Source organism: Engraulis encrasicolus, chromosome 1, assembly GCF_034702125.1.
Source record: "Engraulis encrasicolus isolate BLACKSEA-1 chromosome 1, IST_EnEncr_1.0, whole genome shotgun sequence".
Lineage (NCBI taxonomy): Eukaryota > Metazoa > Chordata > Actinopteri > Clupeiformes > Engraulidae > Engraulis > Engraulis encrasicolus.
In genome coordinates this window covers 43809407-43931906 of record NC_085857.1, presented here as the reverse complement: position 1 = coordinate 43931906, position 122500 = coordinate 43809407, and the positions used below count along the sequence as shown (strand labels likewise).

The 122500-nt window shown below is 41.8% G+C and overlaps 6 protein-coding genes across 7 annotated transcripts in view; 4 read left to right on the top strand and 2 right to left on the bottom strand.

Annotated features, from left to right (window-relative positions):
- The window catches only part of LOC134452704 (CCN family member 1-like), a 30712-nt gene extending 22848 nt beyond the window's left edge, over positions 1–7864 (top strand). The window contains exon 6 of the mRNA XM_063203228.1: positions 2482–7864. Coding sequence (XP_063059298.1) covers positions 2482–2826 — 345 coding nt within the window. The 3' untranslated portion in view covers positions 2827–7864. The remainder of the gene's footprint in view (positions 1–2481) is intronic.
- Positions 7865–19541: 11677 nt separating this feature from the next.
- Positions 19542–68047, top strand: LOC134452699 (integrin alpha-L-like). The gene is made up of 32 exons (XM_063203214.1): positions 19542–19749; positions 21662–21782; positions 30402–30517; positions 32932–32999; positions 33237–33348; positions 34765–34895; positions 39414–39556; positions 39749–39896; positions 40773–40905; positions 41210–41289; positions 45717–45840; positions 46613–46755; positions 47011–47151; positions 48261–48458; positions 48948–49072; positions 49434–49588; positions 50693–50859; positions 50975–51091; positions 51441–51511; positions 51650–51791; positions 54416–54514; positions 55919–55998; positions 56499–56603; positions 56862–56946; positions 58343–58453; positions 58544–58591; positions 59074–59190; positions 59323–59451; positions 59907–60017; positions 60474–60546; positions 60947–61065; positions 67201–68047. The coding sequence occupies exons 1-32, from the start codon at positions 19698–19700 to the stop codon at positions 67333–67335; spliced, it is 3699 nt and encodes a 1232-aa protein (XP_063059284.1). The 5' UTR covers positions 19542–19697; the 3' UTR covers positions 67336–68047.
- A 3694-nt stretch (positions 68048–71741) lies between these two features.
- LOC134457403 (leukotriene B4 receptor 1-like) lies at positions 71742–72944 on the bottom strand. Its single transcript, XM_063209424.1, has one exon. It carries the CDS (start codon positions 72657–72659, stop codon positions 71742–71744), a length of 918 nt encoding a protein of 305 aa, XP_063065494.1. The 5' UTR covers positions 72660–72944.
- A 2995-nt stretch (positions 72945–75939) lies between these two features.
- Positions 75940–101299, bottom strand: LOC134457397 (sialoadhesin-like; the record flags this gene model as incomplete). Its single annotated transcript, XM_063209412.1, has 33 exons — positions 101242–101299; positions 98129–98189; positions 97084–97410; positions 96750–96992; positions 94465–94791; positions 94107–94349; positions 93468–93794; positions 93079–93312; positions 92591–92920; positions 92238–92480; positions 91596–91922; positions 91190–91423; positions 90716–91045; positions 90318–90560; positions 89684–90010; positions 89308–89541; positions 88111–88440; positions 87752–87994; positions 87109–87435; positions 86739–86969; positions 86187–86516; positions 85550–85795; positions 85128–85439; positions 84768–85034; positions 84374–84637; positions 83049–83312; positions 82314–82586; positions 81633–81899; positions 81253–81519; positions 79167–79427; positions 76356–76437; positions 76168–76222; positions 75940–75987 (listed from the first exon to the last, which is right to left on the bottom strand). Coding segments are annotated over exons 1-33 (8115 nt in total), but the record flags the coding sequence as incomplete, so codon positions are not given.
- Positions 101300–105331: 4032 nt separating this feature from the next.
- Positions 105332–111313, top strand: LOC134436017 (uncharacterized). 2 transcript variants are annotated; one of them, XM_063185079.1, is made up of 8 exons: positions 105332–105479; positions 106579–106674; positions 106915–107007; positions 107400–107495; positions 107791–107931; positions 108577–108672; positions 109854–109922; positions 110169–111313. In XM_063185079.1, the coding sequence occupies exons 2-8, from the start codon at positions 106585–106587 to the stop codon at positions 110775–110777; spliced, it is 1194 nt and encodes a 397-aa protein (XP_063041149.1). In that variant the 5' UTR covers positions 105332–105479; positions 106579–106584; the 3' UTR covers positions 110778–111313. The 2 variants fall into 2 exon arrangements, with proteins under 2 accessions (XP_063041149.1, XP_063041217.1); XM_063185147.1 differs by lacking the exon at positions 105332–105479 and having other exon boundaries at positions 106406–106674.
- Positions 111314–115999: 4686 nt separating this feature from the next.
- On the top strand, positions 116000–117972 carry LOC134457384 (uncharacterized). The gene is made up of 3 exons (XM_063209387.1): positions 116000–116134; positions 117119–117184; positions 117544–117972. Exons 1-3 carry the CDS (start codon positions 116000–116002, stop codon positions 117970–117972), a joined length of 630 nt encoding a protein of 209 aa, XP_063065457.1.
- Positions 117973–122500: the final 4528 nt, after the last annotated feature.

Sequence of the window (122500 nt, the reverse complement as noted above, 5' to 3'; positions counted from 1 at the left end):
CACTGGGAACTAGTCTCAGCCGTCATGGAAACGACCTTGGCGAGCCCCCTGTAAGTCAAAACATCCCCATGGATTGGGTGTGGGAGGCTACATTACATTGCTCTTCCAGGAAATTTGTTCCTGCGTTGGCCTTGGCCAGGCGTTCAAAATGCTCCATCTTTTAACTCTTCTCCACGCATCTCATTTCATCTCTGTCCTCCTCTCTCTTTATCTACCTCTCTAACTACATCCATGTGTGTCTGTCCCTTTGAATTTTTACCTATACATATCATATCCTCATCTCACATCTTTCTTCACATCACCCATTTATGTATCTCCATCACACGCACCTTTACCTTTCTACACATTTGGACACAGTAGGGTTCATCTGCACACATTTCAATGGTCCCAGACTGCCCAAGGAGGTGTGGAACAATAATATTTTGACATATTATTAGGTGACTGAAGGGAGTGTAGTGTCTGGATCCCAAATTGTATTGCGTAGTGAGAAATGTTTCAGCCCTGCTGGATCTTGAGGCAAATGGTTAATTCACCAGGTCACAACAATAGCCGAAGTCTTTTTTTATAAAAATAAATGGTAACACTTCCAAATAAGGGGCCATAATTAACAGCAAAGTAGCTATAACCTAATACTTTAGTAAGGGTTAATAATCATTACTTAACGGCACATTAGACACATATTAATTGTTATTAATGCACATGTCAAACATTAGCAAGCAGTTACTTAACTATTAGATAACTATTACCTTGTGTTACAAGTTCATAGCATACAAAATATTTAACTAATAGATAAGTAAGGGTACAGTAATAGTTAAGTAGCTATTAGGTCATACTTAACTAAGGACCAAAATTAACACTTACTTAATACAAAAGTAAGGCATAACTAATGAATAAATAATACCGAAATATTGTCTGTAGATTGAGTACCCATCATGCACTGCACTTCTTGGAGCTAATATTCTCAGACATTAACTCCATTATCACAAAGGAATGGTTTAGTTTCGCTTCAAAACTATTACTCTTCATAATGTTCTGCATTTATTGTAGGGTTTTTACCATTAAAACTAATAAGTGGTATATGAACAAATTACATCTCATCACCCCACCATCAATGAGAAGTGTACGTCCAATCCTTGCTATATAATGGCTCCTGTTGCCATTACTACAGTGATTTGAACAAGTGAAAGCTAGATGTCACAGTAAATGAATTACTTAACTATTAGGTATGCACAGCCAACTCTATTATAGGCCTAAGGGTCCCAAACACCAATATCTATCCATTAATTAACTAATTATCCGCAGCCAACTCTAATATAAGGGTCCCAAACACCAATATCTATCCATTAATTAACCATTAGTTATCCTCAGCCAACTCTGTTATAAGGGCCCCAAACCCCAATATTTATGTATTATTTATCCATTAGTTATGCCATACTTTTGTATTAAGTAAGAGTTAATTTTGGTCCTTAGTTAAGTATGGCCTGATAGCTACTTAACTATTAACTGTGCCCTTACTTATCTATTAGTTAAATAATAATATGCTATTGTTATCTAATAGTTAAGTAACTGCTTACTAATGCTCAACATATGCATTAATAACAATTAATATGTGTCTAATATGGCGTTAAGTAATGATTATTAACCCTTACTAAAGTATTACGTTATAGCTACTTTGCTTTTAATTCTGCCCCCTTATTTGGAAGTGTTACCAAATAAATATCAATACAAAAAAAATAAAAGAACTCGCAGAGCGCATTTCATTTTTTTTTCAGGTAGTTTGTTAGTTCTTACATTATTTTATCTTTTTCCCTTATCTTGTTCCCCACCAACCGAAGTGTAACAACAAGCGCACCGCCCTGTACCCGTCTATACATTTTTTACTGTCCAGCCAGAGAAGGGGAAGACGTGCACCACAGCCTCACCGACAAGATTCAAGCCACAGAGAATCGCGTCTGTGCAGCAAGAGCGATACGAGCGATTGAAGCGACTAGAATATGTCCGTCAAAATTAGAACGCAAGCATCCCAACATTCCCATTGGCTGTGGTTACTGACCTCATTGGCTGTGACGGTTTGTCGCCGAACCGAGTCATAGCTCATTTGCATAACCAGGAGTTCAACTACAAACTGTCGATCTCGTCAAAGTCAATTACTTCCGTCGCTCGCCTCGCTCATGCCGCGGCCGGTTTATTTGTGCGGTTACACTATATACTATATATCGCTCTCTAATGTATAATTGGTTGATAGTGCTTAGTTAATAGAGTTCTAAATCTCTCTCTCCCTCTCCCCCTCTCTCGTCACCAACAGAAGGGCAAGAAGTGCACCCGTACCCGCCGTGTATGATTGGTAGATGGTGCTTAGTTAGAGGAGTTCTAAATCTCTCTCTCTCTCTCTCTCTCCCTCTCTCTCTCTCTTCCTCCCTCTCTCTCCCTCTCTCTCTCTCTTCCTCCCTCTCTCTTCCCCCTTCCTCTCCTCACCAACAGAAGGGCAAGAAGTGCACCCGTACCCGCCGCTCACCGGAGCCCGTGCGCCTCACCTACACCGGCTGCCGGAGCCTGCGCCTGTACCGGCCCACTTACTGCGGCTCCTGCGTGGATGGCCGATGCTGCCAGCCCAGCAGCTCCCGCACCCTCCTGGTCCCCTTCCGCTGCAGCGACGGCGACCTCGGCTACGGTGGTGGCGGTGATGAGGTCCGTATCGTGCAGCGCGCCGTCATGTTCGTGCAGTCGTGCCGATGCAGCGAGAAGGACTGCGGGTTCCTGAACGAAGCGGCGCTGCAGCCGCCCAAGAGGTGGATGTACGGAGACACGCACAAGTACATCGACTAAGAGACGGACGGAGGGTGGATGTCTGGAGCGAGACGCACAGTAGTACAATTGAATAGAGACGGAGGAGGATGAGAGACACTGAGAGACTGACGACAACTGATTAACAGAGAGAACGAGAGAGTAAAACGAATGGCTGGTACATTGGTACATTAACGGTATAAGCAGAGGCGGATAAAGGCGGAGAAGAAGTACCGTTACGAATGTAATTACGACACTATTAGCATGACACTACATGGTTGCAACTATGTATAATATCATGCTAATAGTGTTGTAATCACATCCATAACTGGTCTACTTCTACTTTATGCACCTCTGGAGGTACATTGACAGCTGTCTCAAGAGACAGAGACACAATTTGGGGGAGATAAATATATGGCTTTACTGTTTTTGCAGGCAAGAGAGAGTACAAGACGACGTGCGGGAGACAAAGACAGTCACCGTGTACCAGAATTTAATGATCACTTTGATCAGGACTGTTAATATTGGGCTCTTCTTTGAACCTGACCGACTTGAGGAGGAAATTTATCTCCTTGTTTGAACTCCTGTGGGTCTCCGGCTGTGTATTGTGTCTATATGTTTCCCAACCTTTTTTGTCATAACACGATTACCCCATCACTCAGTGCCTCCGCTCATCGGCTCCGCCAAAGTTCGGAGCACTGCTCCGCCAAAGTTCGATTCCATTGTCGTCAATACAACCCCGCACACCGGTGCTGATGTCGGCTAGCGATTACGAGACGAGTTCAATTTTGTTGGAGACGGCCATTGACTATCCATGCTCTGCTGCGGTGAAATTGTCTGCAGGGCTCGGAATTGTGTCGGAAGCGAAAGTGCTCCACAGTGCTGTCGGAGCCGATGTGCGGAGGCCCTCATTCATTAATATGTTTTCCTCTATCATACTGTTTCTCATGAGGGGCTCTACAGCGCCCCCCAGGGGGTGTTAGGGAGCTCTGTTGGGAGAGGTGAGGGGTTGAGTTGAGAAAGATACAGCTGAGGGGATGCTCAATTGTAATTGGGGAGCATTACCTGTAGCCTGATATTATTTTTGAGTTTTTGGGCGGGGAAAATCAGAGGTTGGCTGGGTCGGCCTTTTGAGTTTTCTTTTCTGTTTTTTGTGTGTGTGTTTGCTATTTTGAAAAAGAAATATTATAACTAACTTGGCCTGAGCATACCCTATGTATCAAGGGCCGAGACTGCCTTGTTTGACAGGTCCCAATTTGGGGCCACTACTTATTAATGTGGGTTTCTAATTATTGTGTGGTTGCCTGGCTTAAACAGTGTTTGTTAGACCAGACTGTTATAATTGTAGGACTGAGCAGCACCATCTGTTTTCTGCTAAGGACTTCATTGGAAGAGCAACAATTGGTCTTCCATTGCATTTTGACGATTGACCTAAAACGATAGACGATGGAAGAGCACACGCTCTTAACCTGAGCAACGGTTACTGTATTTACATATAGGTACTGGGACTGGACTCCTGAGGCAGGTGGCATTTAGATGCTTCTCCCCTTAGCCTTCCCATTACCCACAGCTGTCCATCATTTCCTGACAGATGTCTACATTTGACTGAGATTTATTTGGTTTATATGTTGTATATGATTCTATTTTTTTTGTAGGCCTATGTCTTCTCTCAATGTCTTGGGGTCTTGACGTCCTTGCTTTCCTTCACTGAACTTATCAGTAGGCCTAGGAAAAGAATGGCTGTTCAGAATTGTTTTTGACTAACTCTATTATCTACTAGTGACATGACGTGTGTCAGCTCAGAGTATGTTTTTTTAATCTGCACCGGCTAATCACAGTGTGTCACTCTGATCAGTACATAGAGCATACTGTACTGTAGAAACGTATGTACTGATATCAGTAATGTATCTCACTATGCACACACACACACTCACACACACACACACACACACACGCACACACACACACACACACACACACACACACACACACACACACACACACACACACACACACACGCACACTGGTAGTGACAGCTTTAAACATTTTGCCTCCGAGGGACTGGAAGTCCCCTGGAAGTCAAAGATGCCTGGTCATCTAAGTGCACACCCTTTCCCCACACCCCCACTGACAATAAGTCATTACATTACATGACTTTACACGTAGCCGAGACTTTTATCCAAAGTGACTTAGAGTTATTTACTGGGTATTGGTTACAGCCCCTGGAGCAATGTGGGGTTATAGGTGCCTTGCTCAAGGGCACTTCAACCATGGATGGAGGCGTAGAGAGAAGTAAGGGTGGGATTCGAACCTGGAACTCTCTGATCTTCAGACGACTTCCCTTACCATTAGTCCACGTCCGCCCCATGCTGCCCTACAATTTCAGAACGCAGTGTCTTGAAAATTGTCGCAATTGAGTTTATACCGGAAAATGACTTTCAAATACCTTCTTTGTCTTGGTCCAAATTTGTCCCGTTTCAGAAAAAAACGATAAAAAACAATTATGCTGCGCTTTTTTGATTTAAGAGGTTACGTCGTACAAGCCAAAAACGCAGTATGTCACGTGAGATACTGCACTCCATTGAAACCGTGGTTTGGGTGTAGACAGGAATACCACAACAGAACGCAGTATCTTGGTTTTTCAGCTAAAAAGTCATGAGAATGTTGTTGTTTTTTTTTTTCTTGTGTGCATACATTTCCACCATAATAAAATATATGGAAGTGTCATCATCACTTAACCTCCATCACAGTTGCGCGGCCAAAAAGGAAACTTTAAAGCCTTTTTTCTCAGTTTACCAGTAAGGAGAGATGCTGCGTTCTGAAATTATAGGGCAGCATGGCTCCGGCTGCCCCATAATAACTCTTACCATTTCACCTTAACAAGGAGAAGATTGGGTGTCATCATTAGCTCGTTGGCTATTGCCAAGATGCTGTGTCTATATCTGTCATTCAGTTCCCAGTGCCGCCAATTAATCCCTTCACCGTAAAGCCTAAAGAGGAAATGAGAGCTCTGCACTGTATACCTCTTGGTCCATTGCTATCACACATAGACGCCGCTTAACCTTGAGTGAATGCTATGTGGTGAGCTGCTGTCTGTAAATAGATTGTAGTCCATGCCATCCCATGCGATGCAACGCAAAGCCAAGCACAGCCAGGGCTGGGAGGGGCCCCTCATAATTAGCGGTGCTGAACTGACTCACCGGTGGGCCCTGCAACTTCGTGGTCCCGTATTTTCAGAAATGTAATGATAAAAATGAAAGACCATAATGTAAACATACTAAACCATAGACAAATGTTGTTCAGGTGTAATACTATATGTTTTGCCTCCCATACTACATTACAATTGTAGTACTAGAGGATTTGTGGGCGATTTGCTTTTCATGGGGATGGATTTATGGAATGGATTGCATTGATTGTCTTAGGACTTGAACAAAATCACCTTCAAGGAGTTGTTTGAGCTGCCCTGGCCCTATGCCCTAATCAGATGATCCACTGGGAAACTCCCACTGTGACACAACACCCCACACAAAGAGAGATTGCATGTACTGTATGTCACACACCCATGCAAGGGGCCTGCCCAACAGCCGCCCCAGAAGAGCAATGTGGTGGGATGGTAGCATGCTCAAGGTTCCTCAATCATGCAGGATGATGGGGGAGGGATTGCATGTACTGTATGTCTCACCCACAGAGGCGACTCTACGTTCAGCTTAGTCCCCAGGCGAAATGTCAAAGGAGTGAACATTTGAAAGAAATTTGCCACTACTGCAGCAAAGTGTGAGCTGTTATTCACCATCCATCCAGGGGCCCCAAGCGGCTGCCTGCCAAGCCTGGTGACAAGACGCGCCTCTGCTCACCCACCCATGCAAGGGGCTTGCCCAACTGTCGCCCCAGATGAGCAATGGGGTGGGATGGTAGCATGCTCAAGGTTCTTCAATCATGCAGGATGATGGGGAAGAGCTCTGGCTATTCACTCCAACTCCACCCAACCACCCACCCACATAGCGGTGTCAGGAACAGGGCCGTATCGAGACATTTTCAAATACTAAGGTCAAATACTGCAAGTTGTACTGCATACTATACATTTAGAATGCTTCAAACTCTTCGGTCAAACTCAAGTTTGTTTCCATTAATCACTGCCTTTGGGATAAATGGGAGTGGCATATCAGACTGAATTTATCATTGTTGATCACAGATCAATTTTCATCATAGATACATTTTACATTTCTATAATAAAAAATACAGTGGACATGACCTCTGTGTCCTCAACGGTAGTTATGGCCATGGTCAGGAATCTGTCAGGCCCTTGGACTACAAGCCTAACCGCTTACCCATGACTGCAGTTCAGGCCCATTTTGACAAAATCTGAGGATTATAGATGATGAGCAATGATTGACAATGTTGGCTGGAGTGGCATTATATACAAACACCTACAGTACATTTCATTCACTTTCGTAGGCTTAGTTGCAACTTGCAACATAATGTCATATTTTGCCTGCCTAGTACCTACCTGCCTTGGCAGAAAGTCTGAATAACTGCGTAATGTTGACATACTAATTAAGATGCCTGTCGACTTGCTCTGGCTGGTCTGTCTGGAAATTTCGTTGGCAGATTGAATGTGTGTGCGACTCGGCAAACCCGGCAGGGCCAATTGGATGGCCTTTGTAATTGTCCAATGTGGCGTACCATGTTTTTGTTTCTAAAATCTTGTGTTCAAGAACAAGCCAAAGACAGGCTCACAAAAGTGAGTGAGTTAATAAATGTGTGTACTATGGTGGGATGTATTTCTTCAGATGCATGTAAGCATTCAGCACTGCATAGAGGTTCCCGGAAGCCTCCAAACAACCAAAAGTACAGTAAGTTTGACTGCCAAATTTAGAATGGTTGAATTTTCAGATTAGAATTTGATCCCATCAAAATCCAGTGTATCTTTTTCAAAATATATTTTGTTATTTATTTTGAGATGTATGTATGTGTGTAATACAGTATGTTTCTTGTTCTCTCTCTGTGTGTGTGCGTGTGCAAATAACATTTCAGTGAAGCAGTTATCCAACCTGCCACCTGTTAGGAAAGCCCCCCCCCTCCCCCCAACACACACACAGTTTAGTACACACACACACACACACACATACACTTTCTCTTCCTCTGTATCACTTTTTTCCTGTCTTTGTCTCCTCCGTTCATGCTTGTGAACGTTCCAGTGAGCGGGAGATTTCTGTGCTGAGTGGTGTGTGTGTGTGTGTGTGTGTGTGTGTGTGTGTGTGTGTGTGTGTAGTGGTGCGACTTGTTATAGCAAGGACTGTTTATAGTGGCCGACAACAGGGTCACTCTGTGAACACGAGCCCGGTGCGGTCACTTGAGAACCACAGGAGCACTGTACTCCTTCCTTGGCCTGCCGACAGGAGGGCCAAACAGGTCTGTCATCCTGGGCCCAGGGGAAGAGGGGGGCCAGAGAATGGGGACTAGATTACATTGTATGTATTGAGGGGGGAGGGGGCTTTGAACTGATTTTGTCACGCGCCCGGCCAAAGCTGTCAGTGGCCCTGTTTCTTCCTACTCCCTCCAAAAACACTCCTTAGAGGACGCTTCACCACCCAACTACTCTTTAGGCCAGGGATGTAAAATAAAGAAGGTGGGAGAATGGAACCTCTAAAGACTGTTTGGAGTTCTTAGAATGTGGAAATGTGGAACTCTAGAACCTTTACTCATTGTTATAGAACAGACAGTGTTTGTTAGAAGGTTCAGAATACTGAACTGAAAGGCACCGGATGCTGCCAAGACTTGGCTTGTTTTTGGTTTGTTTGTATGTATGTTTTTTTTTTTTTTTGCTTTTATTGCTCTCCACCTTCAGGGTGTAATTGTAATTTTGTTGTTGTAATTTCAGAGGCGCATACATTTTTTTGGTACAATAAACACTATATGTACACATAGTGTCAAGAGGTAAATAAATGTGTAAATCTTCATGTCACCTTTGTTTTGTTTGTTTGTTTTTTAATGCCAAATAGTGGGCCGTATGTTCACTGCTAGCCAAGGTCAGGATCTAATTTTGCCTGGAATTAAAAGAAAGTCATGCAGACAGACACCAATGTCTTGTTTTGTCTGGCTGGTTCAGCTGTACTGAGGTCATTCTGGAAGGTACTGTACGTAGGAGGGTGGAGGGGACAGGCTAAAATGAGCCACTGAAACTTCTAGAAATAACTCCCTAAGATCTCATCTGGGACACTGTTGTCAGCTTTCATAACTCTTGCACTGACTTCTTCCCAGGTAATGAGGAAAGTGTAAAACCTTAGAGCTTAAAGGAACAGTCCACCCTTTTTTGATTTTCACATATTTGCAGTATTTCCAAGCATTATTCATGAATGTCCATATCATTTTCTTCTCAGTTTTTTCAGTAGGCTACTTAGATATATTGGAAGAGAATTATTAGCATAGCTTAGCATAATCACTGGAAGTGAATTGAGGCATTAGCATCAAACCACAAGTGATCACAGGACAGGATTAAATAGCTGTTTTGCACTCTGGTGAATTTTAGATTAATTTTAAAGTACTTTATTAGTACATTTTGATGATGTTTTGTTTGCCCCCATAGACTTGCATTGCTACACTTAATTTGGCTATACTGTTAAACTAGGCAATGGAAACACATAGGCCTACACGAAAATTATATGCACATTCATGAATAATGCTGGGAAATACTGCACATATGTGAAAATCAAAAAAGGGTGGACTGTTTCTTTAAAAACATATGGGTATGTGGTATTACACAAAGTGGTACTGTACGTTGGAGTACCTTAACAGTCATCCCTTAAACCAGGCGCGGGGATCCTTTTTCATTACATTACTTAGTGATGCTTTAAAAACCTTTGAATGCTTAACCTTTGCCCTTTGAGGACTCTCTACACCCTAGATTAAAAACATGGGAAAGATGTAACATCAAATTACTGAGAAAATTCAATATAGGCAGAGCCTATCAAATGTTCTATTAAATTATTTTGAATATTCCAAAATTTGCCACACCCTTTGTCAGCAAGGGAGAGGATCCTAATTTGTGTAATTGTATTTTATGTATTAGGAAATGTGCGCTATTATTCCTGCGCTATTATTCTTTGCGCTATTATAGTCATTTCAGAGCATCGTGGCCACAGCAGTATAGCCACATGCAGAGCAAAGCAAGTTGTTCTGGTGGTTGCAGAAAACTGAAAGTTGTTCTGGTTGCAAATGACAGTGTCTGCCCAGAGCAAGACAAGTTGTTCTAGTTACATGAAGCCCAAATTGCAAATCAGTGTCACTCATCGCAGTTAACCACCCCTATAACCCCTATAATAATAAACATGTGTTTGTATTTGCAAACATGTACACAGACAGCCACAAAAAAAAATACTCCTCGTAGAACACGGCTGTGGGAGACACAACACTCCCTCACCAGATCAGATTGCAAATTGGACTGTCAATGTAATTTGATTTCGATGGCAATAAACAACATGTGGTGGTGGTACAGCAGCATGCATCAGAGCTGAAGAGTTAGACGAGCAAAGACGCCCCCTTGTGGTATATGGTGTCTAGTGAGCTATCAGTACATCAACTTTCAGTGGGTCTTTCTCAAAGCCTAGGCCAGTGTCCTTCCAAGTGTATCAGCCCAATTAGTCATGCCCATTGATTGGATACTTTATGGTGAACGCTATAGAATATCCAATCACTGGGTGTGACTAATAAAGGGTATCCAATCACTGGGCGTGACTAATTAGGCTGATACACTTGGAAGGACACTGGCCTAGGCTTTGAGAATGACCAGCGACTCAAGTGAATCAACCGGCCTCTTAAGCTGGCAGCCACACTATAGGCCTATCACCCTTTTAAATGTGTCAACCATTTTTCAATCAACACAGTAACATGTCATGTGCTGGCATGTACATTAACTTCACATACTTCAGAAGTGATGTATACTTTCCAGTAAGACGAGCAGATATGAAAGCATTAATATTATAATGATATCTGGGGAGAAGCAGTGAGAGAGAGAGAGAGAGAGAGAGAGAGAGAGAGAGAGAGAGAGGAGAGGTGGTACACAAAACACAGCAAAGCAGAGAGAGCTGTAGAAAAGTATACAGTAGAATAGAGGGGCAAAAATAAAGATGGCACAAAAAATTGTGGGGCATAAGAAAAAGTGTGTGTGTGTGTGTGTGTGTGTGTGTGTGTGTGTGTGTGTGTGTGTGTGTGTGTGTGTGTGTGTGTGTGTGTGTGTGTGTGTGAGAGAGAGTTATGATCTCAAATTGATTGTGCACAACAACTTTTCTATATGAAACGATTAATGTGATATTAATGATACCAACTTCTTAAACTAAACATATGCAAGTTACACCTTATCAACACTAAAACAGTGGCACTGACTTCACAAAGAAAATCAGTCAAATATCTTTGCGTTACGGTAAAACGACACCCATCCAGTAAGCAACATTCAATTTTTAAATCAACAGCAATATGTGAGGGTACACTTCCTAAAAGTGGAACCCTCAACACTATCCAAGCAACAGTGCTCAAGCACAATATTACAATATTACTGAAGCACAACTAAATATTCTTTTCAAAGGACGAGTGAAAAATCCAACAGATGAAAATCATATACCGTCTAAAGAAAAAAAGATGCAGATATTGCAGTTATAGCAAGGGAAGGGAATGAGCTGAGAAGTGCATGTGTTTACTTGCACAAACACTTTCAGGCATTCAAGGTGAAACTCGATTCAATTTTCTGAATGCCACACTTGTCAGCAACTATACTTTCCCACCCTTCAAAGCTGGGAACAGGTCTCAATGTCAAAAGGGAGAAATGAATAATTTATGTTAAGTGAAATTATGCATAGGCACCAAACCCTACTTCCCAACTGACTGCCATGTGGTCGGCCAGGGCCAGTCTCCTTTTTTCAAAGACAACCAAACACATTGGGTACGTTCCAATATGCGACCTTGCGTCCTCCACTTGGGCTTGTGTCCTCACGTTTTGCTGATGCCCGGCCTCCGTGGAGAAAACAATTCAGTTTTCCCGCTGTCAGCCTAGACAAAACAGTTTTTGGGGGATAATTCATCATTCACCATCCAGTTTGAAAATGAGAAAATGACTTGACACGTGAGCTTTTGTGAGATATTGAAAATGAAATATAATGCTGTTGTTAGTGATGTCCTCACGGCGTATTACTTCCTGGTATGAGGCCACAAGCACAAGTCGCATATTGGAGCGCAACCATCATCTTTGTCAGACTCTTTTATCCAGTGGTTCTCAACCTTCTTTGAACAAACACCCCCTTGACCTCATTATGAGCCTCCCACTGCCCCCCATGCAAAGACCCCCACAGATGGCCCAAAGCCCGTGGCAGAACAACTGCACACGGTGCCCCAAGGCAAAACACTTATCGGGCCCCCTATATGGCTTAACCAGATCACCATTGGGCCACCGCAACCAATTCAAGAGTGCCCTGGGCCCAGGGGCAAATGCCGTGCTCACCCTCCCTATGTAGCTCCGGCACCCCTGCATTGGGCAAGGAAGAGGAATGATAAGAGGGGGGGAGTTGTGATTAGGCCAATGGAACAGGGTGGGGGGCCCTGTGTGGGTGGGTAGTGTTATGATAGATAAGTTGTCATCACAGCAAAGGTGCTTCGAAAGCCACTGATATACCAAGAACCTCTGAGCACAGTCTGGCTATTCAAGGACACAACCCCCCCCCATGAATGAGCCAAAGCCCCAGGCATAGAAGAGGAACATTGACTCCAGTGACATGCGGAGGGTATTCCTCTGTCAAATGGAATATGGGCTGTAATCAGTTTATAGCAAGATTCGGAATATTCAATTAAATGTGTGGAAGAACATTGTGCAACTATAGAATATTCTACACAGTCTCACCCCAAGTAGTCAATATCTGAGTACCTTTGACTAGACTGCAATTTTTGACGTCTTGGGTATTCCTTCCACGTCACATTTTGACTATGTCCTCAAAGGCGCCCCCTTGTGGCAGCATAACGTCATTGAGGTTAGGTTTAGGAATAGGTTTAGGGTTAGGCCACATAGTCAAAATGTGACGTGGAAGGAATACTCAAGACGTCAAAAATTGCAGTCTGGTCCAAGGTAGTCAGAAATTGACTACTTGGGGTGAGACTGCGTTGGAATATTTATCCAAATATGGCGACATTTGGAATGAGAAAAGTGTTTACATGACTCCTGAACAAACTGAATACTGACAACATTCTGTTTAACCCTGTGAAACCTGAACCATGAAAGCAATGAGAGAAAATTCTATTTTTTTGGAATTTGCTTCAATATTGGTCCCTTATAAGAAATGTAAAAATGTTTTTTCAAAATTTTGTTAAGGTCGCTGAGATATTTAATGCATCATATATGATGCATCAGGCTTTTAATGAATGAAAATTCCAATTTCATGACCATTGAAAAATGACTTTTAATGCATTTACAACTTTTTTTTAATTTAAAAAAGTTGTCAGACAATTTAATTTGAGGATTATCTTTAAATATTTAGTGAGATCCTGCCATTTTTTTAAGCCTACCCTTGTTTTAGCAGGACCATATTTTACATTTCCCTAAGCCTGGTTGGGTAATTTTTTAAAATCTATGTAAAAACATAGCTGATCGAATGCTCAACAACCTATTTATGAGTGTAATATAGATCATTATTCATTTTTGATGTGTAATTTGAATATATGGGTCCATTACTACAATTGGACCATTTCTCCATTCACTTCAATGCATTTTTTACGAGATCATAATTTCAACATTTTGCATTACATTTTCAAAATTGCAAGTAAAACCTGTTTCTTAAGGCAATATCTTTGTCTTGAAGTAAAACAACTTGTGTGTTTTGTTAAACGATCGTCGTGGTGTGCTTTGTAAGATTCCCTATGGAGCAAATGCATTGATGGCTGACTTCCTGCCACCGCCGGATGGTGCTTATATGTCTCATCAGTTTTAGCACGATCTCTCTGCAACACGGTGTAAAAATATAAACTCTTCCTTGCTTAATTGCACAAAGCAAGTGTTCAAATTAAAGGATGTAGAGTTATATTTCGAAAATTTGTACACAAACCTTATGCAATTTGACGAAATCTCAGCGTCGGTCAGGGAAACCGCTTCTACCCCATTTTCCTGTTTTTCGCCGAGCTGTGGTCAACTTGTTGTCGACCGCTGCTCTCTTGTGGCGGTTTCCGTGTACTGCAGGACGTTTGGAAATGACACGCAGGATGTTTTTCAGATCGATTTTTTTTGTGTCAGCGTGGAGAGGGCTTTGAATTTGATGAGACATATATGATGCATCCGGCGCGATAGGGTTAAAATCAGAAAATTACGCCCATGTAATGTGATGCTCATTGGGAAACTCCAGCCCCTGTGGAATGGGGTAGGGAACTTGGTAGGGAGCTTAAGACTAGGCCAAAAACCCAGGATGATTTGGGGACGATGGATAACTTGTCAACACCGTAAAGGTGACTGAAGCCGATCATGTAAGGACACACTGCGTAGAACAAGTCGACTAATTTCTGCATAATGTCAAAAAATCCTCGGAAAAGAATATGCAACACAGCTGAGGCGAGTGCTGAACCAACAGTATCCAGTGACGGGGACGAAACAGACGATGAATGGGAGCCTGACAGAGAAAACAGCGACCTAACAGACACAACGCTTTTGAATTAATTCCTGGATGAAGACAAAGACTCTGGGTAAGTCCCATGGACAGCGCTTCGGTGTATTACTGAGTGCTTTTTTTTTCAGTCAGACCGGGCCAAGAGCTGTTCGGTCGGGGTAACATGTTTTGAAAGTCTCTGTGCATTGTTTTCTATTACAGAGATGAATACATACCCCCAGCGAAGAAGATGGGGGGCAGAGGGGTAGGCCGGCCGCGCGGTAGGCCTCCTGGATGTGGCAGAGGTAGAGGAAGAAAGGGTAGAGGCAGAGGTGGAGGCAGAGGCAGAGGACGAGGAGTCGGCCGCCCGCCAGGAGGAAGGGGGAGAGACTTGCCGCAAACTGAAGATGGACGTGGATGGCAGGACACAGAGGTACAAGATATAATTCCACAACAACCAGTGTTTAGACCAACTCGTACTCCTCATCCGCAAGTTATTACTGGGGGAAATTATTCCATATTGGATCTCTTTCGCCTATTCATCTCCGATGCAGTTTTACAAAAGGTCCTCAGTAACACAAGCAAATTTGGGAGACGGAGGCATGCACATCTTTGGGTAGAACTGACCATGGCAGACATGTTCAGCTATCTATCTCTGATCATTTACATGGGTCTTGTTCACGCCCCAGCTCTTACAGACTACTGGCGAAGGGCAGAATTAAATTGTATAGCTTTCCGTGGGCTGGGTCAACCATGTCTGGCCGTAAATTCAGACGAATCTCCACCAATATCCATATGTCTGACCCTGATGATGTCGAGCTGAATGCAGCTCGAAGAGGCACCCCTGAGTTTGACCGCCTTCAGAAGATTAAACACCTGTACACTGATATCCGGCAAAGCTGAATTTCCAACTTCCAGCCAGGCCAGAACATTGCCATTGACGAACGAATGGTCGTCTCCCTTGCCAGGATAGGAATCCGGCAATACTGCAAAGATAGGCCATCGAAATGGGGGTACAAACTGTTTGTGCTAGCAGACTCACAATCTGGGTACACCTGGGACTTCATTATTTATGAGGGGAAAAACAAAGCAGGGTCTGGAAAAGGGCTCAGCTTTGACGAAGAGATGGAGTTAGTGTCCTCCCCAGTTTTGGGGACTGGCTACAAGCTATTTGTGGACAATTTTTATACAAGCCCAATGCTGTTCCAGCAACTGCTGGATGAGAACAAGATATGGGCATGCGGTACCATTCGCAAACACAGGATCGGGTTCCCAAAAGACACATCCTAGGCCATTAACAATCGCCACCCAAGGGGTACGATACGTTGGATATGGGAGGGAAGTCTGCTGTTCGTACAATGGAAAGACATTCGTCTTTCGGATGTGTTCCAGCATTCCTCAAGCCCACAGCGAAGGCAGCACGATACAGCGCAGGGTGAAGACAGATGGCATATGGAATGTGGAACAATTGCCGGTACCTCCTGCAGTACAAGACTACAATAATAACAAAAATGCCGTTGAGTGGTCTGACAGTTTGATCGGTTACTACCAAGTTCTTCACAAGACGAGGAGGTGGTACAGATCTTTCTTTTACCACTTTATTGACATTGCCATAGTGAACACATTCATCCTCCACAAATACATGATGGAAAGCAGGGGTGGAAAGCCCTTATGTCAGAAAGCCTTCTGTGAGAAGCTAATTCTGGAGCTCCGGCGTGCTGGACATGGTGAAATTGTCCCCTCTCCTCTGATCGAAAAAGAAAAGAAAAAAAATCCCACATGTGTCCACAGGGTGCCCCAGCAAAAAACACATTGTCTGGGCTTGAAGAGCCACAACACCTCGCACAATAAGCACAATAGCTCCAGCTCTAATGACCGCCACAGCCAGGACTGGGTATTCGAGGACCGTCAGCCCGAAAATATGTGCTATAGATCGGCCTTGTGATGTGACTGGACTCGGTAGCATGCAAGAGATCCAAATTTTTGCTGTTTTTACGTGTTTTCAGTGGATCTGATCTTGTCCTGGACTTTTAATAAGACTTGAGGCAAGGTCTTTTTCCCTGTTTCATTGGGAGAACTGCTTTCAGAGTGACATTTATTTGGATTAACATTCATTTTCTCCTTTTTTTCAAGAAATGTGTTTTATTCCAAGTAGAGTTGTAACAAAACATAAGAGTGCTCTTTTGACTATATAGTGACCACCTCCAGAATCGTAGCTTTCAAACAAGAGCACGGGTGTTAGTGTAGCACAAACAGGGATATGACTGCAACCCCTGGCGTAAAAGAAGCCAAAAGTCTATAAAATGTGTGTGACGGTGAAGTGGTTAAAGTGTGATTAAAATCATGTATAAAAAAGGGGAGATATAAAAAACAGAAGGGGGGACAATCCCCACTATCACCCCCTACAAATTGCACCCTGCCCCAGCCATGCATAAGCCAAAGCAGGGATGAGGAACAAGAGATGATTTCAAAAGATTCTTCCTAGAGCAGCAATTACCAAGCGGACCGGGGCCCATTGGTGGGCTGCAAAGGTATTGCAAGTTTGCCATGAAATCATTGTCTATATACAGTAGCCTATCTAAATAATATTTTTGTGCGCGAGTGTGTCTGAATAATAATTTTAAAAAAAAACTGAGGGAGAGTCTGAGAGCTGAAACCCTCATTGTCAGTTGACCATTTATTACAGTTTTTCTTTTTTTTATTACATTGTTTATTGGGTCAGAGGGTGGGCTGTAAGCATTTGTGATATATTAAAAGTAGGCGCCAAGTTGGAAAAGGTCGTAAATCCCTACTTATACAGACTATTTGGAGAAATGATGGGAATGACTACACTAGGCCAAAGGCCCCTGGATGGTTAGAGGAGCGATGTATGACTTGTCACCACAGCAAAGGCCAGCCCCCCCACATGACCCCCTAATGTAGAAGAGGAGCGTTGAAGGCCCGTATCACCTTACTGTGTGTGCACCGTAAAATCAGAGCCAAGGAGCTTCAACTGCCCGCTGCCTTCAAAGACAAGCTGGGGGCCACACACTGCGACATTGACAAGTGACAGGGTGCGAGGCGATGAGGAGAGGCTGCACACTACATCAACCGTTTAACTTTAAGTGGTCCCACAGATGTAGATTTCACAGCATGTGTATTCAGACACCCATGTCTTAGGCCGGCTTCACACCAACACGCAGGACGGAAGCGATTTTTACCTGCGGTGGCGAAAATACATGGAAACATATCTGTCCTTCAACACCAACCAGCAATAGTCGGGCGTCAGCGGCGCGGGAGCCGGCTCCGCTCCGCGCTGCATTTGGAAAACAGAGGTCGAGCGGATTTTGGGTGACCGGCGGTGTCCCATTCAAATGAATGGCAAAGTAGCACAATAGCTTTGGCTGTGGGGGGTTGAACAGGACTAGCCGCGCACGCTGGCGCTGTCGGTGTGAAAGGCAGAGTAGAAAACACCAGGACGAAACTAAGCTGAAAGACCTCATTCGTCTCGCTTCCATTCCGCGACGCCTTGGTGTGAATTCGGCCCAAGTGGTCCCACAGATGTAGATTTCACGGCATGTGTATTCAGACACCCATGTCTTAGTAATGTAGGCATGGTCTAGTCTCACTTTGTCACTGTGATAATTTACACATGTAATATACAGTGTCTAGCCATCTTAGAGTTTACTATTTTTCCTACACATGGAATGTAGGTTGCACACTCTCAACGAATGTAGGTCTCAGACACTCTATCCACCCATCAACCCACACCCACACCCACACACACCCACACACACCCACACACACACACACACACACACACACACACATAAATTAATGTGGATATGTAGCCAAATTAACACATTCTAAGGTCAGTCATGGGTAAGCGGCTAGGGCGTCAGGTTGCCGGTTCGACTTCCGACCCGCCAAGTTGGTGGGGGGAGTAATTAACCAGTGCTCTCCCTCATCCCCCATGACTGAGGTACCCTGAGCATAGTACCGTGCCACCGCACTGTTCCCTTTCTGGCACCATTGAGGGCTTCCCCCTTGCACGGGTGAGGCATAAATGCAATTTTTCACATGTGTGCTATGAAGTACTGTGTCACAATGACAATGGGAGTTGGAGTTTCCCAGTTGGGCTTTCTCTTTTCACTTCACTTCACTAATGCAAAATGAGGGTTCTAGCTTTTAAATTGCAACTTATGTGCATCAGAGGCTGAGATATTTAGGCTTTAATCGGCAGAGGACACCTTTTCCCAAAAAGGGCTCAGGCATTCAGCAAGTGTTTTTTGTGCCTTAGGCTAAAATGGGTTAATATGGCCCTGTGCATGTCAGAGAAACACAGATGGAGAGAGAGGCAGATACACACACACACACACACACACACACACACACACACACACACACACACACACACACACACACACACACACACACACACACGCACGCACACGCGCACACACACACACATCTGGTTGAACTCTAATATGTTGAGCAGGTCAAATAGTTACCAGTTCTTCTGTCTTTCAGATTTCAGTAGTACTGTTGCAGCCCGTGGGGTTGGGCTGGAGGGGTGGTGTCACACACACATACACACACACACACACACACACACACACACACACACACACACACACACACACACACACACACACACAGAGAGAGAGAGAGCGGCTTGAGCGTTACTGTAGCTTTAAATCGTTACATAACTTGGAAGTTTGGATGTTGGATTTACAAGCCACAGCCAGAATATTCAGGAACTGTGCTACGCCCTTGTTGCACAATGTATGGACAATACCAGGGAAGCAGACAGGGAAGCTGACGGGGGGTGGGGGGGGGGGGGGGGGGGGGGGGGGGTGGTGAGAGACAAAGGGGTCCATTGTCCTGGGCCCAGGGAGAGATGGGGCCCAAAATTAGGTCTTCATTATATCGAATGTATTGAGTGGGGACCTTTTTTGAGGACTTTGTCCCGGGCCCGGCCAAAGCCGCCAGCAACCTTGGACAATACACTGGAGGGAGCACACGCACATAGGCCTACACATGCAGAGCAGACTGGTGGTAGGCAGCATTGCTCCCTGCTCTCTGGAACGTAAGCAGGTCAGGACTGTGGGAGCACTCAGGGGAACCCCCCCACTTCCCCTTCCTCATCATTTTCATCATCAGCGTTCCGGCAGATCTTATCTTGTGCGCCGCATTTTATAAGTTCAAAACAAGTTTTTCGAAATGCTGTCGGAAAATCAGGGTTCCTGCATTTCTTTTTGGATGGTATTTTCGGACGATTAGGGTTCCTGCACCTTTTTTCCACTTCAAGCACTGTGTGGGATGATGGCTGCCTGGGGATTATATCTTCATCTGGTGGTCTTATGTGCAACAGGTATGTGGAAAAGGGATATCTAACGGTTTTCTTATACTAACTCTCAATGTGGGTATTCATGGGTGGGTAATATTCTCTAGGTCGGCCTCAGACGAGCCTTCCATCGTTGCCTCCAATCATCCCGATTCTCCATACATATTTTCAGTTCGCTGGTTCTCTGGGTTCCTGCGTCCTTCTTAAGTATGTCCACATATGTCAGTGTGGGACGTCCTCTTGACCGACAGACACCCATGCGACGGTTCCCACAGCACCAGTTTGCTGGCTGGCAGTTTTTGGTGCTTTTGGAAGTGTCCTGCAAGTCTCACTCTCCTTACAGCAATTTTCTTGCTCACCCTTGGTATTCCCTCGTACAGGATTTCGTTGGTTACATGTGCACTATCGTTGATGTTAAGCACTGCACGCAGCATCCTGGTGTAGCACCCATCAAGGGATTTATCTAGGGCTGGCTTCAGGATCCAGCTTTTACTGCCATAGAGGAGAACAGACTCTACTGTCACATAGAAGAAGCTAAGTTTGATTTGACGGGGGAGATTGGAGTTCCATACACTGGCCATAACGTTCAGGGCCCTTCATGCAAGTGCCTTTCTCACTTTAAGATCTTGCTCAGTTGAGTTGACCCATGAGCCCAAGTATTTGAAGTCACTGACTTCTTTCAGCTCAGAGGTTGATGTTGATGGCTCTGTATTGTCATGGAGTGCCTTAAGCTGCGTCCCATTACTACCACTTCCACTCGTTTTGACCCCTAACACTCGCTTTTGCGCGTTCCCGTGAAAGGGTGTCCCGTTTCTTAGGGAGGCGAGTGAAAGTGCAAAAAATACACTTAAAATTCCACTTCGACCGAGTGGGGGTAGGACCCACCCTAAAGACCGAGTGAAAGAATGCATTACCCAGAATGCTGTGCGAACCCCACCGGCAAAAGCAAAAACAAAAAACATGGCGTCCTAGCAGAGGAACAGCGAATTCACTACTTGGAAATAGATGGCCACTATTTGAATATTATTCGAAAATAAAACATAGAACATACAAAAATATAATATAAAGACAAAATACAGGAAAAAACATCACTTTTAATTCGCTGGTTGGCCTACATTAGTGTTCGCTAGTTAGCTTAGCACAATTAGCGGTAGCTAACGGTTGCTATGGACAGTTAAGGGTAGCTTACTTTGGAAAAGTTTGCTTCTGCCAAATAATTAGAAGCATTTAACATGAAATGACTCACAAAGTTGCGGATTAAAGTCCACATTGTGAGCAATATCTCCTCACTTCGGAGCAGTATGTACAAAAGAGTTCGCTAATTAGCTGGCTTTAGCTATTGGCACTGATGGCAGTGGTATTGGCTAATAGCTTACCTTGCATTTGAGAAATCAGATGCAGATATGAAATGACTCACAAATAAATGCGGATTATATTCCATGTTTACAAAAACACCAACAAATGCAGATTTACAGTATGCTTGAGAACGATTTATTGATAAATGCAGTGTCTTGTCCCATAGGGGCACAACACGAAACACGAGTGGCTTCTTCCCTGACTGTAAACAGTGGGTGTACTGTGGACTGGATCCGGAACTCCCTGACACTATCCTTTCCTGTTGAAAATTACAAACGGTCCATTCGTATTTGCTGCGTAAATATAATAATTTAATGAAACAGTAGACCTATTGGAGGAAGATATTTTATTAGATTATGTGTACTTGAGTAGCTCTACGTCATCACCTGAAGTCTGTCCCAATCTTTAGGGGAAAATTCGACTTCTCTTTATTCTCGAGGGAATGACTTGCTTTTTAATTTCACTCCAAACGAGGTGAAGTTCAAGTGGAAGTGGAAGTGGTAGTAATGGGACGCAGCCATAGTCCCTCTGTACGCCACAGCAATTTCTAACATCAGCTAAATTCTCCTTTTTTAACCAACAGTGTACCAGTCTGTGGCCAATAGTGTAGACCTGGAGCAAGCAGTTATTTTCAATGGAACTGGACCCCGTGAAGACTTCTTTGGGTACAAAGTGCATCTGTTTCAGTCTGGAACAAAGAAAGGGTGAGTGGTTATTTTTCTAAACTGCAGAAGCCCAAAATAGACAGACTTTCTTCCTGTAGCAGTGCTGGTGAAAGAGAGACGTGTTGTTTGCTTCAATGCATGTTTGTATAAACATCACAGTAGTGTCTTTGGACATGCGGGGCATTTGAAATCTTGAAACAAACTCAAAACCTTTGTGGAAACGTATTCCCGTTAAAGTTTTAGTTTTGTGACCAAATGTTTTAGGTACAGTAAATACTACATACATTCATGCATATGAAGGATACACATTTTTAAGAAGATGATCAAAAACTTTGAAATGACTAAAAAGATTGAAAACATTAATTCCATAGTTAGATTTTTCGTTTTTAGCAGCCCAAGTCAAGTATGTACTCCAAACTCTAAAATGCACAGAAACAATGGTTTACACAAAAGATTTGAGTTGAAAACTAAAACGTTTACGTAAGTCTTACATAAAATCAGACATGTTATGTGAAAACAAATGTTATGAGAAAAATAAAATCTTGAATGTTTTAGTAGGCCTAGCTGCTACTCAAAGATCTAACATGCTCCATTGACATAAATATTTTGAGAATGATGCAAAAATCAAAACAAGCACAGCTTTTTTTTTTTGCTATATTGGCTCTAAGTTGTTGATTTCAAAATCAAAAGTTTTATGTTTTCCCATTTTAGAGCCAAAAAAAAATCTTGGTTGGTTTATTGATTGGTTGGTTTTAATGGAGTAGGCTACCACCCCTCTGTTTAAACAAATAACTTATGACATGAGCTTTCCACAAACGTGAACAATGCTTTATATCAAGTTTTTTTATTTTGTTCCATGTGGTTGACAAACAAAAACAGTAGACAATAACACAACAATCATAAAATACACAGCATTCTGTTCTAAAATGTAGACCCAGTCTACACAGTCAACAGTCAATACATTACAAAGAATCAACTTCAACACATTAGGCAATTTAGTCATTTATTTGTTGTCCATTTCTGAATCTTTTATTAGGAGTTGGTGGCCGAAGGAGATCCATATAGCCTAACTTACAATAACATTTCTCCCAAAATAGTGTCAGACTTCACAACACAGTCAGTTGTTTATCCTTTGGAGTGTTGAGTAGTGGAGCTGATGGATCATAGAGTTCTGGTGGTCCCATATCGGCTGCCTGTGGAGCATAAATAATACGTTTAAGGCTTTCATGAGGACTTGTTGGATTAGGAAATTAAATGTGAAAAATATTGCTAATTAAAGCTGGAGTCATGGGTCTGGTGGCCATCTGAACATTTTCATACCATGTTCCAGGAAGTATGAAAGTAGGTAAGGTTATCTCCATGTTGGGGATTGAACTTGCAACCTTTGAGGTTGAAGACCAGCTGTTTAACCACTACTCCATGGTCGCCTCAGCTGTTGTCATGACATCTAACCACTCATATGCCAATTTACACACTCAAAGACATTGTGTTAGGATGTCAGTTGTACTTAAAAACACAATGCCAACCAGAGTTAATTTATTCGTACCTGAAAACCTGTTGAGAACACCTAAAATGTGTATGTCATCTGGACATTTTTGCAATATTGAGTAGTACAGCGTAAATTTTTCTAGTTCATAGTACTGTTCGGGAATACAGTGTGGCATGTTACTGGTGCACACACACACACACACACACACACACACACACACACACACACACACACACACACACACACACACACACACACACACACACACACAAACACACACACACACACACGTGCTCAAACATCACTGCTCACTTATGTTACTGGCCAAAGACAACAACTGGTTGATTAAGAAGTTGTGGATACTTAGTCTTGTTGCCAAAGCCAGACCAGAACAGTTGCTCCATGCTCTTGCTGAATAGATAAAGAGTCTTATCCACACACTCTGTAACGGTCTTTTGGCCACTCAACAACAACATCACACAGAGGACCAACAGCTGGCAGGAAACGTCTGTCATTTGTATTATCAGTAGGCCTATCTAAACTTGTTTAGGGTAGAGAGTAGAGTAGAGTAGAGTATCATTTACTGGGATCAATAAATTATACTCTACTCTACTCTCTACTCTAAACAAGTCACCAAAGAGGCAGAGATGTGTGTGTGATGTATGTACGCCGTGTCAGTGCTCCGATGCCACTTAACACATGTCACAGCTTATGGAGAGCTGTACAGTAAGCTTGTACATGGGGCTTTGTATTGAACGGTAGGACTAGACAGTTGCTGTGTTAATTGTGATGTGTGTGATGTGATGTGCATAACCCACATGCACGGTGGGTTGTGAGATTAAGTCATAGCCCAAGAACAGCAGAGTACCATATTACGGCAAAAAAGGGGTGAAGTAAGAAATGCACCATTGTCCCAGTTATAAGCCTAGCCACTGTGTGTTCACTAATTTGTGCTCACTAACCCTTTCGGCTCTTTAGTTTTTCCCAAGAAGTCGTTTGAGGTTCTCAACCATGTGCGGCAGGAGATAACACAAAGCGGAAAGTAAAGATGGGCTCTAATCGGTCATTGTCAACAGTGCAAGAGATGTTCCCAGAATGGGGTCTCTTGTATCACGATTCAAAGTAAATCTCCTTTGGGCTGATAAGAGAGCGACAGGACGTGCCAGGGTGCCCCCTAAGGAATTTAGTAGACTCTCAAGCCCAGCCTCCTGACCTGAACTCAGACAGTCGCTACACAGTCAGACACAAAGTGGATCGAGAAAGTGAAAGTCCTGCTGTGGCGTGTGCTGTATTCCTTCTGCCTAATGCTCTCAACACAGGTGATTTCCCTAGCTCATCTGCCTAGGGATTGGGTGGCTCATTGATTTGTTTGGGAAACCATGGCCTAATGGTGAGTCGGCCTTAGGATCTAAAGGCTGCAGGTTCAAATTCCATATATTCATCCACTGCTGAAGTGCCTTGAGGAGGTCACCTAACCCCACATTGCTCTGGGGACTGTCAATACCCTGCATCTAAAAGAACTACATGTCACTATGCATAAAAGTCCCTGGCCTGCCAAATGTAATATAATAAGTGAACTACTACACTGTAAACACCAACATGTTCCACGAACTCAAAACTTTTGTGGAAACTTATTCCCGTTAAAGTTCTAGTTTTGTGACCAAATGTTTTATGTAAATACTACATACATTCATGCATATGATGGACACAAAATCTTTAAGAAAATGATCAAAAACGTTGAAATTATTGAAAAGATTGAAAACATTAATTCCATGATTAGATTTTTAGTTATTATTAGCCCAAGTCAAGTATGTGCTCTAAAATGCACAGAAAAAATGGTTTACACAAAAGATTTGTTTTGAAAACTAAAACGTTTATGTAAGTCTTACATGAAATCAGACATGTTGTTTGAAAACAAATGTTATGAGAAAAAATAAAATCTTGAATGTTTTAGTAGCTGCTACTCAAAGATCTAACACGCTCCATTGACATACATATTTTGAGAATGATGCAAAAATCAATGCAATTAGTACTTAGCAGAGAGTTAAATGTTTAAAGTAAACAAGCACAGCTTGTTTAGCTATATTGGCTCTAAAAGTTTTATGTTTTCCCATTTTAGAGCCAAAAAAAATCTTGGTTTGTTTATTGATTGATTGGTTTATACTAAAGCACTAGGCTACCACCCCTCTGTTTAAACCAAATATAACATGAACTTTAATTCCACAAACGTGAACAATGCTTTATATCAAGTTTTCTTCATTTTGTTCCATGTGATTGACAACTAAAACAGTAGACAATAACACAACAATCATACAATGCAAAACAGTCTGTTCTTAAAATGTAGACCCAGTCGATGCTGTCAACAGTCAATAAATTACAAAGAATCAACCTCAACACATTAGGCATGCCAAGTTGTCAGTTGTGGTTTGATGGTCACATGGTGTTGAGTAAATATATCCCCCATTGACAGATTAACCATTTTTAGAGAAGTTTATATTTTATGTTACATTTTAATAAAATAGGGTTCTATGGTTCTGACATGAATGGGTTCTTCTGTACACAAGGCAGAAGCTGGTAAACAATAAAAAAAATAACTAAAACAACCAAAAAAGTGAGTGCCCCAGCCTTAGGATTTGAACTCTCAACCTGAAGATAAGGACATGTGAGGCTACATGCAGAGAACTATCCCCTACACCACTCCTCAACTGGTAAGGGTTGTGCAGGTTTTGTATTGTTACAAAGTTAGACCTGTTTGTTAGAAAGTATTGGACTTACTCATTGTTAACAGTCGAATGTGTTTCACAAATTTCACTTCAAATCTGGTCAACTGACATCATACCAAAACAATAAAGTTTGAATGTGATTTTTTTTTCAACCTACATTCCATGCTGGGAATTGAACTTGCAACCATCATGTTTCAAGGCCAACTGCTTGACTGTTAGCCTAATACTGCCCAGGCACAACATGCTGACACCCATAATCTCATCATATGGCAGATATAGTTCCAATTGACATGATTTAAAGAATGTGTAACTTTCACAGTTTCCCAAAAAATAAACAATAAATATCAACTTGAGTGTTTTTTTATTGGTAACATAGGATTCAAACCTGCAATCCTCTGATCTTGTGGCTATTCCCCTATCCAGACCACAGCAGCTCAAACATGGTCTTACTTTACGTAAGCATTGTTCTTTTGTAATTTCGCTCGAAATTAAATGTGGAAAAATACTGCTAATTAAAGCTGGAGTCATGGGTCTGGTGACCATCTGTACATTTCCATACCATGTTCTAGGAGGTATGAAAATAGATAAGGTTATCTCCATGTTGGGGAATGAACTTGCAACCTTTGAGGTTGAGGACCAGCTGCTTAACCACTACTCCATGGTCACCTCAGGTGTTGTCATGACATCTAACCACTGATATCCCAGATAGAGTTCCAATTTACAAACTCATAGACATTGTGTTATGATGTCAGTTGTACTTAAAAATACAATGCCGACCTGAATTAATTTATTGGTACCTGAAAACCTGTTGAGAACACCTAAAATGTTAATGCCATCTGGACATTTTTGCAACATTGAGTGGTACAGCGTAAACTTTTCTAGTTCATAGTACTTTTGGGGAATACAGTGTGGCATGTTACTGGTGCACAGTGCGCTTTGTTCATTTCACAGAATTCGGACCAGGTCTGCGTTTCCCAAAAACTCTTAAGTAGGGGTATGCCACTATTTTGGGGCTTAATACAGTTAAAATCATTGGCCAGGGTTTATATAGGTGGTAAAGTGTCTTATTTTTCATGTAAGTCGTTGTCTTGTTTTAAGACAAGTTAAAAGAGGGAGCATGCCGCTAAGCTAGTGAAAGTCAATGGATCCGTGTAGCATGTAGCGATGCTACATGGATGCATTGACTTTCACTAGCTTAGCGACATACTCCCTCTTTTAACGTGTCTTAAAGCAAGACAACGCTTCACATGAAAAATAAGGCACTTTACCACCTTTATAAACCCCAGCCAACGATTTTAACTGTATTAAGCCCCAAAATAGTGGCATACCCCTTTAAGTGTGAGAGGCCGCCTAGGCAATATATCAGAAATAGGTCTCACATCATCACTAAAAGTTTATAGTACATACACTATTTTACCTCACACATGCACTTGGCGCAACCATTTTATTTACATGTGCGAGAAAAAAATATTGTACGCATAAACTTTTAGTAATGTGATATTGCCTCGGCTTAAGTATTACTTAAAGGGACACTGTGTGAGATTTTTAGTTGTTTATTTCCAGAATTCATGCTGCTCATTCACTAATTTTATTTTTTTCATGAATACTTACCACCACCATCAAATTCTAAGTATTCATTATGACTGGAAAAATTGCACTTTTCATACATGAAAAAGGGGATCTTCTCCATGGTCCGCCATTTTGAATTTCCTAAAATTGCCATTTTTAGCTGCAAAAAGGACTGTTATTGGACCATACTAGAAAATATGTGCTTATTACTTAGTAAACTTTCATGTAAAGATCACATTTTGCAATAGGCAGCCCAGTTTCAATGAGCAGCATAGTTGCAGTACCTTTTTTGACCATTTCCTGCACAGTGTCCCTTTAAGGGTTTTTGGGAAACGCAACCCAGGTTAGTGGAGGGGCACTGAAGATGCTAAGGTTGTCACTTACCAGTCACCCCGTACGTACAGAATCGATGGATGGAACATTTTAGACATTCATTTTAGTGTTGGAAGAAAGTACAATATACTGTCAAGTCAAGTAGGTTTTATTGTCAATTTCTTTACATGCACTGGTCATACAAAGAATTTGAAATTACATTTCTTGCTTTCCCATACAGACATAGACTAATTAAGGTAAGGACATAGACAGTATAGACATAGACAGTACTTATACATGGACTTAAGACAGTATGGACATAGACAGTGCTCATACAGACATTTAAAGTGCAAGACTGGACAACAGAAGACTTGTAGAGGACATACATTAAGAGGTATTTGTTGTGTTTTTGTGCTTTTCCTAAAAAAAAGTCCTTTATAGCGTTCTGACATGGTAATAGTAGCATTTTGAAGAAAATAAATATAAAAAGGTCTGTCAAGTACACCAGCAGCAGTGTGTGTGTGTGTGTGTGTGTGTGTGTGTGTGTGTGTGTGTGTGTGTGTGTGTGTGTGTATGTGTTTAGTGCAGGTAGAAGGTGCGGTGTGCGTCTTGTGTGTGTGTGTTCGTGTGTCTGTGTGTGTGTGTGTGTGTGTGTGTGTGTTTGTGTTTGTGTGTGTGTGTGTGTGTGTGTGTGTGTGTGTGTGTCAGTGTGTGTATGTTGGGTTTAGTGCAGAAAGTGCAGTGTGCTTGTGTGTGTGTGTGTGTGTGTGTGTGTGTGTGTGTGTGTGTGTGTGTGTGTGTGTGTGTGTGCATGTTTTGAGTTAGTGCAGGTTGAAAGTTCAGTCACAAGTATAGTAGTGCAGGTGGAATGTTCAGTCGCAGATATGGTGGTGGGGGATGGGGGGGGGGTGTCAGTGGCCTTGCTGGCTAGAGGCTGACAGGGGGGGGGGAGTGGGTTGTCAGTGGCCTTGCTGGCTAGAGGCTGACAGTGGAGGGAGAGTGGGTTGAGTGTTCAGCATCTTGATCGCTTGGTGCATTGTGCTGCTCGCCAGCCGGGTGGTACGGGAACGGAGGCGCCTGTACCTCTTTCCAGAGGGCAGGAGGCTGAACAGTTTGTGTGCAGGGTGGCTTGTGTCTTTGATGATCATCAGTGCTTTCCGGGTGAGGCGTGTGGTGTAAATGTCCTGCAGGGAGGGGAGTGGTACTCCAATGATCTTCTTCGCTGTGTTCACAACACGCTGGAGTGTCTTCCTGTTTTTCTCCGTGCAGCTTCCTCCCCACACTGTGATGCAGTTGGACACGACGCTCTCTATGGTTCCTCTGTAGAATGTTGTCATGATGGAGGGTGTAGCACTTGCCTTCTTTAGTTTGCGCAGGAAGTAGAGACGCTGATGGGCCTTCTTCGCCAGTGATGTAGTGTTGGTGGTCCAAGAGAGGTCGTCGCTGATGTGCACTCCAAGGAACTTGGTGCTGCTCACTCTCTCCACAGCATCGCCGTCGATGGTCAGTGGTGGCAGTTGTTTTTGGACCCTTTGGAAGTTGACAACAATCTCCTTGGTCTTGTTGACATTCAGCAGGAGGTTGTTGTCTTTGCACCATCTGGCCAGCAGGTCTACTTCTTCTCTGTAGTGAGTCTCATCGCCCTTGGTGATGAGGCCCACCAGTGTTGTATCATCCGCAAACTTCACTAGATGGTTAGTGCTGTGGGTCGTTGTGCAGTCGTGTGTCAGCAGCGTGAACAGCAGGGGGCTGAGAACACAGCCTTGCGGAGCCCCCGTGCTCAGGGTCAGGGTGCTCGAGGTGTTGTTCCCTACCCGTACTGCTTGTGGTCTTTGCATCAGGAAGTCCAGCAGCCAGTTGCAGAGGGAGGTGCTGAAACCTAGTTTGTCCAGTTTTCTGATGAGTTGTTGTGGTATTATGGTATTGAATGCTGAACTGAAGTCAATGAACAGCATTCTCACATATGAGTCTTTATTGTCCAAGTGGGTGAGGGCTGGATGGAGGGCAGAGCAAATTGCATCCTCCGTGGATCGCTTGGCTCGGTATGCGAACTGGTAGGGGTCTAGGGTGGGGGGTAGTAATGCAGAGAGTGACAGGACGTAGCTCTGTAAAACATCAAACCTGCTGCCGGACAATTAAAGGAAAGGTGCACTCCTTAAGATTAAATTAGAATGAAATGTAAAAACTAAAACAGGAAACTCCTGGACCTGGGAAACAGGAAACACATGGGAGACTGCTAATCACAGATGGTGAATTCAAAGTTGGAAGAAGGAAATGTGTCTGTACGGCTGTCAGGTCACATATTCTAAAAAAATGTATAATGCTGTGTGTGTGCTGATATTATTGCAGATAAGGGGTACTATGGTACACAGTGATAGTGCCCCCTGCTGTGTCTTGTCCATCGTTAATATTTGTTTAAAAAAAATCTTGTCAACTTTGTTGACATGGCAAATAACTCTTGGACTTGAACTTGAACTTATCTGCAGTTATGTCAGTTCGATATGAAATTGATATAAGTGTTACCGGATTTTGTATTAATCACTGGGCTTTTCTTTTCATGCGCAGGATAGTTGTGAGTGCACCACTCCTAAACAATGGAAGTGGTGGGATCTTCATGTGCAATCACACAAGCTCACACTGTGAGCCTTTTCCCCTGCCGGAAGCCTCCGTAGCGAATGAAGGTTAGTCACAGATTTTCTAAGAAAACCAGATACACCACTGGTTGGTTTCACGGTGCATTTCCAGTTTCCAAATGAGGCAAGTTTAGTTTCAGTTCCACCCTTATCCACATGGGGGCCCGGTGGAGCGCTCAATTTTTAGAGACCAGAATGAATGGAGTCATATATGGAGCAAAACCCCTCATGGTGCCTTTATCTCAATATATGATATTTTCTCTTGTCATTCGAATGTTGTTTCCGAAAGAGTATAGAAAATACCCACGGCTGAGTTTTGGATTTTTTGAGGCACGCATATGCTAAAAAAGTTAGTTTAAGTGTTTAAGTCACACACTTAGCAAAATGCTAGCGCGTGGGCAACAAAACCTCCCCCTGTAAAACATCAACCGGACATACAGTATGTACTTTTAAAAATTAAACTTTTGATGTAAAAAAACTTGTTGAAGTCTCCAGAACGACATTCAAATCTGATCAGTAAGAACTGACAATAAAGTTGCTATTGTATTGTACTGTACATTGCATGGTAAAATGAACCACAACATCAACGACGCGTGCGCCCTTAAGTGATCAGGCATCAATGGTGATTTATTATTCACAACCAAAGTTGCTTTTTAATCTTAAACGTTGAGCATGCGTATCCTCTTATTCAGCATTTATTCAAATATTGAATATGCTCTTGATCTTAAATGATAACTTCAGCCAATTTCAACATGCAGTTGTAATGCTCACACTACCCTGGACTTGTCAGTACATGAGAAGAAAAAAAAATTCTTCAGCCTTTTCCGAGATCCTGGTCATTGTAATGGGGGCAGGTGTTTGTTTACCTTTCAAATAAACATCTTAATTTATTCCCAAAAAACACCCAAAAGGTTATGCAACATCAGCAGACAACTAGCAAACAGCGATAGCTTTTGGGAAAATATTTGGAGTAGGCCTATGTTACATTTTTTTAAAATGTAAACAAAAGCTGCCCCCATAGCTCAGATCTCGGAAAGGTCGAAAAATGTGGCATCACCGGGTACTGACAAGTCAAGGGTAGCGTGAGCAATACAACAGCATATTGAAATTGACTGAAGGGGTCCTTTAAGGTTAAGTTGCTTTGGATGAGAGCAAAAAAACAAAACAAAACAAAACAAAATAAAAAAAGAACAAACTGACCATAAAGCTGCGGGATCATACGCTCCCCTAGTATCAAGTCCTGCATGCTGCACATCACATCATCATTTAATACTCTCACCTCTATCAAATCACAATTTATCTGGACATAGGCCTACTCTGCACTAGGGCTGCACGATATTAGAAAAATATCCGTTACACGATAACATGACTGCGATATCGATATTACTCGCGATATTTAATATACGTATATTTTCCCCTCTCAACTTGACATTCTACACTTCATCATGTAACCTATGAAACAACTGAGAGCAATGTTTTATTTACAACAATATTTTTATTAGGAAAAAACATGGCTAATATACAGCATCAATGTCAGCCTTTTTAATACCTTTTTTTAACCTTTTCATCAAATTTGCTGTTATTAAAATGTAAAAACTAAGTATTTGCGATATGTGTATTGCAATCCGTGATATTGCAATAACGATACATTTTCGATATATTGTGCAGCCCTACTCTGCTATACCCACCTTACTTGTATTAGCTGTAAATAGCTGAAGTTAATCTGCAAATACTGCATTTGAGCTGAACTACATTTAAAGTGTATCATATTCAGTGTTGCCAGATGTACGATAATTATCGTATTTGTACCATAATTTTGTCCATTCTGTCATCTCTACAATAAAAAAAAATATGATGTAAGTTACGATAATTTCAGAGTTGTCATTCAGTTTATTTAGATCCCTTGAAACATCAATTTAGATATTGTACGACAATTTCCTCCCAAAAAGCCCCCCAAAATGACAATTTTTTTAGGTTTTGGTACAATAATTCAGCATTTCCCATCTGGCAACACTGATCAAATTACACTTCTTCTGTTTGCATTCTTCCTACTTGAAAAAGTGAAAGCGAAAGCGGGATTGGGAAACCCCAACTCTCATTGTCATTGTGACACAGCACTCCACAGCCCACAAGTGTTCACTGCACACTGCACACAACAAAATTGCATTTATGCCTCACCGGTGCAAGGGGGCGGCCCCTAATGGTGCCCCAAGGGAGCAGTGCGGCGGGACGGTACCATGCTCAGGGTACCTCAGTCATGGAGGAGGATGGGGGAGAGCATTGGTTAATTACTCCCCCCACCAACCTGGCAGGTCGGGAGTGGAACCGTCAACCTTTGGGCTACAAGTCCAACGCCCTAACCGCTTCCACTGAATTTTGTGACCCTGTATTCATATGACTTTGAAGTTATGCAATCTAATCTAATCTAATCTAATCTAATCATGAATTACATTGTTTTTCAGAAACAGATTTCGTTAAGGCAGTTGGAATGACAGTTGCAGTAAGAACAAAGCCATCTCTCCAGTTCACTGTAAGACCTGTAACTTTCTGTTTTTACGCAATGTTTCACAAGATCGGGACAATGGACACATTTGTCCATCCCTGTCGACTTCTGTGTGGGTTGTGTGTGTGTGTGTGTGTGTGTGTGTGTGTGTGTGTGTGTGTGTGTGTGTGTGTGTGTGCGTGCGTGAGTGTGAGTTGGTGTGTGCGTGCGTGTGTTCGCTCATGAATGTGCCAAAGGTTAAACACTGTCATGCCCCCCCCAAAGGCCTGCAGCCCAGCCTGGGCCCATGAGTGTGATGGGACTCCCTACTACAACAGCATTTGCTATCAGTGGGGCAATGCAGAGCCGGTCTCCAACTTCACCTCCGCTTTTAAAGGTTAGCCTTTCGTTAACTCTTTCATCAGAAATGAGCTGATAGTACACTTTAACTTTGTGACTTGTTAAAGCTGCCGTCAGAAAGTTTTCCTCTTGACACACGTAAAGCCTTGATTCTGGGATTTTGGAGGTTGTATGAAGTGTCAGAATACCCAAAGTGGAATAATGCTAATTTGCTAAATGCACATAATTCCCAATTTTTCCTGAAAAATGAAGAAGTATTTAATTTCCTTTTTCGTCCTACAAAATACCAGCGAAGTCGTTTGATTGGACAGCTCCTCTCAGTCCCCCAGGGGGAGGTTACACTAGCAGGTTACACTTTACTTGGCATGTCGCCGCATTGCACATTTATAGCAGCTGTTACAGTATACACTTTGCATGAAGGATTCATGATGGGTTCATAAGACATTCATAGCAAACCTTTCATAAACATGGAATACAAAAGGACAGCAACTTGTCAAAATAAAAGTTTAACCCCCTCATCTAACCCGCAAAGCGGCTCTTCTTTTAACTTTTATTTTGACAAGTTGCCGCCCTTTCATCTCCCTTGTTCATGAAGGTTTTGGCATTAATGTGTTATGAAACAGTCATGAATGCTCCATGCAATGTGTATAAAAGCCGTTATGAATGTGTTATGCAGAGACATGTCAAGTAAAATGTTACCATACAGGTGCAAAAGCACAATGTGACCAGAATGATGAGGAATTTGGCAGGTGGTGCATGCAGTAATTCAATCATTGCATGTGTGCCCTTACGCTAGGCTCAAACTACACGACTATCGGCCCGATTCTCGGCTAAAAACACCCCTTACAACAATCAGTGGAGCGTTACCCCCCAGGACCATCGCAAGCGATTGTCGGGCAAAATTTCCTCGCCGTGAACGACATTCTAAGATAGAACTTTGGCAGCTCAAAGAGTCACTGTTTGCTACACTGTTTGATATTTGCAATTGGAAATAGAACGTCGGGCATTGTGTTGGTGGTTGCGATCAGGTATGAGATTGACAGTTGCGATTCTCTTCATGTGTGCGGCGCACCTCAACGTCAAATTCGGACATGAAATCGGGAGTCGTGTAGTTTGAGCCCGGCTTTAGTGTGCTTATTGAAAGATTGGTTGGGATGAGGTTGCTTGTTGCAGGTAACACAAGTTCTTAAAATGCTTCAGTCAGTTAGCATTTCATCACTTTCTTCCAAGACAAACTTGGGTAAAAAGTAACCATCTGTCTGTGGCTTTATGGTAGATATTTTTTCAAGGGCACAAGGCCAAAGTGGGAAGGCACGAGGGCCATGGCCCTCATGGCCCTAGCGAAATTCCTACCCTGGTCAAAAGCCATGTGCAATTGTGTCAACATTGTTGAGTTTTGTACCTTTTACCTGATGTGCATTTCCCCCCCTTTTTTGCACAATTGTTTTCTCAGAGTGCACAAAACAGGATGTCGATCTAGTATTCATCTTCGATGGATCTCTGAGTATGAAAGATGAGGAGTTTAACAAAAACAAAGATTTCATCGCAGCTGTAATGAAAAGTATGGAAAACACATCAATACAAGTAAGCTCTCATGTGAAATGCTTTACATTATTTAAATTTCATGTTCGTTTTCTGCTAGCTCCTAGCTATTAGCATTAACATATTGGCAACTGCCATTATGTTGTTTTTTCTGAAATTGTTGCATGATTTTTTTTTCTTTCACCAATGCCAAGACACATTTAAGTTTCTGGTTGTATTTTTGTGGTCAAATATTGTGACAAGTTTGGATCTGTTTCATGCAAATCACATTTCAGTCAAATTTCAAACATCAGTGATATGTTGGTGTGTAGCACCCACCAATGTAATAACTTCCATAATACGTAATACCTTGGCAGGAAATTATTACATTGGTAGGAAGCTTAAAGTGGTAGTTCGCTATTTTAGACATTAAGCCCTGTTTGTGTGACTTCTGGGGTGAAGTAGAGATGTTCTCATCACAATTTTGACATTTGGTGCTGAACCGAGCATTTGGGTATCCAAGACTGCAGCCCCCCCACCTTTACATTGACTCCAATGAAGCACTCAAGCAATCGATCATAAAATGGCATTAAACTTTCGTTTGCAGAGACATGAAACTCACAGAGTGGTCAGAGGTGGGCAGCGATACGTTGGCTCGAAAATCACAGCGAAATACGCTTCCAGAGAAGATATATTCATTATTGTCCGTCTTCATTGATTGTATTGGTTTGACTAGTATTACTCCGCGCGACCGGAAATGGGGGTGCGTTTGTTTACGTTACTATCTATGGTTTGTATGCAAGCTGTAGTTTTTGTAGCCAGTCCCGCTCAAAGATAGCCGTTCTACCTCGTTCCTTGATGTCTACATAAACAACACACTATCGCTACCTACTGGCTGGATGTCTACTGCTATTCAACGGCGTCTGGGGAAAAATAGGTCCGCCAAATGCTAAACAACAGTTAGAAGGTATATTTCGCTGCAATTTTCGGGTCAATTTATTGCTGTCTACCACTGACCACACGGTGAGTTCCATGTCTTCTCAAACAAAAGTTTAATGCCATTTTATAATCGATTGCTTGAGTGCTCTATTGGAGTCAATGTAAAGGTGGGGGGGCTGCAGTCTTGGATACCCAAATGCTCCGTTCAGCACCAAATGTCAAAATTGTGATGAGAACATCTCTACTTCACCCCAGAAGTCACACAAACAGGGCTTAATGTCTAAAATAGCGAACTACCACTTTAAGTAGTCTTATGCCTTGTGTACACCAAATGCTACCTACACGACCCGGGTAGCTGGGGTGGTTAAAGAAGTTTCGCCACGAATTTGCTTTATTCGCTCTGGACGCGGCATTGACATGTTTGATTCAGCTAGTCACATAATGGCTCTGTCTTGACAGTCTGGGACATTCGTCGATATGAACATTCCAATTGGTTTTCGCCGAACCACGTCATAGCTTGTTTCCATAATATTAGCTTGACTTTAATCGTTAAAATTCGCTCTGATCGCTCAGTTGGCTTCGCTCTGGTAGCTTTTTTGCCTTCCTTCCATAGCAAAATAATGACTTCCGTCGCTCAGGTCGCGTAGTTCGCGCTTGGTGTACACGGGGCATAACATTTTGTTACACTTTGTCCCACCAATGTAATACATTTGATTATTTGCTTAGTAATTCCACTGGCCAGTAATTTCAGGAATTGTGTGTTTCTTAATGTCATTCTCATCTCTTGTCTGACACATTCAACGATACACACACTGTAGTTTTGTAGTGTATTTCACTGTAGTAAAATAAATAAAATAAGTAAAATAAATGAATGGGGGGGGGTTATAGGGGACTCATGCCCTACTGCGCACACACATTGGTTGTGGGTGTGCCCAACTCATTTATTTGCTTTACTGCTCAAAACTATGTGTATTGTTAAATGTGTCCTGAGAACCTTCAAGAGACCATATTGAAGATTAAGAACTATTTTGTCACCCATAGATTTGTTAGAGAACTTCCCCCATAGTGGACAGCTGGAATCTACTGAGCAAATTATCAAATGTATTATTTACATTGGTGAAACAAAATGTAACAAAATGTAAGACTTCTAAACGTAATGATTTCCTGCCAATGTAATAATTATTACATTGGCAGGAAGCTGCGCATTACGTTGGCAGGAGGTAACAATTATTGGCAGAAATTATGGTCGGGCTATTACGTCTGAAATGCACACTTTTTAATTACGTTGGCAGGGTTTTTACGTTGGTTGGAAGTTATTACATTAGTAGGTGTTCCATTGGTGTAATGGACATGTCAAATCGATACTTTACAGTCTGTTGTATCACACACTGTACTTAGCAAATTAAGTGAGTAAAGGTCAGCAAAATGTGTTATCTGCTTTGGACCCTCGGCCCATCATCGAAAAAACTTGAAGCTTCACATTGTGCTTCAGCTCTCCTAACCCGTTATACTGTAAAATTTAAATCGAACATAAACCCACAGCCTCTCGTGGCTTATAGAGTTGCATGTTCGATTTCCATCCTTGTCAGCAGGATGATTGTGTGTCCTACGTTAGGTCTGTGGTGTGTCCTATGTCAGGTCTGTGGTGTGTCCCTACACACCTTCACCCGTGGCTGCCTCTCCATGAGCAAGGCGTCTAACCCCATATCGCACTACGGGCTGCAAATTAATACCCTCAGGGTTCGTACGGTCATGAAAAACCTGGAAAAGTTATGGAATTTGAAAATTCAAATTTCCAGGCCTGGAAAAGTTATGGAAAACGTATTTTTGGTGAAAAGTTTTGGAAAAGTCATGGAAATCCATCCAGTGTTCCATCAATTATCTTTATGAAGTTGATGCCACGGCGTAATAAAATCTACATGTCCGAGTTCTCGTGGAAATGTTGTCTAGTGCAGGCTGCGTCTGCCTAACCACGTGTTGCCAAATTGAGTTGGTTTCAAATAACGCATGTTGTAATGGCTCCAGGCGGGTTTCAAGCGTGTTTGGCGCTAAGAATCAGTCACACCTGGCAACCCTCCCTCGTAACGCGCGAGCTAGATGTAGTGTGTGCGTGGTGGTGAGAGAGGTGATCATAGCTCTAATCCTAGAAAAGAAATGTGGTTCTGTACGATATTACAGCATGTCGCAAAAGTGTTACTTCAACAATGCGCGGCTTAACTTTCTGAGAAGATGATCAACAATGGCTGGAGAGGACGAAAGTTGTGATGTGTCCGTCCGATATGGGCGAAGCAGCGGCACTTGTTAGCCACCTGAAGGGCAAGATACAGCAGGCGGTTACCTCCTCAGCTACTAACAGGTTAGCAGTTATACGCGTTTTAAAATATTTAGCGGTTCCACTGAAACGTAGCTAATGCCAACAGGAATACAATCCTAAGACCTATTTGGTCTTGGTTTAATTTTCCAGATAGGGCACCAAGCGAACCTTTATGCTTTCGGTAAGCCCCGAGATTTTGATATTGATAAGCAATGCACCTGCTGCCTGCGAGTGAACTTGTCCAGTGTGCTGAAAGATTACATGAAATCCGTACAGTAGTCTATGTGCAGCTGACCGCGAGCCAAACGATTTTACCAATGTCTGCATGACGCGCCTGTTTTGAAATACGGTATAAACGGCAGCGTGACTAGAGTTTGAAAAAGTCATCTGTGGCTTTGGCTTTGTTTTCAAATCGGTCAGATCGTTGTAACACAAAATGAAACTCACCCTAGCATCTCCTTGAGTGGGCGTCAGACTAGAACTATGCCACGAACAGTGCAGTCTCTCTCTCTTTTTTTCTCCAGCAACGACCACAACAAATGACAACATCATTCTTACAGGAGCTTTGGACTGTTGCGCTTAGGCAGGTGTAGTAGGCAGGCCTATGATTTCTTACTTGGGCAGGATGAGCATTTATCCATCTCCATAGAGAGCATGTTGATACAAATGTGTCTTCATGATGATTTCACGACCTAATTTGCTATAGGCTGGCCTAGGCCTATTCATTTTCATTTCTGACTGTACATTAGACAAGCGAATTATATAACATTGGTGAATAATAGCAGAATTAATGTAATACAACATGAAGTATAATGGTTGCTTATAGCTTGTAGTAAAAGATAACCTATAGTATGAATATGTTTATTGTTTACATATTTGTAATATAGGCTATGTAGGCCTAATATACAATATAATATGCCATAGTCTATAGTATAGGCCTAAATATATACAGTAATTACATATTTATAATATAGGCTACGTAATATAGCCTGTAATATAGCCTAATACGCCCCCACCCCCCGCGCACGATTGGTCATTGGTTTTTTGGTCCTGGAAATTCAGAAAAAGGTTTTGGAAAAGTCATGGAAAAGTCACGGGAAAAAATTGGTGAAAAAGTGTATGACCCCTGTACCCTGTAATAACCAGTGATGCACAAAATGGATTCATTAGTCACAGTCCAGTTCCACATATTCCAAATCACTTGGTTTTGCTTAGTGATCACCTGGTTGAATTGGACAACTCATTTGGAGTATGTGGCCCTAGATTGTGACAAATGAATCTATTTTTCCCATCACTGAATGTGATGTACTTTGTGTTTTGTTTTATAGTTTGCAGCAGCACAGTTCTCATCAAGCGTCCGAACAGTTTTCACCTTCAATGACTTCAGGGAAAAGAGAGCCCTGCAAAAGCTGAAAAATGAATCACATATGAAAAGCCTTACTAACACCCATAAGGCTATGCGATTTGCACTGTGAGTACTTTTCAGGTTCTATAGACATTTATTCTCATCTCATTGACAGCTGAAATATTTTGTTGACATTAATGAATATAATATAATATAATATAATATAATATAATATAATATAATATAATATAATATAATATAATATAATATAATATATCATATAATATTGTTATTTTAATGTTTTCTTGTTGGATACAGAGAGAAGCTTTTTGAAAATCAAACAAGTGGGTGTCAACCAAAAGCAACAAAAGTTTTAGTTATCATTACTGATGGTAACCCTTCGGATAGAGGAGAGGCCATTATAAAAATATATGAAGATAATCATATCATCCGATTTGTTATTGCGGTTTGTATTGTGTTTTTTTATTTTATTTCCTTCATTTACATTATTTAATCTATAGTCCTTTATGTAATATGACTGGGAAGTGAAATCGATAAATGTATAAATTTTCACATTATTATTATTATTAGTAGTAGTAGTTGTTGTACTATTACCAGTAGTACTAGTAATTTTATCAATGAAAAGAATAGAGATAAACATCTGTAAAGGAAGTTGCCAAGCTGTGTTAGGCCCTCGGCATGCTTGCTGTAGGATACGCACGCGAGTTAACTAGCGTAGTTCATGTCAATTTTACGCACGTTAGATACTGCAACCAAACGCGTGTGTTAGGTGCGATATTTTCAAACTCGCTGGGGGTGATCATAAGAAAGACGGCACAGTTCCATGCGAGTGCTTCTGGAGGAAACAACGATGGCAGTAACTTTTCGTCTCGAGCTTGTCCGAAATTATAAACATTTGATTTGCGATACTTCCCCGTTGGACTTTGACAAAGGAGCGTGCAAATGCAGACGTAGTAGCAGTATCGTCTCCTTACCCTGGAGTCCTTTATGTTTTATTTACAGTCTGTGTTCCCAATTCCCGGATCACAATACCGTTCTGTCTGCCCCCTGGACGACACCGCCAGTATTTTGCGTGTTGGTCCACTGCTTTTAAAGCAAGCATATGCAGTCGGTTGCTCGCGGTGATGCGCGTAATTTGCTGCTCGCAGCAAGCGTACCTGCCTTTCAACATAAGATGCAAGTAAGCAGCAGCACAACAATAAAGTGTTACTATTAACTGACTATTAATAAAAAATATATATATTTTTAATCAATAAGTGAACAGGCAATTGTTGTTGACTAGACTATTGGTCAAACTGATTAATGAAGTTTTTTTTTTAAGGTTGGGAATGACATAAATATGGCTGTACTCCGAAAACTTGCCTCAGATAGTTCGATCGTCTTCTTCATTCAAGACTATGCTGGCCTCAGTGGTCTTCTGAAAGACCTAGAGACCAATTTTTTGAACATAGAAGGTAATGTCAGATTGACTGATTGATTGATTGATTGATGCTTTACATTTGTCTGAAAGAGTTGATCACTTATAGCCTACACATCTGTGACAGATAAGTGGAACGAATATCACACTCATCATAATTTTAGTTGCATATTATTTGTTCTCTTATTATTACTGCATTAACGATTAACATTAACTGTCGGTATTTTTGAAAGTTCTTAATAAACTTTATACTAGTTTGCAACATTCACGTCAATGCAGCATAATATTGGAATGAGTTGACGTGTTTTGATTTTCTTATTCTGAGTTCTGCTTTTTTTCAGGTTCTTCAGACCATTTCAGACCGGTCCAGGTCTTTGAAAATGAATGTTCTCAGAGTGGAATGAGTGCTGCTTACGCTGAGGTTCAATTCAATTCTGGAATTGAGACTGATGGGCAACATGGATTCAGAAGCTAACTTCTTTGTTCCAAATGACCTGGGGCCTCATTTATCATCAGTTCGTAGAATGTCTTCTAAATTGTGTCTTAGGAGTGAAATTTAGAATGTTCGCAAGTACAGAAAAATCGGGATTTATCAAACGTGCGTTGGCTGCTCCTATGCACAAGTCTGCATGATAAATCCCACACCTTCCAAATCACTGTGCACGCGCGCATTCGGGGTAATTAGCATCCCGAAACGCCTCCAAGTAACCATATATGGTATTAAAATATATTCAAATGGCAGGTTAATTCGAAGGCGCCACCCTGTTCGGACACACATGAACACACGCGGACACACCCGCCAGTCGAAGCGCTGGCGGGAAGTGCGGAGATAGAACCATTTCTGTGGCAGAAGTGGAGGTGCTCTCGACAGGAGGAGGACCATGTTTCAAAATAAGTAAAAGAAGGAGACACACATGAACGAAAATACTGTAAAATAGAACACTGTCATACTCCATTGTCATTCAAAGCAAACTGTAGCTTGCACGGTCAATATTATTTGCAATTTCGTGTTTCTTCCACTCACACGCATGGTCTGAGGTGTGCGTAGATTTAGGCACATTTCTACGTTCAAGTACATGTTCATAAATCCCACACTTTGCTCAGGAATGATCGCACGCAAGATTTACGCACATATCTGTGCCTAAGAACGCTTGATAAATGAGGCCCCTGGTTTTGCATGTCCAATTAGGAAATCACCTGGGCCTTGTTTCCGAAAGGGCCTTAAGTACTACTTAACGCTACGTGCTACTTAAGTTCACACGTAACACCATCGTAGAGCTCACGGAGCGTTTCCCAAAACCAACTTAGCAAAGAACCATCGCAGGTTGACACGTAACTCTAAGAGAAATCCACGAGTGGTCAGGAGTAGTCTTAACGCGTGAAGAATGATCGTAACGGCATGGCACAATGGAGACACCCACAGGATATGAAGGGAAAAGAAGAAACTTGCGCATAAGATTGCTGTTTTAAGATGCGAGTGGCATGGCATAGTGGAGACACCCACAGGAAAAGAAGAAACTTGCGCTTCAAGTTGAGGTTTTAAGACGGGAGTGTAAATATCATGGCACCACAGTTGACACTGTAACGAAAATAAGAAGGTAACATTAATTGTGTAAGTGTATAAAATAAAAGCAATGTGTTTGGAAAATATTTTATAGGCAGTAAAATAGTTCAGCCGTGTTTGATAAACTGTGATCAATCAAACTGTGATCAATCATTATTTGTGTGGGTGCTTCGTGAACAAGAACAAGGCATCCACACGCAAAATAAATAGGGGGCTTCGGCGACCAGAGACAAGAGTGGTGATGTCGGAAGGCCACTACCGAAACATAAAAAAAAGAAAAACGGTCAGCGAGTCGTTGCGCCCTCTTTCATTTTCAAGTACCCTAAGAAAGGGAATGTGACGCATAAAAGACACGATAGTTGTAGGCTTAGGGTAAACTATGACATAAAAAAGGCAGCGATGGGGATTTTTTGTTTTAATAACAGCAGAGCAGACTGCCGTGCAAAATGTTCCTCACATTTGTTAAAGCCTTGAGTGCGCGGTACTTTGCGCGCCGTTCCCAAAATGCGCATCCCAATTTGGAACTCCTAGGCCTACTTGTCTTCTTAAATATTAAGCACGGTAGCCAACTGCACACGCTTTGTCTGGTTTAACGGCGTAGCTCATGGTTTTGCATGATTTCATTGTGTGTGTGCATTTTATTTAATTTGCCAACAATAACTCTGTCGATAGTTGCAAACTGCTACAAATGTAGTCCCACCCTTATAGAAAACAACTTTTGATACTGACACACGCCTTACATTTTGTAAATGGTTTAGCAGCATGACGGCGCAGTTCACTCCGAGGACACTTCAGCACCACATATGTGGACAGTGATCCTTAAGAGCGACACTACGAATGATCTTAGAGGCTGTGCACGCGCGTTTCGTAGGAAATCTAAGAACATTCGTAGGATCACTGGTTAACGACACACGTAAGGCTAAGAACCATCGTTATCGGGAAACGAGGCCCTGGTTGAATTGGACAGATAAAACAAGGTTGTTTAGAATATGAGGCAGGGGGTTCTGTACTTCTGTATCCTGGTTGCACATCACTGGAATAAACAAACAAAAAACAACATGTACGTTAGGGTGCATCAGTTGCCCCCTATGAAAAGATATCGCCTTGGCCCTATAGTAAAAATGTTCTACACCCAGTAAAAACACACTGTGTAAAATATTTTGAAATTTGGATGAAGTCTACCGGGGCCACCAGCCCCATGAAAATAGAAAATAATGGTGATAGTCAGAATCTTGGAATAGAAATTGACATTTTGCTGCATAAAGCTACCCAATAAAAACATATTGTCTCGGCTGTGTGATAAAAATGTTCTATGCACAGTAAAATCACTCTGTGTAAAATATGTTGAAATTTAGATGAATTCTACCGGGTCCACCAGGCCCATGAAAATACAAAACAATGGTGATGGTGATGGGCAACCTGGATTCCAAAGCTGAAGTCCAGTGCCACATATTCCAAATGACATACCTAGTTTTACCTTTCCAGTTAGGGCAATTGGACAGGTAAAACCAGGTAATTTGAAATCTGTGGCACTGGATTGTAGCTTTTGAATCTAGGTCTGCCATTGTCTTTAAACAGAGGTGGACAAACTGCGTGACACATTTGCCCCAGGCAGCCAATATAATGAACCAGCTGAGCCTAATTACCACTTAAGCCAGGTTGATGAGGTAATTAGTGAAATCACCTGTATTGGGAGCACAAACAGAAGGAATATCTAAGCAGGTTGTGTATTCAGTCGATCCACTTACACAGACTTCAGTCTCAGGACAGACTGATGGTCAAACTGCTATATTTAGGCAAATTTGCTCTTTTGCAACACAATATCAATTCCTTGCTGCCTTGGACCACTGCTAGTATCAAGCAAGAGATGGCAAAGCTGCATGACGTGTTATATTCATGTTATATTTGTGTGTTTCACCTGTGGGCCTACAATTCATGGAGGAACATCTGTACTAAAGCTGAGAATGTGCCTTGGAATGCCTAGGCTACAAGGCAGTCAATACAACTGTATTGAAGAGTGCCATTACTTCTTTATCCCATCGCCTGTGGTAGTATTTCACTTTACTCCATCAGATGAGTACCATAACTTACCTGAGAGGCCCTTGGCAATGGACTCTGGACCTGGTGATACCCATGACATACCTAGAAGCCACTTAAGTAAAGGTTTTGGGAAGCCACTCTTTCCAACATCACATACAGTTGTATTGTATGTACTCTATTGAACTACTGCAGGGATTTCTTGACAAAACAGAAGTCATTCCAAGGAGCATTCACAGCCTTAGTACAGATGTTCCACCAGGTATTAACAGCTACCTGTACAATCCTGTAGGCCCACAGGTGAAGCACACAAAAGTCATACAACTTCGCAATCTCTTGATTGATACTGGCAGTGGGTCAGCTGGTTCATTATATTGGCCAAATTTGGAATATGTGGCACTGGACTTTGGAATCCAGGTTGCCCATCACTATCACCATTGTTTTGTATTTTCATGGGCCTGGTGGACCCAGTAGAATTAATCTAAATTTCAACACATTTTCCACAGAGTGATTTTACTGTGCATAGAACATTTTTCATCACACAGCTGAGGCAATATGTTTTTATTGGGTAGCTTTATGCAGCAAAATGTCCATTTCTATTCAGGGCTGGGCTAGGCGATAAATAGGGCCCGGGCACTTTTGGATTTAAGGGGGGGCCCTCATTATTATTAGTGTCGGAGAACTGACTCACCTGTGGGCCCTGCACCCTCATGGGCCCCTATTTTCAGTAATGTAAAAAAAAAAAAAAATGGGGGCCCACGAGGGTGCGGAGCTCACCGGGAAATGCCCACCATGCCAGATGGCCAGTCCAGCCCTGTTTCTATCCAAGATTTTGACTATCACCATTATTTTCTATTTTCATGGGGCTGGTGGCCCCGGTAGACTTCATCCAAATTTCAAAATATTTTACACAGTGTGTTTTTACTGGGTGTAGAACATTTTTATTACAAAGCCGAGACAATATGTTTTTATTGGGTAGCTTTATGCAGCAAAATGTCCATTTCTATTCCAAGATTCTGACTATCACCCTTATTTTCTATTTTCATGGGGCTGGTGGCCCCGGTAGACTTCATCCAAATTTCAAAATATTTTACACAGTGTGTTTTTACTGGGTGTAGAACATTTTTACTATAGGGCCAAGGCGATATCTTTTCATAGGGGGCAACTGATGCACCCTACTGTACGTACATTGTGTTTAACTACAGTCACCGTAGTAAAAGAAAATATCTTCAACATTTTCATCATAGGATTCCCTGGTTGTTGGATCTGTTGGTTCCCACAACTCGAGAGGGTCTCTTCACGAAATTACGGCCAGCTCCTTACCCGATCTGGAAATCAAAGACCCAGACATGGAGGAATTTGCCTACATGGGTAAGCTCTTATTTTTGATAATGTTTATGTGTGAAGTATGAACATAAACCATTCTTTTATTCATTAATATTAAGTAGTAGCTTGACTCTTTCTTCAAAATATGTTAGTGACACACCAAATTCTACCACTTTTTCTTGAGATCAAATAATACCTTCATGCCATTGTGCTACAATTGACCAACCTTGCACACTTAATTATGATAGTCATTAGGCCAATTTAGTCTGACTCTTGTTAGACCTGTAGTTCCACACAGCTTCCCGAGCTCCACTCTCGAGCTTGTGCTGCATTTGCTTTCAGAAGGCATGACTTTGCATCATTTGTCCGTTCTTGCCACCACCAAATTCCTTCAAAACTGGGGTGAGTTTCTCAAAAGGGAAGTTGTTAGCCTGTTAGCAACTTCGGTAGTTGCCAATGGGAAAATGCATTGAAAGCAACGAAGTAGCTAATGTAGTAAGCAACTTTGCTTTCGAGAAATTCACCCCTGGTCTCTGCCCATCTTAAAAGAATCAATATAGTCCACAATCTTTTTTTAAAACAAAAAATGTTAAGAATCAATATGTGGTAGAGTATAAAACAATACACGTGTCACATGACTGCTCAATGCCATTGTTATTGTTGCAACAGTTACTTCAGTAAGTTCCAGGTTGGAGAGGTCGGAGCTCAAAAGGGGTGTGCTCATTATTGCTGTGCACTGTATACAAATTAGGTTATTATGACATAAACTTTCAGATGGATAAAAGTGACCTGCGATCTGCCTTTTTGTGTTTTCAAGGCTACACCGTTGCCGTTGGGAAAAAGAATGGTATTGCAATGTATTTTGCGGGTGCCCCAAGATACAAGCACAAAGGACAGGTCATTGTTTTTAGTCAAGTTGAAAGCAACTGGAGTGTCATACAAAGACTTGAAAGTGAACAGGTCAGGCAAGATCTATCTATCCAAAATATTTCCTATGTTCTCTAATCTGCGTCTCTAATCAATCAATCTATCTATCTATCTATCTATCTATCTATCTATCTATCTATCTATCTATCTATCTATCTATCTATCTATCTATCTATCTATCTATCTATCTATCTATCTATCGATCTACCTACCTATCGATCTACCTATCGATCTATTAAACGAAAACCAAGGTCACCACCAGTACATGCTGATGGTGCTGTTTTGTAGATTGGTTCATACTTCGGCGGAGAGCTGTGTGCTGTTGACATTGACTCTGATGGAACTACTGACTTCCTGATGGTGGGGGCGCCCCTGTACTATCACCCCCAGATAGAGGGCCTCATGTATGTTTACGCCCTTGCTGAACAGGTAACGAATCTTGCATCGAAACCAGGTGTTTTTTGCTGTTTTCTCAATTGGATTAGCACATTTCTCACATCAGAATCAAAATTCTCAAAAGTTCTTCTTCAGTTCCAGTACATGATTGATATCTGACAGAGCTACATCTGGGGCTTGTGAGAATCTGTATAATACAGTTTTGAGTATCCAGATGACGCATGAACTAGTGCTGGTCAAAAGTCAGTTTCTAATTGATTTAAGAAAATTGCAAATGCTTTTGTCCATTCGTTCATTCCATTGATTGTGTAAAATTCTGTTTTGTTTTGGGTTTTTTTTGCTCATGAATATTTACTAAGTCTGACCAGAGAAGGTTTTGCTGCAGATGCCTATGACAGTTAGCCTAGAAATCTAGACGCTGTAGGGGTTTGGCTCGCCAGGCTATATGACAGTAGTTCAGAATGGCAGATACATCTGGAGAGAATCCACCTATTAGGCCGCTTACACATCAAGGCGGTGAAGCGTCGCGGGACGGAAGCGATTTTTACCGGCAGTGGCGAAAATACATGGAAACATACAGTATCTGTCCTTCCACACCAACCGGCGGTAGTCGGGTGTCAGCGGCGCAGGAGCCAGCTCCGCTCCGCACTGCATTTGGCGAATAGAACTCAAGCTTATTTTTCACACCGGCGACTGGCATTGTCTCATTCAAATGAATGGCAAAGTAACACACTAGCTTTAGCTGTGGGGGGATTTTGAAGTGGACTGGCCGTGCACGCCGACGCTGTCGGTGTGAAAGGCAGAGTAGAACATACCGGCTGAAACTAAGCAGAAATACCTCATTCGTCTCGCTTCTGTTCCACGACGCTGTTCCGCGATGCCTTGGTGTGTCTGACGCCTTATGCCACCTATTCATTTTCCAAGCAGAGGAGGTTGTAAAAAAAGAAAGAATAATGATGACAGTTTTGAATGAGCAGCATACATTCTGTGAATCAAGCTAGCATGAAATTACATATTACAATTACATACAGTATGCACACAGGCACTGTAGATACATTTGACAATCAAACTAAAGCTTACTTTTAAATAACCGTACTTAAACAATAAAGAACATTATTATGGACTGATTTTGTCTCTTACAGAATATGCTGAAGAAAGTGCAGATTCGGTCCGCGTCTCCACAGGGCCGTTTCTCGTCCTCCATTGCCTCCCTGAGAGACCTGAACGGGGATGGACTTCAGGACCTGGCTGTGGGGGCCCCTCTGGAGGACGACCGTAGGGGAGTGGTGTACATATACCTCGGGCATGGAACTAAGGGGATCCGCTCAGATTACTACCAGGTAATTGAAGAGAGAGAGAGAGGGGGGGGTTGGGGGGTTGTGGTAGGATAACCTTTTTCTGTATCATGATTTGCATGGTCAGTCCTGCATTAGCAGAGCCGGGGCCCTAGGCAATTACTGAGGGCCCCACTAAAATCTGGCCTCCATAGGGGCCCCCAACAGTCAGTCCTGCCATGGTCAACACACCAGCAAAAGTAATTCATGTCTATATTTCGCTTAGGTCCCCAAAATGTGTAGAACTGCCTCTGGAACTTAGCAACCACAAATTATATCTTTTACAAGTTTAAAAGTATGATGTTTTGCACAGAGAGAGAGATAGAGAGAGAGATAGAGAGATAGAAATAGAGATAGATAAATAGAGAGAGAGAGAGAGAGAGAGAGAGAGAGAGAGAGAGAGAGAGAGAGAGAGAGAGAGAGAGAGAGAGAGATGTAACTGAACAACCACTTATTTTTCTTGAATAAATACTAATTGTATTGCCAATGTTCTAGCGAATTAGAGCAAGGTCGCTGTCAGAAAGCCTGAGGCAGTTTGGAGTGAGCATCGATGGTACATCTGACACGGACGGACTGACCGATATCGTCGTGGGATCTTATGGACAGGTCGTGCTACTAAAGTAAGGATTCATTCATCTTATCTGAAGTTTCTGAAGAGTTCATTAGTCAACAGCACATGCTGAAGTGTGGATTTAGTTCAATTTCACACTAGGGATGGCAAATAAAATGTATTAAAAAAAAAAATCTTAACCGACTACCGAGCCTCATTAACCGGTGGTTAACCGATGTGTCTCAGTGTAAGACCTTCAAAAAGTAATAACTTTGTCTCTGTGTGCATCTGTGTGCCTGTACAATCTTTTACAGAATTGTAAGAATTTTCCCAACATCTTCTCTCCTATCCTATTCTATCCTATCCTATTCTATTCTATTCTATTCTATTCTATTCTATTCTATTCTATGTGGGCTCATCATCATCCGTAGGTCCAGGCCTGTCTTCAGCGTGTCGGCCCACCTGTCATTCAGCCCCTCGGAGATCAGCATCCTGCAGTTGGACTGCACAGAGGAGGGGGAGACCCTCCCCATGGTCAACTTGACCCTCTGTTTCCGGATGAGCGAACAAACCAATAGCACAACAGGTTCTTGGCCAACCACCTATCAGTGGATTTTAAATAGGCTCTTTGTTTTAAAGTGATACTGTCCCATTTTTGGAAATAAGTTTATTGTACACCTCTCCTTGCGTTAAATGACCGAATATTACCTTTCTCCTGTACTTCAATCGTTCTGCAAGTATGGCAGTGCATATTTTACCTCCATGCTAGCAATTGACATTGAGAATGAGTCCTATGAGACCAGCTGGCGGCTAACTGGTCTCATAGAATAACTTGTCCTCCATTGTGGTTATACTTTAATTCAACCAATTTAATCTGTAATTTAATGTGGCTAATTGCTGCGGTTTGGCTGTGATGCATACTGTTGCTGAGCCACAGACGGATGAACTTGAATAAAGATGTCGTAGTTGCATCACTTCCCTGATTGGTGCTTTGGTTGTCCCTTTACTCCCTAGTACAGGTGGACAGTTGACTACAGTGGCACTACCTGATCTAGTTGCTGGACTGATTTTATTTTATTTTAAATGAAATAAAATAAAATAAAATGAAGGCACCAGCCTGACTAAGACGCTACACAGTTACATAAACAAAATGGAAACCGCACGTCTCACCACCTCGTTGTGGATTTAGGAATATAAGCAGAAAGCGTGTTTTTGACCGATAGGGTTGCCACATAACAGTGGTAAAAAATCTGGACACGTTGATGCGCGAGCACGGATCATTAATCATATGTGTTTATTTCAATGGGGTAATATGAAGCTGTGCATCATAAAAAATCGGGACAGTCCAGGAATTTTCCCAGACAGAGTAGACCATGAAAACCGGGACAATCCAGGAAAAACCTGGACGTGTGGCAACACTATTGACTGACCTTTACCGGAATCTGGGTGAGATGGAAGGGAAAAATCAGAGGGGGTATTACCCAGTCATGGGTAATGATCTGTGAACGTTCAGCACCACCTGTTTTTCATGTTTTCTTTTATAATGTAGCTTGTCTGATTAGCTACATCTCCACCTGCAGCTGAAATTTGAATTGTGAATCGTGACGTTTTGTCCCATTTTGTGATCAAACATATTTTTTTTTTCTCAGTGACAATTTGTTTGAAAATGTTGGTTTATCAATTTCCTCAGATCGAATGGCAACAGGGCTGAAGCTGAAGTATGACCTGGATGTGGATCAGGAGAGACAGCGCAGCCGAGCTTTCTTTGCTGCCAATGACAGCTCCTTGAGATATACCCAGACAATCGTTCATCTCAACAGCCCCAGCACTTGCAGTATTCACGCCATGTTCATGCTAGTAGGTTACATTTTTATCAACAAAAAGCTCATTCATTTTGCTTATTCAATTCAAAGTCATATTTAAATATATGATTGTGTTATATTGTGTCATTGATTTAGTCTATTTCCTGTAGCGCTGTGTGAGGGACACTATTGCTCCTATCATCATCAAAATGAACTTCTCCCAAGCTGACAACCGGCAACCGTACGGAGTGTTAAATGTTGACACTAAGACAGAGGCCATGGTGATGGTATCTTTTTTTAAAACATTATCCATGACTTCTGGCTGCTATGACAACATGCCTTGATATGTTACTCTGTAAACATGTCCTTCTTAACCCCTTAGTGCGGCACCTATGTTATAACCTTACTGTCACCAGATTGTAATGTCTAGTCTTAATCTGTTACTTAAAGCTCTCTGCACTGTCATAGCAATGTTGTTATGATGTAGTTGATTATTTTCGGCAAATAGTGAATAGGCCCGCCGGCAACCCCTGCTGCAGTAAGAGAGGCTACTGCTTCTGAATTTTGTTTTTGTTTTTTTTCCAGCAAAAAATACTTTTGTCATTTGAATTTAGCATTGTTTGTCATTTTTGGCAGGTGCCCTTTCAGACACCATGTGGAGGTAATGATACTTGTGTGGCAGATCTAAAGTTGGATTTCAATTTCACGTGAGTCACTTTTCAAAACTAAAATGACTATTTAAAACATTTGTACTAGCCAGAAAGACAAAGACAAACCTCATCACCTTCACAATCACAGTTGAGTTTGTTTTTGTGTAAACATTTTGAGTCTCTCTGTTTCAAAAGCTCTGCAGCCATGGTGGTGTTTGCTGATCAGTATTTATCTGTGAAATTGGTGCTCTCCAATGAGGGGGACGACTCCTATAATACCAGCCTTCGTTTCCAACACCCAGAAGGCCTGTCCCCCTCAAAGATTGATGTTATTAAGGTAAGAGTCAAGTCAAGTCAAGTCGGTTTTATTGTCAATTTCTTTACATGCACTGGACTGTCATACAAAGAATTGAAATTACATTTCTACCATGAAAGACTCGATAGACCAAAAGAAGTTTAAGATATTTATTGAAACACTTAAGTATGCAGTAGTGATTGTCTTTGGCGTAGGCCCCCACCTGCTTAGAATAATTCAGATGAAGAGGGCGCATATCCTGCCGATGGATAAGGCAGGGGGGCGAGAGCCAATTAGACATAGACAGTACACACACATTACACCTAGAGCACCTATACAATTATAACCTTACAGACATATAAAGTGCAAGACTGGGCAACAGCAGACGTACAACATATAACGTACAAACCCCAACTCCGATGAAGTTGGGAAGTTTGGTAAACAGTGAATAAAATCAAAATGCTATCATTTTCAAAACATTCAATCTATTCATTAGATGGAGAATAGTGAAAAGACAACATATTAAGTGTTAAAACCGAGAAAAAATATTGTTTTGGGGGACATATGTACTCATTTCTAATTTGATAAATCCAACACGTCTCAAAAGAGTTGGGACGGGGATCAGTGAAATTTAGTAAACATCCAAATAAGATAAAACAACAAAGAAGAACATTTCAAAATGAATTGTACTGACGGACAATATAGGTGTCCAGGTATAAGATCATCACAGAGAGGCTGAGTCACTCAGAATTAAAGATTCAAAGGGAATAATTACCATAGTTATTACATACATTTTTTAATTCCCTTTGATTTACCACGATTGAGTGTATATAAGACATATTTTTGTTAATAAAATCATTGTATAGGTTCATGACATCATGAAATATATATTGGCTATAGTCTCACTCTAATTCCTGGAGTGCTAGAGCTATTGAAAATTTACCATATTAAGAATGCTTAATGCATGAAAATGACACAGGGGTTTAACATTCTCCTAAGCACCTGAGCTCACTTGAAATAGACCCAGAAGACATGGGAAACTGTCCTTTGCTTACAGAAGTCAGCAGAAGTTGTAGAAGTCCATTCTTTTTGACAATAATAGAGCATTGCACATCCTGTGCTACAGTGAAAATGGACCATCTAACTTGTGTTAGTGCTAGCTTCAAAAGTCAGCCTCCATGATGGCATGCGGATGCAGTAGTGCATTGGTTAAGATGTTCTCACTCATCTGTAGAGTTAAATACAGTGCTGAATGGTATACATGGGTTTTAAAGAGCATGAAAAGCCACTCATGCATTATATTTTGAAGGGAGATCTTCGATTACTGCCACATAGTAAGGTCAAATTGCATTCTCTACTATGTTTTAACAGTTTGGCTCCATCATAAGGACCAGCAGGTGATAAAATGGTGGGTTTTTGGTCAAGAACCTGTCACACTGTAAGCACTACAGAAAGGAAAACATTGCAAAAAATGACAAGGAATACACCCACCATTTAAGCTGGTGAAATCATGTCCAAGATAGGAATTAACACTGTTTTTTATATAAAATCATCTCATCGGTTAATGTATTTAACTGTTAAGTGTTGTCTTTGTTTCGTTTTTAGTCTTCCTCGACATTTGCTGCCATTTATTGTCCCCGTCCCAACTCTTTTGAGACGTGTTGGATTTCTCAAATTAGAAATGAGTACATATGTCCCCCAAAACAATATTTTTTCTCGGTTTTAACACTTAATATGTTGTCTTTTCACTATTCTCCATCTAATGAATAGATTGAGTGTTTTGAAAATGATAGCATTTTGATTTTATTCACTGTTTATCAAACGTCCCAACTTCATCGGAGTTGGGGTTAGTATATAGAACATATATTAAGAGGAGGTATTGTTGTGCATTTCCAGTTATGTCCTATTGTGACGATTCTGAGATAATGATAGTGGCATTGTGAAATAATAATAAATATAAAGTGAGAAATTGTAATGTGCAATATAAGTAAGAGTAACTGCAAGATACGTATTATGATGAATTATGTCAGTCTAATGTCAAATGACTGTTATTGTTACGGTATATGTATAACGTCCATTATGTCTAACTGTTTCAATCACACTTGAGTTTTTCTTTTACTTCATGTAGAGAAAGTGCGCTCAACTCCGAAAAGTTTCTTACAAGGTCTTTGGGTGCGAGCAAACAGCAAAGTTCATGTATGGTAAAAAAAAGCCGCACTCCCGGATCAATTTCTTGCAGTTTTAATACTGGGTTAGCATGGCAGACAGACAGACGTTTCGGCCTTTGCCATGCTAACCCAGTATTACAACTGCAAGAAATTGATCCGGGACTGCGGCTTTTTTACCATACATTTCTTTTACTTCAGACATGTAAAAGTTGTATCTTTTACCTGACATGTTTCAACGGTATAACTTCCATCTTCATCTGGGATGTTGATGTGTGACGTGCTCTAAAATCAGCTGATGTTGTAAAGGTGTGACCTCCCTGTCAATAATGACAGATCACACATCAACATCCCAGTGAGCCTCTGATGAAGATGGAAGTTATATCGTCGAAACATGTCAGTTCTAAAGATGTCTAAAGTAAAAGAAAAACTCAAGTGTGATTGTTATTCTTGTTTGTCATTTGCCATCTAATTTTAATCATTGGATTTTTTTTCTATAAGCCAAAGAAAAACCCTTTGACCAACTGCACAGAAAGCAAAGATGCACTTGATGTGACCGTATGTGATGTGAGTTCTCCCATCTTCCGCAGAAAGAACTGGGTAAGTGCTATTGTTTTGTGTGATGTATTTGACAACACACACACACACACACACACACACACACACACACACACACACACACACACACACACACACACACACACACACACACACACACACTTCAAGTATATCCTGTTGTGGTATTTTTGTTGTTGTTTACCTTTATAGTGCTGTGGAAAACTATTGCCCCCCTTCCAGATTTTTTTTTGCACCTTTGTCACCCTTAAGTTTTGTCATCCAACAAATGTAAATATTATACAAGGATGATTTTATTTTATTTGAGAAATGCCATTCGAACCTTACCTGACTCTTGCCATCTGGTGAGGCATGGGAACGCACCTGCGTGACGTAGCCGAACGCAGCCCAGATGATGTAAATCAAGTTAATTCGAACCTACATGATCCTGTGTGAAAAAGTACCCCCACCCTGGACAGGCCGTGCCCTCCTAGTGACGCAACAGCTTCAGCGGTGCTACCAGTCAGGTCAAGAGCAATGCAAGTACTTTCTGAGTTCCCACTTTGTTTGGACGCAAATATCATTAGCAAACCAAGGGAGGCCATTTGGGAAATGTTAATTGTTATGTTCTTGGTTAGACCAAGTCTCGAAGAGATTTTAAAGTCGATGACAATCAGGATACCCCCCCCTGTTAAATGATGAGTTAACTGTGATGGGTCATAATATTGTTGAGAACTTGGTTATATGCAGTCTCCTGTGGCTGACTGCTACAGTATCAGACCATTTAAATCAAGAGATTTTGATTTGAAAAGCTATAGTTAGTAGGCCAAAGGTAGCCTGGTCCTGACCATCCCATAATACTACCATTTCATTTTGTCATGGTCTGGGGGTTGTTTGATCTGAAGCGATTGCAAGAAGTGGGAAGTTTGCACTCAGTAATGGTTTGAAATGATTGGACAGCTCTCAACCAATCGCTGACAATTACTCAACAACAACATAGCGTGGGTGTTTAAGTTATCGTCACGAGCGCCCTCCCCATTTCACCCCCACCAACCTGTCTATTCGGTTATTGGCTGTTTTCTGGGGAGGGTTGGCCGGCCAGATCCTACATCGCTCAACATCGCTCCACAGAAAACAGGGGCCAGACTAGTAGTGGAGCCAATCCTTAGGTGGAGGTACGTAGGATGGCGCGCGCGGCTAGGCCAAAGGCACTTGACAAGGTGTAGTAGGAGAAATTGAACACATGCCATCAAGTGAAGTGCAGGAGAGATTTGACTGTTGGTGTGGAGAAGCATGGCCTGTGTGAGTATGTTTGGGGCACATGGACTGAGTGTGTGGGAGATCATGGGCTATGTGTGTTGAAGAATATGGAGTATGTGTGTAGCGACGGGGGAGAGGGCTGTGGCAACATTTTTTTCTTCAACTTCACATACCTTTCCCCCCCCCCAGGTCGTATTAATTGTATCCTTTTATATTGAAGCCAGTCTGAAGTGGAGTGATGTTATTACACTGACTATCACGGCACACAGGTACAGAGTTTCCAATGTCATAAAATAATGTGATTATGAGTAAAAGTAATTGTAATGACTGGCCATCATAAAAATGCATTGCTCTGACACAGCCTATATCATTTTTGGAAAGGAGACTCATAAAGTATTCCTCATAAAGCAAGTATTAAAGCAACATTCCACTGTTTCTGGTAATAAGCTCATGTCCTACCTCCCCTCTTTGTAAATAATTCAGTTTTACCCCTCTCCTGTTGTTCTTCTTGAGTCTGGCGACACAACTTGTACCTCCAGACTATCATGTATCATTGAACAGCATTTTACCAGCTAGTTTCAAAGACAAAAGCTTGATTGGAGCTAGGAGTAATGTCACCAGACTCAGTGAACCGCTGGAAGAAAACAGGGAAAGGTAAAACTTATTTAATTCAAGCGGAGGTGTGAAATTGTATTTTTACAAATGGTAGAATGTCACTTCAACTGTTTTGATAAATCCTGGTGGCTGAAATGCATGGTGCCTTTTTCAGTGACAATGGAGACCGTGGTAATGGGACAATGGGCAGTACCTTCAAGAATTATCCTGTAACAAAGAGCCTTCCCGTTGTCCTTCCTGTCCAACTTGAAGTCACCTTGTAAGGCCACAGTATCTTCTCCTTTATTGATGTCTAAATTAATAGAAATAATACAAACGTTTTAACAATTTACACCCTTAGCAAATTAATCACCTCTAAGAATGTTTTAAAGGGGCACCAGGTAGGATTCTAAAGTTATTATGAAATGGTATTGTATTTTATATTTCACAGACATGAGAGGAATACTGCCCATGATCGTATGTATCATATAATCTTTATATCCTCTTAGCATGCATGCGTTTGTGATTGTTTGGCCAGCTGGGACGCACCTGGAACCTCTACCACATTTGTGCCTTTCTCAATTGAGGACAAAGGACCCAAGACATTGAACCATATGTATTGGGTAATGCGCCTTCCATTAATTGTTATTAACAGAATGCCATCATGCATCAAAGTGCTACTATTTTTCAGAATGATTTCCTAACAGTAGTAGTTGTGTAGTGTAGTGTAGTAGTGAGACACAGTATGACAATTGCCCCAGGCACAAGTTCTCGTCTTTTCACGGCTCTTACTTTGTTTTTGTCAACACCGTTAGAGACAATTAAAAGTAAAAATAAAATGTGTTTTTTTTTATTCAAATGCAGAATTATCTTCATAATTCAACAGCATTGAAGACGATTATAAGCATTTTCATTTAAAACACATCAAACATGTAAAACTCTGTCTGACGGTTGTGGCACAAATCTGACAGTGATGATAGGATAGCTTGTTCCACATGTGACTGAATTGTGCTGGTTAATGAAGCATAATAAGACATATTAGTATTCATTATCTTCCAAAATTATATGTTTGCCTCCACTGAGGAGCGTTTCACAAAACCTGACAGTGGTGACATCTGACAGAGGGTGGCACAAATCTACTCTTTTAAATTATGCATGTTATGTTATGCATATCATGTTTGTTCACATTGGCCCTTCTGTTTCCCCTTTATTTTTAGGTATCATACCTCTTCTTCAAATTATATATAAATGTTGTGATATTATACAACATTTTCTAAATACAAAACAATACAGAAACAGTGTTGACATGTCCACATGGTTGTGACAGTAGCAGTGTCAAAACCAATTAACAAATTGAAGAGAAAATAGTCAACTTATAGGAGCTTCAGTTATGGTACGTAATGTATCCAGTAGATGTAAGGTTTAGACAATATTTATTTTAAAACACTTGATTCATTAATTTAATTAATTAATTAAATTAATTAAAAAACATCTGATAGTGGTGCCAAATATGTGGGACACATTTTGAGCAATAAGAAAATAATAGTAAATATTGTTGTAAACTCACTGCTTGCAATTCTGTAGAACTATTTCAAAGTGTTCTCTCGTGTAATGGCGATATTATTCAATTCCATCGGTGAGTTTTTATTTTGTAGTCAACTGAAGTGATTATGTGTACAGTATGTTCGTGCTTAGGATGGCAGGTTTCATGGGGGGTGGGAAAGAGTAATGAAATGACAAATACAACTTTAAAACAGAAGTACATGTGATGGTAACAAACCCTAGATCATTACCTGCATTTTCTTCATGATGAAAATGTAATTGATTTTCAACAAAATGAGTACTTTCATGAATGTTTTTGAACATTTTCAAGAACCAGTGGCGGTATAAATTAGCCTTCAGCTTGTAATCCAAATGGCAATCATGTAGTATTTGTTATATGATTTAGAGATGTGTGGTTTTGGACAAGTGTCTGGCAAATAAACAGAATAGAGTTGTTGTATTTTTTTAACGTCACAGGTTGCTAACACAGGAAGGGTACCTCTACCTGTTACGGTGAGCTTCATCTTCCCAACGAAACCCGAAGAAGACTTCCGAATCACTCATCCCAGAATTACCAACAACGAAGTGGTAAGAAAGATTTTCTCTCGTTTTTTATTCTATTATGTTCTATTCTGTTTTACTACTGTTTCCCTTGATAATGGGTCTCTATCTTTCAAGGCCAAAGGCAGCATGCACTGCACCGACCCACACAGTATAGTGACCCAGGTAAATCAATTTGCAACAGCACTACATTTCAGTTTAATTTCATTTTCATTACGGTTTACCAGGAGGACAGCTTTGTTGTCACGCAGAGTCAATGGACCCTAAAAACATGTAGCAAATAATGGTCTAATTGAGCATCAATTACTTTTAGCTTCATTGTGTTGGTGCTGTTTGTTGCAGCACAGTCTCACCCCAAGTAGTCAATATCTGACTACCTTTGACCAAACTGATATTTGTGACGTCTGACGTATGCCTTTGGAGTCAAAATGTGACTTTGTCCTCAAAGACGCCCCCCTTGTGGCAGCATAATGTCATTGAGGTTAGGTTTAGGAATAGGTTTTGGTTCAGGACACATAGTCAACATGTGGCGTGGAAGGAATACCCAAGATGTTAAAAATCGCAGTCTGGTCAAAGGTAGTCAGAAATTGACCACTTGGAGTGAGTCTGTAATTTATTAAAGTTAAGTTGCTTTATTTGCTTGACAGAGCTGTTCCAGGAGTCAAGGCTGCCTCAGGATTAGATGTTCCATTCCCACGTTGAACAGCACAGAATCGGTTCTGTTCACTCTGTCTGTGAAAGCATCAATCAGCCTGAGTCTCAATGTCAGTATGTTGTTGTCTTTTTAACGCTTTTCATTGTTTGTGAGATGAAGAGATTAACAAGAACAAGATGAAAGCGCAAACAAACAAGAGCTTTGAACCAGCATCAATGGTCTCTTACTGGCTGATTTTCAGGAGTATACTTTCTCAGAACAAAGATTGCAGAGGACCTTCACAACTTTTGCAGAGATCGGTTACAACACAACACGTTACATACAATTTGGATATGACCAAAAGAAACTTGACAACTTCCCTTGGCAGCAGGTGACTCACCTTTTTATTACTTTTGCTTTATTATTATTATTATTATTATTATTATTATTATTATTATTATCATCGTCATTATCATCTTCATTATCATTTAGCAAAAATATAGGTTACACAATAATATCGGGGCAAGATTGTACTGTTTCCTAAAGTTCAGTTTTTGTTGTTGTTGTTGTTCTTTATCAGTATTCAAGGTCAACATCATCATCAGTAGTCTATTAGTCTATACAATCATTCATTTGAAAATCCCAAATTTGTAGGGACTAGACCTAAAAGTTTGAAATTCTGTTTAACTTTGTTATTCTTTTAAACATTGTTATTTCTATTTTAGCCAAAGCCATTATCGGTAGATGGTCTATAAAAACATCTGTTGGGATATGTAAATGAATTAGTTTTTTGGGTGGATGCATGGCAATTCACATGACCTAACAATTTTGTTTCTTGTTGAACAGGGCAAAACCGCCGCTGAATACATAGTTCCAATCCACCTCCCAATGCCCATAGGTATCGCATGTTTCGGAGGTCTGTTACTGCTGATTGCTATACTTCTTGCGCTATATAAGGTAAAAAAATAGGTTTGAGCGCATACTTTTGTCTGCTATACAGGAAAACTTTGATATGTTACACTGAAGACCTGTTTTCAGATATTTTGTGGTGAAATACATGGTCAAACAGGGAATCTTAAAGGTGCACTGTGTAAGATGGTGGCCAGAGAAGGTGTTGCAATAAACTATCATTTACTAGTATGACCAAAGTACAGTAAATTTTGGAGCTGAAAATGTCTATCTCTGGAAATATAACAGTTGAACAGTTCTGAACAATAAAATAACAGTAACTAATTTACCCAACAGTATTTAACACCCCGCCCCCCAAAAATAAATAAAATGAAATAAAAAAATAAAATGAATTAAAAATAAACCAGTAACCCACCCATCTGAGGGTCTCGAGCCAGTCTTTGGGAACCAGTGTTATACTACTATGGAATATCTGACATTTGACTTTCCCCCTTCCTCTGGCAGGTCAATGACATGCACAAATCGCTCAAACTGCTGCAACAGCTCAACAACACTCCCACCAACAAACATCTAGCGGGTCAGAACACAGTTTTATCTACAACAATACAAACACTACAAAAAGACCACAATTACACTGTACATAGTGTCATATTGGATTTAGACTGGAAATGGATTTTCACAAAAGATTTTTGTCTTCTAACTAAAACCCTTGTCTTTTTTTAGAATGTGCATACTTTAAAAGCATCATACATCATCATACATGTGATATATTTCATTGGGCACAGTGACATTGTATTCCGTACTGCAATTGCAGCATTTTTCCTCTATGGGGCAGTAAAAAACTATAGGTGTCTTCACAACATTGCTGCTACTGTAGGCCCCAATCTGATTGTATCTTCTACTTATACTTGTACTATGTACTTGACTTATACACAAACAGAATACGTATACTATGTACTTGACTTATACGCAAACAGAAGACTGTGTGGATGGTGCGTTGATGAACAAAAACTACCGGGACCTTCTGGAGGAAGACGCACAGCATATGGAGGACGCGCCATTGGGTGCCCCCTCCCCCTTCTTCTCCCCGTCCCAGGTGATGAATGGCACTGTGACGATGGCAACCACGGCCAGTTCCTCTCCACACGACACGCTCTGTGAAAACACACACACACACACACACACACACACACACACACACACACACACACACACACACACACACACACACACACACACACAGAGACACAGAGAGAGAGAGAGAGACACAGAGAGAGAGACACATATACAGAGAGAGACACACATAGAGAGAGAGAGACACACATAGAGAGAGAGAGACACACACACACACACACACACACACACACACACACACACACACACACACACACACAGACACACACACACAGAGACAGACCACAGGCAGACGTAAACACCAACTCATAAAGTATCATACAGCAAGCCAAATGTTCTTGTTTCTGTTGTCCACAGAAGAGCACATGTTCCAGTACTTTTGATCACCTGACAAATGGGTGGGTTCTGAACCCTTCTGGGTTCTGAACCCTTCTCTCATACTCATTCATTCATTCATTCATACTCAGTCATTCATTTCTTCATCTAATTCTATATTAGTAAGTTCAATCCTAGTATAGAACAAATTGGCGACGAGGATGGCGAGTACAGTGCCATTACCTGCGTTATTTTTGCCCTGCGCTGGACAACCTACAATTCCGTTCGAGATGTGGGCGAAAATGTTCCAGAACTACCTGCTAGCTATTCACGCGGAGGGGGACCAGTGGCCAGATACGAGGCTACGAGCACTCCTGCTACATTGCCTGGGGACGGAAGGACAGCGTGTGTTTTACACACTTGCAGATGCCGGTACAACCTACGAATCGGCGATGACAGCGCTGGGTACACACTTCAACCCTGCAACGAACATCGTGGTGGAGCGTCACAAGTTCAGACAGCGAAGCCAGAAGCCACACGAGTCCATGGCGGAATACGTTGCAGCCCTGCGCGAGCTTGCGACTACATGCGGTTTTGGAGGTAACATGGATGAAATGATTCGTGACCAGATCATTGAGCATGCAAGCTGTTCCAAAGTTAGGGAAAGACTTTTAGTGCAAAGCGATGCAACGTTGAATTTGGAGAAAACCCTGAAAATTGCAAATCAAGTGGAATCTGCAATCGGTTATGCACGAACGCTGGGTGCAGAACCTCGTGCACCTGTGCATGCGGTGGCGGCGAAACCCCGCCATTTCAAGAACAAAGGGGGTAACCACGCCAGCGCTGCTAAAGCTACACCGAGCCAGGATCGACGATGCTGTTTCAGATGTGGATCGTCAGCACACATCGCAAATGCTCCGGATTGCCCTGCACTGAAAATCACCTGCCGTAAATGCAACAAAATTGGACATTTCGCGAAAGTGTGTAAGTCCTCTGATAAACCTGCAAAGAAAGTTAGTGTAGTGACTGTACTGGGGATTGATTCACCTCATGCTGCTGAGAAAATTACATGTGCAGTGACTGTAAATGCAAAGTCACACAGCCATCCAGTTGAATTAGTGGTGGATACGGGCGCTGCTGTGTCCATTATTACCGAATCCTTCTACAGGCAGCATTTTAGCGACGTGCCGCTGACTGAGCCTGCCGTTAAATTAGTCTCATACACCAAGTCAGACATCCCAGTGCTAGGCTGCTTATCAGCTACAGTGCAGCATGATTCGACTACAGCGCCAGCTAAGCTATACGTGGCGAAACAGACAGGTACCGCTGTCTTAGGGATGGACTTGTTCAGGGCACTTAAACTGTCAATCGTGGACAATGCCGTGCAATCACCTGCTGCTGCTCCGGTGACTGAGGTCACACAAGGCACGAGCATGACACTGGGCTTAGCCAATAACTTTGTACACCAAGTGAAGGTGAAGGAGGGCAACGAAGCCGTCCGACCAAAGCAGCAAAAGCTGAGGAGACTTCCACTTTCCGTGAGACAGGCGGTCTCCGCGGAACTCGAGCGACTGCTGCAGATGGACGTGATCGAGAGGATCGACGCTTCCCCATGGGTCTCCCCCATCGTAGTCACGCTACGAAAGAACGGTGCGGTGAGACTGTGTGTGGATCTGCGTGAGCCGAACAAGTCAATTGTGATGGACAGTTTCCCTTTGCCTCACATGGACGATATATTCTCAAACATGAGTGGGGCAACAGTGTTTTCCACCATTGATTTGGCAAACGCCTACCATCAAGTCCTCTTGGCTGAGGAGAGCCGAGACCTTACTGCATTCATAACTCACGAGGGACTGTTCAGATTCAAACGAGTGCCTTACGGACTCTGCTCAGCCCCGAGCGCATTCTGCAAAATGATGTCAATACTGCTGAAAGGGCTCGAGGGGGTGCAGTACTTCCTAGACGACGTCATCGTCTACGGCAAAAGCAAGGAGGAACACGACCGTAACCTCCAAAAGGTGCTCGCTGCGATCAGAGAGGCTGGCCTACAGCTCAACGACGAAAAATGCCAATTCAACAAATCCAGCCTGCGGTTCCTTGGGCACACCATCTCCGCCCAGGGCCTGCAGCCACTGTCCGAGCATGTCAGAGCCATCACGGAGGCTCCGGCACCAACGGATGCAACTACACTACGCTCATTCCTGGGGCTCACAGCGTGGTACCAAAAGTTCGTCTACAACTACGCCTCGGTTGTGGAGCCCATGCGCGCTTGCTTGCGCGAGGACACTTTTCGTTGGACTGAGGCAGCACAGGAAAGTTTCCAGGCGGTCAAGGGCCGCATAGTCAACAGTTCAGCACTCGCCGTGTTCGACCCGAGCTTGCCAACGTATGTGTCCCCGGACGCATCGGACTACGGCTTGGGAGCGGTGCTGACCCAACTTCACCCGGACGGGACCGAACGCACCGTGGCATGTGCGTCACGTACCCTTTCCTCTGCTGAGCGCAAGTACTCCATCGTGGAAAAAGAGGCACTGGCCTGCGTGTGGTCAGTGGAAAAGTGGAGATCTTTCCTGTGGGGCACGAGATTCACGCTCCGCACAGACCACCAGGCGCTGACTACCCTGCTTGCAACCAAGGGCCTGGGCCGTGCAGGAATGCGCATTGCCCGTTGGTCTGCGAGACTGCTGTGCTTCACGTACGACATGGAATACCGCCCTGGCTCACAAAATCAGCCGGCAGACTGCTTTTCCCGACTTCCTCTGCCAGCTGAGGAGAACACTGAGTCAGTGACAGAGCCAGAGCTCGTTGCTCTGTTGGACACAGAGCTGAAAGCGCTCTCAATAGACCAGTTCACCGAGGCATGCGAGGCTTGCCCCGAATTGACAGCTCTCCGAGAACAGATACACCGGGGCTGGCCGAAGAACCAAAAATCTCTGCCAAACGAACTGATCCCATACTTCTCAGAGAGAGATGAACTTTCTGTACAGGACATGATCATTTACCGGGGCCCTCACCGCCGCATTGTGCCAGTGGCGTTGAGAGAACAGCTGCTGGGCCTAGCACACGAGACACACCAGGGCATCGTGCGCACAAAGCAGATGTTGCGGGACTTGTACTGGTGGCCCGGGATGGATGCGCGTGTGCAGGACAGCACGCGCAACTGCGAAGCTTGTCGGCTGAATGACAAAAGCGCCAAAACGCATGTTGCTCCTCTTCAGCCGGTGGCGCTGCCTGATGCCCCATGGCAGAAACTGGGCATCGATATCGTTGGGCCGTTCGAGTCTGCGACCTGGGACTGCCGCTACGCAGTCACTCTGGTGGATTACTTCACAAAATGGCCGGAGGTCGCTTTCACCTCTACAATCACCAGTGCGGCAATCACCAACTTTCTATCCGCAGTCTTTGGCCGATTCGGAAACCCTACCGAATTGGTGAGCGATAACGGAACGCAGTTTACATCCAACGAGTTTGCCGAGTACCTTGCCGTGAGGGACATCAAACACCGCAAAGTATCCCTTTACTACCCTCAAGCGAACGGCGCCGTGGAGCGCTGGAACCGCGTTCTGAAAGAAACACTGCTGACTGCCGAACAGCTGAGAAGGCCCTGGAAGCCGTTCATACAAGAATTCCTGCTCGCTTACCGTGCGACTCCTCATGGCACTACAGGCGTGTCACCCTACGAACTCATGTTCAACCGACCGATGCGCACCAAAGTCAACATTGGCCCTGCGCGCAAAAGTCAGACACTGCCGGAGGACCAACTTCGCAGCCGGGTGGCCGCGAAACAAGCCGCATCCAAAGCCTACACAGACAAGAAAAGGGGTGCACGAGTGCCGAGGATCAAGGAGGGGAGTCTAGTGCGGGTGAGGAAACCTTTTCATGTGAAAAAAGGACTGTCAAAGTTTCACACTCCTACACGCGTCATGCGTAAAGCTGGTTCGAGTGCTTTTGTGCTCGAGGACGGGCGCACTTGGAACGCAGCTCACCTTTCCCTGGTTCCGGAGGAGGACTCAGACAGGGAGACTGACACAGAATCAGAGACTTCCCCTGCACCTGTGTCCGAGCCTGCCCCGAAAGCTGAGACACCCCAACAACCGGCTGGTGGTGGGGTCGTGGAGAGACCAGTCATGGACAGACCGGTAAGAGCGAGAAAGGAGCCTGCTTGGCTTCAGGTGTATGAACATTAACCCTATCCAGACTGGGGGGGGGCTAAAAGTGCCCGCACCAACTTTGATGTCGTATAATTCCTTAACGACTTAAGCTATGACTACGAAACTTGGTGACTTTTCCTAAAATTTAGTTGGCTACAGTTTAGTACCAAAAGGTTATGTTTATCATTTTTGCTGTTGCCATGGCAACTGCTTTCTGACAGGTATGTCTGACTGAAAATCATTGATCTAAGTCTCATTATTGTTCCTTTTAAATATTTTTTTGTTATTTCCATTAGCATCAGACAGCTTTGTGAGTATTAAAGTGGTCTGAAGCATAGAATCATTAAAATTTAAGTGCATTACCTAAATTTGATGGAAAATACATTATGGCGAGATTTTGGGCATTATAATCAGATGATGTCATAATGACGTCATAATACCAGATAATGACACAAAAATTATGTCATTCATAGATGTCCATATGTAGATCATCTCCCCAAAGTTTGGTGGTCATACCGTATTCCGTTCATGAGTTATGAGGGGGGGGTCAAAAGAGCCCCCCCCCCCCAGGCCCAGGAATGCCAAAAAAGCCCAGTCTGAATAGGGTTAAACTGAAAAAAAAGTGTAAACAATGGACTGATTGTTGCTTTAATGGACTGTTTCTGAATGTTGCTTTAATGGACTGTTTCTGAATGTTGCTTTAATGGACTGTTTCACAGTTGAAAAAAAAATGGACTGTTTCACAGTTGAGAAAAAAAAAATGGACTGATTACATTGAAAGAAAGAAAAGAAAAAAAGATGAATGGACTGTTTACCTTTTGAAAAAAAAAGATTGAGATTTAACTGGAAAAGTATTACTTGTGTGAAAAAAAAATACTTTGTTGTTACTTGATTAACTGATGTGATTCTGTGACTACTTAAAACTAATACTGCTAAGGTTGCTTGGTTAAAAACGTTATCTTGCATTTGCTGGTTGAATACTTACCTGATATGATGTTGGATTGCTTATGAATCAGTTGACATGGTTATTAATTACTTATGATAATTTTCTCGAAGATGGGTATGCTTCTTAAGAGAGGGGAAATATGTTGTGTTCCGACGTACTACAACTTCTGTTCTTGCTTTACAGGTATGTTTCTTAAGAGAGGGGAAATATGTTGTGTTCTGACTTTACATTCATTTACATTATTGCATACTTACCCCACGCCACTAGGAGGCGTACCTGACATACTGTAATGTACATCTGTACATGGGTATATAAATGTGTGATGACGTTGAAGTGATGTCTTATGTTGAGTATGAAGATAAAGAACACGCGTTGGAAGTAGCTACGGTTGTCATTCATTTCTTCATCTAATTCTATATTAGTAAGTTCAATCCTAGTATATATATACATAACTCTTGAGTTTAAACCCAAAAGTCTTCAGTAAACAAGAAATACATGGGACATTCGCTTTTTTGTTAAGACATTGGGAGGGGACTATAAATTCAAACAGACAGACCACTGCAAGGGCAAGTGCAAGTGCAAGCACACACACACACACACACACACAGAACAATTTCTTATATATATGTAGATGTGTGTGCACTGTGCACCACTTTCTTATCTTTTCAACGCGTCACATTTACAGGCGGTAGATGACGCCGAACGTCCACCGCTGAACCTGAGCATGACGGCTGCAGAGGCAAAGCAGAGTCTTCACTCCAAGACGAGGGCGCCCCCTACGGACTGGAGTGAGAAGAAACGGCTTTTCAGGAACTACTAAAACCAGCTAGCAGCAATCCCACCAACAACCTCCACATGATGACAGACTTTAACCCGTTAAAACATGGCATTATAAATTTGTTGCTACCAGAGTGGCAATTACTGAGTCGTAGTGCATCACTAAAGCCCCTGTGTTATGTCATAGTAGAGTAGTACTATGATAAAGCAGTGACTATTACAGCGTGCCTCAGATGGTACGGCATGCAAATGGGCTACGAAATGTGAATTGTTTTTCTATGTGTATATGCTAAATCTGAATACTGCATCTTTCAAGTTCAAGTTCAAGATCAGCCCCTTCGGTGATATGAAAAACACAGTTAGGAATGTGTTTTGTTCACTGATCACTCCTGGAAGTTGTGGTTGGTCACATGACAAAGCCCGTGTGAGAAATGAGAACGCTTAAAGAAGAACATTCGGCACAGGGCGGATACGAGCGGAACGCAAGCAGGGAGTCATGAGTTAGTGCTCATTAGATACCAATCAAACAGTGTGTTGACGTTATCAAAGACCTCCCATCCTGCCCATAGATTCCCAAACCTCCACCCCTGCATTCTATGAAAAGAGGTAATTCTCTCCATCGAGTATGTCATTCACAATGTCTGTCCATTCTGCCACAGTGGGCACATCTGGCTGCAACCAGTGCCTTGTAATCTTGTAATCTTTCTTCCAGCAGAAATCAAAACCCCAAATAAATACTTGTTCAAGTGCACTTCTCTGTTTGTATGAAAAAGCTACTTCTTTCAACTACTGTCAGTGTTCTAGCAAGTTACACCTGTGGGCATGAAAAAAAGTGGACTGAAAGCCCAGAAAGAGCAACCGGTTCTTTCTTTTAAAAAAAAAAATACACTCACAACAAGGCAAAGAGTGCCTTGGATGTTCTTCATACTTTGTTTCAAACAAACTACAAGCGGATTCCACAAAAGTTGGGACACTTTGTATTTTGTGAATAAAATCAAAATGCTGGCATTTTGAAAACATCTAATATGTTCATAAGGTATAGCATTATGTACAGACAACATATCAGTTGTTAAAGTTGAGCAGAATTATTGTTTTGAGGTAATTATGTGATCATTTAAAATTTGACCCATGCAACAAGGAAGAGGAGTACAGGGGATTGGTGGATGACTTTGTAGGATGGTGCCAAAACAATCAGCTGCACCTGAACACCACCAAAACCAAGGAAATGGTGATCGATTTCAGGCGCTCCACCCCGCCCTTGGTGCCTGTTTCTATTGGGGGAGAGAATGTGGAGACTGTCTGTACTTACAAGTACTTAGGAGTGCACCTTGACAATAAGCTGGACTGGTCCACAAATTCTGAAGCACTTTACAGGAAAGGCCAAAGCAGGCTCTATTTCCTAAGAAGGCTGAGGTCCTTCAATGTCTGCAGCCAACTTCTGCTTATGTTCTACCAGTCTGTCATGGCCAGTGTGCTCTTCTACGCTGTGACTTGCTGGGGTGGAAGCATTAGGAAGAGAGATGCTGCACGCCTTGACAGACTGGTGAGGAAGGCGGGGTCAGTGGTGGGCATGGAGCTGCAGTCACTCACCTCAACAGCTGAGAGCAGAACACTGAGCAGACTGGACTCTATTATGGACAATCAGCATCACCCCCTTAACGCCACCTTCACTAACCAACTGAGTCTGTTCAGTCGCAGACTCCGTGCTTTCACCTGCAGGACAGACAGGCTAAGGAGGTCCTTTGTCCCTTGGGCCATTCAACTGTTTAACAGTATACAGAAGGACACTAAGAAGGACATCATTATTGGGGATTGGACTGCCTGAGATGCCAGAGCTGGCCCAGATCTGGAACCTCTTCATATGTGTGTGTGTCTGTGTGTCTGTGTTTGTTTTTATGTAGCTACTTGACACCTGAATTTCCCCCTGGGGATCAATAAAGTTTCTCTACTCTACTCTACTCTACAAATCTCAAAAAAGTTGGGACAGGGCCAAAACATGTTGTAATAGTTGGATAATTCTAAAAATTACACAAGGAAGAATATTTTAAAAGGAACTATATTGACTGCCAACATGAATGCACAAATAAAATACCATCACATAGAGGCTGTGGCACTCAGCAGCGAATATTTTGAGGGACTAATTACTTATCTATTACACAGAAAGATTGAATTATCAAAATTGCAGGCATATAAGGCCTATTTCCGTAATATAGAGTACTGAGTAATCATTGCATGAGTTATGAGATCATGACATACTCGTGGTAAATAAGCAAACTATGACTCTCCAACAATGACAGCTCTCGAAAAAATGACCATAAACACAACACTTGATTAATGCACATGATGCAGACATTAATCAGTGTTGTGTGCGGAAAAGCTCATTCTATGGACCTAGTAGACATGTGAAACTGTCCTCTGATTACAGAATGGAAAATATTTAATCCTTTTTGAAAATTATGGAGTCATGCACCCTCTAGGTTATATAGAAAATGAATACTTCAGCTTGATTTAGTGGTCAGTCTGAAAGACAGCAAATATGATGGTAAGGGGGTGCAGAGGTGACTTGGTTAGGGTCTTCTTACTCACGTAGAGCATTAAAATGATTGTTGAATGATACATACAGCAAACATAGCTACCAAGGCATTATATTTTGAAGCACCGCCTTTAGATATTGCCCCATAATGGTGGCAAATTTCAATCTCTACTATGTCCCAACAGTGTGGTTCCATCATAAGAGTAAACAGGTCACAAAATTGTTTTCTTGCAGTCAGGATATGCCACATATTAAGCATAACAAAAAGGTGAACAAGTTGAAGAACACACATATCAGTTGAGCTGCTGAAAACATGTCTCGCATATCAAAATATCACATTTTTGGATAAAATTACGCCGTCAGTCAAAGTATTTAACTGTTCAGTCTCATCCCTTGTGTTGTGTTTAGTCTTATCCAATATAAAAAGCATTTTAATGGCCCTGTCCCAACTTTTTTGGGATTTGTTGCAAGGGTGAAATTTTAAATGATCACATAATTACCTCAAAACAATAATTATGCTCGACTTTAACAACTGATATGTTGTCTGTACATAATGTTCTACCTTATTAACATATTATATGTTTTGAAAATGCCAGCATTTTGATTTTATTCACAAAATACAAAGTGTCCCAACTTTTTTGGAATCCGCTTTGTAGTTAACCAAGGAGCACCTTCTCACACTACTTGAAGAATGCCTAAGACCTCTGACAGACAGCGTTGCCAGATTGGGCGATTACCCGCGCAATTGGACTGCTTGCGATGGCCGTCTGTGGATAAATAAGGGGAAAATGGGCCATTTTGGTGTTCTTTCTCTGCAGTTTTAGGCCCATAGAAATCAATACAATGTTTTGAAATTGGGCGAAATTTAGGGCATTTTGGCGATTTTTGAGAACCTTTTAGGAGGGATTTCATCAGACACATCTGGCAACACTGCTGACAGACAACTTTGCAACCATGCATTACTTGCAGGTCAGGTCTTAAATGTCTGGCTGTCTGACCAAAATGGCCTGTGGCTTTTAAAAGCAATGTCAAAAAAAAAGCGGTCATGCTGTGCTGAACTCTGTTGAAATGTGTTTCCTGTCAGCTACTACCCTATGTAGGTTTTGTGATAACCATCTTAGATGGCATGCTATGGGCTTTTTGTAGATTTTTGTGAAACATAGGCCTACATTACTTATGGCATTGTACCATTATAGTTCATGCACCATTATTGTGAAGTGTGTTACCAACTTTGCTTGCCGCAGCACTATGGCTCTCTGTAAGTCATAGCAATGTTGTTATGTTGTAGTTCAGCATTTTCAGCAAGTGAATAGTGTCGCCGGCGACCCCTGCTGCAGTAAGAGGCTACCTTGCTTAATGGGCTAGAGATTGTACGAACCCCAACTTGTTGGTAAACTGTGAATAAAGTCAAAATGCAATCATTTTCAAATATGTTTTATTATTACTGGTTTATGGATACAAAATCTCGTGCATAAGTACAGGAGGCTGATGTGTAACCCTGGATTGAATGTTTAATATAAATATGAATTTAATATTAATGTATACCTATATTTTTAAGTATATGTGTAAACAATTATTATACATTTAAGAAATACATGATTTATACTGTATGTAAACATAGTATCACACATTATCACACAGGGCTGTGGACTGGGGGAGAAATAGGGCACAGGCACTTTTGGCTTAATAGGGCTCAGGCACTTTTGGCGTGAAGGAGCCCCTCATAATTAGCGGTGCAGAACTGACTGAAAAAAAAAACAACTTTTTTTTTTTACATTTCTGAAAATAGGGGCCCACAAGGAATCGGGCCCACCAGGAAAAGCCCGCTATGCCAGATGACCAGTCCAGCCCTGTTATCGCATAAAAATGCAAATGTACCTGCAGGCACTTTGATGGAGATGGGGTAACATATACTATTAATCATCAGCCTCACCCGACAAGGTCCCCTCCTTGCTCTGTATTCTACATTGTCCTCCACACAGGCCTTGGAACCCCATGGCATACAAGAATGGGTTCAGACAGGAGTTGAGGAAAACAAGGCTGATGCCAACCACCCTCTGTGTCATGTAGACATATCTCTGTTTGCCACCAGTGTAGGTCTGGGGAGATGAGATCTCCAGAATGTTCATGACTTGAAGTGGTGCCCACGACACGACGAACGTCACAACGATCAAAGTGACCGTCCTCGTCAGTTTGGGGCTTCTGAAGTAGACGCTCTGGATGACCTGGTTGTGCAGGTGGTAATAGGACACCACAATGACGCCAAAGGGAACCGCGAATCCTAGCAAGGTCTCACACGTCAACACAATCACCTTCTCACCATGAGACTCAGTGACCTGCACACAGACCTGCCTGGAGTTATACTTCACTATGTCAAACAAGGCCACATCTGGAGCGGCCAAGACAAGAGCGTACAGCCAAAGGCCCAGCATAAGAGCCCGCTCTCCCCTCCTGCCCAGCCTCTCCCAGTGTCTCCTGTGCAGCACCAGCAGGTACCTGTGGAGGCTCATCAGAGAGACGGTCAGCACACTGGCAAACAGGCAGGAGAAGACGATGTAATTGACGGCCATGCACAAGTCCCTGGAAAACGCCCATCCATGCAAGATCTCGTAGATCCACACGGGGACGGTGCTGAGGCACAAGACATCCGACAGCGCCAGGTTGAGCATCAGGCGAAGGGCGAAGTTGTCCTCCTTGAAGCTTCGCAGTATCACGACCATGACCACTATGTTTCCAGGGACGCCGAGGCAGAAACACAAGGCCATCATGCCACTGCCGACGTGGTGAGCCATAGAAGAGTTGCTTGTTGTGTCGGAGACGTTGAAAAGCTCCATCACAGTGGCAATGTTAGAAATGAGTGGGGCAAGAAATGAGACCAGTCCAGACCAGTGTTGCCAGATCAAATCCCGCCCAAAAGGTTCTCAAAAACTGCCAAAATGTGCTAAATTCCACCTAAATTTCAACAAATTGCACTTCTTTCTATGGGCACAAAACTGCAGGAAAAAAAAATCACCAAATGGCCATTTTTTTCCGTTTTCCCCCACAGACGGCCATCCCAAGTAGCCCAATTCGGCGGGTAACCGCCTAATCTGGCAACACTGGTTGAGACTAGAAATGAGTCAACACACCACTCAAAACCAACTTCCTGCTTGTTTGCATGCATGACTTCCTTCGTGGGGTTTAGTGACCACTTATTAAGCAATATAGCATGCATGCATGCAGCGACACAATTATGTAGGCCTACCATAGTCTATCTCTTACATTACATATTGTGGTTTTTTTTTTTTACTTTTGCATATCGATTAGTCCTCAGTAAAACATGTAATATATGTAGTTGCTTTGTACATGAAACTACATCAAATTAAATACTAGACTAGACTAGACTTGATTCCCATTTTGAAAGTGCTAGTGTAGAGCCACATAGATCCTGAAAATGTGTTACAATAAATCGACTTTGTGAGAGTACATGTATCACTGGTCTTGGCAACCTTTTTATTTTATACAGTAGGCCTACTACACGTCATCTAGCAAAGTGGTTATCATCACCAAACCGACATAGTGTTTGGTTGGCAGGGAACTCATGGCAACACATTTCAACAGTGTTCAGCACGGCATGATATAGTATTTCTTCCTTTTTTTTTTTTCTTTTTTTTTACTTCGTAATCATAAGGGAAACCATGACAGCTAGTCCTTTCAGACATGCAAATGATTGTAAGCTATCTATTATTATTATTATTATTATTATTATTATTATTATTATTATTATTGTTGTTGTTGTTGTTGTTGTTGTTGTTGTTGTTGTTATTATTATTACTAACAGCTGAAAAAAAACTGCCATTCCTTAATTAGCACTATTTGAGTGAGTATCCTACTGTCTTCTTTGAGTTTCCAAGTGTCCTTCTGGGAAATTGGTGCCTCTTTGTTCTTGATGGGTGTTATTCTTAAATATTCATATTATTCTAAATATCAATTAAAAATACAAATTCTTTCTTTGCAATAATTGATTAGTTGTCATTTGTCCATGAAACATTCATTTAATGTGATGTCTTATTGCTGAGGAGAGGGCACACAGTAGGGCTGACGGTGGGAGTCATCTTATAGCAGTGAGTCCATCTAGAGGCATGTTTTGGTAATGCACTCTGGACTGCCTTTCTAAGCACCCCATGCAACTGATGAGTGTGTAACAGAGAAATATAAACTGTGCTTAACTCATTTTAAAGTGTTATTTCGCCATTTCTGGAAACATGCTTTTTTCAAACCTCCTCTGGTGCTTGTATTTGTGACTTTTAATTTGGTGAACTTAAACCTTTTGCACTCACAGTTTGAGTCTACAGTAGATAATGTTTTCAACCAGATTGCTTACTACTGTAACTGCGTGTTGAATTGGCAGGAATACCCCTCTGTGTGATACACAGTCAAGAAAGGGGAAAGAAAGAAAGAAAGAATGAATGAAAGAAAGAAGGACAACTATTGCATACATCATATTGTGTGTGTGTGAGTGTGTGTGTGTGTGTGTGTGTGTGTGTGTGTGTGTGTGTGTGTGTGTGTGTGTGTGTGTGTGTGTGTGTGTGTGTGTGTGTGTGTGTGTGTGTGTGTGTACATGCTATAGGAGAGCAACTGACAAATGTGTGTGAACTGTTTTCAGATGCTCAGCACTTTCTGTTCTTCTGGGAGGAGAGCAGTGAGAGCATGCTGTTTCTCACAAGCACATGTCACACGTGTGCAGAGTGTGTCTTTGGACACCTTCTCACTAAACATTGGACGTTCGTGCCCTGGATAACAGCCTTCAGAATCGGTGTGTGAATACACGAATACACACACACACACACACACACACACACACACACACACACACACACACACACACACACACACACACACACACACACACACACACACACACACACACACTACACTATTGCCTATGCATGAGTACCTTCTTCTTTTTCTTTTAGAGTTTGTTCAAGTCAATAAATAAGTACAAACATTTCTATTATTCAATTCAGACCATTCAAATGGGACACACTTGAGATATTAAGGCTGTATCAATTTATTGCTAAAGCAGAAGATAAGAAACAACATCAGAAACTATCGCTAGATGTGTGCACTAAGCATTTATTGTAGTGGGCGGCTTGGCTCAGAATACGCCCAGTGTTAAAAAGAGGGCCGCCCACTCTGCCTCTGTGGAGTGGCTGTAAACCAGGGGTGGGGAACCGTTTACGGCCCCCGATAGGATTTTAATGTCATGCAGCTTAACATGAAATATGACATATTTTGTAAAGGAATCTTAGGAATTACATTTCAATACAATTAAGTTATATTCTGGGGTCCTAGAGAAGGTGGGGTGTGTTTCAAAGGTGGCTGCCTTCAATATAGGCCTAAAAATGAAGGGGGAAATCCTGGTTTGTGTTCATAGGACGGCCCTTGGAGGACTTTTACAGCCCTCAGAAGAATTTGATGTGGCCCTTCGAATGAAAAAGGTTCCCCACCCCTGCTGTAAACACTGTCTACTGCTGCACAGGTCCTTTTCGTCCGGCCAGTCGAAGTGGTCCACAAAACCTGTGACGCACACACGCACACACACGCACGCACGCACGCGCACACACACACACACAGGTCGTGTTAACCAACAATTGTCCGTCATTGACAGTTTAGTTTTTTTTAATGAGAAGGATTTCCGTCATTTTGACAAATTGCATGGAGGGTTATAAACCATACATTTAAGGTGTACAGTTACACCCTCCTAGTTGGAAGTTGTAGTGAGAGACTGTTGATTGAAAAAGGGGTAACGGGTGTCTATGCACGCGCTGATTGCGCATCTGCAAATGTTGTAGTTAGGGGGCAGGGCACAACCCCATATTTGTAAAACAAGATGACTGATAAAAATAGATGATGACAGACATTCTTACGACTTTCTCCATCAAAATGATGGAGAATGAAAATGTCAAACACTACCTCTGCACATGTACAGTGCGCACGCGCACACACACACACACACACACACACAGACACAGACACACACACACACCTTTTTAGTCATTAACTGGATACTGGCGTACTGGATATCCTCTTCAGCTCCCAACTCCATCTTGTTTTGCTGGGCAAGCTCTGTCTGGACAGCTCTGTCATGTGGAGGTCGTCGTAGATTGGGCTACAGTCTCCCTGATTCGGATTCACACATACATTGGGACATTTGTCAGTTGCTTTCCTAGAGCCTGTAGTACACACACACACACACACACACACCCACACACACACACACACACACACACACACACAGGCTCTCTCTCTCTCTCTCTCTCTCTCTCTCTCTCTCTCTCTCTCTCTCTCTCTCTCTCTCACCTGTGTATCGTACACATTCTGGCTTGTATTGCAAGTGGATGGCTGTCTCCTTCTTCTGCAGAGACAAACAAAAAAAACATTAATAAAGATGGCTGAAATTGGACAGTTTATGGGGAAGCCGTGGCGTCAGCTAAATGCAATGTAATGTAATATCTCTGAAGTCAAAATGCAACCATTTGAATACTCACCTATACACAAACACAAGCACCATTCCCACCATGACAGCCACAAGCAGCAAAATCCCCACAGCTGCATACAGGCCAGCTGGAACTGCAGAGAAAAATGATAATTATTCACTGCAATATCAGCAAAGTTCCGTTTTTTTAAACGAAGCAGGATTTAAATGGATTACACTACACTCACAATTTTTTTTTTAAAGTTGGCAAATAGGCCTATAAACGAAAACTGTGAAACAATAAAGAAAAAAATGGCTGCACACCTAAATCCTTTTGTTCCTCTGGTAGTAGCTAGCTAAGCTTTCAGTTGGCAGACCTTGCTTGGCTATTAAATGAACAAAAGGATTTAAGTGTGCAGACATTTGTCTTTCTTGAACCTAAGCAGGAAAAAACGACTAGCAGTTTCCATGGACAACAGTGGGGTTTATGTTTATACAGTATATCTATGCCACCAGATACTACTTTTCCTGCTTTCAAGTGCATTGAATCAAAGGTGTCTAGTGGCATCACGTGAAAAAGGTTACAGTTGAGGACGATATTATTAGCCTCCCTCCTGAAATTAGACATTTCTCTTGATTTCTCAGTGAGAATGACCATTATGAACCGTTTCTGTTATTCTAGAAGCAAATATACTGATGTCCAATGAGTTGAATTTGCATTTTTCTATCCCTACAATGAGTTTAAACAAAAAAGGGCAAAACTGACAAGGACAAAATTATTAGCCCCCTGATCATTAATAGTCAATATGACGCCATTTATGAACCAAAACTGACAACAGGCACTTTGATCAGTTGTTACTTAGGTTGGCACATGCCCCACTAGGGATTTTGGCCCATTTCTTCACTGCAAAATGTTCTTGCTGGTCCAAATTGCATGGATGCTGAGCATAGACATTTGCCACAGACTGTCAGTGGGATTGAGGACTGGACTTTGAGCGGGTCATTCCAGTATCATGGTTTTAGTGTCCTTGAAGAACCTCTGAACTAATTTAAATGTTTACTTTGGGCTACAATGTTGTTGGAGGACCCAGCAATCCAGATCCAGACCCAGACTCCCTGTGTCTGAGGCTGAATAACGGTCTAAAAACTTGATGCCCCCACCACTATGTGTAACTGTGGAAACTGCTTAGTCTCATTAGACCAAAGAAGCATTGGACACCTGCCTAGATGATTGTTATTGACCTGACCTCACCTGCCGTTTTTATTTCAAGAAAGACAGCTGTTAGGGCTTGTCATCATATTGGGCTTTGGAGCCATCATCACAAAAGAACCCTTTTACTAAAGGCGGTGCATATCAAATTGTTATTGAGCTTTGCCTATGAACATTTGAAAGTCAAAAATGAGTTTTGAAAGTCTCTGCTTTCATCTGATGAGATTCAATTGCACCTGTTTTGATGCATGAATTCTGCTTCTGTCAGGTGAAAAAAGGGATAGTCCTTAAAACTTTATAACATGGTTTCCACAATTAAACATAGTGGTGGAAGCATCATTCTGTGGCAGCCTCAGCCACAGGAAACCTTGTTTGGGTGTACGGCACCATAAAAACAGAAGATTATGATAGAATGTGGCAGGTGACCATGCAAAAATATGATCATAGAGAAAGCTAAGATCTTCACTGGATCTTTCAATAAGATAATAACCCAAAACTTTCATCCAAAATCGTTCAAATGTTCTTCAAGGTTACCAAAACCATGATCATGTTGTGGTTCGGATCTCAATCCTTTAGATAGTCTTTGAGGAGTGCTGAAAATGAATGTCCATCCTCAACATCCATTCAATTTGGATCAGGTTAACTATTTGCAATGAAAAAAATGAGCCAAAATCCCTGGTAGGGCATGTGCCAACATAGTTAACAACTAATGAAAGTGCCTGATGTCAGTTTTGCTTCATAAATGGCACTCTATTGACTATTAATAGTAAGGGGGCTAATAATTTTGTCTTTGCCATTTTTCCCTTTTTTTGTTTAAAATGTGAAAATGGAAAAATCCAAATTCAACTCATTGGACATTATCTCCATCAGTGTATTTGTTTCCAGAATAAGAGAAACGATTCATAATGCTCCTTCTCACTGAGAAATCAAGAGACGTCTAATTTCAGGAGGGGCTAATAATATCGTCCTCAACTGTATATGTACAGTATGTGCACTCATTAATTTTCACCTTACATTCACACACACTGAATCTTCAAATCCATGAATGTTTTCTTCTTTCATGGACACATACAGTCTATGAGACGGAACTCCTGTTATATTTGGTAAAGTCATAACACAGCCGTAAGGCATTAGTTAAGAAAGTTAATGTGTGTGACTACTTGACACAATGTTAGTTGAAAGAATTGTTAGTGAATAGTTGTCAATCGTTAGTTGATTCGTCTGCGTGTCAGCTGGTCAGACAGTCGGAAACTATGTTGGCACATGACCAGGGCAGGATTAAAATGGTCTGGGGCCCCTAGGCTACAGGTTGATGTGGGCCCTCCTGGAAGGCAAATTTCGTGACAAATTTACATAGACAGTGTCATAAGTACATGATAGGAATTCAGGATAACATGTCTACCAACTGTACTCAACATGACACATGATTTTTTTCAATATTGCATCCTGTCACAATTCTGCAATTTGTCACTCTTGGTCAATCTGGGGACCCCTGGCAGATGGGGGCCCCTAAGCTGCAGCCATACCTAGCCTGTGCGTCAATCAGGCACTGCACATGACGTGTTTTTACAGTAGGTCTGTTAAAATTGTTCAGTGCCAAGCTAAATGTTCAATAAGCAAAACGATGTGCACTAAAGTTTGACTGTAATATAGTTTTTAGTTATGGAAAAGTACCTGGAAATGTCACTTCAACGTCAGGAGAGTAGTGAGAGCCATACTGATTGCGTGCGACACAATAGTAAAACCCCTCGTCTCCAGTCCCCAACACTAAGCTACTGGTATTCCCTGTATCTTGAAGAACAGGTCCACTTTCAGTCTTCTTGTACCAGGTGTAGGTGTGAACTGATGGGTTGGCATCACTGTTGCAGGCCAGAGTCACTGAATGTTCCTCTGACGATCGAGGGCTAAGCACCAGCGATGTGGTCTTTGGGGGGTCTGAAAAACACACACACAGGGCATTACATGCTGAAACATGTTGATTCTTATACCTGTAAAAGGAAATGCATTGGGAAAATACTAGAAATGTACTGAATTGTGATTTTTAAGGTTCTGCTGAATACTGAATGCACTGCTGAAGATTCGTCCAAATCTGAAACCGAATATCGAATTTTACTCCAATCATCAGTTAGTACATTATCATTCAGTGAAAATCATTCCAGAGTGTACTTTTTTTCTAAACAGTAAGATAGAAATAGTGATACTACATGTTGAAGAAATTTTTTATTATTTTATTTTAAACTTTAAATTATAAAAACGTAGGCAATAACTCCTCTCCATCATTGACAACATAATCACGTTGCGCTTGGGTGGGAGACGTGACGTCTTGTTTTTTCGTAACATTGGTTAAAAACCTACAAAACTGTTATTTTCCTTTAAAAAACAAATGTCAAATAAAGAAGATGTGGTACATTATGTTTCATATTAGTCTTAGATGAGAAGAGACATTTTTGTTAAGATTAATGTAAAGGTTTATATGTCAAATTTCCTGCGGTGTGACTGTAACATTAATGAAACAATATATAATAATATATATATAAATTAACCAACAACATTTTGAATAATGTATGAAGCATTTGGCATGATTGCATAAATCTTAACTTAAGATTAAGATATGTGAATGTGGAAAAAACTCAAGACAGTAATATTAACTACAAATTCAATTTCGTAACACAAATTGCGTCCTGTGGGGTGACATGTATGTCAATGTTTGTGAATGGGCAGCTGCAAGGCCAACTACAGGGGTCTTAAAGACTGGCTCCTAACCAGTCAGTATGTCAGTTATTGGAGAGTGCTGTGGAAGTTTAAGGTGACTCTTAACCTCTTAATATGTCTTCATATTGCAATCTTTCTGTCACGCAATGCTTAGGTTCATTTTATGGTGTCCTGTGGTGTGACTGCTCTTATAGGAGGAAAAAAAAGATTTTTTATTAATGAAAACACATATTAAGATTAAACACAATATCATTATCAAGTTAGCATGAGCTCAGATGTCAGTCATGTATACAAAAGGATTAAAATGGCCATAATGCAGTGAATTCCCTGTGGTGTGACTCCATTTTCCTGCGGTGTGACATGCTTATGTTATGTGTTGATACAGGACACATTTTCCCAAAAATGGCAACAATTAGGCAAAATTCCACAGACCACTAAGTGCTTTATTTTTTTCTATTTTTTTCCAATTTTTATCCATCATTTTTTTCAGGAATTTGAAAAACTTTTTTTTTTTTTTGCGTTACGCCCTTAAACGTCAACCACCCGCTTACACATGCGGTAGGATTCTGGGGTCCGTATCTCAAAAGCGTCTTTGATAACGACGGTAGCAACGTCCTTCGTAAGAGCGACTCAACTCTCTCGACAGCGACACTCACCACTAAATCCAAGGGAATGGTAAGACGGTCTTAAGACGGTCTTAAGACGGTTAGCAACGACAAGAATCGAGAAACAGACCCCTGTTCAGTTGGCGCTCTAGAGTTCAGCCGAAACCGAACCCCATGGACAAGGCCGAATCCGAAACCGAATCTTGGATGAGATACATCTCTAGAAAAGCCAACCAAAATGGATATACTGTACAGCCTTTGGGGACATGGTGGGCAATAAACAGGGACAATGAAAACGATTCGCAAATCAGAGCAAATATAAACCAGAACCATTACAGAGTGAATGGATTCAAACAAACAAATTCACACTTCAAGAAATAGAAAATTGATTAATTAATGAAAGCATTGGTATGGATTCAATGACTAAAACGACAATTACTTACATAAAACATCAACGGACATCAGTGTAGAATGATGAAATCCAACTGAGTTGTCCGGTCTACAGTAGTATTGTCCACTGTCCTCTGTAGTGATGTTGATGATATCATAGTTTTGTCCTGATCCTACGACAGTGTCATTGCTGTTGGTCTTGTACCAGGTGTAGGTGTGCACTGGTGGGTTGGCATCACTGCTGCAGGTCAGAGTCACTGAATCCCCTTCCACAATGTTACCAGGAGGGCTAACTGATGCAGAGGTGTTCCTTGGAGAGTCTAGTTTAAGGAGGATGCAAATAATTTAGGTATAAAAAGTATTTATATTATACTGCAATAAAATAATTTTATAAAAACATACCAGTGTATACTATATTTTTTGCAGCACTTACACAAAACAGTCACATTCAATGACAGAGAGTCACTGTATCCCATTATATTTGTCCCTCTACAGCAGTACTGTCCAGTGTCCTCTGTGGTTATCTTGATGATGTCATAGTTTTGACCTGATCCTATGGCAGTGTCACTGCTGTTGATCTTGTACCAGGTGTAGTTGACTACTGGTGGGTTGGCATCACTGCTGCAGGTCAGAGTCACTGAATCCCCTTCCACTATGTTACCAGGAGGGCTGATCAATGCAGAAGTGTTCCTTGGAGAGTCTAACCATGGGGAATAACATGTGCAAGTTAAAATGCAAGCATATAGCCTACCATACATATACACTACCAGTCAAAAATTGCAACATTACATTTTCCAGCTATATATATTAATTCAAATTGTTCACATCTAATGAAAAGCATAGTACATACTGTAGTACAAAGGTATGCTCTGAACAGCCAGAATATTCTGTGGTGGGAAAAGCTTTGCATTGCAGTAGGTGATGCATGGCTTGGAAGGTTGGGCGGAGGGTTGGGCTCCTCACAGATAAAACATGTAAATGCGGACTGTATTATGTGAAAGTACAATTGAACACCTGGTGAACCGCTCACGACTTGCCTCGGGCACAGCTAAACGGGGCTTTAAGAAAAAAAAGGACTACTGGGTTATACCAATCATAATATAGCAAGACTTACAGAAGACATCAATGGACAGCGCTGTAGAATCATTGAATCCAACCGAGTTGGTCCCTCTGCAGTAGTATTGGCCAGTGTCCTCTCTGGTCGTCTTGATGATGCCATGGGCTTGTCCGAATCCAATGGGCGCCGTCCCACTGCCGTTGGTCTTGTACCAGGTGTAGGTGATTGCTGGTGGGTTGGCACCATCGCTGCTGCACGTCAGAGTCACTGAATCCCCTTCCGCTATGTTACCAGTGGGGCTGACCGACACCAGTATGTTCTTTGGGGGATCTTAATTTAAATCGGTAAAAATCAAAAGATACAATTACAGTGTATTGGCAAGAACATTTCACTTAATTTCACTGGGTGATTTTCTACCAATTATAGGGGAACGTGTCTATGTTCCCATGCCCATTGGTCCCACAGCCCATTGGTCCCACATCACTAAGACTTTTAACATTCATTTTTAGGCCCATTGGTCCCGCAGCCCATTGGTCCGACAGCATATTCCTGCGGCTCCATGTTCCACCATCTCTAAGAATTTATTGAAATTTAGGCCGTATGTTCAAAAGGCATGTTCGCTTAGTGTAATCGGAAATGTGGGAACATGGAGTTGTAGAACAAAGGGCGTATATCTGAATAATTCCTTAAAAATGTGAAAAAATGGAGCAGCAGGAATAAGCTGTGGGACCAATGGGCTGTGGGACCAGTGGGCTGACTGCCAATTATAGTATATGACTCAGTACCACTTACATAAAACATTTACATGCAATGATAGAGATTTGCTGTATCCAACAGTGTTCTCCACTCTGCAGTAGTATTCCCCAGAGTCTTCTGGATGTACGTTGATGATGCCATAGTTTTTTCCTGATCCAATCATTTCAGTCCTGTTGATCTTGTACCAGGTGTAGTTGCTTATCGGTGGGTTGGCATGACTGCTGCAGGTCAGAGTCACTGAGTCTCCTTCCTTTATATTGCCAAAGGGGAAGATTGAGGCAGAAGTGTACCTTGGGGAATCTAGTTTAAATGAACAAATTGGAAAGACAGACTGTCATATGTTGGAAAGCACATTTTTCATAATTTCTGGGCCACAGGTTGAGAGCTGGCTTCAATGAATGTTTAGGCCTATATATTGACAACCAAGACCAGACCAAGACCAGGACCGAGGCAGGGTGAGACCAAGTCAAGACCAAGAACAAACTAGAACTAGAGAGCCATAAATAATATGATCATACATGAATGTGAACTGAAGAACAAAAGTATGACAGTGAGGCTCGTAGGCCTAAAATGAACATGATTTAATTATAATTAGACACAATACAGACACCACTGTACTTCTTTTGTAAAGTGGAGGTCTGCTATTCTCTTCTCGCCACATAACCTTGAACTACCATGGGATTTTGAAAGTAATAAATAAAATAGACTGTTAAGGAGAAAGAGTTCCTGTCAAGAGCTCTTGTCAAAGCCTAGTCTTGTTTACACAATTGTTGGTAGCTGCCAGATCACATGCCTTTGCTGGCATTTTGAGGACAGAACAAGAAGTTGAATAATTCTTTATTTGTCAGCTACAATTGGGATGTGTCCCAATCAATCCATTGGTTGGAGACATACATACAAAAAGATTGTGTATGCATTTTTCAAATCAATGGATTGCTTGTGACACATGGACTGATTGAACAACAACATCAATGTGATTGGTAATCGATGTGGGTATTTACATTGGGTTACACTGTTACAATGTGTACATTCCACACTAAATCACATCATATTGCACACTGAAAAAGGCAAAAGCTGAAACACGTCTCTAGCCCCTGAAGACACGGCATTATACATTAGCTGTTACCAGAATGCCAATGACCAAGTCGTAATGTATTACTAAATTCCCAGTGCACTGTCATAGTAGTGTAGTACTATAGCAGCTAACTTTCAATGTCTATTACAGTGTGACAAAGGAGGTACGGTGCGCATTAATGGGCTACGTAATAAAACAAAACAAATCAAAACTGTTTAATTAAGCAAATACAGCCTCTTTTGGGTAAAATCTTTGAATTAAATTACAATAGAATTCATCCACTTACAGAACACATTTACATGCGATAGTGCAGAGTTACTAGATCCAATCGAGTTCTCCACTCTGCAGTAGTACTGTCCCGAGTCACCTGCTCTTATATGGTTGATAATGTAATTTTGTCCCGATCCTATAGGTTTTTTTCTGTTAACATTATACCAGGTGTAGGTGTGCACTGGTGGGTTGGCATCACTGGTGCAGGTCAGTGTCACTGAATTCCCTTCATCTATGTGACCAGTGGGGATGATTGATACAAGTGTGTTCCTTGGCGAATCTAGTTAAAAAAAAAAATAAAGGGAAAAAGAGTAAAGACAAAGTGTCTTACATGGGCAAGAACATTGCTCTTCGTTTTGTTCAGTAAGATGTAAAACTTGATTACATACGAAACTCTCCGCACTACTTACAGGACACATTTACATGCAATATGGTGGAGTTACTGGATCCAATCGAGTTCTCCACTCGACAGTAGTAATGTCCATTGTCCTCTGGTCTTATCTCGCTGACATTGTAATGTCGTGCTGTTCCTACGGTAGTTTCACCCGTTCCAATTTTGTACCAGGTGTAGTTGTGCACAGGTGGGTTGGCATCACTGCTGCAGGTCAGAGTCACTGAATCCCCTTCCACTATGTTACCAGGAGGGCTAACTGATGCAGAGGTGTTCCTTGGAGAGTCTAATTGAGGATAGATTAAAATATTGAAGCAAGAAAAAAATATATTGGACTGAAATATTTCAATGATATTCTGTATTGTTTTTGCTTGCTTACATAAAACAGTCACTTTCAATGACAGAGAGACACTGTATCCAATTATATTTGTCCCTCTACATCGGTATTGTCCGCTGTCCTCTGGGTTTATCTTGTTGAAGTTGTAGGTCTGTCCGGATCCTATGGCACGTGTGGTGATGTTGAGGCCATAGTTTTGTCCTGATCCTACGACAGTGTCATTGCTGTTGATCTTGTACCAGGTGTAGGTGTGCACTGGTGGGTTGGCATCACTGCTGCAGGTCAGAGTCACTGAATCCCCTTCCACAATGTTACCAGGAGGACTGATCGATACAGAGGTGTTCTTGGGAGAGTCTAAACAGTGATGGAATAAGTTATGATCTTAAACACATATACACAAACAAGGAAACAAACGGTTAACAATTATAACAATGAGCATCACATCTTCAATCGGATGCACTCACACTGGACAACCAGGGTCTCTGCAGGTGACTGATAATTCTCATTTCCCTGTACAGCACAGGAATAACGGCCAGAGTCAGTGATCCTCACTGGGTTGATAGTAAATGTCTTGAGTTGGTTGGCGATGTGCTGGCGGTTCCTATACCAGATGAAGGCGGGGTTGCCACCAATGTCACAGGAAGGTCTGCAGGTCAGAGTCACACTCTCTCCCTCCGTCACTGTGGTGTGACTCATCTCTACCTGTAGAGCTGAAAGACACAAGTCATTATCATTATCATGAAAGACTATGTAAGTAAGTCTAGTGCATGTCAACTTGTTGACAATAAAGCGGTTTGAAAAAGAAAGTGAAAGCCCCATTGGGAAACTCCAACTCCCATAGTACACAAGTGGACACTGCAAACAACGGAATTGCATTTATGCCTCATCCATGCAAGGGGGCAGCCCTCAATGGCACCCCACGGGAGCAGTGCAGCAGGATGGTACCATGCTCAGGGTACCTCAGTCAGAGAGCACTGGTTAATTACTCCCCCCACCAACCTGGCGGGTTGGGACTCGTACCGGCAACCTTTGGGCTACAAGTCTGACGCCCTAACTGCTTACCCATGACTGCCCTTAACTGTCCCTTGTTTGATTACTTACTTGAAATTGAGACAGTGACACCTGGCACTCCAGAGAATTTTCCACTTGGGTCATTCGTCAGAAATCTGAATTGATATTCTCCTGCATCACTCTCTTGCAGATGTTCTATTCTCAGGGCACAGTTGCTTTCCTTATCTCCGAGGTACTTGGTACGATTTTCATATCCCGGCTTCGTACCAAGATCCAATCTATCATCTGGTTTATGCCAGAATGTGTCAGTGACATTAACATTATTTGGATATGAGTATGAACAGCCCAGGTCTACTGATGATGCTTTCAAACCACAGACACTCTGAGGAGTGTAGGTCACACTCCAGCAATTTATAACACCTGAAACAAGAGATAAACATCACATTCATAATGATAAATAATGAATGACTGAATGAATGAATGAATGAATGAATGAATGAATGAATGAATGAATGAATGAATGAATGAATGAATGAATGAATGAATGAATGAATGAATGAATGAATGAATGAATGAATGAATGAATGAACAAAATCAATCTATCAATACATTTACTTGAAGCCCAATAACCACTGCACTTACAGGCTGAGGGGGAAGGATGATTCTCAAGTCCTTTCAGAGCACAGGAGTAACTGCCTGCATCTGTCTTACTGACTGAGCTCAGAGTCAGAGTGTTGCCACTGATTATCGGTTGGCTGGTCACAGGCTTATACCAGATGAAGGTGATGTCACTACCAGGATCACAGGAAGGTCTGCAGGTCAGAGTCACACTCTGTCCCTCTGTTGCTGTAGGACTCATCTCTACTCGCAGAGCTGAACAGAAAAAGTCATCATCATCATCATTATCATTTTCATCATTGTAGTCATCCTCATCATCTTCTTCATAATCTCTAGTAATCATCATGGTAGCACTATCGTCATTTACGTGTATATTAGAAACACATCTACATACTTGGAACTGAGATAGTGACACCCGGGCTTGCAGAGAACTGTACGATGAGATCCGTAGTTAGAAACCTGAATCGATATTCTCCTGCATCACTCTCCCGCAGACCTTCTATTCTCAGGGTGCAGTCACTTTCTTTGTTCCCAAGGTACTTCACACGATTTGCGTATTCTGGCTTTGTACTAAGATCTTCTTCAGAGTCTGGTCTATGCCAGAATGCTTCAGTAACTTGAACATCATTCAGATATGAGTAAGAACAGCTCAGGTCTACTGAGGATCCTTTCACAGCACAGATACTCTGATGAGTGTATGTCACACTCCAGCAATTTACACCTGAAACAAGAGAGATGATGAAACTATATCAGATGTAATGAGACTTCATTCCCTCAACTGCTAACCACAGAGTTTCATACAGTATGTGCACATCCGACTATTTAGTATGTCTGTCTATCTGACCATTCATCCATCTATCAGAATCAAATATGGCTATTTGTGACAACTGTGTAGAGTAGATTACTTTGCATATGATGAAATTAATCGTGTAGATATGATCTGGAGAGAACAACCAATAAACGGAGAATTGACTAATTCAACAGTAAACCAATAAGATAATAAATACATGAATATACTGTATATCCACTGGACTTACAGAGTAAGGGTGAAGGATAATCGTCATGTTCTCTCAGAGCACAGGAGTAACGGCCAGAGTTTGCCTTACTCACTGAGCTCAGAGTCAGAGTGTTCTTAGTGAGTGCCGGCTGGCTGTTTACAGGCAGTTTGTTGTGGTACCAGATGTAGCTGGGGTTGGAGTCATCAGGACACGAGGAGCGGCAAGTCAGGACCACTTGCTGTCCCTCTGTCACAGTGGTAGGACTCATGTTTACCTCCAGAGCTGAGGGGAACAGATCGGTGTCATAATCATCATCATCATCATCATCATCATCATCATCATCATCATCATCATCACGGGACTGCATTCAGGTTGGCATTATAAACAAATCTACTTACTTGAAACTGACATAATGACACCTGGCATTCCAGACATTCGGCCCCCAGATTTAGTGGTCAGACACCTGAATTGATATTCTCCTGTATCACTCTCCTGTAGATCTTCTATTCTCAGGGCACAGTTGCTTTCTTTGTTTCCGAGATATTTGGTACGATTTGCATATTTTGGCTTTGTACTAAGATCCATTAGATCATCTGGTTCATGCCAGAATGTTTCAGTGACATTAACATCATTTGGATACGAGTACGAACAGCCCAGGTCTACTGATGAACCTTTCGCAGCGCAGACAATCTGATAAGTGTAGGTCACACTCCAGCAATTTAGAACACCTTAAACAGAGAAGGACATCATACGATCAAATCATTGACAATAATAAGATTTCTGATTTCTAATGCCAAAAATACCAAATAACGATACTTTGTGGCTGATTTCACTGTTGAAATGAATTACAGCCCAATAACCATACCTGTCAACCAACCCTAATTTCCCGGGAAGCTCCCTAATTTTGACTCATTTCCCGGTTTCTTCCCGATTTGAATGTTTTCCCGGAATTATCCCGGATTTTTCACATTATCAAAAAACACCGTTGGTCCAGTAGGCTATTTATAGGCTACCCACGGCCCTGTCCGACGAGCCACACCCCCTCTTGAAGAGAGAGACAGAGAGGGTCTTGCTTATCAAGCTACCTGCCAGAAGACGGTATGCCAGATACCACCAAGAATTGAAGTTCCTTAAAAATACGAGCTGTCAACCTCGAGCTCCGTAGCGCTTGTGCGCTCACTCTTTTCCTCAGAAAACGTCAGTTCATGCAACGCATAAAACAGCCTCGGAACAGCGAATCATGCGATTAACCTAATCACAACCTGTACCAGCATGAAGTTTTGCACGAACAGACAACTTGTGCGACAAAACAACAAGAAGAAACTGATTGCGCTCATTTCAGTGTTTTGTTTTCATTGCATTGCTTCTCCACGCTGTAAAACGTGTGGTGAGGGATTTTAGACAGGACCTGTCTTTGCACTCGCGCTGTTGTGAAAAGCAGAGTAGAACGCACCGTCCGATCTGTGTCTGTCATCCCGTTGACTGTCAAAATTTGGCATTTAGAATATTTCCCGGATTTTGGCTTAAAATATGGGAATTTTCCCGGATTTTGGGAGCTCAAAGTTGACAGCTATGCCAATAACCACTGCACTTACAGGCTGAAGGGGAAGGATGATTCTCAAGTCCTTTCAGAGCACAGGAGTAACTGCCTGCATCTGTCTTACTGACTGAGCTCAGAGTCAGAGTGTTGCCACTGATTATCGGTTGGCTGATCACAGGCTTATACCAGATGAAGGTGATGTCACTACCAGGATCACAGGAAGGTCTGCAGGTCAGAGTCACACTCTGTCCCTCTGTCGCTGTAGTAGGACTCATCTCTACCCTCAGAGCTGTACGGGAAAAGACATCATCATCATCATCATTACCATCTTCATCATTGTAGTCATCTTCATCATGTTCTTCATCACCTCTGGTAATCATCATGGTAGCACTATCATTATTTACACGTATATGAGAAACTCATCTACTTACTTGGAACTGAGATGGTGACACCTGGACTTGCAGAGAACCGTACAATGGGATCTGTAGTTAAAAACCTGAATCGATATTCTCCTGCATCACTGAACCGCAGATCTTCTATTCTCTGAGTACAGTCACTTTCTTTGTTTCCAAGGTACTTCACACGATTTGTGTAGTCTGCCTTTGTGCCAAGATCTTCTTCAGAATCCGGTCTATGCCAGAATGCTTCAGTAACTTGAACGTCATTCAGATATGAGTAAGAACAGCCCAGGTCTACTGAGGATCCTTTCACTGCACAGATAGTCTGATGAGTGTATGTCACACTCCAGCAATTTACACCTGAGACAAGAAAGATTATGAAATTTATCAGGTGTAATGAGACTTGATTTCCTCAATTACTAAGCACAGAGTTTCATATGTGCACATGTGTCTATTTAGTATGTCTGTCTATCGGTCCATTCATCCATCTATCAGAATCAAATATGACTATTTGTGACAACTGTCAAGAGCAGATTACTTTGCATACGATGGCTTGAATCATGTAGGGATATGTTCTGCAGAGAACAACCATGAGACTGAGAACTGATTTATTCAAAAGTAAATCAATAAGGTGATAAATAAATGAACAAATCTCAACTGGACTTACAGACTAATGGTGAAGGATAATCGTCATGTTCTCTCAGAGCACAGGAGTAACGGCCAGAGTTTGCCAGACTCACTGAATTCAGTGTCAGTGTGTTGTGACTGATTGAGGGCTGTTGGGTAACAGGCCGTGTGTTGTGGTACCAGATGTAGCTGGGGTTGGAGTCATCAGGACATGAGGAGCGGCATGTCAGAGTCACACTCTGTCCCTCTTTCACAGTGGTAGGACTCATGTTTACCTCCAGAGCTGAAGGGAACAGATCGATGTCAAAATCAACATCAACATCGTCATCGTCATCGTGGTCATCATGGTCATAATCATCATCATCATCATCATCATCATCATCACGGGACTGCGTTCAGGTTGGCATTATGACCAAATATCTTTATACATCTACTTACTTGAAACTGACATAATGACACCTGGCATTCCAGACATTCGGCCCCCAGATTTAGTGGTCAGACACCTGAATTGATATTCTCCTGTATCACTCTCCTGCAGATCTTCTATTCTCAGGGCACAGTTGCTTTCTTTGTTTCCGAGATATTTGGTACGGTTGGCATATTCTGGCTTTGTACTAAGATCCATTAGATCATCTGGTTCATGCCAGAATGTTTCAGTGACATTAACATCATTTGGATAAGAGTACGAACAGCCCAGGTCTACTGATGAACCTTTCGCAGCACAGACACTTTGATAAGTGTAGGTCACACTCCAGCAATTTAGAACACCTTAAACAGAGAAGGACATCAGACGATCAAATCATTGACAATAATAAGATTTCTGATTTCTAATGCTAAAAATTCCAAATAACGATACTTTGTGGCTGATTTAACTGTTGAAATGAATTGCATCCCAATAACCACTGCACTTACAGGCTGAAGGGGAAGGATGATTCTCAAGTCCTTTCAGAGCACAGGAGTAACTGCCTGCATCTGTCTTACTGACTGAGGTCAGAGTCAGAGTGTTGCCACTGATTATCGGTTGGCTGGTCACAGGTTTATACCAGATGAAGGTGATGTCACTACCAGGATCACAGGAAGGTCTGCAGGTCAGAGTCACACTCTGTCCCTCTGTCGCTGTAGTGGGACTCATCTCTACCCTCAGAGCTGAACGGGAAAAGACATCATCATCATCATCATCATCATCATTATCATCATCGTCATCATCATTACCATCTTCATCATTGTAGTCATCTTCATCATGTTCTTCATCACCTCTGGTAATCATCATGGTAGCACTATCATTATTTACACGTATATGAGAAACTCATCTACTTACTTGGAACTGAGATGGTGACACCTGGACTTGCAGAGAACTGTACAATGGGATCCGTAGTTAAAAACCTGAATCGATATTCTCCTGCATCACTGAACCGCAGATCTTCTATTCTCTGGGTACAGTCACTTTCTTTGTTTCCAAGGTACTTCACACGATTTGCGTATTCCGGCTTCGTGCTAAGATCTTCTTCAGAATCTGGTCTATGCCAGAATGCTTCAGTAACTTGAACGTCATTCAGATATGAGTACGAACAGCCCAGGTCTACTGAGGATCCTTTCACAGCACAGATACTCTGATGAGTGTATGTCACACTCCAGCAGTTTACACCTGAGAAATGGCAGATTACGAAGTTCATCAGATACAATTAGACTTGATTAGCTCAATTGCTAACCACAGAGTTTCATATGTGCATATCTGTCTATTTAGTATGTCTGTCTGCCTATCTATCAATTCATCCATCGATCAGAATCAATGACCTTTTTGAGACAACTCTGCAGAGCAGATTATTTTGCATATGATGACTTGGGCAATTAAGTCGTGCAGATATGTTCTGTAGAGAACAACCATTAGACTGAGAATTGACTAATTCAATAGTGATCTAATAAGATACTAAATACATGAACAAATCTCCACTGGACTTACAGATTAACGGTGAAGGGTGATCCTCATGTCCTCTCAGAGCACAGGAGTAACGGCCAGAGTTTGCCAGACTCACTGAACTCAGAGTCAGAGTGTTGTTCGTGAGTGCCGGCTGGCTGTTTACAAGCAGTCTATTGTGGTACCAGACGTAGCTGGGGTTGGAGTCATCAGGACATGAGGAGCGGCATGTCAGGACCACTTGCTGTCCCTCTGTCACAGTGGTAGGACTCGTGTTTACCTCCAGAGCTGAAGGGAACAGATCGGTGACATCATCATCATCATCATCATCATCATCATCATCATTATCATCATCACGGGACAGTGTTCAGGTTGGCATTATGACCAAATCTACTTACTTGAAACTGACATAATGACACCTGGCATTCCAGACATTCGGCCCCCAGGTTTAGTGGTCAGACACCTGAATTGATATTCTCCTGTATCACTCTCCTGCAGATCTTCTATTCTCAGGGGACAGCCATTGTCTTTGTTTCCGAGATATTTGGTACGATTTGCATATTTTGGCTTTGTACTAAGATCCAATCTATCGTCCGGTTTATGCCAGAATGTTTCAGTGACATTAACATAATTTGGATACGAGTAAGAACAGCCCAGTTCTACTGACGATCCTTTCGCAGCACAGACACTCTGATGAGTGTAGGTCACACTCCAGCAATTTAGAACACCTGACAGAGAAGGACATCAGACGACCAAATCATTTACAATAATAAGATTTCTAATTTCTAATGCTAAAAATACAAAACATTTACACATTACACATTTAACTCTTAATGGCCGATTTAATTCATGAACTTAATTACACCCCAATAACCACTGCACTTACAGGCTGAAGGGGAAGGATGATTCTCAAGTCCTTTCAGAGCACAGGAGTAACTGCCTGCATCTGTCTTACTGACTGAGCTCAGAGTCAGAGTGTTGCCACTGATTATCGGTTGACTGGTCACAGGCTTATACCAGATGAAGGTGATGCCGCTACCAGGGTCACAGGAAGGTCTGCAGGTCAGAGTCACACTCTGTCCCTCTATTGCTGTAGTGGGACTCATCTCTACTCGCAGAGCTGAACAGAAAAAGTCATCATCATCATCATCATCATCATCTTTAATATCTTCATCATTGTAGTCATCCTCATCATCTCCTTCATCATCTCTAGTAATCATCATGGTAGCACTATCATCGTTTAGCATCATTTATATTAGAAACTCATCTACTTACTTGGAACTGAGATAGTGACACCCGGACTTGCAGAGAACTGTATGATGGGATCTGTAGTTAGAAACCTGAATCGATATTCTCCTGCATCACTGAACCGCAGATCTTCTATTCTCTGGGTACAGTCACTTTCTTTGTTTCCAAGGTACCTCACACGATTTTCATATTCTGGCTTCGTGCCAAGATCTTTTTCAGAATCTGGTCTATGCCAGAATGCCTCAGTAACTTGAACATCATTCAGATATGAGTAAGAGCAGCCCAAATCTACTAAGGATCCTTTCACAGCACAGATACTCTGATGAGTGTATGTCACACTCCAGCAATTTACACCTGAGACAAGAAAGATGATGAAATATATCAGATGCAATGAGACTTGATTCCCTCTATTGCTAAGCACAGAGTTTCATATGTGCTGCACATGTGTCTATTTAGTTTGTCTGTCTGTCTATCGGTCCATTCATCCAGCTATCAGAATCAAATATGGCTATTTGTGACAACTGTGCAGAGTAGATTACTTTGCATATGATGACTTGAATCGTGTAGATGTGTTCTGGAGAGAACAACCATTAGACTGAGAATTGACTAATTCAATAGTAATCCAATAAGATACTAAATACATGAACAAATCTCCACTGGACTTACAGATTAACGTTAAAGGGTGATCCTCATGTCCTCTCAGAGCACAGGAGTAACGGCCAGAGTTTGCCAGACTCACTGAACTCAGTGTCAGTGTGTTGTGACTGATTGAGGGCTGTTGGGTAACAGGCCGTGTGTTGTGGTACCAGATGTAGCTGGGGTTGGAGTCATCAGGACATGAGGAGCGGCAAGTCAGGACCACTTGCTGTCCCTCTGTCACAGTGGTAGGACTCATGTTTACCTCCAGAGCTGAGGGGAACAGATCGGTGTCATAATCATCATCATCATCATCATCATCATCATCATCTGGTGTAATCAGTATGGTAGCACTATCGTCATTTATATTAGAAACTCATCTACTTACTTGCAACTGAGATGGTGACACCTGGACTTGCAGAGAACTGTACGATGGGATCCGTAGTTAGAAACCTGAATCGATATTCTCCTGCATCACTCTCGTGCAAATCTTCTATTCTCAGAGTACAGTCGCTTTCTTTGTTCCCGAGGTACTTCACACGGTTAGCGTATTCTGGCTTCGTACCAAGATCTTCTTTAGAATCTGGTCTATGCCAGAATGCTTCAGTAACTTGAACATCATTCAGATATGAGTAAGAACATCCCAGGTCAACTGAGGATCCTTTCACAGCACAGATACTCTGATCAGGGTATGTCACACTCCAACAATTTACACCTGAGAAATAGCAGATTACGAAGTTCATCAGGTGCAATTAGCATTAATTACCTGCTAATAGCTAATCACATGTGCTCATCTATCTATTTAGTATTTCTGTCTGTCTTTCCATCATCTATTCACCCATCCATCCATCTACAGCATTCTGGGGTTCGGCATTAGGCTTAATTGTAGTGATTTTAGTGGGAGACTATGTGTAAAATCTCTGCTAAGTTACTGTTGCAAGAACAAAAGAATCTGCAAACTTACTTGGAGTTATGTATGAATTGGGTGTATAATATGTTTTCATCTTTATCTAAGTCATAACAATGGATAAACACCTTCTGTAACTAATGTGACACGGAAAATGAAGTGAATTAATTTGTACATTGAACAATGCATGTAAACATTCACAGAGCAGGGTACAACACATATGGCCATGTGTCAATTACAAGACAGAGTGCCTTAAGAAAGTGCAGGCAACTTTCTCTAAGTGGAGATTACTTTGCTCCCTCAGGGCCTGTACTGAAGTATGTCATCTATAGAAAAAAAAATCAATTTTATCAAGATATTTTGCAGGAATAGAAAATATAAAAGCAAAATCGACATCAGATTAGTTCAGAACATCAGAAAATACAAATTCTAGATTGACCCAGTCAGAGGCACGACCCGTTGGTCCGACAGCCCATTAGTCCGACCACACACACTAAAACTATGCCCAAAAATAAACCGTCAGTATCGTCAGTAAAGGCATGTTCTCTCAGTATACAATTATTTTAGCGTTATAAGTTTGTAAATATTCACTTTTAAGTTTACTGAAAAGTGAAAACTATGCCCAAACCAAAACAATTCCTAACCCTAACCGTCAGTAAAGGCATTTTTTGTCTGAAAACACGTGTCCGTACAGCCTCACCTGCCCTAGTAGCTGCATGATGCTGCCATATGGCTTATTGTCTGTCGGACTAATGGGCTGTCGGACCAATGGGCAGACCCCGTCACAAGCATTGTGTGTTGTGGAATGGTGTGTTAGCTTTGTCATTTAATAATGGTCTGGATCTGCAGTCTGATAGTATAAACATGCCCCCCTAAAAAAAAAATTTAATGACCAAAAACATTATCCAACATCTTGCTCATTCACACAACAGTTTGCTAGCTAGCGAACCATAGAGATAGCCTGTTATCGAGCATCTTTGCTAGCAGGACAACTAGTAGTCTGCTGCAATCCTGACAAATACAGTACATACCTCTTCTCCTTAACATGTATTTAACATTGAAAGGAGATTACCCAATAAATATTCTGGCATATTATCTGAAACATTCACAAGAACGCGATAGCTAGCGAAACAGTTATTGTGTTAGCTGGCCAGACAACAGGCCTCATACAGTTCACTAGATAGTGAATCATATAAACTGCGTTCCAAATTATTATGCAAAAAGTGTCAATTTAGTTGTCACTGACAAGTTGTCAATTTAGTCACTTTGTAGCTAGATTTGGCGACTTTTGGCCGTCTCTGGCGACTAAAAGCCTCACTTTTTGAACCTGGCGACTTTTAAAAACTGGTCTTTTTAAAGGCTTTAGGGGCTGCAGATTAGCTCTGATATCCAAAAAGAAGCTAGCACTGCCCTTTTGTGTTATGAACATAGTCATGTGGAGACGTCTCTAGAGATCAGCGTGTCGTGCGTGACGCTGTGATGCCATATTTAACGCCATGACGTCATCTAGCGACTTTCGCTGGGGTTTTTTTAGTCAACACTGGTTATTAAATCCAAAAGTTCACGTTTTATTTTATTTTTTTCAATTTTGCACTGTGAATGTTTACGTGCTGTGATCAATGATTCAATGCCCAATTCAGGCAGAAATATAAGTCATTTCAAAGCCTTCATGGCAGTGAGATTCAAATAATCCAATGAGCCAATACCTCCCTAATAAACAAATAAGTTAATGAATTAATAATACAATTAATATCCACTGGACTTACAAACTGAGGGGGAAGGGTGATCCTCATGTCCTCTAAGAGCACAGGAGTAACGTCCAGAGTTTGCCAGACTCACTGAGCTCAGAGTCAGTGTGTTGCCACCTATTGCCGGCTGGCTGTTTACAGGCCGTGTGTTGTGGTACCAGATGTAGCTGGGGTTGGAGTCATCAGGACACGAGGAGCGGCATGTCAGAGTCACACTCTGTCCCTCTTTCACTGTGGGGGGATTCATCTCTACCAGCAGAGCTGACATAAGAGTGTCAGTAAGTTATCCTTTCATTTTGTATCAGACAGAAAAACATATCCTGTTTCATGATGTCCAAAGAAATTAAATTACCTGTGACAGACAGAGTGAATGTTGATTGACTTGTCCATTTCCCGTCTGATTTATCTGTTTCAAACCTGAACTTGTATGATCCAGCATCACTGTCTCTCACATCTGTAATTCTCAGGGTGCAGTTATGTCTTTTGTCCCCCAGATATGTCAATCTGTCAATCCTATTTGCATCGCTAAAATCCTTCGGGGTGTTATTTTCAAACCAAATTGATTTCAGGGGTGTGTAACCATGGGGATATGTGTAGGAGCAACTGATATCTACTGAGGAATTCTGGGGGACACATTTGTTGGAATCAAAGTCCACTTTCCAATCTGAGTTAGATACACCTGAGAAACAAGGACAAAGAAATTAATAAATTGGTAAAACACTGCTGAGCATCTAATACACATAATAATATGTGGGGGGGAAATACTCAGTAAGTAGACCTATTACTTAGTAAATATTCATGAAAAGATGAAATCTGGCGATAGGCGGCACAGTTTCAATGAGCAGCATATTTGCAATACCTACACTGGCCACCACACAATGCACCTTTAACTACACAAACGTTAATGTGATTAAAAAATGAAACTATTTAATTTAAGGGCTATTTTTGAGGTTTTGTGCAAAATCTACTTTGATTCTAATAAACATGTACATCACAATGATTTGGGTGTACAGTTTTCACCCTTTATGTTTTTGCTTACTTATGTATGTACCACTGTATCACATCTATAATGTCAAGTAAACAGTGACATGAGAAAATCAGTACCATTAAATTGTGTAGGCCTATAACAATAATAATTTAAAAAATATATAATAGTGGAAAAATATTTACACATAAAATCATAAACACGTCTTGCATTTTTCCTAGCAGGATTAGGCTTAGAGTTTTTGACCGACCATACTACACAAAAACAAACAAACAAAACAGCTCAATGTGAAAGTATAACAGACTGAAAGGGAGGAAGCTGAATCCTCTCAGAAATACACAAAAGTATTTTCCACTCGGGGTCAGTTGCGATAATGACAGGTGACATAAATGTAAATATTTTAATTTCAAACCTGGAGAGATGAGCAGGAAGAACACTAGAATGGTGCTTTCTGAATGCATAGTTGTGCAGCCCTGTTTATGAAAATGCAACCAAAAAATACCAGTTTTATCAAAATTAGGCTATACTATATTACAGATTTTTGTTTGAATAAATTAATCTGCAATTTAACACACATGCCCCCAATGGTAAGGGAGTGAGGTGTGTGGTACTAGTAAAAAATTGACGCCCCCCTGCATGAGATTGACATGACAACATTGTCAAAACAGTGGCAAAACACTCATGAACATTGATGAAAGCCAAATTAATCACGTTTCGACCACATTTGTGCTTTGACCTGATGAAGACCAAATTTGTGTTTGAAACACATTGACATTTTAATGTCATATAGCCAGCCACAGTGCCTGGGAGCTGTTGCTTTGTTGCATGTGGACATCGATGGATGCACCATCACCCCATCCCCTGAAGTACGTAACCTGGGTGTCATCTTGGATTCATCACTTTCACTTCACTCCCACATCAAAAAAGTCACCAAATCGGCATTCTATCATCTCCGAAACATCTCCAGACTCAGGCCTTCACTCTCTATAAGACAGTTACGGAGACGCTCACTCACTCCTTCATCTCCTCCCGTCTGGACTATTGCAATGCCATCCTGCTTGGTCTACCCAACAAGGCCCTAGACAAACTGCAATATGTCCAGAACTCTGCTGCCAGGATCATAACAGGCACTAGACCCTGGCAGCACATCACCCCCATACTCAAGCAGCTTCACTGGCTCCCCATCAAGTCACGCATTGCCTACAAAGTCCTCCTCCTAACCTTCAAGTCCCTCCATGGTCTGGCACCCCACTACCTCACAGACCTCATTCACCCCTATGACCCCTCAAGATCCCTGTGGTCCTCTTCCAAGGGCCAGCTGATCGTCCCTCGTGCCAGGCTCAAGGCCACCAGTGAGAGAGCCTTCCATGTTGCTGCTCCCATTCTTTGGAACAATCTGCCTGACCACATCCATGCCCCTCACTGGCCATGTTTAAGCAACACCTTAAGACACATCTCTTCCTGGAGGCTTATGGCTGCTAGTCCCACAAGCACTTTCACTTACATGCATTCACACACATGCTCACACACTGACGCGCACACACACTCACACTTTCCAACACAACACTCTGTGAAGCGTCCTTGGGTGTTCTGAAAGGCGCTATATAAAACGAAATTATTATTATTATTATTATTATAGATGTTACATTGACTGTCAAAGTGTTAAATTAACACTGCATTTTTTACTCTGTATTGGAAGAATCACTATCCTGGTCTCTCTTTAAAGTCACTTTAACTAAAAACTAACACAGCCTACCCCACTCTCCCCTAATCAGTCCACTGTGACTGCAAACCTCCACACATGCTGTTGTCATGTGTGAGATGGTTAGGCTTCTAGACCTCTTCTGATCCTACGTCACAGCATTCACTGGAGGAAAAACAAACCATCATCTTAGCATAGCGCTGAACAACACAGTAAAAATGCATTATAACAGTAATTCAAAACTAAGAACGCTGGGACCAAATAGCCTAGCCAGGCCCCGCCCTCCAAGTGACGCAACACCTTTAGCGTTGCTTCTAGTCAGACTAATAGCAATTTCAATATCGTTTTTGATCTCCAGAAAAAACGGAAACTCCACCCACTTTGTCAGAAACCAGTCAAGCAGTAGCAAACCAAAGCGGGTCAACCATGCCGTTTGGGAAATGTTAATTGCTATGCTCTTGGTCTGACCAAGTCTCGAAGAGATTTGAAAGTCGATGATTATCAGGCTTCAAATAGCTATAGGCCAGACACTCTAGAAGATGTTATATTGACTGTGTTGAATTAACACGGCATTGTTTACTTCAGGCTCAACATTAACTTTTGTCACATGTGGCTTCTTTTTCCCCCATCCAACTCTATGTTCCTTTTTTCATGTAATGAAACTCTAACCGAGGAGTTTCATTACATCAAAACAGGAACGTGAAAAGCATGTGAGGAATCAGCAATAAAAGCAAATGTGTCAAATCAGCAGTAAGACTTTGCTGCAGAAGAGAAAGTCACATCATAGACTGGGACAACGCACAAATCATACAAGAGAACAACCTATACCAGTTGATAGAGATCAGAAAGTGCAGCCCACAAGAGAAAAACACTGGGATGGGGTAGCAGGTACACACACAGTGCATGCAGTGCACGATTACATGCTCTCACACACCTGGGGTGCCATCCTGAGAGAACAAAATTGACAGCAGGGCAGTATCCCAAGAAGCTGGCTCAGTAGTAAACCAGTAGTAAACCAGGTCAATGTAGGGAGTGGTAAATCATCTAATTAACCCATTGATGCCTGAAACACCTCCAGAAATGAGTCCTAAATGCCTAAGCCATTTTTGGGAAAAGGTACTGTCAGACTATAAAACTTAACCATGATATGAGTTGCATTTAAACACTAAGACACTCATTGTGCATTACAATGTGTTAATTTAGCTCTAACATACCAAGATTTGTAATACAATTGTCTCAAATCTCATGAGCCTGAATGTTGTGTCATGCATGTATTGCACAACACATCCAGCATCAATGGGTTGAAGCACATGGAGACTTGATTTTCTTTATGATGCCGGGGATGCCGCCCCTTTGACCGGTACCCAGGACAAAGCCCTCTGAAAGAGCCCCCTAATACAAACAATGTACTGAAGACTCCTTTCTCTTCCTCTGTCATCTTCCCTGTCTGTTACTGTACATAGGACATATGCTCTCATAACGGAGTCATGGCCAAATATAAGCATCCCTCTCTCAAATGGCTTTGTCCCATAGCACAGCCAAAGCTGCCTGGAGCCCTGTCTCAACATCCTACACTGGACAGATCAAACATTTTGTACATGTCACTGATTCTTTAAAGTTTGGCGAAAATTCATACTACTGATAAAAGTGTTAATTTTGGTGAAAAACAATAACATTAATTCAATAGAATTAATTCTGGGTTGCATAAGGTCCTCTACATTACTGAGGACCTCTTTCCAAACCCTAAGCAACAAATCATTGTAAAATGTAGGAACACATTGGTAGATGCCACCATGTAAAACATAATCATGTAGGCTACTTACAAAACGAGGGACTGACATCTCTGGTTAAAGACAGCACATGCTCTTCAACTGAACGGCACCAATAGAGTGACCCTCTTGAGTTGTGTCATAGGGAAGTGAAAGACGAGGGAGAAGTAAAAGGTAGTGGTCGGACCAAAACCAAAATATCCTGGAAATGCGGTGCGTCTGGAGTATTGTGGTTTTGGTCTGACCACCACCGTGCCTGTGCCTGCGTCCACCGCACCTACTACTAAAAACAATAACGTATTCTACCTTTATGTTTGCTTATTGGGCTATTTGTACATAACTGTTTATATTCTTGAATCATGCAGTTCTTAAAGTGTTCCTGAAGTTTACTGATTTTAGGAATATGCAAAAAGTCGTACGTACCTAATGTACGCCTACCTAGTTCTAGGGTTTTGTCTGCCATATTTCAGTCTACTGTGACTGTTGTTCCGGGTTAAGGCCCGACACTTAACAGCACATGGACATATTTCTGTTATCTTTTTTTTTCACACATTATGCCATTTTGGATGCATTTTAAGTATAAGTGAGTGTACGTTTTCTCAAGGTTTTCTCAAGGCTTGTTTAACAAGGCGTTCGGGTCTATTGGATCTGTTTTCCGCTTTTTGTTTGTCAAAATAGTATGAATTATTATTCTTTCATATTGAGATTCAGTGGCCTTGGCTCATGAGGACCATGAATCAATACTGATACAAAAAATCAACATTGATATAATACTGACAAGATATTTAGTAGACAAGGCCAAGGATGCAATATGTCAAAAAAAAGGAGTGCAGATATTGCTGGGTGCTCCAGTTGTGCATCAATGTTGCAACCTTGCACAAGAGGAGCAATAGCTCAATCCCAGAGCTGAATTCACTCCCTTTCTTCACTGTTTCCTGATTTTTCTGTCTCTGTATCTCTCACCCTCAAAAACATACAGACATTCGTAAACAGGATGAAGGCATCATGGAGATGAAGATGAGCTATGATTTTTTTCTCACTTTTCAATGGTTTTCTGTAGGCTCAGGTCCAAATGACCTGAACACCTTCTATATTATACAAATTAACACCTTACAGGGGTTAAAAGCTGAAAATCTAAGCTTTCCACAGTTACAAAATGTATGTTAATTGCCTCTGTTCCCAAGTTACCCCACGATAAGCAAGGGTTAGTTTAGCTAGTTTGTGCACTGTTTAACTATTTGAGTTCAAATTGAGGACCTAAATCTACGTTTTCATGCCCCAAAGTCCAGTTGCTTCAAAGTATTTGAAAGGAAAAAAACATGGATTAGTACTACTAATGTTTACAGCCATATCTTGAAGTTCTAGCTACTAAATGTATCCTGACGTCCGGGCCTTTGTCTCTGTATCTAGAAAAAATTAGAGCCACCATTGATACTGAATGGAGTATATACGTTGGTCAGCCACACTCACCCCAAGCTGCTTGCTGCTGCTGTCATGTGTTGAGCTATTGTTCACTCCAATCTTCCTTGGTCAAATTTAGCTTTGAAAATTCATGACAGGGAAACGTCCAAATCCTCCTGTCTGCAAGTAGCAAAACATTGGCAAGATGGCAATAAGTTTACCCCACGAGACCTGACGTGATGTGATCAGGAAGTGCATGATTTGATACTTTTTTACCCAGAATTCATGTTCATTCAGGCCAAACTAGAACACAAAGTTGAAAGGTCAGGCGAAGATAGGCCTACAGTATATCTACCATTGAGGATCCTGCACAGGAACAAAACTATGCAATTGACCCAGACTACCAGATATATATCCCAGAAACCCCTAAAATCTCAGGTTAGTTAGTATATTAAGGTACTGCCATCTTGACCATTTAAGACCTCCAAAATGTATATCCATGTCTCTATTATACTGTTACCACTCATGATATGGTCTGAATTAGAGAATGACATGGGAGTGGATTTTCACTCTTGTCCCATCCCGGTCCTACAAAAAAAATCCCATCCCGGCCTGGAGTTAAAGAAACAAATCCCATCCCGTCCACTCTTGTAAGAATGTCTCCCAATCCCGCCCACTCCCATTCAAAATCATTCCTTTTCGTTCATTTTTATTCCCGCTCCTGCCAGCTCCCGTTCATCTTCAAAATTTTGACTCCTTTGCAGTAGGAATCCTATGGGACCCATGGGAATTCCCGAAAAATGTCATCCTCTAGTCTGAATCCGTCCACCTTATTCAAAAGTTACCATGCAAACAAGTCGGACATTTTGAGGGTTGGCCTCTGAAATTCAATACTAATTGAAAAGGGCAGTCAATAACAAAGTAGTGCAGTAGCTAATACAAATTTAGACAAACCTACTCCCAGCGTCCACTACAGTGGACATGTGATTACAAAAAAAAAAAAGGTTCATAAATACATGTATTTGAAAAAAAAAATGCTTGAATGATTTTCTTTCCACCATAATAATAAAATTATGTAAAGAAAAATGAAACCCATAAACGTGTTTTCTTCTGGGTTTCAGGGCTGTGGAGCATCAGTGTTTTCTCTGATAGAAAAAATAAAGAGTCAACGTCTCCCTCTATTGGTGAAACATAGGAATTGAGAAACCACATTTACATCCAATGGTGACCATAAATGTACACTCAACATGTCTTTCTCTTTCCAGTGGTGTTTTGTATAGGCATATACCTACTGCATGCATACTTTGGGGGGAACTGTCTTATTGAACAAATTACACCATGGACAAATTACACCAGGCGTGGACACAGATGTAATTATACACTCTGAGATGCATAACGGTTTAGTGTTTGCTGCTTCCACACAGGGTGAAACGAGAACTGAAATCTGCCAGGATGGAGTATGGGACCTTAATAATATGCCCATGCACCAGCACAGTCTGCTGTACACACTACCATGGGCAGGAGAAGCTTTCGCAGGGCCCAGTGTCCCAATACAACAGCAATAATGGATATACAATGATTTGAAATAAATTTGATATGTGCAAAAATTAGTGGGTCTTAGTTTGTTTGTTTGTTTGCTGTTTTTAGTTTGTGTGTGTGTGTGTGTGTGCTCGACTCCAACTGCCACAGTTGTAGGCCTATATGAATGGGATTAGAGAATATTAGATATGAATAAATGCAATAATCTTTAATTATTTATGAATTAGAGTGAATGCATCATTATGGCTATGAGCAGTGACTTGAACTTATTTTTACATTAATTTTTCAATCCACCACATCTCAGGTAAGACTTTTTTTTGTATTTTTCAAAGTCATAAGGCATGTAATCCATTTCGCACTTGTAATATTTTGTCACAGTTATTATTTTTGTGAGGCAGGGGAACAGAGTGGGGACAGGAACTTTTCAGAGGAGATTAAAGCAACTCCACTGTGGTTGAACCTAAATAAAATACAAATAAAAAGAAAGAAAAATAAATAAATAAATATGGCCTTTTCCTTTTTTCCACATGGTCTGCCACACAAAGAGATTTGAAAGTGCTAATGGCATACTTACAAATCAAGTTACCAGACTCCACTTACAATGTCAATGGGCAGTAAAATTTCACACATCGTGAGAGGTCTCTTCCCATAACAAAATACAAATAGATGAAACTTACACTAACCTGGCAATCCATATGACACAAATCTATATAAAATGCGAAATAATTCCTATATGAGCGACAATTCTTGGCACATACTAAAAGTAGCCCATTCCCCATCTTCCACATATGAATAAGGCAAATTGCACTGCAGTAGGAAAGGGTGTAGCCTATACAAATTTACATGGATATGCAAATATATAACAATATGATTTTTTTTTTTTTTTTTGATGAATTACCACTTTTATTTTTTTGCGCAAAACCAAATTGTCTCAAAATATACAGTAGCTTAGTAATACCAAGTGACTGTTCATTATTTAAAGGCTATCTGCATAGGCCTAGGTAAACCCTGAATCCTATCTTAAGCATAGCGGGGTAGGAGTGTTGGTATAAGTAGGAGCTCCTGGAATGTGGCCTCTGACCAGTAGAACCACTAACAACTGATGACATCATAAAGAATTTGGTAAAGTATTGTGTCATAAGGGCTTAGAGAATGTTAGTGATGACAAAGTGTTCATTAGTTATTTTTGGATTAGAGTGACAGCATCATTATAGTGTTACGAGCAGTGGTTATTGTGTGACAGATTTTTGTCCATTTCAGGATGTGGCACACTTTATTTATTCATTTTATGATCGGTGCAAGGTTCTTTTAAACTTATTTTTACACCCTTTCTTGAATCCACCACATCTCAGGTAAGACATTGGTTTAATCTTGGTACTTTTTTAAAGAAACAAGGCATATAATCCCTGTGCTATAAGTGTGCATATGCAATATTTTGTCACAATTACTGTTTTTGAGAGGCAAGGGAAGAGTGAGGGGAAAACAGGGTTTAGGCTAAGGCAACTTTTTAATTTTAATGGATGTGAAGGTCACACATAGTTTACTGAACTGCTATGTCTAGTTTAACAAATAATTAGGCTGGAAAAAAAGAAGTAATGAAATAGTCTATTTTAGGGGAAGTGGTTACCATGGAAACACCAATGGGCTATGGCTTTGAAACTGCATAGCCTATGACATCACATCACACACACTGCTTATACAATGGCATGGGATACCAAATCAGCCAATCACAATCAAGAACCAAACACAGTTTTAGATTGCCAATATGACTGTATACATGGGTTCCCAGTGTTTGTAAACACGATGTTATGAGGAGGGGCAAGAGGAGGAGCAAGACACTGGCAGCCAATCACGTGAGCTAATTTTTTGACCGACAGCGGTTTCCAACAATCAGAAGTTGAGTTGATAGGTTCGCGCAGTCGGGTTAAAACAAAACTTTAGAACCCATGTATAGGATGTAAGCCTACAATCAATGGTTTCAACCACTACTCCCATTGGCTTCAACAGTGTCTTCAACTGATGATGTTGTTTCCTAAGGCAACAATTATGACATAATGATCGCATGTGCATCAGGTTGCATCATAATCACTTGCTGTTCCCTGATTCTATTCACATTCTCTGTTGTAGCCTATGCACCATTTACGTAAAATGTGTAGTTGTAATAATAGGCCTATATTTTTTTATTAAATCAAATAATTTAAACCAAGCAATTGGAGGAGATAGGTAAGGATCTCGACCAACAGAACTCCTTGCTATATTTATTTATACTGATATATTTATGTATTTATTTATTCATTTTCAAACACAATAATCAGATATGTTGTGTTGTGTTGTGTTGTGTTGTGTTGTGTTGTGTTGTGTTGTGTTGTGTTGTGTTGTGTTGTGTTGTGTTGTGTTGTGTTGTGTTGTGTTGTGTTGTGTTGTGTTGTGTTGTGTTGTGTTGTGTTTTAGCCCATCATGAGTGATCACGTTGATGGGCAGAGTGTGAGTGATCAATGCAGCGATGATGTGTCCACCATCAGCCTCATATCTGAAGCTCCCAGTGAGGTAAGATCTGCTGCCACTGAAATTACAGCAGCTATGTTACAATATTTTGCACCAAATAGAGCACACTTGGATAATTCAAATGGACTGCAATACTCCTAGGATTAGGACACAAAGCACATGGTATTCCCCATTCACTAACAGAGAAACCTTTTTTGCAACCTTCTTTCTGCTAGGCACCAGTCAGTCTTTTTTTTTCCACGAAAATTGAATCAATCTGAGAAATTACGATTTATGTTTCAGCTTACGACTTCGAGTGAAGAATCGAGCAGTGCTAGTGAAGAATCGAGCAGTGCTGCCTCCACCCCCAGCCCCATCTCTCGAGGTACCAACCAGGTAAGACAAAGCTTCACCTGAAGCCTATTACAGCCAGCAGTGCTGACACTTGAAGAATTCTCCATAAAGCCCAAATAGACTCTAGCCTTGTCATTTGTAAATCTTCAGTCAGTTCACTTTACCTTCCATGTTGATTGGGTTTCGTTTTGTGGGAAGATTACTCATGTTGCCAGAAGACATGACAATCATGTTCAAACGTAAGCAATTTGTCAGGAACTTGGGTTCACTTCACTCCTCCCAATAGTCTAATATTTTCTCAATTTAGCTGTTTCAGACCCATTGTATGAATGAAATTAGTGCGATGATATATTATGACAAGTCTTTTTTACTCTTTGTTCACTGTGTTTGAATCTGTCTTCCATCTACTTTACCAACTATGTATTCTGTTTTAGCCCACGACTGAGTCTTTGAGCCAGGAGGACTGGAGCAGAGAGGCTGACATCAGCTCTTCCTCCGACTCCAGCACTGTCTCTGCAGGCCCCAGCCAGGTAAGACGTGCAGTTGAAGTCACTGAAGCCCTTTGATGGAAATGGACCGGTGATCCCACCACTCACTGCTTGCCGAAAAATCATCAATATTTTCATAACTACATTGCTTTCCCAATACTCAGAGTCTTAAGTGACTTATTAAAACATTTATTACAACATCACTACAGTTTTGGTAACATTTTGGAAAGTAGCGACTCTCTCTCTCTCTCTCTCTCTCTCTCTCTCTCTCTCTCTCTCTCTCTCTCTCTCTCTCTCTCTCTCTCTCTCTCTCTCTCTCTCTCTCTCATTGATGTAGGTATCTCAGCCTCGTCTTCCATCAGCCAGACCCCTCCCACCTAGAGGGGTGAAGAGCTGGACGAGGCCTGGGGTTCGTGATGACTCAAGAGCCGCAGCAGACAGCAACGCATGCTTGGGAGATGGCACAAACATTACAGACGTGAGTAGCAACGTCTCTAACCACTGAATATATTTTAAAGTGTGTGTGTGTGTGTGTGTGTGTGTGTGTGTGTGTGTGTGTGTGTGTGTGTGTGTGTGTGTGTGTGTGTGTGTGTGTGTGTGTGTGTGTGTGTGTGTGTGTGTGTGTGTGTGTGTGTGTGTGTGTGTGTGTGTGTGTGTGTGTGTGTGTGTGTGTTAGAGAGAGAGAGAGAGAGAGAGAGAGAGAGAGAGAGAGAGAGAGAGAGAGAGAGAGAGAGAGAGAGAGAGAGAGAGAGAGAGAGAGAGAGAGAGAGAGAGAGAGAGAGAGAGAGAGAGAGAGAGAGAGATATTTAATACTCATTCATGGAATCTTACCACCAGAACATAACAGTGCAAAACATGACTAGGAAGATGATAAGGGGTTAAAAATACACAGGTCAATGCCTGCAATTTAGGCCCCACATTAAGTAGGTTGACCAACATGTGTGTTTGGAGCGCCACCTTAGGGCTCCAGAGCTACACACACAGAGATCTGGTAGAAACCAGGCTAATATGATGCCTGATCAACTGATGCAGCTGCGTAACTGCAGTAACTTCAAGGTGACATTTTTTGTCTCTCTGAGTATGCATATGGACATGATCATTCAATTTTTATGTGTGTGCTCAGGTTGAGGGCGATGACGATGATGAGATCTGGAACGCTATCAGAGGCATCACGAATGCTGGAGACTGCCATCTCAGTGATGCCTCCAGCTCTACTGAGGTACGTTGGCATTTTATGTTGTTTTCACACCTGGTCCCTTTCAGTCTTTTAAGCAAACTGAAACCTGTTACTCACCACATGTGTTATATATTTCTGCACATATGTAAATGCTCCAAAGCAGTGGTGTAGTCTACATAGAACGCGGGTATACGGAGTATATCAACTTCTAAATTTAAGGGATTTCAGTATACTCACTTAAAATTGTTTGATCCATTGTTTTGAATAGCACAAATATATACAGTATAACCACTTCAAAAAAATGCTCAAATATACAGTATACCCACCATAAAAAAGTAGACTACACCACTGCTCCAAAGTGTACCCAGACCCCTCGGAAGTGAACCATATTAAGTTCACATGGTCTCAGTACGGTTCGCTTAGAAGTCCTGACAAATTACACTTGTGACTGGGTGTTATCACTTGAGTAGCGCTCTAGAGGGCCGTGTGTGATCAAAAAGAGGACTGACACATCATAAAAGCCTAAGAAAGGAACCGGAAAGAGCAGCCGGTCCTTTTCATAATACACTCCCACTATGAAGAAAACAGAACTGAGTCCTTTTGCTGACAGTTCTTGTTTTGGTTCAGTTAAAGAGGATTGAGTTTGGATCAATGAAAGGAACTTGGTGTGAAAATATTAGTGATACATCAAGATTCACTGAAGTACGTTGGCTGGCATCGTAGAGATACATCCGGAGTAACTGAGGGAGGCTGTTGCTGAATTTAGGCTGCTATCTTAGTAATGCCTCCTATTCAGAAGTAAACTCATGGTGCAAGTACATAACTAGCACATGATATTACACAGTGGTGTACACCATTTACTCCATTGTATCTTATGAGGTATAGGTGACAAGCACTAAAAACCAAACAAGGATCCACCACAATTGTGATCCAACCAGCTGATCGTAAGACAACACATAGGTCTACTGGTAACTCAGATAAGTTACCTCTGTTGGATGGAAACTGTGTTGTTTTGTTTTATTGCTTTTACTTTTAAAACCTTTGACTCCTCTGCTCCTAGTTGTGAAATCTAATGTAGGCCCAATGTGTGTGTGTGTGTGTGTGTGTGTGTGTGTGTGTGTGTGTGTGTGTGTGTGTGTGTGTGTGTGTGTGTGTGTGTGTGTGTGTGTGTGTGTGTGTGTGTGTGTGTGTGTGTGTGTGTGTGTGTGTGTGTGTTTGCTTAGTTTGCTCAAGACCCTGACGAAGGACCGAGCATCCGTTCTGATTTGAACGATGATTACAGTCTGCTTGCGGTAAGCAACAACAGATAATGCCACCATTGCATGCATTCAATTTTCTTTTATTTCCTTAACAGTATATTCATTGTTATTAATCAATTTAATTAATTAATAGAAGAGCTGTGTAACCTGGTGTCTGTTACAAAACTATCCAGTGACCCAATTAAGTGTGTGTGCGTGTGCATGTGTGTGTGTGTGTGTGTGTTTGTGTGTGTTTGTGTGTGTGTGTGTGTGTGTGTGCGCGCACGTTTATTTGAGAAGGCCTTCAGTGACCCTCGTCTCAGGAGAAACTTGAGAAAGCCAACCACCACCGCCAAAGGCATCGACAACGCCAGCCTCCGCCCAGTGCGGAAACTTACGGTTATGGTCCCGATATGCTGGAACGAGCCCGCGGACAGCCAGGAGACCTCGGAGGGGGATGACTGCCCGGCCTCCACTGACCATGAGTCACCCGTCCTGGACATTGCTGCAGCTGATGCATCTGCCGACTCCCCTCAGCAGCAGACACTCACCCAGCAGCTGCTGCAGGACCAGGCTGTTGTTGAGGAGGACGCAGCCGAGCAACGTGATGGAAGTGGAAGTGGGGTCTGTGTGGAGGAGGGCGCACAGAGAGGAGAGAAGAGGGTCTGCTGCCCTTTCCTGAGACGCCTGGGCAAGACCCTCAGGAGCCTAGGACGGAGAGGTAGGAAGGTGGAGCCCCTTAGCATTCCCCAGACCATGCAGAAGGACGCAGCCGAGCGACGTGGTGGAAGTGGAGCCTGCGTGGAGGAGGAAGGCGCTCAGGAAGGAGGGAATGGGGTCTGCTGCCCTTTCCTGAGACGCCTGGGCAAGAGCCTCAGGAGCCTAGGCAGGAGAAGCAGGGGACATTGAATCATCATGACATTGAATGTATTGGTTGAGGGGGCCCTATCAGATGACTTTGTCCCGGGCCCAGCCAAAGCTGTCAACGGCCCTGGTTGCACCTCTCACCCCAAGACTCCCAAGCGCTCTCCAGAGGGACTGTCTTATGGTAACCCCCTGCACCCCACCTCTGCTGGCAGGTTCCAGGCTCTCCAGCCCCTCTGCTGGCTGCCTGCAATGAGCGGCTGGTAGCCTACTTCCCCAACTTGCGCTGATGTGCCTTCTCGATCCTCTCCTCCCAGGGTACCGGTCACTCAATCAAAGCCACCTGCTTTGTTGTATCATCATGGAGGCTGGGATTTACAACCCCACTGTATAGCTCTAATGGGAACTTTGCAGAAGAGATTAAATAAACTCCACTGGGGTTGAACCAAAATGAAATACAAATTAAAAGAAAGAAAAATAAATAAATATTGCCCATATCCTTTTTCCCCACATACTTTGTATGGATTAGTAAGTTATTTTCCACTTTGTATACTCCTTGAATTATTTACTGACGTAGGCCTACTTACTTACTTTAGTATCTTCTTCATACTGTGAGTTCAAGAAATTCAAGGAAACACATTAAAAATCGCAACAAAAATCGCACCTTTCACTTCATGCCGCAACAAAATCGCAACAACACAGTAAGAAGCTCGCAACTTTTATCGCGATTTTCTGGAAATCCTCGTGCACCATCTGGCAATTCCGACCGCGATTTTTTGAGAAAATGCCCGCGATTTCTTGGTGGGACTGAAGAATATGCCCATGCACCAACAGAGTCTGGTGTCTACCATGGGCAGGAGAAGCTGTCCTCTCCTTCGGGATTAAAGAGAAAATTAGAAATAATAATAATAATAATAATAATAATAATAATAATAATAATAATAATAATAATAATAATCATAATAATAATAATAATAATAATCATAACAATAATAAACAAACGTTGAAACATTGTGCATAGTAATAATAATGACTTAAAATAAAATATTACATTACACTACATATCATTTTCAACATATAGCCTACCTACCCAACATATTTAGACAAAAAAGGGATAAGATAAGATAAGTGTTTTGAGTGGAATTGACTTTACCCTAAAGACAGATTTGGTCAAATGCTATGCAATTTGCCATAGATGGACTTCACCCAGGGTCCTTCTTCTTTGATTGTAGCCCTAATGTTGCCCTAAGTCTGCAGCCTATGGGTATTGTATAGGTACTCTAGGTGTAATGTATGTACTGTCTATGTCTAATTGTATATGTCCACACCTAAAGTCTGTCTATGTCTGCATTGGAAAGTAAGAAACGTACTTTCAATTCTTAGTATGACCAGCGCATGTAGGCTAAAGAAATTGACAATAAAGCCGACTTGACTTGACACATTCCACGTACTGCAACAGGAAAATAGGCCTACGTAAACTTACGTCACTTTGCAAATAGGCTTATATAATAATCGGGAAAAAAGTTATTTATTTGATGAATTCCCACTTGTATTTTTTCCGATAAAATACTCAAATTGCATTAAAATAGGCCTACTGTATAGCTTAGTAATACCAAATTCACTGATTGTTCAATTAGACTATCTGCAGGCAAATTTTGAATCCTATCTAACTTAGCACAGGGGGTAGGAGTTTTAGAAATATAGAAAGTTCTGTATGTGTTGTTTCCTCTGACCAGTAGGTTGAACCAGAGACGGTCCATTAGAATTAAAAGAATCTTTGGCTGAACCACCAACAACTGATGACGTCATAAAGAATGTGTGAAAGCATTGTGTCATAAAGGATTAGAGAATGTTAGTAAATACAATGTTCATTAGTTACGTTTGGATGAGACTGACAGCAGCATAGTGTTATGAGAAGTGATTATTGTGTTCACAGATTTTTGTCCATTTCAGGATTGTGGCCCACTTAATTTATGTATTCTTTTGCATCATTGTTATTTCCCTTTTTAACTTTGTTTGACATCCTTTTTTGAATCCACCACATCTCAGGTAAGACATTTGTGTAATCTTGGTATTTTTAAAGAAACAGAGCATATAATCCGTCTGCCTATAATTCCGTGGCGTAGTCTACTTTTTTGAGGTTGGTATACTGTATTTGAGCATTTTTTTGTGGTTGGTATACTGTTATACTGTGCTATTCTAAACATTGAATCAATCAATTGTAAGTGGGTATACTGACATCCCTGACATTTTAAGGTGGGTATACTGCGTATACCTGTCTGCTTCGTACACCACTGCTATAATTGTGCACATGCAATATTTTGTTACAATTACTTTTTTTGAGAGGCAAGGGAGCAGTGAGGGGAAAACATGGTTTAGCCTTGGGCAACTTTTTAATTTTAATGGATGTGAAGGTCACACATAGTTTACTCAACTGCTACTCTATATCTAGTTTAACAAATAATTAGGCTGGAAAAAAGAAGTAATTAAATAGTCTATTTTAGGGGAAGTGGTTATAAGGGAAACACCAATGGGCTATGGCTTTGAAACTGCATTGGCCAATGACATCGCATCGCACACACTGGCATGGGATACCAAATCAGCCAATCACAATCAAGAACAAAACACAGTTATGGGCTGAATCTCAAATGGTGCACTTGTGCACTTTAGTGTTCATGTTTCAGTAAGTGTGCCGTATTAGTCACACACTGAAACATAGTGCCCGAAGTGCACAAGTGCACCATTTGAGATCCAGCCTTAGATTGCCAATATGACTGTGCAGGATGTAGGCCTACAATCAATGGTTTCAACCACTACTTCCATTGGCTTCAACAGTGTCTTCAACTGATGATGTTGGTTCCTAAGGCAACAGTTATGACATAATGATTGCAGGTGCATCAAGTTGCATCATAATCAGTTGCTGTTCCTGACTCTATTCACATTCTCTGTTGTTACCTATGCACCATTTATGTACAATTTATAGTTGTAGTAATAGACCTATATTTTCGAATTAAATCTTATCATTTAAACCAAGCAATTGGAGGAGATAGGTAAGGATATCTACCGACAGAACTCCTTAATATATTTGTTAATGCTTATATATTTATGTATTTATTTATTCAGACACTATAAAATAATCAGATATTGTGTTGTGTTGTGTTGTGTTGTGTTGTGTTGTGTTGTGTTGTGTTGTGTTGTGTTGTGTTGTGTTGTGTTGTGTTGTGTTGTGTTGTGTTGTGTTGTGTTGTGTTTTAGCCCATCATGAGTGATGGGGAGAGTGTGAGTGATGAATGCAGCGATGATGTGTCCACCATCAGCCTCATATCTGAAGCTCCCAGTGAGGTAAAATCTGCTGCCAATGACCTTACAGAGGCTATGTAAAAATATTTTGCACCAAATAACATACACTAGGATAATGCAAATGGACTGACTTCAATAAAATATCTTGTTCCTTTACTTAAAGGGAGACCTAAACCACATTATATTACATTAGCCCAGTGTTTCCCACCAGGGGGCAGTACAGCCTCCGAGGGGGCGTTGGAGAGCGGGCGTTTCTTATTGTCATGGGTGGCATTAGTCAATTAATTTATTTTTTTAATACTAAAGGGGTTGTTTGCAGGCTTATGATGAGGTCAAGGGCGTTGGAAGGCTTATGATGAGGTCAAGGGGGACGTTGGAAGGCTTAGGATGAGGTCCAGGGGGGGTGTTTGTTCAATAAAGGTTGTGAGCCTCTGCATTAGCCCATTCACTCACAGATGCCTCCTTGCAACTTTTTTTTTGCTCTACACCACCCAGGGAATCTCGTATTTTCACAGTAATTAATTATAATTCATGTTTTAGCCTCTGACTTCGAGTGAAGAATCGAGCATTGGTGCCTCCAGCCCCAGCCCCATCTCTGAAGGTCCCAACAAGGTAAGGCAAAGAGCTGTCAGCAGCGCTGACATGATCATTTTACCAATTAGGCTACTCTGGCCTTGCTGTTGCCGTGCAAAACTCCAGTCAATTCACTTTACCCTCCATGTTGATTGGGTTATATTATCTGGGAGGATTGCTCATGTTGCAAGAACATATGTCAATCAAGTCAGCAATTGGGTAAATAGGAACTTGGGTTCACTCCTCCCAAGAGTCTAATCTTTTCTCAATTTGGCTGTTTCAAACCAATTTTATAAATGAAATTAGTGCTATATTATGACAAGGTTTTTTACTTTTTGTTCACTGTGTTTAAATCTGTCTTCCATGTACTTTACCTACTATGCATTCTATTTTAGCCCACGAGTGAGTCTTTGAGCCAGGAGGACTGGAGCAGAGAGGCTGACATCAGCGCTTCCTCCAACGAAAGCACTGTCTCTGTAGGCCCCAGCCAGGTAAGACGTGCAGTTGAAGCCACTGAAGCCCTTTGATGGAGATGGACCGGTGATCCCACCACTCACTGTTTGCTGAAAAATCATCAATATTTTCATAACTACATTGCTTTCCCAATACTCAGCGTGACTGATTAAAACATTTATTACAACATCACTACCATTTTGGTTACATTTTGGAATGTCTCTCTCTCTCTCTCTCTCTCTCTCTCTCTCTCTCTCTCTCTCTCTCTCTCTCTCTCTCTCTCTCTCTCTCTCTCATTGATGTAGGTACCTCAGCCTCGTCTTCCATCAGCCAGAGCCCTCCCACCTAGAGGGGTGAAGAGCTGGACGAGGCCTGGGGTTCGTGATGACTCAAGAGCCGCAGACAGCAACGCATGCTTGGGAGATGGCACAAGCCTTAGCGACGTGAGTAGCAACGTCTCTAACCACTGAATACATTTTAGAGTGAGTGTGAGTGTTTGTGTGTGTGTGTGTGTGTGTGTGTGTGTGTGTATGTGCGTGTTTGTGTGTGTGTGTGTGTGTAGTGTGTGTGTGTGTGTGTGCGCGTGTGTGTGTGCGCGTGTGTGTGTGTGTGAGAGAGAGAGAGAGAAGAGAGAGAGAGAGAGAGAGAGAGAGAGAGAGAGAGAGAGAGAGAGAGAGAGAGAGAGAGAAGAGAGAGGAGAGAGAGAGAGAGAGAGAGAGAGAGAGAGAGAGAGAGAGAGATTTAATACTCATTCATGGGACCTCACCACCAGAACATAACAGTACAAAACATGATGAGGAAGATGATAAGGGGTTAAAAATACACAGGTCAATGTCTGCAATCTAGGCCCTACATTAACGCATTTGGTTGATACCTAGATCAACTAATGCAGCTGCATACAGTAAGTTCAAGGTGACATACCGATATTTGTCTCTGTGAGTATGCACATGGACATGAGAATTATATTTGTATGTGTGCTCAGGTTTGAGGGCGATGACGATGATGAGATCTGGAACGCTATCAGAGGCATCACGAACGCTGGAGACTGCCATCTCAGTGACGCCTCCAGCACTGAGGTAGGCTGCGCATTGTACAGTGTTTTCACACCTGGTCCCTTTCAGCCATTTAAGCGAACTCAAAGCTATGACTCAGCACATACGTGTTATACGTACATTTCTGCACATATGTGAATGCTTGCTGCAGACCTTTAATGAAATAGTCTCAGTGCGGTTCGCTTAGAACAGTGGTTCTTAACCTTTTTTCTTGAAGCACCGCACCCCCCAACCTGTGCCAAAGACAAGCCGCGCACCCCCCAACCCAAACGTCTACAAGTGTGTACGCTCTAAAAAAACAATTTAACAATGATTCTTGCTTTAGACATTAATCAATACTCTAATGACTACATTAGGTCCAAATCATGTTTTAATCTGGTCTTGATTTGGCCTAATTATAATGTTTGGAAGCAGCCCGCACCCCAGGTTAAGAACCACTGGCTTAGAAGTCCTGACAAATTACACTTGTGACTGGGTGTTATCCTATCACTGGAGTAGTGCTCTGGAGGAGCGAGTGTGATCAAAAAGAGAACTGACACACTATCAAAAAGCCTAAAGGGACCAGAAAGAGCAGCTGGTTCTTTTCATAATAGACTCACAATATGAAGAAAAACTGAACTGAGTCCTTTTGCTGTCTGTCAGTTGTCTTTTTGGTTCACTTAAAGGGGACTGAGTTTGGTGCACTGAAAATATTAGTGATACATCAAGATTCACTGAAATACGTTGGCTCCAGAGTAACTGAGGGAAGCTGAGGTTAGGCTGCTATCTTAGTAGTGCCTCCTAGTCAGAAGTAAACAGCTGATCGTAAGACAATTACACAGATCTACTGGTTACTCAGATAAGTTACTTCTGTTGGATGGAAACTGTGTTGTTGTTGGTTTTTTTTTTTGCTTTTACTTTTACTTTTGACACCTCTGCTCCTAGTTGTGAAATGTAATGAAGGCCCAATGTGTGTGTGTGTGTGTGTGTGTGTGTGTGTGTGTGTGTTTGGTGTGTTTGTGTGTTTAGTTTAATCAAGACCCTGACGAAGGACCGAGCATCCGTGATTTGAACGATGATCACAGCCTTCTTGCGGTAAGCTATAGAGTGAATAAAGTGACGCAGTGAGGTGTGAGGAATTTGTAAAAATGTCATTGATGCGTTTAAGTACAAGACGTCAGTGTGGGGCAACAACAGATTATACTACCATGGCATGGATTCATTTTTTTCCCCCTTGATTTTCAAAACAGTATATTCATCGTTATTAATGAACAATTAGTAATCAATTCAATGAATTAATAGAAGAGCTCTGTAACCTGGTGTCAAAAAATACGAAATATATCCAGTGACCCAATTAAATGTGTGTGTGTGTGTGTGTGTGTGTGTGTGTGTGTGTGTGTGTGTGTGTGTGTGTGTGTGTGTGTGTGTGCGCGCGCGCGCGTTTGTTTGAGAAGGCCTTCAGTGACCCTCGTCTCAGGAGAAACTTGAGAAAGCCAACCACCACCGCCAAAGGCATCGACAATGCCAGCCTCCGCCCAGTGAGGAAGCTCACAGTGATGGTGCCGACATGCTGGAACGAGCCCGTGGACAGCCAGGAGACCTCCGAGGGGGATGACTGCCCGGCCTCCACTGACCATGAGTCACCCGTCCTGGACATTGCTGCAGCTGATGCATCTGCCGACTCCCCTCAGCAGCAGACACCCACCCAGCAGCTGCTGCAGGACCAGGCTGTTGTTGAGGAGGATGCAGCCGAGCGAGGTAGTGGAAGTGGGAAATTTGGGGTCTGCGTGGAGGAGGGCACACAGAGAGGAGAGAAGAGGTTCTGCTGCCCCTTTCCTGAGACGCCTGGGCAAGACCCTCAGGAGCCTAGGACGGAGAGGTAGGAAGGTGGAGCCCCATTAGCATTCCCCAGACCATGCAGAAGGACGCAGCCGAGCGACGTGGTGGAAGTGGAGCCTGCGTGGAGGAGGAAGGCGCTCAGGAAGGATGGAATGGGGTCTGCTGCCCTTTCCTGAGACGCCTGGGCAAGAGCCCTCAGGAGCCTAGGCAGGAGAAGCAGGGGACATTGAATCATCATGACATTGAATGTATTGGTTGAGGGGGCCCTATCAGATGACTTTGTCCCGGGCCCAGCCAAAGCTGTCAACGGCCCTGGTTGCACCTCTCACCCCAAGACTCCCAAGCGCTCTCCAGAGGGACTGTCTTATGGGAACCCCCTGCACCCCACCTCTGCTGGCAGGTTCCAGGCTCTCTCTCCAGCCCCTTCTGCTGGCTGCCTGCAATGAGCGGCTGGTAGCCTACTTCCCCAACTTGCGGCTGATGTGCCTTCTCGATTCCTCTCCTCCCAGGGTAACCGGTCACTCAATCAAAGCCACCTGCTTTGTTGTATCATCATGGAGGCTGGGATTTACAAACCCCCACTGTATAGCTCTAATGGGAAACTTTGCAGAAGAGATTAAATAAACTCCACTGGGGTTGAACCAAAATGAAATACAAATTAAAAGAAAGAAAAATAATATAATAAATATTGCCCATATCCTCTTTTTTTCCCCCACATACTTTGTATGGATTAGTAAGTTATTTTCCACTTTGTATACTCCTCCTTGAATTATTTACTGACGTAGGCCTACTTACTTACTTTAGTATCTTCTTCATACTGTGAGTTCAAGAAATTCAAGGAAACACATTAAAAAATCGCAACAAAAATCGCACCTTTCGACTTCATGCCGCAACAAAATCGCAACAACACAGTAAGAAGCTCGCAACTTTTATCGCGATTTTCTGGAAATCCTCGTGCACCATCTGGCAATTCCGACCCGCGATTTTTTGAGAAAATGCCCGCGATTTCCTGGTGGGACTGAAGAATATGCCCATGCACCAACAGAGTCTGGTGTCTACCATGGGCAGGAGAAGCTGTCCTCTCCTTCGGGATTAAAGAGAAAATTAAAATAAATAATAATAATAATTTAATAATTAACAATAATAATAAATAATAAAATAATTAATAATTTAATAATAATTAATCATAACAATAATAAACAAACGTTGAGAAACGTTGTGCATAGTAAATAATAATGACTTAAAATTAAATATTACATTACACTAATATCATTTTCAACATATAGCCTACCTACCCAACATATTTAGACAAAAAAAGGGATAAGATAAGATAAGTGTTTTGAGTGGAATTGACTTTACCCTAAAGACAGATTTGGTCAAATGCTATGGCAATTTGCCATAGATGGACTTCACCCAGGGTCCTTCTTCTTTGATTGTAGCCTAATGTTGCCCTAAGTCTGCAGCCTATGGGTATTGTATAGGTAACTCTAGTGTAATGTATGTACTGTCTATGTCTAATTGTATATGTCCACACCTAAAGTCCTGTCTATGTCTGCATTGAGAAAGTAAGAAACGTACTTTTCAATTCTTAGTATGACCAGCGCATGTAGGCTAAAGAAATTGACAATAAAGCCGAAAGCCCGACTTGACTTGACACATTCCAACGTACTGCAACAGGAAAAATAGGCCTACGTAAACTTACGTCACTTTGCAAATAGGCTTATATAATAATCGGGAAAAAAAGTTATTTTATTTGATGAATTCCCACTTGTATTTTTTCCGGATAAAATATACTCAAATTGTGCATTAAAATAGGCCTACTGTATAGCTTAGTAATACCAAATTCACTGATTGTTCAATAGACTATCTGCAGGCAAATTTTGAATCCTATCTAACTTAGCACAGGGGTAGGAGTTTTAGAAATATAGAAAGTTCTGTATGTGTTGTTTTTCCTCTGACCAGTAGGTTGAACCAGAGACGGTCCATTAGAATTAAAAGAATCTTTGGCTGAACCACCAACAAACTGATGACGTCATAAAGAATGTGTTGAAAAGCATTGTGTCATAAAGGATTTAGAGAATGTTAGTAAATCACACATGTTCATTAGTTACGTTTGGATGCTACTGAGACTGACAGCAGCATAGTGTTATGAGAAGTGATTATTGTTGTTCTACAGATTTTTTGTCCATTTCAGGATTGTGGCAACACTTAATTTATGTATTCTTTTGCATCATTGTTATTTCCCTTTTTTAACTTTGGTTTGACATCCTTTTTTTGAATCCACCACATCTCAGGTAAGACATTTGTGTGTAATCTTGGTATTTTTAAAGAAACAGAGCATATAATCCGTCTGCCTATAATTCCGTGGCGTAGTCTACTTTTTTGAGGTTGGTATACTGTATTTGAGCATTTTTTTGTGGTTGGTATACTGTTATACTGTGCTATTCTAAACATTGAATCAATCAATTGTAAAGTGGGTTATACTGTACATCCCTGACATTTTAGAAAGGTGGGTATACTGGCGTATATACCTGTCTGCTTCGTACACCACAACACTGCTATAATTGTGGCACATGCAATATTTTGTTACAATTACTTTTTTTTGAGAGAGGCAAGGGAGCAATGAGGGAAAACATGGGTTTTAGCCTTGGGCAACTTTTTAATTTTAATGGATGTGAAGGTCACACATAGTTTACTCAACTGCTACTCTAGATATCTAGATTTAACAAATAATTTAGGCTGGAAAAAAGAAGTAATTAAATAGTCTATTTTAGGGGAAGTGGTTATAAGGGAAACACCAATGGGCTATGGCTTTGAAACTTGCATTGGCCAATGACAGTCGCATCGCACACACTGGCATGGGATACCAAATCAGCCAATCACAATCAAGAACAAAACACAGTTATGGGCTGAAGCCAAATGGTGCACTTGTGCACTTTAGTGTTCATGTTTCAGTAAGTGTGCCGTATTAGTCACACACTGAAACATAGTGCCCGAAGTGCACAAGTGCACCATTTGAGATCCAGCCTTAGATTGCCAATATGACTGTGCAGGATGTAGGCCTACAATCAATGGTTTAAAACACTTCTTCCATTGGCTTCAACAGTGTCTTCAACTGATGATGTTGTTTCCTAAGGCAACAATTATGACATAATGATCGCATGTGCATCAAGTTGCATCATAATCAGTTGCTGTTCCTGACTCTATTCACATTCTCCTGTTGTTACCTATGCACCATTTATGTACAATTTAGAGTTGTAGTAAATAGACCCTATATTTTTCGAATTAAATCTTATCATTTAAACCAAGCAATTTGACGGAGATAGGTAAGGATATCGAACCGACAGAACTCCTTGATATATTTGTTTATGCTGATATATTTATGTTGTTTATTTATTCAGACACTATAAAATAATCAGATATTGTGTTGTGTTGTTGTTTGTGTTGTGTTGTTATGTGTTGTGTTTGTGTGTGTTGTGTTGTGTTGTGTGTGTTGTGTTTTAGCCCATCATGAGTGGATGGGAGAGTGTGGAGTGATGAATGCAGCGATGATGTGTCCAACCATCAGCCTTATAATCTGAAGCTCCCAGTGAGGTAAGATCTGCTGCCACTGAATTTACAGCAGCTATGTAACATAATTTTTGCACTCAATAACATACACTGGGATAATGCAAATGGACTGCCTTCAATAAAATTATCTTGTTCCTTTACTAAAGGGATCCCTAAACCACATTACATAACATTAGCGGCAGTGTTTCCCACCAGGGGGCAGTACAACACGCCTCCCAGGGGCGTTGGAGAGCGGAAAGAGCGGCTGATGTTCTCTTATTGTCGAATGGGTGGCATTAGATCACATTCTTTTATTTTTTTAATACTAAAGGGGTTATTTAGCAGGCTTATGATGAGGTCAAAGGGAGGAAGGGCGTTGGAAGGCTTATGATGATGAGGTCCAAGGGGGACTTGGTGAAGGCTTTAGGATGAGGGTCCAAGGGGGGGAGTGTTTGTTCAATAAAGGTTTTGTGAGCCCTTCGTGCATTAGCCCATTCACTTTCACAGATGCCTCCTTGCAAACTTTTTTTTTGCTCTACACCAGCCCCAGGGAATCTACGTATTTTCACAGTAATTAAATTATTATAAATTCATGGTTTGTAGCCTCTGACGTTTGCGAGTGAAGAATCGAGCATTTTGGTGCTCTGCTCCAGCAGCCAGCCCCATCTCTGATGAGGGTCTCCCCGCAACAAGGTAATGGCAAACAAAGAGCTGTCAGCAGCGCTGACATGATCGTTCCTAAAAACCAATTAGGCTTAACTCTCTGGCCTTGCTGTTGCCGGTGCAAAACACTCAGTTCAATTCACTTTTACCCGAACCCTCCCATGTTGATTGGGTTATATCTTTATCTGGGAGGGGATTGCTTCATGTTGCAAGATAACATAATGTCAATCAAGTCAGCAATTGGGTAAATAGGGAACTTGGGTTCACTCGCCTCCCAAGAGTCTGATCTTTTTCTCAATTTTTGGGCTGTTTCAAACCATTTTTATAAATGAAATTAGTCCTATATTATGACAGGTTTTT

Excerpts from the sequence above, each read along its gene's own strand:
- LOC134457403 (XM_063209424.1), bottom strand. The coding sequence starts at position 72,659 with ATGGAGCTTTTCAACGTCTCCGACACAACAAGCAACTCTTCTATGGCT.
- LOC134452699 (XM_063203214.1), top strand. The coding sequence starts at position 19,698 with ATGATGGCTGCCTGGGGATTATATCTTCATCTGGTGGTCTTATGTGCA. Across the intron at positions 50,860-50,974 it reads TTCACGCCATGTTCATGCTA|CGCTGTGTGAGGGACACTAT; the intron begins GTAGGTTACATT and ends TATTTCCTGTAG. Across the intron at positions 51,512-51,649 it reads AAGTTGGATTTCAATTTCAC|CTCTGCAGCCATGGTGGTGT; the intron begins GTGAGTCACTTT and ends CTGTTTCAAAAG.
- LOC134457384 (XM_063209387.1), top strand. The coding sequence starts at position 116,000 with ATGCACATGGACATGAGAATTATATTTGTATGTGTGCTCAGGTTTGAG. Across the intron at positions 116,135-117,118 it reads GTGACGCCTCCAGCACTGAG|TTTAATCAAGACCCTGACGA; the intron begins GTAGGCTGCGCA and ends TTGTGTGTTTAG. Across the intron at positions 117,185-117,543 it reads ATGATCACAGCCTTCTTGCG|GCCTTCAGTGACCCTCGTCT; the intron begins GTAAGCTATAGA and ends TTGTTTGAGAAG.
- LOC134436017 (XM_063185079.1), top strand. The coding sequence starts at position 106,585 with ATGAGTGATCACGTTGATGGGCAGAGTGTGAGTGATCAATGCAGCGAT. Across the intron at positions 107,008-107,399 it reads TCTCTCGAGGTACCAACCAG|CCCACGACTGAGTCTTTGAG; the intron begins GTAAGACAAAGC and ends ATTCTGTTTTAG. Across the intron at positions 109,923-110,168 it reads ATGATTACAGTCTGCTTGCG|GCCTTCAGTGACCCTCGTCT; the intron begins GTAAGCAACAAC and ends TTATTTGAGAAG.